Raw genomic sequence first — 141885 nt, forward strand, 5'->3', positions numbered from 1 at the left:
ACTTTTTACGTCACATCAGAGAACTCACAACACCGCTCCCGGGTGGGTTCGAACCACCAACCTATTGGTTAACAGCCGAACGCGCTAACCATTGAGCCACGGAACCTCAGAAATTAAATGGTTGTCACGTATTGTGGAAAAGTTTTGACTTTTTACGCTACATCTGAGACCCCACAACACCTCTCCCGGGTGGGCTCGAACAACGAACCTATTGGCTAACAGCCGAACGCGCTAACCTTTGAGCCACGGAAGCCCAAAAATTAAATGGTCGTCAGGTATTGTGGAAAAACTTTGGCTTTTTACGTTACATTTGAGGTCCCAAAACACCGCTCCCGGGTGGGCTCGAACCACCAACCTGTTGGTTTACAGCCGATCGCGCTAACCATTGAGCCACGGAAACTCAGAAATGATTTATTTTTCAGGTATTGTGGAAAAGTTATGACTTTTCAAAATACATCTGAGACCCCACAACACCTCTCCCGGGTGGGCTCGAACCACCAACCTATTGGCCAACAGCCGAACGCGCCAACCATTGAGCCACGGAAGCTCAGAAATTAAATAGTTGTCAGGTATTGTGGAAAAGTTATGGCTTTTCACGCCACATCTGAGACCCCACAACATCTCTCCCGGGTGGGCTCGAACCACCAACCTTTCGGTTAACAGCTAAACGCGCTAACCATTGCGCCACGGAAGCTCAGAAATTAGATGGTTGTCAGGTATTGTGGAAAAATTGTGACTTTTCACGGTCGATCTGAGACCCCACAACACCTATCCCGGGTGGGCTCGATCCACCAACCTTTCGGTTAACAGCTGAACGCGCTAACCATTGAGCCACGGAAGCCCAAAAATTAAATTTTCGTCAGGTATTTTGGAAAAACTCTGACTTTTTACGTTACATCTGATACCTCACAACACCGTTCCCAGGTGGGCTCGAACCACCAACCTTTTGAATAACAGCTGAGCGCGCTAACCATTGCCACACGGAAGCCCAAAAATTAAATGTTCGTCAGGTATTGTGGAAAAACTCTGACTTTTTACGTCACATCAGAGACCTCACAACACCGCTCCCGGGTATGCTCGAACCACCAATCTATTGGTTAACAGCCGAACGCGCTAACCATTGAGCCACGGAAACTCAGAAATTAAATGTTTTTCAGGTATTGTGGAAAAGTTATGACTTTTCACGCTACATCTGAGACCCCACAACATCTCTCCCGGGTGGGCTCGAACCACCAACCTTTCGGTTAACAGCTAAACGCGCTAACCATTGCGCCACGGAAGCTCAGAAATTAAATGGTTGTCAGGTATTGTGGAAAAGTTATGACTTTTCACGGTCGATCTGAGACCCCACAACACCTATCCCGGGTGGGCTCGATCCACCAACCTTTCGGTTAACAGCTGAACGCGCTAACCATTGAGCCACGGAAGCCCAAAATTTAAATGTTCGTCAGGTATTGTGGAAAAACTCTGACTTTTTACGTTACATCTGATACCTCACAACACCGCTCCCAGGTGGGCTCGAACCACCAACCTTTGAATAACAGCTGAGCGCGCTAACCATTGCCACACGGAAGCCCAAAAATTAAATGTTCGTCAGGTATTGTGGAAAAACTCTGACTTTTTACGTCACATCAGAGAACTCACAACACCGCTCCCGGGTGGGTTCGAACCACCAACCTATTGGTTAACAGCCGAACGCGCTAACCATTGAGCCACGGAACCTCAGAAATTAAATGGTTGTCACGTATTGTGGAAAAGTTTTGACTTTTTACGCTACATCTGAGACCCCACAACACCTCTCCCGGGTGGGCTCGAACAACGAACCTATTGGCTAACAGCCGAACGCGCTAACCTTTGAGCCACGGAAGCCCAAAAATTAAATGGTCGTCAGGTATTGTGGAAAAACTTTGGCTTTTTACGTTACATTTGAGGTCCCAAAACACCGCTCCCGGGTGGGCTCGAACCACCAACCTGTTGGTTTACAGCCGATCGCGCTAACCATTGAGCCACGGAAACTCAGAAATGATTTATTTTTCAGGTATTGTGGAAAAGTTATGACTTTTCAAAATACATCTGAGACCCCACAACACCTCTCCCGGGTGGGCTCGAACCACCAACCTATTGGCCAACAGCCGAACGCGCCAACCATTGAGCCACGGAAGCTCAGAAATTAAATAGTTGTCAGGTATTGTGGAAAAGTTATGGCTTTTCACGCCACATCTGAGACCCCACAACATCTCTCCCGGGTGGGCTCGAACCACCAACCTTTCGGTTAACAGCTAAACGCGCTAACCATTGCGCCACGGAAGCTCAGAAATTAGATGGTTGTCAGGTATTGTGGAAAAATTGTGACTTTTCACGGTCGATCTGAGACCCCACAACACCTATCCCGGGTGGGCTCGATCCACCAACCTTTCGGTTAACAGCTGAACGCGCTAACCATTGAGCCACGGAAGCCCAAAAATTAAATTTTCGTCAGGTATTTTGGAAAAACTCTGACTTTTTACGTTACATCTGATACCTCACAACACCGTTCCCAGGTGGGCTCGAACCACCAACCTTTTGAATAACAGCTGAGCGCGCTAACCATTGCCACACGGAAGCCCAAAAATTAAATGTTCGTCAGGTATTGTGGAAAAACTCTGACTTTTTACGTCACATCAGAGACCTCACAACACCGCTCCCGGGTATGCTCGAACCACCAATCTATTGGTTAACAGCCGAACGCGCTAACCATTGAGCCACGGAAACTCAGAAATTAAATGTTTTTCAGGTATTGTGGAAAAGTTATGACTTTTCACGCTACATCTGAGACCCCACAACATCTCTCCCGGGTGGGCTCGAACCACCAACCTTTCGGTTAACAGCTAAACGCGCTAACCATTGCGCCACGGAAGCTCAGAAATTAAATGGTTGTCAGGTATTGTGGAAAAGTTATGACTTTTCACGGTCGATCTGAGACCCCACAACACCTATCCCGGGTGGGCTCGATCCACCAACCTTTCGGTTAACAGCTGAACGCGCTAACCATTGAGCCACGGAAACCCAAAAATTAAATGTTCGTCAGGTATTGTGGAAAAACTCTGACTTTTTACGTTACATCTGATACCTCACAACACCGCTCCCAGGTGAGCTCGAACCACCAACCTTTTGAATAACAGATGAGCGCGCTAACCATTGCCACACGGAAGCCCAAAAATTAAATGTTCGTCAGGTATTGTGGAAAAACTCTGACTTTTTACGTCACATCAGAGACCTCACAACACCGCTCCCGGGTATGCTCAAACCACCAATCTATTGGTTAACAGCCGAACGCGCTAACCATTGAGCCACGGAAACTCAGAAATTAAATGTTTTTCAGGTATTGTGGAAAAGTTATGACTTTTCACGCTACATCTGAGACCCCACAACATCTCTCCCGGGTGGGTTCGAACCACCAACCTTTCGGTTAACAGCTAAACGCGCTAACCATTGCGCCACGGAAGCTCAGAAATTAAATGGTTGTCAGGTATTGTGGAAAAGTTATGACTTTTCACGGTCGATCTGAGACCCCACAACACCTATCCCGGGTGGGCTCGATCCACCAACCTTTCGGTTAACAGCTGAACGCGCTAACCATTGAGCCACGGAAGCCCAAAATTTAAATGTTCGTCAGGTATTGTGGAAAAACTCTGACTTTTTACGTTACATCTGATACCTCACAACACCGCTCCCAGGTGGGCTCGAACCACCAACCTTTGAATAACAGCTGAGCGCGCTAACCATTGCCACACGGAAGCCCAAAAATTAAATGTTCGTCAGGTATTGTGGAAAAACTCTGACTTTTTACGTCACATCAGAGACCTCACAACACCGCTCCCGGGTATGCTCGAACCACCAATCTATTGGTTAACAGCCGAACGCGCTAACCATTGAGCCACGGAAACTCAGAAATTAAATGTTTTTCAGGTATTGTGGAAAAGTTATGACTTTTCACGCTACATCTGAGACCCCACAACATCTCTCCCGGGTGGGCTCGATCCACCAACCTTTCGGTTAACAGCTGAACGCGCTAACCATTGAGCCACGGAAGCCCAAAATTTAAATGTTCGTCAGGTATTGTGGAAAAACTCTGACTTTTTACGTTACATCTGATACCTCACAACACCGCTCCCAGGTGGGCTCGAACCACCAACCTTTGAATAACAGCTGAGCGCGCTAACCATTGCCACACGGAAGCCCAAAAATTAAATGTTCTTCAGGTATTGTGGAAAAACTCTGACTTTTTACGTCACATCAGAGACCTCACAACACCGCTCCCGGGTATGCTCGAACCACCAATCTATTGGTTAACAGCCGAACGCGCTAACCATTGAGCCACGGAAACTCAGAAATTAAATGTTTTTCAGGTATTGTGGAAAAGTTATGACTTTTCACGCTACATCTGAGACCCCACAACATCTCTCCCGGGTGGGCTCGAAACACCAACCTTTCGGTTAACAGCTGAACGCGCTAACCATTGCGCCACGGAAGCTCAGAAATTAAACGGTTGTCACGTATTGTGGAAACGTTTTGACTTTTTACGCTACATCTGAGACCCCACAACACCTCTCCCGGGTGGGCTCGAACCACCAACCTATTGGTCAACAGCCGAACGCGCCAACCATTGAGCCACGGAAGCTCAGAATTTAAATAGTTGTTAGGTATTGTGGAAAAGTTATGACTTTTCACGCTACATCTGAGACCCCACAACACCTCTCCCGGGTGGGCTCGAACCACCAACCTATTGGTTAACAGACGAACGCGCTAACCATTGCGCCACGGAAGCTCAGAAATTAAATGGTTGTCAGGTATTGTGGAAAAGTTATGACTTTTCACGGTAGATCTGAGACCCCACAACACCTCTCCCGGGTTTGCTCGAACCACCAACCTATTGGTCAACAGCCGAACGCGCCAACCATTGAGCCACGGAAGCTCAGAAATTAAATAGTTGTTAGGTATTGTGGAAAAGTTATGACTTTTCACGCTACATCTGAGGCCCCACAACACCTCTCCCGGGTGGGCTCGAACCACCAACCTATTGGTTAACAGACGAACGCGCTAACCATTGCGCCACGGAAGCTCAGAAATTAAATGGTTGTCAGGTATTGTGGAAAAGTTATGACTTTTCACGGTAGATCTGAGACCCCACAACACCTATCTCGGGTGGGCTCGAACCACGAACCTTTTGGTTAACAGCTGAACGCGCTAACCATTGCGCCACGGAAGCCCAAAAATTAATGTTCGTCACGTATTGTGGAAAAACTCTGACTTTTTACGTTACAACTGATACCTCACAACACCGCTCTCAGGTGGGCTCGAACCACCAACCTTTTGAATAACAGCTGAGCGCGCTAACCATTGCCACACGGAAGCCCAAAAATGATATGGTCGTCAGGTATTTTGGAAAAACTTTGACTTTTTACGTCACACCAGAGACCTCACAACACCGCTCCCGGGTGGGTTCGAACCACCAACCTATTGGTTAACAGCCGAACGCGCTAACCATTGAGCCACGGAAACTCAGAAATTAATGTTTTTCAGGTATTGTGGAAAAGTTATGACTTTTCACGCTACATCTGAGACCCCACAACACCTCTCCCGGGTGGGCTCGAACCACCAACCTATTGGTCAACAGCCGAACGCGCCAACCATTGAGCCACGGAAGCTCAGAAATTAAATAGTTGTTAGGTATTGTGGAAAAGTTATGACTTTTCACGCTACATCTGAGGCCCCACAACACCTCTCCCGGGTGGGCTCGAACCACCAACCTATTGGTTAACAGACGAACGCGCTAACCATTGCGCCACGGAAGCTCAGAAATTAAATGGTTGTCAGGTATTGTGGAAAAGTTATGACTTTTCACGGTAGATCTGAGACCCCACAACACCTATCCCGGGTGGGCTCGAACCACGAACCTTTTGGTTAACAGCTGAACGCGCTAACCATTGCGCCACGGAAGCCCAAAAATTAATGTTCGTCACGTATTGTGGAAAAACTCTGACTTTTTACGTTACAACTGATACCTCACAACACCGCTCTCAGGTGGGCTCGAACCACCAACCTTTTGAATAACAGCTGAGCGCGCTAACCATTGCCACACGGAAGCCCAAAAATGATATGGTCGTCAGGTATTTTGGAAAAACTTTGACTTTTTACGTCACACCAGAGACCTCACAACACCGCTCCCGGGTGGGTTCGAACCACCAACCTATTGGTTAACAGCCGAACGCGCTAACCATTGAGCCACGGAAACTCAGAAATTAATGTTTTTCAGGTATTGTGGAAAAGTTATGACTTTTCACGCTACATCTGAGACCCCACAACACCTCTCCCGGGTGGGCTCGAACCACCAACCTATTGGTCAACAGCCGAACGCGCCAACCATTGAGCCACGGAAGCTCAGAAATTAAATAGTTGTTAGGTATTGTGGAAAAGTTATGACTTTTCACGCTACATCTGAGACCCCACAACACCTCTCCCGGGTGGGCTCGAACCACCAACCTATTGGTTAACAGACGAACGCGCTAACCATTGCGCCACGGAAGCTCAGAAATTAAATGGTTGTCAGGTATTGTGGAAAAGTTATGACTTTTCACGGTAGATCTGAGACCCCACAACACCTCTCCCGGGTGGGCTCGAACCACCAACCTATTGGTCAACAGCCGAACGCGCCAACCATTGAGCCACGGAAGCTCAGAAATTAAATAGTTGTTAGGTATTGTGGAAAAGTTATGACTTTTCACGCTACATCTGAGGCCCCACAACACCTCTCCCGGGTGGGCTCGAACCACCAACCTATTGGTTAACAGACGAACGCGCTAACCATTGCGCCACGGAAGCTCAGAAATTAAATGGTTGTCAGGTATTGTGGAAAAGTTATGACTTTTCACGGTAGATCTGAGACCCCACAACACCTATCCCGGGTGGGCTCGAACCACGAACCTTTTGGTTAACAGCTGAACGCGCTAACCATTGCGCCACGGAAGCCCAAAAATTAATGTTCGTCACGTATTGTGGAAAAACTCTGACTTTTTACGTTACAACTGATACCTCACAACACCGCTCTCAGGTGGGCTCGAACCACCAACCTTTTGAATAACAGCTGAGCGCGCTAACCATTGCCACACGGAAGCCCAAAAATGATATGGTCGTCAGGTATTTTGGAAAAACTTTGACTTTTTACGTCACACCAGAGACCTCACAACACCGCTCCCGGGTGGGTTCGAACCACCAACCTATTGGTTAACAGCCGAACGCGCTAACCATTGAGCCACGGAAACTCAGAAATTAATGTTTTTCAGGTATTGTGGAAAAGGTATGACTTTTCACGCTACATCTGAGACCCCACAACACCTCTCCCGGGTGGGCTCGAACCACCAACCTATTGGTCAACAGCCGAACGCGCCAACCATTGAGCCACGGAAGCTCAGAAATTAAATAGTTGTTAGGTATTGTGGAAAAGTTATGACTTTTCACGCTACATCTGAGACCCCACAACACCTCTCCCGGGTGGGCTCGAACCACCAATCTATTGGTTAACAGACGAACGCGCTAACCATTGCGCCACGGAAGCTCAGAATTTAAATGGTTGTCAGGTATTGTGGAAAAGTTATGACTTTTCACGGTAGATCTGAGACCCCACAACACCTATCCCGGGTGGGCTCGAACCACGAACCTTTCGGCTAACAGCTGAACGCGCAAACCATTGCGCCACGGAAGCCCAAAAATTAAATGTTCGTCAGGTATTGTGGAAAAACTCTGACTTTTTACGTTACAACTGATACCTCACAACACCGCTCCCAGGTGGGCTTGAACCACCAACCTTTTGAATAACAGCTGAGCGCGCTAACCATTGCCACACGGAAGCACAAAAATGATATGGTCGTCAGGTATTGTGGAAAAACTTTGACTTTTACGTCACATCAGAGACCTCACAACACCGCTCCCGGGTGGGTTCGAACCACCAACCTATTGTTTAACAGCCGAACGCGCTAACCATTGAGCCACGGAAACTCAGAAATTAAATGGTTGTCACGTATCGTGGAAAAGTTTTTACTTTTTACGCTACATCTGAGACCCCACAACACCTCTCCCGGGTGGGCTCGAACCACCAACCTATTGGTTAACAGCCGAACGCGCTAACCATTGAGCCACGGAAGCTCAGAAATTAAATGGTTGTCAGGTATTGTGGAAATGTTATGACTTTTCACGCTACATCTGAGACCCCACAACACCTCTCCCGGGTGGGCTCGAACCACCACCCTGTTGGTTAAGAGCCGAACGCGCTAACCATTGAGCCACGGAAGCTCAGAAATTAAATGGTTGTCAGGTATTGTGGAAAACTTATGACTTTTCACGGTAGATCTGAGACCCCACAACACCTATCCCGGGTGGGCTCGAACCACCAACCTTTCGGTTAACAGCTGAACGCGCTAACCATTGCGCCGCGGAAGCCCAAAAATTAAATGTTCGTCAGGTATTGTGGAAAAACTCTGACTTTTTACGTTACATCTGAGACCTCACATTACCGCTCCCAGGTGTGCTCGAACCACAAACCTATTGGTTAACAGCCGAACGCGCAAACCATTGAGCCACGGAAACTCAGAAATTAAATGGTTGTCACGTATCGTGGAAAAGTTTTGACTTTTTACGCTACATCTGAGACCCCACAATACCTCTCCCGGGTGGGCTCGAACCACCAACCTATTGGTTAACAGCCGAACGCGTTAACCATTGAGCCACGGAAGCTCAGAAATTAAATGGTTGTCAGGTATTGTGGAAATGTTATGACTTTTCACGCTACATCTGAGACCCCACAACATCTCTCCCGGGTGGGCTCGAACCACCAACCTTTCGGTTAACAGCTGAACGCGCTAACCATTGCGCCACGTAAGCTCAGAAATTAAATGGTTGTCAGGTATTGTGGAAAAGTTATGACTTTTCACGGTAGATCTGAGACCCCACAACACCTATCCCGGGTGGGCTCGAACCACGAACCTTTCGGTTAACAGCTGAACGCGCAAACGATTGCGCCACGGAAGCCCAAAAATTATATGGTCGTCAGGTATTTTGGAAAAACTTTGACTTTTTACTACACATCAGAGACCTCACAACACCGCTTCCGGGTGGGTTCGAACCACCAACCTATTGGTTAACAGCCGAACGCGCTAACCATTGAGCCACGGAAACTCAGAAATTAATGTTTTTCAGGTATTGTGGAAAAGGTATGACTTTTCACGCTACATCTGAGACCCCACAACACCTCTCCCGGGTGGGCTCGAACCACCAACCTATTGGTCAACAGCCGAACGCGCCAACCATTGAGCCACGGAAGCTCAGAAATTAAATAGTTGTTAGGTATTGTGGAAAAGTTATGACTTTTCACGCTACATCTGAGACCCCACAACACCTCTCCCGGGTGGGCTCGAACCACCAATCTATTGGTTAACAGACGAACGCGCTAACCATTGCGCCACGGAAGCTCAGAATTTAAATGGTTGTCAGGTATTGTGGAAAAGTTATGACTTTTCACGGTAGATCTGAGACCCCACAACACCTATCCCGGGTGGGCTCGAACCACGAACCTTTCGGCTAACAGCTGAACGCGCAAACCATTGCGCCACGGAAGCCCAAAAATTAAATGTTCGTCAGGTATTGTGGAAAAACTCTGACTTTTTACGTTACAACTGATACCTCACAACACCGCTCCCAGGTGGGCTTGAACCACCAACCTTTTGAATAACAGCTGAGCGCGCTAACCATTGCCACACGGAAGCACAAAAATGATATGGTCGTCAGGTATTGTGGAAAAACTTTGACTTTTACGTCACATCAGAGACCTCACAACACCGCTCCCGGGTGGGTTCGAACCACCAACCTATTGTTTAACAGCCGAACGCGCTAACCATTGAGCCACGGAAACTCAGAAATTAAATGGTTGTCACGTATCGTGGAAAAGTTTTTACTTTTTACGCTACATCTGAGACCCCACAACACCTCTCCCGGGTGGGCTCGAACCACCAACCTATTGGTTAACAGCCGAACGCGCTAACCATTGAGCCACGGAAGCTCAGAAATTAAATGGTTGTCAGGTATTGTGGAAATGTTATGACTTTTCACGCTACATCTGAGACCCCACAACACCTCTCCCGGGTGGGCTCGAACCACCACCCTGTTGGTTAAGAGCCGAACGCGCTAACCATTGAGCCACGGAAGCTCAGAAATTAAATGGTTGTCAGGTATTGTGGAAAACTTATGACTTTTCACGGTAGATCTGAGACCCCACAACACCTATCCCGGGTGGGCTCGAACCACCAACCTTTCGGTTAACAGCTGAACGCGCTAACCATTGCGCCGCGGAAGCCCAAAAATTAAATGTTCGTCAGGTATTGTGGAAAAACTCTGACTTTTTACGTTACATCTGAGACCTCACATTACCGCTCCCAGGTGTGCTCGAACCACAAACCTATTGGTTAACAGCCGAACGCGCAAACCATTGAGCCACGGAAACTCAGAAATTAAATGGTTGTCACGTATCGTGGAAAAGTTTTGACTTTTTACGCTACATCTGAGACCCCACAATACCTCTCCCGGGTGGGCTCGAACCACCAACCTATTGGTTAACAGCCGAACGCGTTAACCATTGAGCCACGGAAGCTCAGAAATTAAATGGTTGTCAGGTATTGTGGAAATGTTATGACTTTTCACGCTACATCTGAGACCCCACAACATCTCTCCCGGGTGGGCTCGAACCACCAACCTTTCGGTTAACAGCTGAACGCGCTAACCATTGCGCCACGTAAGCTCAGAAATTAAATGGTTGTCAGGTATTGTGGAAAAGTTATGACTTTTCACGGTAGATCTGAGACCCCACAACACCTATCCCGGGTGGGCTCGAACCACGAACCTTTCGGTTAACAGCTGAACGCGCAAACGATTGCGCCACGGAAGCCCAAAAATTATATGGTCGTCAGGTATTTTGGAAAAACTTTGACTTTTTACTACACATCAGAGACCTCACAACACCGCTTCCGGGTGGGTTCGAACCACCAACCTATTGGTTAACAGCCGAACGCGCTAACCATTGAGCCACGGAACCTCAGAAATTAAATGGTTGTCAGGTATTGTGGAAATGTTATGACTTTTCACGCTACATCTGAGACCCCACAACACCTCTCCCGGGTGGGCTCGAACCACCAACCTGTTGGTTAAGAGCCGAACGCGCTAACCATTGAGCCACAGAAGCTCAGAAATTAAATGGTTGTCAATTATTGTGGAAAAGTTATTACTTTTCACGGTCGATCTGAGACCCCACAACACCTATCCCGGGTGGGCTCGATCCACCAACCTTTCGGTTAACAGCTGAACGCGCTAACCATTGAGCCACGGAAGCCCAAAATTTAAATGTTCGTCAGGTATTGTGGAAAAACTCTGACTTTTTACGTTACATCTGATACCTCACAACACCGCTCCCAGGTGGGCTCGAACCACCAACCTTTGAATAACAGCTGAGCGCGCTAACCATTGCCACACGGAAGCCCAAAAATTAAATGTTCGTCAGGTATTGTGGAAAAACTCTGACTTTTTACGTCACATCAGAGACCTCACAACACCGCTCCCGGGTATGCTCGAACCACCAATCTATTGGTTAACAGCCGAACGCGCTAACCATTGAGCCACGGAAACTCAGAAATTAAATGTTTTTCAGGTATTGTGGAAAAGTTATGACTTTTCACGCTACATCTGAGACCCCACAACACCTCTCCCGGGTGGGCTCGAACCACCAACCTATTGGTTAACAGACGAACGCGCTAACCATTGCGCCACGGAAGCTCAGAAATTAAATGGTTGTCAGGTATTGTGGAAAAGTTATGACTTTTCACGGTAGATCTGAGACCCCACAACACCTCTCCCGGGTGGGCTCGAACCACCAACCTATTGGTCAACAGCCGAACGCGCCAACCATTAAGCCACAGAAGCTCAGAAATTAAATAGTTGTTAGGTATTGTGGAAAAGTTATGACTTTTCACGCTACATCTGAGACCCCACAACACCTCTCCCGGGTGGGCTCGAACCACCAACCTATTGGTTAACAGACGAACGCGCTAACCATTGCGCCACGGAAGCTCAGAAATTAAATGGTTGTCAGGTATTGTGGAAAAGTTATGACTTTTCACGGTAGATCTGAGACCCCACAACACCTATCCCGGATGGGCTCGAACCACGAACCTTTTGGTTAACAGCTGAACGCGCTAACCATTGCGCCACGGAAGCCCAAAAATTAATGTTCGTCAGGTATTGTGGAAAAACTCTGACTTTTTACGTTACAACTGATACCTCACAACACCGCTCTCAGGTGGGCTCGAACCACCAACCTTTTGAATAACAGCTGAGCGCGCTAACCATTGCCACACGGAAGCCCAAAAATGATATGGTCGTCAGGTATTTTGGAAAAACTTTGACTTTTTACGTCACACCAGAGACCTCACAACACCGCTCCCGGGTGGGTTCGAACCACCAACCTATTGGTTAACAGCCGAACGCGCTAACCATTGAGCCACGGAAACTCAGAAATTAATGTTTTTCAGGTATTGTGGAAAAGTTATGACTTTTCACGCTACATCTGAGACCCCACAACACCTCTCCCGGGTGGGCTCGAACCACCAACCTATTGGTTAACAGCCGAACGCGCTAACCATTGAGCCACGGAAGCTCAGAAATTAAATGGTTGTCAGGTATTGTGGAAATGTTATGACTTTTCACGCTACATCTGAGACCCCACAACATCTCTCCCGGGTGGGCTCGAACCACCAACCTTTCGGTTAACAGCTGAACGCGCTAACCATTGCGCCACGTAAGCTCAGAAATTAAATGGTTGTCAGGTATTGTGGAAAAGTTATGACTTTTCACGGTAGATCTGAGACCCCACAACACCTATCCCGGGTGGGCTCGAACCACGAACCTTTCGGTTAACAGCTGAACGCGCAAACGATTGCGCCACGGAAGCCCAAAAATTATATGGTCGTCAGGTATTTTGGAAAAACTTTGACTTTTTCGTCACATCAGAGACCTCACAACACCGCTTCCGGGTGGGTTCGAACCACCAACCTATTGGTTAACAGCCGAACGCGCTAACCATTGAGCCACGGAAACTCAGAAATTAAATGATTGTCACGTATTGTGGAAAAGTTTTGACTTTTTACGCTACATCTGAGACCCCACAACACCTCTCCCGGGTGGGCTCGAACCACCAACCTATTGGTTAACAGCCGAACGCGCTAACCATTGAGCCACGGAAGCTCAGAAATTAAATGGTTGTCAGGTATTGTGGAAATGTTATGACTTTTCACGCTACATCTGAGACCCCACAACACCTCTCCCGGGTGGGCTCGAACCACCAACCTGTTGGTTAAGAGCCGAACGCGCTATCCATTGAGCCACAGAAGCTCAGAAATTAAATGGTTGTCAATTATTGTGGAAAAGTTATGACTTTTCACGGTACATCTGAGACCCTACAACACCTATCCCGGGTGGGCTCTAACCAACAACCTTTCGGTTAACAGCTGAACGCGCTAACCATTGCGCCACGGAAGCCCAAAAATTAAATGTTCGTCAGGTATTGTGGAAAAACTCTGACTTTTTACGTTACATCAGAGACCTCACAACACCGCTCCCGGATGGGCTCGTACCACCAACCTTTCGGTTAACAGCCGAACGCGCTAACCATTGCGCCACGGAAGCCCAAAAATTAAATGGTCGACAGGTATTGTGGAAAAACTTGGGCTTTTTACGTTACATTTGAGATCCCAAAACACCGCTCCCGGGTGGGCTCGAACCACCAACCTGTTGGTTTACAGCCGAACGCGCTAACCATTGAGCCACGGAAACTCGGATATGATATGTTTTTCAGGTATTGTGGAAAAGTTATAACTTTTCACGCTACATCTGAGACCCCACAACACCTCTCCCGGGTGGGCTCGAAGCACCAACCTATTGGTTAACAGCCGAACGCGCCTACCATTGGGCCACGGATGCTCAGAAATTAAATAGTTGTCAGGTATTGTGGAAAAGCTATGATTTTCACGCTACATCTGAGACCCCACAACATCTCTCCCGGGTGGGCTCGAACCACCAACCTATACGTTAACAGACGAACGCCCTACCCATTGAGCCACGTAAACTCAGAAATTAAATGTTTTTCAGGTATTGTGGAAAAGTTATGACTTTTCACGCTACATCTGAGACCCCACAACATCTCTTCCGGGTGGGCTCGAACCAACAACCTTTCGGTTAACAGCTGAACGCGCTAACCATTGCGCCACGGAAGCTCAGAAATTAAATGGTTGTCAGGTATTGTGGAAAACTTATGACTTTTCACGGTAGATCTGAGACCCCACAACACCTATCCCGGGTGGGCTCGAACCACCAACCTTTCGGTTAACAGCTGAACGCGCTAACCATTGCGCAGCGGAAGCCCAAAAATTAAATGTTCGTCAGGTATTGTGGAAAAACTCTGACTTTTTACGTTACATCTGAGACCTCACATTACCGCTCCCAGGTGTGCTCGAACCACAAACCTATTGGTTAACAGCCGAACGCGCAAACCATTGAGCCACGGAAACTCAGAAATTAAATGGTTGTCACGTATCGTGGAAAAGTTTTGACTTGTTACGCTACATCTGAGACCCCACAACACCTCTCCCGGGTGGGCTCGAACCACCAACCTATTGGTTAACAGCCGAACGCGTTAACCATTGAGCCACGGAAGCTCAGAAATTAAATGGTTGTCAGGTATTGTGGAAATGTTATGACTTTTCACGCTACATCTGAGACCCCACAACATCTCTCCCGGGTGGGCTCGAACCACCAACCTTTCGGTTAACAGCTGAACGCGCTAACCATTGCGCCACGGAAGCCCAAAAATTATATGGTCGTCAGGTATTTTGGAAAAACTTTGACTTTTTACGTCACATCAGAGACCTCACAACACCGCTTCCGGGTGGGTTCGAACCACCAACCTATTGGTTAACAGCCGAACGCGCTAACCATTGAGCCACGGAAACTCAGAAATTAAATGATTGTCACGTATTGTGGAAAAGTTTTGACTTTTTACGCTACATCTGAGACCCCACAACACCTCTCCCGGGTGGGCTCGAACCACCAACCTATTGGTTAACAGCCGAACGCGCTAACCATTGAGCCACGGAAGCTCAGAAATTAAATGGTTGTCAGGTATTGTGGAAATGTTATGACTTTTCACGCTACATCTGAGACCCCACAACACCTCTCCCGGGTGGGCTCGAACCACCAACCTGTTGGTTAAGAGCCGAACGCGCTAACCATTGCGCCACGGAAGCCCAAAAATTAAATGTTCGTCAGGTATTGTGGAAAAACTCTGACTTTTTACGTTACATCAGAGACCTCACAACACCGCTCCCGGATGGGCTCGTACCACCAACCTTTCGGTTAACAGCCGAACGCGCTAACCATTGCGCCACGGAAGCCCAAAAATTAAATGGTCGACAGGTATTGTGGAAAAACTTTGGCTTTTTACGTTACATTTGAGATCCCAAAACACCGCTCCCGGGTGGGCTCGAACCACCAACCTGTTGGTTTACAGCCGAACGCGCTAACCATTGAGCCACGGAAGCTCGGAAATGATATGTTTTTCAGGTATTGTGGAAAAGTTATAACTTTTCACGCTACATCTGAGACCCCACAACACCTCTCCCGGGTGGGCTCGAAGCACCAACCTATTGGTTAACAGCCGAACGCGCCTACCATTGGGCCACGGAAGCTCAGAAATTAAATAGTTGTCAGGTATTGTGGAAAAGCTATGATTTTCACGCTAGATCTGAGACCCCACAACATCTCTCCCGGGTGGGCTCGAACCACCAACCTATACGTTAACAGACGAACGCCCTACCCATTGAGCCACGTAAACTCAGAAATTAAATGTTTTTCAGGTATTGTGGAAAAGTTATGACTTTTCACGCTACATCTGGGACCCCACAACATCTCTTCCGGGTGGGCTCGAACCAACAACCTTTCGGTTAACAGCTGAACGCGCTAACCATTGCGCCACGGAAGCTCAGAAATTAAATGGTTGTCAGGTATTGTGGAAAACTTATGACTTTTCACGGTAGATCTGAGACCCCACAACACCTATCCTGGGTGGGCTCGAACCACAAACCTATTGGTTAACAGCCGAACGCGCAAACCATTGCGCAAAGGAAGCCCAAAAATTAAATGTTCGTCAGGTATTGTGGAAAAACACTGACTTTTTACGTAACATCTGAGACCCCACAACACCTCTCCCGGGTGGGCTCGAACCACCAACCTTTCGGTTAACAGCTGAACGCGCTAACCATTGCGCCACGGAAGCTCAGAAATTAAATGGTTGTCACGTATTGTGGAAAAGTTTTGACTTTTCACGCTACATCTGAGACCCCACAACACCTCTCCCGGGTGGGCTCGAACCACCAACCTTTCGGTTAACAGCTGAACGCGCTAACCATTGCGCCACGGAAGCGCAAAAATTAAATGTTCGTCAGGTATTGTGGAAAAACACTGACTTTATACGTAACATCTGAGACCTCACAGCACCGCTCCCGGGTGTGCTCGAACCACCAACCTTTCTGTTAACAGCCGAACGCGCAAACCATTGCGCAACGGAAGCCCAAAAATTAAGTGGTATTCAGGTATTGTGGAATAACATTTATATTTTGGGTTACATCTGACAACTCACAACACCGCTCCCGGATGGGCTCGTACTACCAACCTATCGGTTAACAGCCGAACGCGCTAACCATTGCGCCACGGAAGCCCAAAAATTAAATGTTCGTCAGGTATTGTGGAAAAACACTGACTTTTTACGTAACATCTGAGACCTCACAGCACCGCTCCCGGGTGTGCTCGAACCACCAACCTTTCTGTTAACAGCCGAACGCGCAAAACATTGCGCAACGGAAGCCCAAAAATTAAGTGGTCTTCAGGTATTGTGGAATAACATTTATATTTTGGGTTACATCTGACACCTCACAACACCGCTCCCGGATGGGCTCGTACCACCAACCTTTCGGTTAACAGCCGAACGCGCTAACCTTTGAGCCACGGAAGCTCAGAAATTAAATGGTTGTCAGTTATTGTAGAAAAGTTATGACTTTTCACGCTACATCTGAGACCCCACAACACCTCTCCCGGGTGGGCTCGAACCACCAACCTTTCGATTAACAGCTGAACGCGCTAACCATTGCGCCACGGAAGCCCAAAAATTAAATGTTCGTCAGGTATTGTTGAAAAACACTGACTTTTTACGTAACGATGCGTGCGTGGCGAGCGTAGCGTACGTAGCGTGGCGAGCGAAAATTTACGCCTAGTGCGGACGTACCTTTATACCTTGAAGAAAGAATTGTCGTCGGCCTCAGTGTTAAGTTCAACGGACTATACACAGCCCTTGATACTACACACGGACGCTTCCTACCTTGGATTGGAAGCAGTGCTGTCGCAGAAAATAAAGGGAAAGCGACACGTCGTCCAATTCGCTAGCCGCTCACTTAGCGACACGGAAAGAAAATATTCCACGACTGAGCGGGAATGTTTAGCTGTCGTCTGGGCAGTAGAGAAGTTCCGCCCATACATAGAAGGGTCAAAATTTGAAGTTTTTACCGATCACAGTGCAATACGCTGGCTTTACCGCGCGCGAGACCCCACCGGCAAATTTGCCAGGTGGAACGCAAGGCTACAAGCTTTTGATTTCACCGTAAACTATATACCCGGCAAAGATAATGTTGTAGCTGACGCCCTCTCGCGGATACCGGAACAAGACGAGCATACCGAAACTTCAGCGGTAGTTGAACAATCAAGGATCCTAAATAGGGATGAACAATTAACGCGTAACTCCGACTGTGATATAGGTATTCTTAGTGCAATAACATCTAGCACCCCTCATTCTAGCCCGGTATTAGTCAAGTTTGACCGCGACGACATTATACAAGCACAGCGTAACGACAAAGAAATGAGCGCGATTTTTCAATATTTAGAAAATGATAAGTGGTGTCAGACACCTTAACCAAATGGGTGGAGATATTCCCGTTAAGGACCGCTACTACTAAGCCTATTGTGCGTCATCTTATCGGTGACATTTTTACGCGATTTGGATTGCCCACCTGCGTAGTAAGCGACAATGGCCGACAGTTTGTTTCTCGTATTTTCAAAAAGGTTTTCGAGACGTTGCAGGTCAAACAACGCTATACGTCCTTATATTCATCTCAGGGTAACCTAACAGAAAGGTTTAATAGAATCATAGGAACTATGGTAGTATCCTATGTAGAGGATAATCACAAAGATTAGGACAAAGGCATTTCCCAGTTCGCCATGGCTATTAGGACCGCTCGTCAAGAGACGACAGGATACACCCCTGCGTTCTTGATGTTTGGTCGCGAACTGAGAACGGCCAGTAGCGTTCTGAAAGATAAAAATCCGGAAGAATATTTAGTGCCTGAGACTGAGAGTTTTTATGGTCTCAGAGTAGCTTCGGTAGTGGAGGAAGCTGTTGAAAAGGCTAAAGACCGCATTAAAATTGCTCAACAAAAGCAAAAAGCGTACTATGACCGAAGTCATCGTGATTTCGAGTTCCAGGATGGAAATTTAGTGTTCCGTAAAACACATTTTATATCCAGCGCTGCGGATGACCTTAGTAAGAAATTAGCGGATAGGTACGAAGGTCCCTTTAAAATTTCGAAAAAGTTATCAAAACTAACGTACAGGTTGGCTCACCCAAATGGCAAAGAATTGCCTGGAACATATCATGTTTCAGAGCTAAAACCGTACGTCGAAAGACAAAGGCTGGCAGTATCAGCCCTTGCGCAGGGTTACGAGGCTGACAGTACGCATTCGGGTAATGGTGACAAAATTTCGGTACCGACTAAACGGAAAAATGATAGTCACCCTACCAGTATAGGTTTAATAGGAAACAATGAAATTAAACCATTCGATAATGACGATCAGGATGATCGTGATGATCTTAGTGATAGTAGAGTACTACGACCTAGAGATCTAGTTACGCGTAGGGTTATTAAAAAGTAAATGGATTAATGTGAATTCACTTCGAAGCTAATTTAGAGCGCTCTGTAAATTTTGTGTTTTGTTCTATTCTTTTTATGTATTGTGGTTAATATGTTTAAAGACTAGAGTCTATTTTTTTAAAAAATGATTTCGTAAAGTATCATAATCTTGTTAGTCCATATAATGATTGATTATTCGTGTGGACTTTTGTTTAGGTTACAGTTAACTGGATAGCGCTGCTCTTGATCTGTTTTTAAGATGATAATTTGCTTATGTTTATTTTTGATATTATTTTGATGAACATTAATGCTTTTCAAGTAAATAAGTTTTGGATTTCATTTAATCGCTATCGCTGGTGCTATGTTTTAGGAGTTTTGTTTATGATCAGTAAACGAATTTCTGTTTAGTTTTTGGTAATGCTGAACTAGCGTTTAGTTTTTTTGCGTTTGCTAGTACCGGAGTTGAACTTTGTCCCACCAGGAGTTCACAATAACCCGAAGTACGAAACTGGTTAAAAAGCCCGTAACAACAAAGTTTCGCCGTAAAGCTCAGCGGATTCATACACCGCTTAACTCCCAAAGAAATAGTTACCCCATTTTTTAGCGCCCACGCGCATTAACTTACACACATCCGGTTTAGAACTATTTTTATCTTGTGATTTTGGGAGCGAAAATGGCTCACGTCTGCTTCTGTCGGAACGGTGTAAATTAAGCCTTGGCTAAGAAGTTGGCTTTTAGTCGGGGTTTCTAGTTTTCTACAAAACATTTAAACGATCGTCAATGATGTTTTGTTGTGATATGTGTGAGTGAGAATTCCGTGGTTGAATTAGAACGATTTGGAAAAATTTATTCCCACTATCTTTAATATAAGAATTGCAACGTGTTTCTACGTCCACCATATCGCCATTTTTAATTTTCGACGGAGATCCCAGCCAACGGAAGTTTTGGAACGGAAAACCAAGGAGCATAGATACCACTACGATATACTCTAAGGTTTAGAGAGCTGCATTTCAGTTTCAAACGTTACCATTTCCATACCACTCTTGTTCAAATTTTTGTTTACCAATTCCACCCATAGATTTCATCAACCTCCCCATACGTTACCGATCCGTGGTTTCCAAATACCAACCATTCCCATTCCCGATTAAGAAACGTTATCTCATTTCCAACCATTACCGAAATCAAATATAGCAGAGAACCATTTCCATACCATTACCGATATTCAATATTATAAACTAACAACGTAATTAGTACCATTGAATGACAAACAAGGAGAACTCACCTGCAACTTCTACACTAGTCGAAGCATTCTTCTGAAATCTGCCCTATTTTTCCTTCACAAAACGAGCCACAACAAAAATATAAATTTATTTCGAATCAGGGCTCATACAAACCTGGAAAACCGGGAAAATCTGGAAAAATCAGGGAAATAAATAGTTGACAAAAACCTCAGGGAAAATTCAGGGAAATCAGGGCCGAGTAATTAAGCAAAATGTTCGTGAACATACACTCCATAGGATTAACATTACACTTTATTTTGGAGGCTCGTAACTCTGGTTTTACTAGAGATACGGGGATGTCATTTGAGTATGTTATAGTCCAATTTGTCCCCCATCCACCCATAATAAAAGCTTACGGCTACGACAAACATGGCTCTCTCGTTTGCCTAAACCCACCAGGTCGCACTCGTTTAGCTAACCCACCCTGTCGCACTCGTTTAGCTAACCCACCCTGTCGCACTCGTTTAGCTAACCCACCCTGTCGCACTCGTTTAGCTAACCCACCCTGTCGCACTCGTTTAGCTAACCCACCCTATCGCACTCGTTTAGCTAACCCACTCTGTCGCAATCGTTTAGCTAACACACCCTGTCGCACTCGTTTAGCTAACCCACCCTGTCGCACTCGTTTAGCTAACCCACTCTGTCGCACTCGTTTAGCAAACCCACCCTGCCGCACTCGTTTAGCTAACCCACTCTGTCGCACTCGTTTAGCTAACACACCCTGTCGCACTCGTTTAGCTAACCCACCCTGTCGCACTCGTTTAGCTAACCCACCCTGTCGCACTCCTTTAGCTAACTCACCCTGTCGCACTCGTTTAGCTAACCCACCCTGTCGCACTCGTTTAGCTAACCCACCCTGTCGCACTCGTTTAGCTAACCCACCCTGTCGCACTCGAATAGCTAACCCACCCTGTCGCACTCGATTAGCTAACCCACCCTGTCGCACTCGTTTAGCTAACCCACCCTGTCGCACTCGTTTAGCTTACCCACCCTGTCGCAATCGTTTAGCTAACCCACCCTGTCGCACTCGTTTAGCTAACCCACCCTGTGGCACTTGTTTAGCTAACCCACCCTGTGGCACTCGTTTAGCTAACCAACCCTGTCACACTCGTTTAGCTAACCAACCCTGTCGCACTCGTTTAGCTAACCCACCCTGTCGCACTCGTTTAGCTAACCCACCCTGTCGCACTCGTTTACCCTCTGGTTCTACAAGAGATACAGGGATGTCCTTTGAGTGTGTTATAATCCAATTTGTCCGCCCATCCAACCATACTATAAACTTAGTGCTACGACAAGCATGGGCCGAGTAATTAAGCGAAATGTTCAAAAACATGCCATAACTCAGGTTCTACTAGAGATACGGGGATGTCCTTTGAGTATGTTATAGTCCAATATGTTCCACATCCAAAAGGTATTGTGGAAAAACTTTGACTTTTTACGTCACATCTGATACTCCACAAAACCGCTCCGGGATGGGCTCGAACCACCAACCTTTCGGTTAACAGCCGAATGCGCTAACCATTGCGCCATGGAAGCTTAGAATTTAAAATGTTGTCAGGTATTGTGGAAAAACTTTGGCTTTTTACGTTACTTTTGACATCTCACAACACCGCTGCCGGGTGGGCCCGAACCACCAACCTTTCGGTTAACAGATGAACGCGATAACCACTGCGCAACGGAAGCCCAAAAATTATATCGTCGTCAGGTATTGTGGAAAAACTTTGACTTTTTACGTCACATCTGAGACCTCACAAAACCGCTCCCGGATGGGTTCGAACCACCAACCTTTCAGTTAACAGCCGAACGCGCTAACCATTGAGCCACGGAAGCTCAGAAATTCAGTGGTTGTCAGGTATTGTGGAAAAACTTTGACTTTTTACGTCACATCTGAGACCTCACAACACCGCTCCCGGATGGGCTCGAACCACCAACCTTTCGGTTAACAGCCGAACGCACTAAGCATTGCGCCACGGAAGCTTAGAATTTAAAATGTTGTCAGGAATTGTGGAAAAACTTTGACTTTTTACGTCACATTTGAGATCTCACAACACCGCTCCCGGGTGGGCTCGAACGACCAACCTTTCGGTTAACAGTCGACCGCGCTAATCATTGAGCCACGAAAGCTCAGAAATTAAATGGTTGTCAGGTATTGTGGAAAAACTTTGACTTTTTACGTCACATCTGAGACCTCACAACACCGCTCCCGGATGGGCTCGAACCACCAACCTTTCGGTTAACAGCCGAACACACTAAGCATTGCATCACGGAAAATTAGAATTTAAAATGTTGTCATGTATTGTGGAAAACTTATGACATTGTACGCTACATCTGAGACCCCACAACACCTCTCCCGGGTGGGCTGGAACCACCAACCTTTCGGTTAACAGATGCACGCGATAACCATTGCGCAACGGAAGCCCAAAAATTAAACGTTCGTCAGGTATTGTGGAAAAACTTTGACTTTTTACGTTACATTTGAGATCTCACAACACCGCTCCCGGGTGGGCTCGAACGACCAACCGTTCGGTTAACATATGAACGCGATAAACATTGCGCAAAGGAAACCCAAAAATTAAATGGTCTTCAGGTATTGTGGAAAAACTTTTATATTCTGGGTTACAGCTGACACCTCACAACACCGCTCCCAGATGGGCTAGAACCACCACCCTTTTGGTTAACAGCCGAACGCACTAAGCATTGCGCCACGGAAGCTTAAAATTTAAACTGTTGTCAGGTATTGTGGAAAACTTATGACTTTTTACGCCACATCTGAGACCCCACAACACCTTTCCCGGGTGGGGTGGAACCACCAACCTTTCAGTTAACAGCCGAACGCTTAAACCATTGAGCCACGGAAGCTCTGAAATTCAATGGTTGTCAGGTATTGTGGAAAAACTTTGACTTTTTACGTCACATCTGAGACCTCACAACACCGCTCCCGGATGGGCTCGAACCACCAACCTTTCGGTTAACAGCCGAACGCGCTAACCATTGCGCCACGGGAAGCCCAAAAATTAAATGGCCGTCAGGTATTGTGGAAAAACTTTGACTTTTTGCGGGGTCTCAGATCTACCGTGAAAAGTCATAACTTTTCCACAATACCTGACAACCATTTAATTTCTGAGCTTCCGTGGCGCAATGGTTAGCGCATTCAGCTGTTAACCGAAAGGTTGGTGGTTCGAGCCCACCCGGGAGAGATGTTGTGGGGTCTCAGATGTAGCGTGAAAAGTCATAACTTTTCCACAATACCTGAAAAACATTTAATTTCTGAGTTTCCGTGGCTCAATAGTTAGCGCGTTCGTCTGTTAAACAATAGGTGGGTGGTTCGAGCCCACCCGGGAGAGGTGTTGTGGGGTCTCAGATGTAGCGTGAAAAGTCAAAACTTTTCCACAATACCTAACAACTATTTAATTTCTGAGCTTCCGTGGCTCAATGGTTGGCGCGTTCAGCTGTTAACCGAAAGCTTGGTGGTTCGAGCCCACCCGGGAGAGATGTTGTGGGGTCTCAGATGTAGCGTGAAAAGTCATAACTTTTCCACAATACCTGAAAAACATTTAATTTCTGAGTTCCCGTGGCTCAAAGGTTAGCGCGTTCGGCTGTTAACCAATAGGTTGGTGGTTCGAACCCACCCGGGAGCGGTGTTGTGAGGTCTCTGATGTGACGTAAAAAGTCAAAGTTTTTCACAATACCTGACGACCATATCATTTTTGGGCTTCCGTGTGGCAATGGTTAGCGCGCTCAGCTGTTATTCAAAAGGTTGGTGGTTCGATCCCACCTGGGAGCGGTGTTGTGAGGTATCAGTTGTAACGTAAAAAGTCAGAGTTTTTCCACAATACCTGACGAACATTCAATTTTAGGGCTTCCGTGGCTCACTGGTTAGCACGTTCAGCTGTTAACCGAAAGGTTGGTGGATCGAGCCCACCCGGGATAGGTGTTGTGGGGTCTCAGATCGACCGTGAAAAGTCATAACTTTTCCACAATACCTGACAACCATTTAATTTCTGAGCTTCCGTGGTGCAATGGTTAGCGCATTCAGCTGTTAACCGAAAGGTTGGTGGTTCGGGCCCACCCGGGAGAGATGTTGTGGGGTCTCAGATGTGGCGTGAAAAGTCATAACTTTTCCACAATACCTGACAACTCTTTAATTTCTGAGCTTCCGTGGCTCAATGGTTGGCGCGTTCGGCTGTTGGCCAATAGGTTGGTGGTTCGAGCCCACCCGGGAGAGGTGTTGTGGGGTCTCAGATGTAGCTTGAAAAGTCATAACTTTTCCACAATACCTAACAACTATTTAATTTCTGAGCTTCCGTGGCTCAATGGTTGGCGCGTTCAGCTGTTAACCGAAAGCTTGGTGGTTCGAGCCCACCCGGGAGAGATGTTGTGGGGTCTCAGATGTAGCGTGAAAAGTCATAACTTTTCCACAATACCTGAAAAACATTTAATTTCTGAGTTCCCGTGGCTCAATGGTTAGCGCGTTCGGCTGTTAACCAATAGGTTGGTGGTTCGAACCCACCCGGGAGCGGTGTTGTGAGGTCTCTAATGTGACGTAAAAAGTCAAAGTTTTTCACAATACCTGACGAACATTTAATTTTTGGGCTTCCGTGTGGCAATGGTTAGCGCGCTCAGCTGTTATTCAATAGGTTGGTGGTTCGAGCCCACCTGGGAGCGGTGTTGTGAGGTATCAGTTGTAACGTAAAAAGTCAGAGTTTTTCCACAATACCTGACGAACATTTAATTTGTGGGCTTCCGTGGCGCAATGGTTAGCGCGTTCGTCTGTTAACCAATAGGTTGGTGGTTCGAGTCCACCCGGGAGAGGTGTTGTGGGGTCTCAGATGTAGCGTGAAAAGTCATAACTTTTCCACAATACCTAACAACTATTTAATTTCTGAGCTTCCGTGGCTCAATGGTTGGCGCGTTCGGCTGTTGACCAATAGGTTGGTGGTTCGACCCCACCCGGGAGAGGTGTTGTGGGGTCTCAGATGTAGCGTAAAAAGTCAAAACTTTTCCACAATACGTGACAACCATTTAATGTCTGAGTTTCCGTGGCTCAATGGTTAGCGCGTTCGGCTGTTAACCAAGAGATTGGTGGTTCGAGCATACCCGGGAGCGGTGTTGTGAGGTCTCTGATGTGACGTAAAAAGTCAGAGTTTTTCCACAATACCTGACGAACATTTAATTTTTGGGCTTCCGTGTGGCAATGGTTAGCGCGCTCAGCTGTTATTCAAAAGGTTGGTGGTTCGAGCCCACCTGGGAGTGGTGTTGTGAGGTATCAGATGTAACGTAAAAAGTCAGAGTTTTTCCACAATACCTGACGAACATTTAATTTTAGGGCTTCCGTGGCTCAATGGTTAGCGCGTTCAGCTGTTAACCGAAAGGTTGGTGGATCGAGCCCACCCGGGATAGGTGTTGTGGGGTCTCAGATCGACCGTGAAAACTCATAACTTTTCCACAATACCTGACAACCATTTAATTTCTGAGCTTCCGTGGCTCAATGGTTGGCGCGTTCAGCTGTTAACCGAAAGCTTGGTGGTTCGAGCCCACCCGGGAGAGATGTTGTGGGGTCTCAGATGTAGCGTGAAAAGTCATAACTTTTCCACAATACCTGAAAAACATTTAATTTCTGAGTTCCCGTGGCTCAATGGTTAGCGCGTTCGGCTGTTAACCAATAGGTTGGTGGTTCGAACCCACCCGGGAGCGGTGTTGTGAGGTCTCTAATGTGACGTAAAAAGTCAAAGTTTTTCACAATACCTGACGAACATTTAATTTTTGGGCTTCCGTGTGGCAATGGTTAGCGCGCTCAGCTGTTATTCAATAGGTTGGTGGTTCGAGCCCACCTGGGAGCGGTGTTGTGAGGTATCAGTTGTAACGTAAAAAGTCAGAGTTTTTCCACAATACCTGACGAACATTTAATTTGTGGGCTTCCGTGGCGCAATGGTTAGCGCGTTCGTCTGTTAACCAATAGGTTGGTGGTTCGAGTCCACCCGGGAGAGGTGTTGTGGGGTCTCAGATGTAGCGTGAAAAGTCATAACTTTTCCACAATACCTAACAACTATTTAATTTCTGAGCTTCCGTGGCTCAATGGTTGGCGCGTTCGGCTGTTGACCAATAGGTTGGTGGTTCGACCCCACCCGGGAGAGGTGTTGTGGGGTCTCAGATGTAGCGTAAAAAGTCAAAACTTTTCCACAATACGTGACAACCATTTAATGTCTGAGTTTCCGTGGCTCAATGGTTAGCGCGTTCGGCTGTTAACCAAGAGATTGGTGGTTCGAGCATACCCGGGAGCGGTGTTGTGAGGTCTCTGATGTGACGTAAAAAGTCAGAGTTTTTCCACAATACCTGACGAACATTTAATTTTTGGGCTTCCGTGTGGCAATGGTTAGCGCGCTCAGCTGTTATTCAAAAGGTTGGTGGTTCGAGCCCACCTGGGAGTGGTGTTGTGAGGTATCAGATGTAACGTAAAAAGTCAGAGTTTTTCCACAATACCTGACGAACATTTAATTTTAGGGCTTCCGTGGCTCAATGGTTAGCGCGTTCAGCTGTTAACCGAAAGGTTGGTGGATCGAGCCCACCCGGGATAGGTGTTGTGGGGTCTCAGATCGACCGTGAAAACTCATAACTTTTCCACAATACCTGACAACCATTTAATTTCTGAGCTTCCGTGGTGCAATGGTTAGCGCGTTCAGCTGTTAACCGAAAGGTTGGTGGTTCGGGCCCACCCGGGAGAGATGTTGTGGGGTCTCAGATGTGGCGTGAAAAGTCATAACTTTTCCACAATACCTGACAACTATTTAATTTCTGAGCTTCCGTGGCTCAATGGTTGGCGCGTTCAGCTGTTAACCGAAAGCTTGGTGGTTCGAGCCCACCCGGGAGAGATGTTGTGGGGTCTCAGATGTAGCGTGAAAAGTCATAACTTTTCCACAATACCTGAAAAACATTTAATTTCTGAGTTCCCGTGGCTCAATGGTTAGCGCGTTCGGCTGTTAACCAATAGGTTGGTGGTTCGAACCCACCCGGGAGCGGTGTTGTGAGGTCTCTAATGTGACGTAAAAAGTCAAAGTTTTTCACAATACCTGACGAACATTTAATTTTTGGGCTTCCGTGTGGCAATGGTTAGCGCGCTCAGCTGTTATTCAATAGGTTGGTGGTTCGAGCCCACCTGGGAGCGGTGTTGTGAGGTATCAGTTGTAACGTAAAAAGTCAGAGTTTTTCCACAATACCTGACGAACATTTAATTTGTGGGCTTCCGTGGCGCAATGGTTAGCGCGTTCGTCTGTTAACCAATAGGTTGGTGGTTCGAGTCCACCCGGGAGAGGTGTTGTGGGGTCTCAGATGTAGCGTGAAAAGTCATAACTTTTCCACAATACCTAACAACTATTTAATTTCTGAGCTTCCGTGGCTCAATGGTTGGCGCGTTCGGCTGTTGACCAATAGGTTGGTGGTTCGACCCCACCCGGGAGAGGTGTTGTGGGGTCTCAGATGTAGCGTAAAAAGTCAAAACTTTTCCACAATACGTGACAACCATTTAATGTCTGAGTTTCCGTGGCTCAATGGTTAGCGCGTTCGGCTGTTAACCAAGAGATTGGTGGTTCGAGCATACCCGGGAGCGGTGTTGTGAGGTCTCTGATGTGACGTAAAAAGTCAGAGTTTTTCCACAATACCTGACGAACATTTAATTTTTGGGCTTCCGTGTGGCAATGGTTAGCGCGTTCAGCTGTTAACCGAAAGGTTGGTGGTTCGGGCCCACCCGGGAGAGATGTTGTGAGGTCTCAGATGTGGCGTGAAAAGTCATAACTTTTCCACAATACCTGACAACTATTTAATTTCTGAGCTTCCGTGGCTCAATGGTTGGCGCGTTCGGCTGTTGGCCAATAGGTTGGTGGTTCGAGCCCACCCGGGAGAGGTGTTGTGGGGTCTCAGATGTAGCTTGAAAAGTCATAACTTTTCCACAATACCTGAAAAACATATCATTTCTGAGTTTCCGTGGCTCAATGGTTAGCGCGTTCGGCTGTAAACCAACAGGTCGGTGGTTCGAGCCCACCCGGGAGCGGTGTTTTGGGACCTCAAATGTAACGTAAAAAGACAAAGTTTTTCCACAATACCTGACGACCATTTAATTTTTGGGCTTCCGTGTGGCAATGGTTAGCGCGCTCAGCTGTTATTCAAAAGGTTGGTGGTTCGAGCCCACCTGGGAGCGGTGTTGTGAGGTATCAGATGTAACGTAAAAAGTCAGAGTTTTTCCACAATACCTGACGAACATTTAATTTTTGGGCTTCCGTGTGGCAATGGTTAGCGCGCTCAGCTGTTATTCAAAAGTTTGGTGGTTCGAGCCCACCTGGGAGCGGTGTTGTGAGGTATCAGATCTACCGTGAAAAGTCATAACTTTTCCACAATACCTGACAACCATTTAATTTCTGAGCTTCCGTGGCGCAATGGTTAGCGCATTCAGCTGTTAACCGAAAGGTGGGTGGTTCGAGCCCACCCGGGAGAGATGTTGTGGGGTCTCAGATGTAGCGTGAAAAGTCATAACTTTTCCACAATACCTGAAAAACATTGAATTTCTGAGTTCCCGTGGCTCAATGGTTAGCGCGTTCGGCTGTTAACCAATAGGTTGGTGGTTCGAACCCACCCGGGAGCGGTGTTGTGAGGTCTCTGATGTGACGTAAAAAGTCAGAGTTTTTCCACAATACCTGACGAACATTTAATATTTGGGCTTCCGTGTGGCAATGGTTAGCGCGCTCAGCTGTTATTCAAAAGGTTGGTGGTTCGAGCCCACCTGGGAGCGGTGTTGTGAGGTATCAGATCTACCGTGAAAAGTCATAACTTTTCCACAATACCTGACAACCATTTCATTTCTGAGCTTCCGTGGCGCAATGGTTAGCGCATTCAGCTGTTAACCGAAAGGTTGGTGGTTCGAGCCCACCCGGGAGAGATGTTGTGGGGTCTCAGATGTAGCGTGAAAAGTCATAACTTTTCCACAATACCTGAAAAACATTTATTTTCTGATTTTCCGTGGCTCAATGGTTAGCGCGTTCGTCTGTTAACCAATAGGTAGGTGGTTCGAGCCCACCCGGGAGAGGTGTTGTGGGGTCTCAGATGTAGCGTGAAAAGTCATAACTTTTCCACAATACCTAACAACTATTTAATTTCTGAGCTTCCGTGGCTCAATGGTTGGCGCGTTCAGCTGTTAACCGAAAGCTTGGTGGTTCGAGCCCACCCGGGAGAGATGTTGTGGGGTCTCAGATGTAGCGTGAAAAGTCATAACTTTTCCACAATACCTGAAAAACATGGAATTTCTGAGTTCCCGTGGCTCAATGGTTAGCGCGTTCGGCTGTTAACCGAAAGGTTGGTGGTTCGAGCCCACCCGGGAGAGATGTTGTGGGGTCTCAGATGTAGCGTGAAAAGTCATAACTTTTCCACAATACCTGAAAAACATTTATTTTCTGATTTTCCGTGGCTCAATGGTTAGCGCGTTCGTCTGTTAACCAATAGGTAGGTGGTTCGAGCCCACCCGGGAGAGGTGTTGTGGGGTCTCAGATGTATTTTGAAATGTCATAACTTTTCCACAATACCTGAAAAACATATCATTTCTGAGTTTCCGTGGCTCAATGGTTAGCGCGTTCGGCTGTTAACCGAAAGCTTGGTGGTTCGAGCCCACCCGGGAGAGATGTTGTGGGGTCTCAGATGTAGCGTGAAAAGTCATAACTTTTCCACAATACCTGAAAAACATGGAATTTCTGAGTTCCCGTGGCTCAATGGTTAGCGCGTTCGGCTGTTAACCAATAGGTTGGTGGTTCGAGCCCACCCGGGAGAGGTGTTGTGGGGTCTCAGATGTATTTTGAAAAGTCATAACTTTTCCACAATACCTGAAAAACATATCATTTCTGAGTTTCCGTGGCTCAATGGTAAGCGTGTTCGGCTGTAAACCAACAGGTTGGTGGTTCGAGCCCACCCGGGAGCGGTGTTTTGGGACCTCAAATGTAACGTAAAAAGCCAAAGTTTTTCCACAATACCTGACGACCATTTAATTTTGGGCTTCCGTGGCTCAATGGTTAGCGCGTTCGTCTGTTAACCAATAGGTAGGTGGTTCGAGCCCACCCGGGAGAGGTGTTGTGGGGTCTCAGATGTAGCGTAAAAAGTCAAAACTTTTCCACAATACGTGAAAAACATGGAATTTCTGAGTTCCCGTGGCTCAATGGTTAGCGCGTTCGGCTGTTAACCAATAGGTTGGTGGTTCGAGCCCACCCGGGAGAGGTGTTGTGGGGTCTCAGATGTATTTTGAAAAGTCATAACTTTTCCACAATACCTGAAAAACATATCATTTCTGAGGTTGCGTGGCTCAATGTTAGCGCGTTCGGCTGTTAACCAACAGGTTGGTGGTTCGAGCCCACCCTGGAGCGGTGTTTTGGGACCTCAAATGTAACGTAAAAAGGCAAAGTTTTTCCACAATACCTGACGACCATTTAATTTTGGGCTTCCGTGGCTCAATGGTTAGCGCGTTCGTCTGTTAACCAATAGGTAGGTGGTTCGAGCCCACCCGGGAGAGGTGTTGTGGGGTCTCAGATGAATTTTGAAAAGTCATAACTTTTCCACAATACATGAAAAACATATCATTTCTGAGTTTCCGTGGCTCAATGGTTAGCGCGTTCGGCTGTTAACCGAAAGCTTGGTGGTTCGAGCCCACCCGGGAGAGATGTTGTGGGGTCTCAGATGTAGCGTGAAAAGTCATAACTTTTCCACAATACCTGAAAAATATTGAATTTCTGAGTTCCCGTGGCTCAATGGTTAGCGCGTTCGGCTGTTAACCAATAGGTTGGTGGTTCGAGCCCACCCGGGAGAGGTGTTGTGGGGTCTCAGATGTATTTTGAAAAGTCATAACTTTTCCACAATACCTGAAAAACATATCATTTCTGAGTTTCCGTGGCTCAATGGTAAGCGCGTTCGGCTGTAAACCAACAGGTTGGTGGTTCGAGCCCACCCGGGAGCGGTGTTTTGGGACCTCAAATGTAAACTAAAAAGCCAAAGTTTTTCCACAATACCTGACGACCATTTAACTTTGGGCTTCCGTGGCTCAATGGTTAGCGCGTTCGGCTGTTAACCAATAGGTTCGTTGTTCGAGCCCACCCGGGAGAGGTGTTGTGGGGTCTCAGATGTAGCGTAAAAAGTCAAAACTTTTGCACAATACGTGACAACCATTTAATTTCTGAGGTTCCGTGGCTCAATGTTAGCGCGTTCGGCTGTTAACCAATAGGTTGCTGGTTCGAACCCACCCGGCAGCGGTGTTGTGAGGTCTCTGATGTGACGTAAAAAGTCAAAGTTTTTCCACAATACCTGACGACCATATCATTTTTGGGCTTCCGTGTGGCAATGGTTAGCGCGCTCAGCTGTTATTCAAAAGGTTGGTGGTTCGAGCCCACCTGGGAGCGGTGTGGTGAGGTATCAGTTGTAACGTAAAAAGTCAGAGTTTTTCCACAATACCTGACGAACATTTAATTTTTGGGCTTCCGTGGCGCAATGGTTAGCGCGTTCAGCTGTTAACCGAAAGGTTCGTGGTTCGAGCCCACCCGGGATAGGTGTTGTGGGGTCTCAGATCTACCGTGAAAAGTCATAACTTTTCCACAATACCTGACAACCATTTAATTTCTGAGCTTCCGTGGCGCAATGGTTAGCGCGTTCAGCTGTTAACCGAAAGGTTGGTGGTTCGAGCCCACCCGGGAGAGATGTTGTGGGGTCTCAGATGTGGCGTGAAAAGTCATAACTTTTCCACAATACCTGACAACTATTTAATTTCTGAGCTTCCGTGGCTCAATGGTTGGCGCGTTCGGCTGTTGGCCAATAGGTTGGTGGTTCGAGCCCACCCGGGAGAGGTGTTGTGGGGTCTCAGATGTAGCGTGAAAAGTCATAACTTTTCCACAATACCTGAAAAACATTTAATTTCTGAGTTTCCGTGGCTCAATGGTTAGCGCGTTCGTCTGTTAACCAATAGGTTGGTGGTTCGAGCCCACCCGGGAGAGGTGTTGTGGGGTCTCAGATGTAGCGTGAAAAGTCATAACTTTTCCACAATACCTAACAACTATTTAATTTCTGAGCTTCCGTGGCTCAATGGTTGGCGCGTTCAGCTGTTAACCGAAAGGTTGGTGGTTCGAGCCCACCCGGGAGAGGTGTTGTGGGGTCTCAGATGTAGCGTGAAAAGTCATAACTTTTCCACAATACCTAACAACTATTTAATTTCTGAGCTTCCGTGGCTCAATGGTTAGCGCGTTCGTCTGTTAACCAATAGGTAGGTGGTTCGAGCCCACCCGGGAGAGGTGTTGTGAGGTCTCTGATGTGACGTAAAAAGTCAAAGTTTTTCCACAATACCTGACGACCATTTCATTTTTGGGCTTCCGTGTGGCAATGGTTAGCGCGCTCAGCTGTTATTCAAAAGGTTGGTGGTTCGAGCCCACCTGGGAGCGGTGTTGTGAGGTATCAGTTGTAACGTAAAAAGTCAGAGTTTTTCCACAATACCTGACGAACATTTAACTTTTGGGCTTCCGTGGCGCAATGGTTAGCGCGTTCAGCTGTTAACCAAAAGGTTCGTGGTACGAGCCCACCCGGGATAGGTGTTGTGGGGTCTCAGATCTACCGTGAAAAGTCATAACTTTTCCACAATACCTGACAACCATTTAATTTCTGAGCTTCCGTGGCGCAATGGTTAGCGCATTCAGCTGTTAACCGAAAGGTTGGTGGTTCGACCCCACGCGGGAGAGATGTTGTGGGGTCTCAGATGTGGCGTGAAAAGTCATAACTTTTCCACAATACCTGACAACTATTTAATTTCTGAGCTTCCGTGGCTCAATGGTTGGCGCGTTCGGCTGTTGGCCAATAGGTTGGTGGTTCGAGCAAACCCGGGAGAGGTGTTGTTGGGTCTCAGATGTAGCGTGAAAAGTCATAACTTTTCCACAATACCTGAAAAACATTTAATTACTGAGTTCCCGTGGCTCAATGGTTAGCGCGTTCGGCTGTTAACCAAAAGGTTGGTGGTTCGAGCCCACCTGGGAGCGGTGTTGTGAGGTATCAGTTGTAACGTAAAAAGTCAGAGTTTTTCCACAATACCTGACGAACATTTAATTTTTGGGCTTCCGTGGCGCAATGGTTAGCGCGTTCAGCTGTTAACCAAAAGGTTCGTGGTTCGAGCCCACCCGGGATAGGTGTTGTGGGGTCTCAGATCTACCGTGAAAAGTCGTAACTTTTCCACAATACCTGACAACCATTTAATTTCTGAGCTTCCGTGGCGCAATGGTTAGCGTGTTCGTCTGTTAACCAATAGGTTGGTGGTTCGAGCCCACCCGGGAGAGGTGTTGTGGGGTCTCAGATGTAGCGTGAAAAGTCATAACTTTTCCACAATACCTAACAACTATTTAATTTCTGAGCTTCCGTGGCTCAATGGTTAGCACGTTCGTCTGTTAACCAATAGGTAGGTGGTTCGAGCCCACCCGGGAGAGGTGTTGTGGGGTCTCAGATGTAGCGTGAAAAGTCATAACTTTTCCACAATACCTGAAAAACATTTAATTTCTGAGTTTCCGTGGCTCAATGGTTAGCGCGTTGGGCTGTTAACCGAAAGGTTCGTGGTTCGAGCCCACCCGGGATAGGTATTGTGGGGTCTCAGATCTACCGTGAAAAGTCATAACTTTTCCACAATACCTGACAACCATTTAATTTCTGAGCTTCCGTGGCGCCGTGGCGCAATGGTTAGCGCGTTCAGCTGTTAACCGAAAGGTTGGTGGTTCGAGCCCACCCGGGAGAGATGTTGTGGGGTCTCAGATGTGGCGTGAAAAGTCATACCTTACCACAATACCTGACAACTATTTAATTTCTGAGCTTCCGTGGCTCAATGTTTGGCGCGTTCAGCTGTTAACCGAAAGGTTGGTGGTTCGAGCCCACCCGGGAGAGATGTTGTGGGGTCTCAGATGTAGCGTGAAAAGTCATAACTTTTCCACAATACCTGAAAAACATTTAATTTCTGAGTTCCCGTGGCTCAATGGTTAGCGCGTTCGGCTGTTAACCAATAGGTTGGTGGTTCGAGCCCACGCGCTAACCATTGCGCAACGGAAGCCCAAAAATTAAATGGTCGTCAGGTATTGTTGAAAAACTTTGGCTTTTTACGTTACATTTGAGATCCCAAAACACCGCTCCCGGGTGGGCTCGAACCGCAAACCTATTGGATAACAGCCGAACGCGCTAACCATTGAGCCACGGAAACTCAGAAATTAAATAGTTTTCAGGTATTGTGGAAAAGTTATGACTTTTCACGCTACATCTGAGACCCCACAACATCTCTCCCGGGTGGGCTCGAACCACCAACCTTTCGGTAAACAGCTGATCGCGCTAACCATTGCGCCACGAAAGCCCAAAAATTAAATGTTCGTCAGGTATTGTGGAAAAACTCTGACTTTTTACGTTACATCTGAGACCCCACAACACCTCTCCCGGGTGGGCTCGAACCACCAACCTATTGGTCAACAGCCGAACGCGCCAACCATTGAGCCACGGAAGCTCAAAAATTAAATAGTTTTCAGGTATTGTGGAAAAGTTATGACTTTTCACGCTACATCTGAGACCCCACAACATCTCTCCCGGGTGGGCTCGAACCACCAACCTTTCGGTAAACAGCTGATCGCGCTAACCATTGCGCCACGAAAGCCCAAAAATTAAATGTTCGTCAGGTATTGTGGAAAAACTCTGACTTTTTACGTTACATCTGAGACCTCACAACACCGCTCCCAGGTGGGCTCGTACCACCAACCTTTCGGTTAACAGCCGAACCCGCTAACCATTGCGCCACGGAAGCCCAAAAATTAAATGGTCGTCAGGTATTGTTGAAAAATTTTGGCTTTTTACGTTACATTTGTGATCCTAAAACACCGCTCCCGGGTGGGCTCGAACCACCAACCTATTGGTTAACAGCCGAACGCGCTAACCATTTTGCCACGGAAGCTCAGAAATTAAATGGTTGTCACGTATTGTGGAAAAGTTTTGACTTTTTACGCTACATCAGAGACCTCACAACACCGCTCCCGGATGGGCTCGAACCACCCACCTATTGGTTATGAGCCGAACGCTCTAACCATTGAGCCACGGAAGCTCAGAAATTAAATGGTTGTCAGGTATTGTGGAAAAGTTATGACTTTTTACGTTACATCTGAGACCTCACAACACCGCTCCCAGGTGGGCTCGAATCACCAACCTTTTGAATAACAGCTGAGCGCGCTAACCATTGCGCCACGGAAGCCCAAAAGTGATATGGTCGTCAGGTATTGTGGAAAAACTTTGACTTTTTACGTCACATCAGAGCCCTCACAACACCGCTCCCGGGTGGGCTCGAACCACCAACCTATTGGTTAACAGCCGAACGCGCTAACCATTGAGCCACGGAAACTCAGAAATCAAATGTTTTTCAGGTATTGTGGAAAAGTTATGACTTTTCACGGTAGATCTGAGACCCCACAACACCTATCCCGGGTGGGCTCGAACCACCAACCTTTCGGTTAACAGCTGAACGCGCTAACCATTGCGCCACGGAAGCCCAAAAATTAAATGTTCGTCAGGTATTGTGGAAAAACTCTGACTTTTTACGTTACATCTGATACCTCACGACACCGCTCCCAGGTGGGCTCGAACCACCAACCTTTTGAATAACAGCTGAGCGCGCTAACCATTGCCACACGGAAGCCCAAAAATGATATGGTCGTCAGGTATTGTGGAAAAACTTTGACTTTTTACGTCACATCAGAGACCTCACAACACCGCTCCCGGATGTGTTCGTACCACCAACCTTTCGGTTAACAGCCGAACGCGCTAACCATTGCGCCACGGAAGCCCAAAAATTAAATGGTCGTCAGGTATTGTGGAAAGACTTTGGCTTTTTAAGTTACATTTGAGATCCCAAAACACCGCTCCCGGGTGGGCTCGAACCACCAACCTATTGGTTTACAGCCGAACGCGCAAACCATTGAGCCACGGAAACTCAGAAATTAAATGTTTTTCAGGTATTGTGGAAAAGTTATGACTTTTCACGCTACATCTGAGACCCCACAACACCTCTCCCGGGGGGGCTCGAACCACCAACCTATTGGTTAACAGACGAACGCGCCTACCATTGAGCCACGGAAACTCAGAAATTAAATGTTTTTCAGGTATTGTGGAAAATTATGACTTTCACGCTACATCTGAGACCCCACAACATCTCTCCCGGGTGGGCTCGAACCACCAACCTTTCGGTAAACAGCTGATCGCGCTAACCATTGCGCCACGAAAGCCCAAAAATTAAATGTTCGTCAGGTATTGTGGAAAAACTCTGACTTTTTACGTTACATCTGAGACCCCACAACACCTCTCCCGGGTGGGCTCGAACCACCAACCTATTGGTCAACAGCCGAACGCGCCAACCATTGAGCCACGGAAGCTCAAAAATTAAATAATTGTCCGGTATTGTGGGAAAATTATGAATTTTTACGTTACATCTGAGACCTCACAACACCGCTCCCAGGTGGGCTCGTACCACCAACCTTTCGGTTAACAGCCGAACGCGCTAACCATTGCGCCACGGAAGCCCAAAAATTAAATGGTCGTCAGGTATTGTTGAAAAACTTTGGCTTTTTACGCTACATTTTTGATCCTAAAACACCGCTCCCGGGTGGGCTCGAACCACCAACCTATTGGTTAACAGCCGAACGCGCTAACCATTTTGCCACGGAAGCTCAGAAATTAAATGGTTGTCACGTATTGTGGAAAAGTTTTGACTTTTTACGCTACATCAGAGACCTCACAACACCGCTCCCGGATGGGCTCGAACCACCAACCTATTGGTTATGAGCCGAACGCTCTAACCATTGAGCCACGGAAGCTCAGAAATTAAATGGTTGTCAGGTATTGTGGAAAAGTTATGAATTTTTACGTTACATCTGAGACCTCACAACACCGCTCCCAGGTGGGCTCGAATCACCAACCTTTTGAATAACAGCTGAGCGCGCTAACCATTGCGCCACGGAAGCCCAAAAGTGATATGGTCGTCAGGTATTGTGGAAAAACTTTGACTTTTTACGTCACATCAGAGCCCTCACAACACCGCTCCCGGGTGGGCTCGAACCACCAACCTATTGGTTAACAGCCGAACGCGCTAACCATTGAGCCACGGAAACTCAGAAATCAAATGTTTTTCAGGTATTGTGGAAAAGTTATGACTTTTCACGGTAGATCTGAGACCCCACAACACCTATCCCGGGTGGGCTCGAACCACCAACCTTTCGGTTAACAGCTGAACGCGCTAACCATTGCGCCACGGAAGCCCAAAAATTAAATGTTCGTCAGGTATTGTGGGAAAACTCTGACTTTTTACGTTACATCTGATACCTCACAACACCGCTCCCAGGTGGGCTCGAACCACCAACCTTTTGAATAACAGCTGAGCGCGCTAACCATTGCCACACGGAAGCCCAAAAATGATATGGTCGTCAGGTATTGTGGAAAAACTTTGACTTTTTACGTCACATCAGAGACCTCACAACACCGCTCCCGGATGGGTTCGTACCACCAACCTTTCGGTTAACAGCCGAACGCGCTAACCATTGCGCCACGGAAGCCCAAAAATTAAATGGTCGTCAGGTATTGTGGAAAAACTTTGGCTTTTTATGTTACATTTGAGATCCCAAAACACCGCTCCCGGGTGGGCTCGAACAGCCGAACGCGCAAACCATTGAGCCACGGAAACTCAGAAATTAAATGTTTTTCAGGTATTGTGGAAAAGTTATGACTTTTCACGCTACATCTGAGACCCCACAACACCTCTCCCGGGGGGGCTCGAACCACCAACCTATTGGTTAACAGACGAACGCGCCTACCATTGAGCCACGGAAGCTCAGAAATTAAATGGTTGTCAGGTATTGTGGAAAAGTTATGACTTTTAACGTTACATCTGAGACCTCACAACACCGCTCCCAGGTGGGCTCGAATCACCAACCTTTTGAATAACAGCTGAGCGCGCTAACCATTGCGCCACGGAAGCCCAAAAGTGATATGGTCGTCAGGTATTGTGGAAAAACTTTGACTTTTTACGTCACATCAGAGCCCTCACAACACCGCTCCCGGGTGGGCTCGAACCACCAACCTATTGGTTAACAGCCGAACGCGCTAACCATTGAGCCACGGAAACTCAGAAATCAAATGTTTTTCAGGTATTGTGGAAAAGTTATGACTTTTCACGGTACATCTGAGACCCCACAACACCTCTCCCGGGTTGACTCGAACCACAAACCTATTGGTTAACAGACGAACGCGCTAACCATTGAGCTACGGAAACTCAGAAATTAAATGTTTTTCAGGTATTGAGGAAAAGTTATGACTTTTCACGGTAGATCTGAGACCCCACAACACCTATCCCGGGTGGGCTCGAACCACCAACCTTTCGGTTAACAGCTGAACGCGCTAACCATTGCGCCACGGAAGCCCAAAAATTAAATGTTCGTCAGGTATTGTGGAAAAACTCTGACTTTTTACGTTACATCTGATACCTCACAACACCGCTCCCAGGTGGGCTCGAACCACCAACCTTTTGAATAACAGCTGAGCGCGATAACCATTGCCACACGGAAGCCCAAAAATGATATGGTCGTCAGGTATTGTGGAAAAACTTTGACTTTTTACGTCACATCAGAGACCTCACAACACCGCTCCCGGATGGGTTCGTACCACCAACCTTTCGGTTAACAGCCGAACGCGCTAACCATTGCGCCACGGAAGCCCAAAAATTAAATGGTCGTCAGGTATTGTGGAAAAACTTTGGCTTTTTATGTTACATTTGAGATCCCAAAACACCGCTCCCGGGTGGGCTCGAACCACCAACCTATTGGTTTACAGCCGAACGCGCAAACCATTGAGCCACGGAAACTCAGAAATTAAATGTTTTTCAGGTATTGTGGAAAAGTTATGACTTTTCACGCTACATCTGAGACCCCACAACACCTCTCCCGGGTGGGCTCGAACCACCAACCTATTGGTTAACAGACGAACGCGCCTACCATTGAGCCACGGAAACTCAGAAATTAAATGTTTTTCAGGTATTGTGGAAAAGTTAGGACTTTCACGCTACATCTGAGACCCCACAACATCTCTCCCGGGTGGGCTCGAACCACCAACCTTTCGGTTAACAGCTGAACGTGCTAACCATTGCGCCACGGAAGCTCAGAAATTAAATGGTTGACAGGTATTGTGGAAAAGTTATGACTTTTCACGGTAGATCTGAGACCCCACAACACCTCTCCCGGGTGGGCTCGAACCACCAACCTATTGGTCAACAGCCGAACGCGCCAACCATTGAGCCGCGGAAGCTCAGAAATTAAATAGTTGTTAGGTATTGTGGAAAAGTTATGACTTTTCACGCTACATCTGAGACCCCACAACACCTCCCCCGGGTGGGCTCGAACCACCAACCTTTCGGTTAATAACTGAACGCGCTAACCATTGCGCCACGGAAGCCCAAAAATTAAATGTTCGTCAGGTATTGTGAAAAAACTCTGACTTTTTAAGTTACATTTGAGACCTCACAACACCGCTCCCAGGTGTACTCGAACCACCAACCTTTTGAATAACAGCTGAACGCGCTAACCTTTGCGCCACGGAAGCTCAAAAATGATATGGTCGTCAGGTATTGTGGAAAAACTTTGACTTTTTACGTCACATCAGAGACCTCCCAAGAACTGACTGCGCTCGACGCTGCTTAACTTCGGTGATCGGACGAGAACCGGTGTTTTCAGAGTGATATGGCCGTTGCCGAGAGTAATAGATAATAATTCGAATTTAAATTAAGTAAGACAAATTAACCATCATCTTTTTAAAACAATAACAAAAAGAAAATATGTTTGCTTTTTTCATATCTATTGGAATTTAAAAGAGGAAAAAAAGTCAAAAACCAAAGGAACACAGTGTTCCTAAGTGGTCTCCCTCCCAAGTACTGACTGCACTCGACGCTGCTCAACTTCGGTGATCGGACGAGAAACGGTGTATTCAGAGTGATATGGCCGTTGCCGAGAGTGCTAGTTAATTTGAATTTAATTAACCTTCATCTTTATAAAACAATAACAAAAAGAAGATATGTTTGCTTTTTTCATATCTGGTGGAATTTTAAAGAGGAAACAAAAAGGAAAAAGCCAACGGCACGCTGTGTTAACAAGTACTGACTGCGCTCGACGCTGCTTAACTATGGTGATCGGACGAGAAACGGTGTTTTCAGTGTGATATGGCTGTTGCCAAGAGTGCTAGTTAATAATTCGAATTTAAATTAAGTGAGACAAATTAACCTTCATCTTTTTAAAACAATAACAAAAAGTAAATATGTTTGCTTTTTTCATATCTATTGGAATTTAAAAGAGAAAAAAAAAGTGAAAAAGCTAATGGCACGCAGTGTTCTTAAGTGGTCTCCCTCCCAAGTACTGACTGCGCCCGACGCTGCTTAACTTCGGTGATCGGACGAGAAACGGTGTATTCAGCGTGATATGGCCGTTGCCGAGAGTGCTAGTTAATAATTTGAATTTATTTAACCTTCATCTTTATAAAACTATAACAAAAAGAAGATATGTTTGCTTTTTTCATATCTGGTGGAATTTTAAAGAGGAAAAAAAATGGAAAAAGCCAACGGCACGCTGTGTTACCAAGTACTGACTGCGCTCGACGCTGCTTAACTATGGTGATCGGACGAGAAACGGTGTTTTCAGTGTGATATGGCTGTTGCCAAGAGTGCTAGTTAATAATTCGAATTTAAATTAAGTGAGACAAATTAACCTTCATCTTTTTAAAACTATAACAAAAAGAAAATATGTTTGCTTTTTTCATATCTATTGGAATTTAAAAGAGGAAAATAAAGTCAAAAAGCCAACGGAACGCAGTGTTCCTAAGTGGTCTCCCTCCCAAGTTCTGACTGCGCTCGACGCTGCTTAACTTCCGTGATCGGACGAGATCCGGTGTTTTCAGAGTGATATGGCCGTTGCCGAGAGTGCTAGTTAATAATTCGAATTTAAATTAAGTGAAACAAATTAACCTTCATCTTTTTAAAACAATAACAAAAAGATAATATGTTTGCTTTTTTCATATCGATTGGAATTTAAAAGAGGAAAAAAAAGTCAAAAACCAAAGGAACACAGTGTTCCTAAGTGGTCTCCCTCCCAAGTACTGACTGCACTCGACGCTGCTCAACTTCGGTGATCGGACGAGAAACGGTGTATTCAGAGTGATATGGCCGTTGCCGAGAGTGCTAGTTAATTTGAATTTAATTATCCTTCATCTTTATAAAACAATAACAAAAAGAAGATATGTTTGCTTTTTTCATATCTGGTGGAATTTTAAAGAGGAAACAAAAAGGAAAAAGCCAACGGCACGCTGTGTTACCAAGTACTGACTGCGCTCGACGCTGTTTAACTATAGTGATCGGACGAGAAACGGTGTTTTCAGTGTGATATGGCCGTTGCAAAGAGTGCTAGCTAATAATTCGAATTTAAATTAAGTGAGACAAATTAACCTTCATCTTTTTAAAACAATAACAAAAAGAAAATAAGTTTGCTTTTTTCATATCTATTGGAATTTAAAAGACAAAAAAAAGTGAAAAAGCTAAAGGCCCGCAGTGTTCCTAAGTGGTCTCCCTCCCAAGTACTGACTGCGCTCGACGCTGCTTAACTTCGGTAATCGGACGAGAAACGGTGTATTCAGCGTAGAAATCGCTGAACGCGCTAACCATTGCGCCACGGAAGCCCAAAAATTAAATGTTCGTCAGGTATTGTGGAAAAACTCTGACTTTTTACGTTACATCTGAGACTTCACAACACCGCTCCCAGGTGGGCTCGAACCACCAACCTTTCGATTAACAGCCGAACGCGCTAACCATGGAGCCACAGAAGCTCTGAAATTAAATGGTTGTCAGGTATTGTGGAAAACTTATGACTTTTTACGCTACATCTTAGACCCCACAACACCTCTCCCGGGTGGGCTGGAACCACCAACCTTTCGGTTAACAGCTGAACGCGCTAACCATTGCGCCACGGAAGCCCAAAAATTAAATGTTCGCCAGGTATTGTAGAAAAACTCTGACTTGTAACGTTACATCTGAGACCCCACAACACCTCTCCCGGGTGGGCTCGAACCACCAACCTTTCGGTTAACAACTGAACGCGCTAACCATTGCGCCACGGAAGCCCAAAAATTAAATGTTCGTCAGGTATTGTGGAAAAACTTTGACTTTTTACGTCACATCAGAGACCTCCCAAGTACTGACTGCGCTCGACGCTGCTTAACTTCGGTGATCGGACGAGAACCGGTGTTTTCAGAGTGATATGGCCGTTGCCGAGAGTGCTAGTTAATAATTCGAATTTAAATTAAGTGAGACAAATTAACCATCATCTTTTTAAAACAATAACAAAAAGAAAATATGTTTGCTTTTTTCATATCTGGTGGAATTTAAAAGAGGAAACAAAAAGGAAAAAGCCAACGGCACGCAGTGTTCCCAAGTACTGACTGCGCTCGACCGTGCTTAACTTCGGTGATCGGACGAGAACCGGTGTTTTCAGAGTGATATGGCCGTTGCCGAGAGTGCTAGTTAATAATTCGAATTTAAATTAAGTGAGACAAATTAACCATCATCTTTTTAAAACAATAACAAAAAGAAAATATGTTTGCTTTTTTCATATCTATTGGAATTTAAAAGAGGAAAAAAAGTCAAAAACCAAAGGAACACAGTGTTCCTAAGTGGTCTCCCTCCCAAGTACTGACTGCACTCGACGCTGCTCAACTTCGGTGATCGGACGAGAAACGGTGTATTCAGAGTGATATGGCCGTTGCCGAGAGTGCTAGTTAATTTGAATTTAATTAACCTTCATCTTTATAAAACAATAACAAAAAGAAGATATGTTTGCTTTTTTCATATCTGGTGGAATTTTAAAGAGGAAACAAAAAGGAAAAAGCCAACGGCACGCTGTGTTACCAAGTACTGACTGCGCTCGACGCTGCTTAACTATGGTGATCGGACGAGAAACGGTGTTTTCAGTGTGATATGGCTGTTGCCAAGAGTGCTAGTTAATAATTCGAATTTAAATTAAGTGAGACAAATTAACCTTCATCTTTTTAAAACAATAACAAAAAGTAAATATGTTTGCTTTTTTCATATCTATTGGAATTTAAAAGAGAAAAAAAAAGTGAAAAAGCTAACGGCACGCAGTGTTCCTAAGTGGTCTTCTCCCAAGTACTGACTGCGCCCGACGCTGCTTAACTTCGGTGATCGGACGAGAAACGGTGTATTCAGCGTGATATGGCCGTTGCCGAGAGTGCTAGTTAATAATTTGAATTTATTTAACCTTCATCTTTATAAAACTATAACAAAAAGAAGATATGTTTGCTTTTTTCATATCTGGTGGAATTTTAAAGAGGAAAAAAAATGGAAAAAGCCAACGGCACGCTGTGTTACCAAGTACTGACTGCGCTCGACGCTGCTTAACTATGGTGATCGGACGAGAAACGGTGTTTTCAGTGTGATATGGCTGTTGCCAAGAGTGCTAGTTAATAATTCGAATTTAAATTAAGTGAGACAAATTAACCTTCATCTTTTTAAAACTATAACAAAAAGAAAATATGTTTGCTTTTTTCATATCTATTGGAATTTAAAAGAGGAAAATAAAGTCAAAAAGCCAACGGAACGCAGTGTTCCTAAGTGGTCTCCCTCCCAAGTTCTGACTGCGCTCGACGCTGCTTAACTTCCGTGATCGGACGAGATCCGGTGTTTTCAGAGTGATATGGCCGTTGCCGAGAGTGCTAGTTAATAATTCGAATTTAAATTAAGTGAAACAAATTAACCTTCATCTTTTTAAAACAATAACAAAAAGATAATATGTTTGCTTTTTTCATATCGATTGGAATTTAAAAGAGGAAAAAAAAGTCAAAAACCAAAGGAACACAGTGTTCCTAAGTGGTCTCCCTCCCAAGTACTGACTGCACTCGACGCTGCTCAACTTCGGTGATCGGACGAGAAACGGTGTATTCAGAGTGATATGGCCGTTGCCGAGAGTGCTAGTTAATTTGAATTTAATTATCCTTCATCTTTATAAAACAATAACAAAAAGAAGATATGTTTGCTTTTTTCATATCTGGTGGAATTTTAAAGAGGAAACAAAAAGGAAAAATCCAACGGCACGCTGTGTTACCAAGTACTGACTGCGCTCGACGCTGTTTAACTATAGTGATCGGACGAGAAACGGTGTTTTCAGTGTGATATGGCCGTTGCCAAGAGTGCTAGTTAATAATTCGAATTTAAATTAAGTGAGACAAATTAACCTTCATCTTTTTAAAACAATAACAAAAAGAAAATAAGTTTGCTTTTTTCATATCTATTGGAATTTAAAAGACAAATAAAAAAGTGAAAAAGCTAAAGGCCCGCAGTGTTCCTAAGTGGTCTCCCTCCCAAGTACTGACTGCGCTCGACGCTGCTTAACTTCGGTAATCGGACGAGAAACGGTGTATTCAGCGTAGAAATCGCTGAACGCGCTAACCATTGCGCCACGGAAGCCCAAAAATTAAATGTTCGTCAGGTATTGTGGAAAAACTCTGACTTTTTACGTTACATCTGAGACTTCACAACACCGCTCCCGGGTGGGCTTGAACCACCAACCTTTCGGTTAACAGATGAACGCGCTAACCATTGCGCCACGGAAGCCTAAAAATTAAATGTCGTCAGGGATTGTTGAAAAACTTCGTCTTTTGAAGTTACATTTGAGACCTCACAACACCGCTCCCAGGTGGGCTCGAACCACCAACCTTTCGATTAACAGCCGAACGCGCTAACCATGGAGCCACAGAAGCTCTGAAATTAAATGGTTGTCAGGTATTGTGGAAAACTTATGACTTTTTACGCTACATCTTAGACCCCACAACACCTCTCCCGGGTGGGCTGGAACCACCAACCTTTCGGTTAACAGCTGAACGCGCTAACCATTGCGCCACGGAAGCCCAAAAATTAAATGTTCGTCAGGTATTGTAGAAAAACTCTGACTTGTAACGTTACATCTGAGACCCCACAACACCTCTCCCGGGTGGGCTCGAACCACCAACCTTTCGGTTAACAACTGAACGCGCTAACCATTGCGCCACGGAAGCCCAAAAATTAAATGTTCGTCAGGTATTGTGGAAAAACTTTGACTTTTTACGTCACATCAGAGACCTCCCAAGTACTGACTGCGCTCGACGCTGCTTAACTTCGGTGATCGGACGAGAACCGGTGTTTTCAGAGTGATATGGCCGTTGCCGAGAGTGCTAGTTAATAATTCGAATTTAAATTAAGTGAGACAAATTAACCTTCATCTTTTTAAACATTAACAAAAAGAAAATATGTTTGCTTTTTTCATATCTCTTGGAATTTAAAAGAGGAAAAAAAAGTGAAAATGCCAACGGCACGCAGTGTTCCTAAGTGGTCTCCCTCCCAAGTACTAACTGCGCTCGACGCTGCTTAACTTCTGTGATCGGACGAGAACCGGTGTTTTCAGCGTGATATGGCCGTTGCCGAGAGTGCTAGTTAATTTGAATTTAATTATCCTTCATCTTTATAAAACAATAACAAAAAGAAGATATGTTTGCTTTTTTCATATCTGGTGGAATTTTAAAGAGGAAACAAAAAGGAAAAAGCCAACGGCACGCTGTGTTACCAAGTACTGACTGCGCTCGACGCTGTTTAACTATAGTGATCGGACGAGAAACGGTGTTTTCAGTGTGATATGGCCGTTGCCAAGAGTGCTAGTTAATAATTCGAATTTAAATTAAGTGAGACAAATTAACCTTCATCTTTTTAAAACAATAACAAAAAGAAAATAAGTTTGCTTTTTTCATATCTATTGGAATTTAAAAGACAAAAAAAAAAGTGAAAAAGCTAAAGGCCCGCAGTGTTCCTAAGTGGTCTCCCTCCCAAGTACTGACTGCGCTCGACGCTGCTTAACTTCGGTAATCGGACGAGAAACGGTGTATTCAGCGTAGAAATCGCTGAACGCGCTAACCATTGCGCCACGGAAGCCCAAAAATTAAATGTTCGTCAGGTATTGTGGAAAAACTCTGACTTTTTACGTTACATCTGAGACTTCACAACACCGCTCCCGGGTGGGCTTGAACCACCAACCTTTCGGTTAACAGATGAACGCGCTAACCATTGCGCCACGGAAGCCTAAAAATTAAATGTCGTCAGGGATTGTTGAAAAACTTCGTCTTTTGAAGTTACATTTGAGACCTCACAACACCGCTCCCAGGTGGGCTCGAACCACCAACCTTTCGATTAACAGCCGAACGCGCTAACCATGGAGCCACAGAAGCTCTGAAATTAAATGGTTGTCAGGTATTGTGGAAAACTTATGACTTTTAACGCTACATCTTAGACCCCACAACACCTCTCCCGGGTGCGCTGGAACCACCAACCTTTCGGTTAACAGCTGAACGCGCTAACCATTGCGCCACGGAAGCCCAAAAATTAAATGTTCGTCAGGTATTGTAGAAAAACTCTGACTTGTAACGTTACATCTGAGACCCCACAACACCTCTCCCGGGTGGGCTCGAACCACCAACCTTTCGGTTAACAACTGAACGCGCTAACCATTGCGCCACGGAAGCCCAAAAATTAAATGTTCGTCAGGTATTGTGGAAAAACTTTGACTTTTTACGTCACATCAGAGACCTCCCAAGTACTGACTGCGCTCGACGCTGCTTAACTTCGGTGATCGGACGAGAACCGGTGTTTTCAGAGTGATATGGCCGTTGCCGAGAGTGCTAGTTAATAATTCGAATTTAAATTAAGTGAGACAAATTAACCTTCATCTTTTTAAACATTAACGAAAAGAAAATATGTTTGCTTTTTTCATATCTCTTGGAATTTAAAAGAGGAAAAAAAAGTGAAAATGCCAACGGCACGCAGTGTTCCTAAGTGGTCTCCCTCCCAAGTACTAACTGCGCTCGACGCTGCTTAACTTCTGTGATCGGACGAGAACCGGTGTTTTCAGCGTGATATGGCCGTTGCCGAGAGTGCTAGTTAATAATTTGAATTTAATTAACCTTCATCTTTATAAAACAATAACAAAAAGAAGATATGTTTGGTTTTTTCATATCTGGTGGAATTTAAAAGAGGAAACAAAAAGGAAAAAGCCAACGGCACGCAGTGTTCCCAAGTACTGACTGCGCTCGACCGTGCTTAACTTCGGTGATCGGACGAGAACCGGTGTTTTCAGAGTGATATGGCCGTTGCCGAGAGTGCTAGTTAATAAATCGAATTTAAATTAAGTGAGACAAATTAACCATCATCTTTTTAAAACAATAACAAATAGAAAATATGTTTGCTTTTTTCATATCTATTGGAATTTAAAAGAGGAAAAAAAGTCAAAAACCAAAGGAACACAGTGTTCCTAAGTGGTCTCCCTCCCAAGTACTGACTGCACTCGACGCTGCTCAACTTCGGTGATCGGACGAGAAACGGTGTATTCAGAGTGATATGGCCGTTGCCGAGAGTGCTAGTCAATTTGAATTAATTAACCTTCATCTTTATAAAACAATAACAAAAAGAAGATATGTTTGCTTTTTTCATATCTGGTGGAATTTTAAAGAGGAAACAAAAAGGAAAAAGCCAACGGCACGCTGTGTTACCAAGTACTGACTGCGCTCGACGCTGCTTAACTATGGTGATCGGACGAGAAACGGTGTTTTCAGTGTGATATGGCTGTTGCCAAGAGTGCTAGTTAATAATTCGAATTTAAATTAAGTGAGACAAATTAACCTTCATCTTTTTAAAACTATAACAAAAAGAAAATATGTTTGCTTTTTTCATATCTATTGGAATTTAAAAGAGGAAAATAAAGTCAAAAAGCCAACGGAACGCAGTGTTCCTAAGTGGTTTCCCTCCCAAGTTCTGACTGCGCTCGACGCTGCTTAACTTCCGTGATCGGACGAGATCCGGTGTTTTCAGAGTGATATGGCCGTTGCCGAGAGTGCTAGTTAATAATTCGAATTTAAATTAAGTGAAACAAATTAACCTTCATCTTTTTAAAACAATAACAAAAAGATAATATGTTTGCTTTTTTCATATCGATTGGAATTTAAAAGAGGAAAAAAAGTCGAAAACCAAAGGAACACAGTGTTCCTAAGTGGTCTCCCTCCCAAGTACTGACTGCACTCGACGCTGCTCAACTTCGGTGATCGGACGAGAAACGGTGTATTCAGAGTGATATGGCCGTTGCCGAGAGTGCTAGTCAATTTGAATTAATTAACCTTCATCTTTATAAAACAATAACAAAAAGAAGATATGTTTGCTTTTTTCATATCTGGTGGAATTTTAAAGAGGAAACAAAAAGGAAAAAGCCAACGGCACGCTGTGTTACCAAGTACTGACTGCGCTCGATGCTGCTTAACTATGGTGATCGGACGAGAAACGGTGTTTTCAGTGTGATATGGCTGTTGCCAAGAGTGCTAGTTAATAATTCGAATTTAAATTAAGTGAGACAAATTAACCTTCATCTTTTTAAAACAATAACAAAAAGTAAATATGTTTGCTTTTTTCATATCTATTGGAATTTAAAAGAGAAAAAAAAAGTGAAAAAGCTAACGGCACGCTGTGTTCCTAAGTGGTCTCCCTCCCAAGTACTGACTGCGCCCGACGCTGCTTAACTTCGGTGATCGGACGAGAAACGGTGTATTCAGCGTGATATAGCCGTTGCCGAGAGTGCTAGTTAATAATTTGAATTTATTTAACCTTCATCTTTATAAAACTATAACAAAAAGAAGATATGTTTGCTTTTTTCATATCTGGTGGAATTTTAAAGAGGAAAAAAATGGAAAAAGCCAACGGCACGCTGTGTTACCAAGTACTGACTGCGCTCGACGCTGCTTAACTATGGTGATCGGACGAGAAACGGTGTTTTCAGTGTGATAAGGCTGTTGCCAAGAGTGCTAGTTAATAATTCGAATTTAAATTAAGTGAGACAAATTAACCTTCATCTTTTTAAAACTATAACAAAAAGAAAATATGTTTGCTTTTTTCATATCTATTGGAATTTAAAAGAGGAAAATAAAGTCAAAAAGCCAACGGAACGCAGTGTTCCTAAGTGGTTTCCCTCCCAAGTTCTGACTGCGCTCGACGCTGCTTAACTTCCGTGATCGGACGAGATCCGGTGTTTTCAGAGTGATATGGCCGTTGCCGAGAGTGCTAGTTAATAATTCGAATTTAAATTAAGTGAAACAAATTAACCTTCATCTTTTTAAAACAATAACAAAAAGATAATATGTTTGCTTTTTTCATATCGATTGGAATTTAAAAGAGGAAAAAAAGTCAAAAACCAAAGGAACACAGTGTTCCTAAGTGGTCTCCCTCCCAAGTACTGACTGCACTCGACGCTGCTCAACTTCGGTGATCGGACGAGAAACGGTGTATTCAGAGTGATATGGCCGTTGCCAAGAGTGCTAGTTAATTTGAATTTAATTATCCTTCATCTTTATAAAACAATAACAAAAAGAAGATATGTTTGCTTTTTTCATATCTGGTGGAATTTTAAAGAGGAAACAAAATGGAAAAAGCCAACGGCACGCTGTGTTACCAAGTACTGACTGCGCTCGACGCTGTTTAACTATGGTGATCGGACGAGAAACGGTGTTTTCAGTGTGATATGGCCGTTGCCAAGAGTGCTAGTTAATAATTCGAATTTAAATTAAGTGAGACAAATTATTCTTCATCTTTTTAAAACAATAACAAAAAGAAAATAAGTTTGCTTTTTTCATATCTATTGGAATTTAAAAGACAAAAAAAAAGTGAAAAAGCTAACGGCACGCCTTGTTCCTAAGTGGTCTCCCTCCCAAGTACTGACTGCGCCCGACGCTGCTTAACTTCGGTGATCGGACGAGAAACGGTGTATTCAGCGTGATATGGCCGTTGCCGAGAGTGCTAGTTAATAATTTGAATTTATTTAACCTTCATCTTTATAAAACTATAACAAAAAGAAGATATGTTTGCTTTTTTCATATCTGGTGGAATTTTAAAGAGGAAAAAAAATGGAAAAAGCCAACGGCACGCTGTGTTACCAAGTACTGACTGCGCCCGACGCTGCTTAACTTCGGTGATCGGACGAGAAACGGTGTATTCAGCGTGATATGGCCGTTGCCGAGAGTGCTAGTTAATAATTTGAATTTATTTAACCTTCATCTTTATAAAACTATAACAAAAAGAAGATATGTTTGCTTTTTTCATATCTGGTGGAATTTTAAAGAGGAAAAAAAATGGAAAAAGCCAACGGCACGCTGTGTTACCAAGTACTGACTGCGCTCGACGCTGCTTAACTATGGTGATCGGACGAGAAACGGTGTTTTCAGTGTGATATGGCCGTTGCCAAGAGTGCTAGTTAATAATTCGAATTTAAATTAAGTGAGACAAATTAACCTTCATCTTTTTAAAACAATAACAAAAAGAAAATAAGTTTGCTTTTTTCATATCTATTGGAATTTAAAAGAGAAAAAAAGTGAAAAAGCTAACGGCACGCAGTGTTCCTAAGTGGTCTCCCTCCCAAGTACTAACTGCGCCCGACGCTGCTTAACTTCCGTGATCGGACGAGAAACGGTGTATTCAGCGTGATTTGGCCGTTGCCGAGAGTGCTAGTTAATAATTTGAATTTATTTAACCTTCATCTTTATTAAACTATAACAAAAAGAAGATATGATTGCTTTTTCATATCTGGTGGAATTTAAAAGAGGAAACAAAAAGGAAAAAGCCAACGGCACGCAGTGTTCCCAAGCACTGACTGCGCTCGACGCTGCTTAACTTCGGTGATCGGACGAGAACCGGGGTTTTCAGCGTGATATGGCCGTTGCCAAGAGTGCTAGTTAATAATTCGAATTTAAATTAAGTGAAACAAATTAACCTTCATCTTTTTAAAACTATAACAAAAAGAAAATATGTTTGCTTTTTTCATATCTATTGGAATTTAAAAGACAAAAAAAAGTGAAAAAGCTAACGGCACGCAGTGTTCCTAAGTGGTCTCCCTCCCAAGTACTGACTGCGCCCGACGCTGCTTAACTTCGGTGATCGGACGAGAAACGGTGTATTCAGCGTGATATGGCCGTTGCCGAGAGTGCTAGTTAATAATTTGAATTTATTTAACCTTCATCTTTATAAAACTATAACAAAAAGAAGATATGTTTGCTTTTTTCATATCTGGTGGAATTTTAAAGAGGAAAAAAATGGAAAAAGCCAACGGCACGCTGTGTTACCAAGTACTGACTGCGCTCGACGCTGCTTAACTATGGTGATCGGACGAGAAACGGTGTTTTCAGTGTGATATGGCCGTTGCCAAGAGTGCTAGTTAATAATTCGAATTTAAATTAAGTGAGACAAATTAACCTTCATCTTTTTAAAACAATAACAAAAAGAAAATAAGTTTGCTTTTTTCATATCTATTGGAATTTAAAAGAGAAAAAAAAGTGAAAAAGCTAACGGCACGCAGTGTTCCTAAGTGGTCTCCCTCCCAAGTACTAAATGCGCCCGACGCTGCTTAACTTCCGTGATCGGACGAGAAACGGTGTATTCAGCGTGATATGGCCGTTGCCGAGAGTGCTAGTTAATAATTTGAATTTATTTAACCTTCATCTTTATTAAACTATAACAAAAAGAAGATATGTTTGCTTTTTCATATCTGGTGGAATTTAAAAGAGGAAACAAAAAGGAAAAAGCCAACGGCACGCAGTGTTCCCAAGCACTGACTGCGCTCGACGCTGCTTAACTTCGGTGATCGGACGAGAACCGGGGTTTTCAGCGTGATATGGCCGTTGCCAAGAGTGCTAGTTAATAATTCGAATTTAAATTAAGTGAAACAAATTAACCTTCATCTTTTTAAAACTATAACAAAAAGAAAATATGTTTGCTTTTTTCATATCTATTGGAATTTAAAAGACAAAAAAAAGTGAAAAAGCTAACGGCACGCAGTGTTCCTAAGTGGTCTCCCTCCCAAGTACTGACTGCGCCCGACGCTGCTTAACTTCGGTGATCGGACGAGAAACGGTGTATTCAGCGTGATATGGCCGTTGCCGAGAGTGCTAGTTAATAATTTGAATTTATTTAACCTTCATCTTTATAAAACTATAACAAAAAGAAGATATGTTTGCTTTTTTCATATCTGGTGGAATTTTAAAGAGGAAAAAAAATGGAAAAAGCCAACGGCACGCTGTGTTACCAAGTACTGACTGCGCTCGACGCTGCTTAACTATGGTGATCGGACGAGAAACGGTGTTTTCAGTGTGATATGGCCGTTGCCAAGAGTGCTAGTTAATAATTCGAATTTAAATTAAGTGAGACAAATTAACCTTCATCTTTTTAAAACAATAACAAAAAGAAAATAAGTTTGCTTTTTTCATATCTATTGGAATTTAAAAGAGAAAAAAAAAGTGAAAAAGCTAACGGCACGCCTTGTTCCTAAGTGGTCTCCCTCCCAAGTACTGACTGCGCCCGACGCTGCTTAACTTCGGTGATCGGACGAGAAACGGTGTATTCAGCGTGATATGGCCGTTGCCGAGAGTGCTAGTTAATAATTTGAATTTATTTAACCTTCATCTTTATAAAACTATAACAAAAAGAAGATATGTTTGCTTTTTTCATATCTGGTGGAATTTTAAAGAGGAAAAAAAATGGAAAAAGCCAACGGCACGCTGTGTTACCAAGTACTGACTGCGCTCGACGCTGCTTAACTATGGTGATCGGACGAGAAACGGTGTTTTCAGTGTGATATGGCCGTTGCCAAGAGTGCTAGTTAATAATTCGAATTTAAATTAAGTGAGACAAATTAACCTTCATCTTTTTAAAACAATAACAAAAAGAAAATAAGTTTGCTTTTTTCATATCTATTGGAATTTAAAAGAGAAAAAAAGTGAAAAAGCTAACGGCACGCAGTGTTCCTAAGTGGTCTCCCTCCCAAGTACTAACTGCGCCCGACGCTGCTTAACTTCCGTGATCGGACGAGAAACGGTGTATTCAGCGTGATTTGGCCGTTGCCGAGAGTGCTAGTTAATAATTTGAATTTATTTAACCTTCATCTTTATTAAACTATAACAAAAAGAAGATATGATTGCTTTTTCATATCTGGTGGAATTTAAAAGAGGAAACAAAAAGGAAAAAGCCAACGGCACGCAGTGTTCCCAAGCACTGACTGCGCTCGACGCTGCTTAACTTCGGTGATCGGACGAGAACCGGGGTTTTCAGCGTGATATGGCCGTTGCCAAGAGTGCTAGTTAATAATTCGAATTTAAATTAAGTGAAACAAATTAACCTTCATCTTTTTAAAACTATAACAAAAAGAAAATATGTTTGCTTTTTTCATATCTATTGGAATTTAAAAGACAAAAAAAAGTGAAAAAGCTAACGGCACGCAGTGTTCCTAAGTGGTCTCCCTCCCAAGTACTGACTGCGCCCGACGCTGCTTAACTTCGGTGATCGGACGAGAAACGGTGTATTCAGCGTGATATGGCCGTTGCCGAGAGTGCTAGTTAATAATTTGAATTTATTTAACCTTCATCTTTATAAAACTATAACAAAAAGAAGATATGTTTGCTTTTTTCATATCTGGTGGAATTTTAAAGAGGAAAAAAATGGAAAAAGCCAACGGCACGCTGTGTTACCAAGTACTGACTGCGCTCGACGCTGCTTAACTATGGTGATCGGACGAGAAACGGTGTTTTCAGTGTGATATGGCCGTTGCCAAGAGTGCTAGTTAATAATTCGAATTTAAATTAAGTGAGACAAATTAACCTTCATCTTTTTAAAACAATAACAAAAAGAAAATAAGTTTGCTTTTTTCATATCTATTGGAATTTAAAAGAGAAAAAAAAGTGAAAAAGCTAACGGCACGCAGTGTTCCTAAGTGGTCTCCCTCCCAAGTACTAAATGCGCCCGACGCTGCTTAACTTCCGTGATCGGACGAGAAACGGTGTATTCAGCGTGATATGGCCGTTGCCGAGAGTGCTAGTTAATAATTTGAATTTATTTAACCTTCATCTTTATTAAACTATAACAAAAAGAAGATATGTTTGCTTTTTCATATCTGGTGGAATTTAAAAGAGGAAACAAAAAGGAAAAAGCCAACGGCACGCAGTGTTCCCAAGCACTGACTGCGCTCGACGCTGCTTAACTTCGGTGATCGGTCGAGAACCGGGGTTTTCAGCGTGATATGGCCGTTGCCAAGAATGCTAGTTAATAATTCGAATTTAAATTAAGTGAAACAAATTAACCTTCATCTTTTTAAAACTATAACAAAAAGAAAATATGTTTGCTTTTTTCATATCTATTGGAATTTAAAAGAGAAAAAAAAGTGAAAAAGCTAACGGCACGCAGTGTTCCTAAGTGGTCTCCCTCCCAAGTACTGACTGCGCCCGACGCTGCTTAACTTCGGTGATCGGAAAAGAAACGGTGTTTTCAGCGCGATATGGCCGTTGCCGAGAGTGCTAGTTAATAATTTGAATTTTTTAACCTTCATCTTTATAAAACAATAACAAAAAGAAGATATGTTTGCTTTTTTCATATCTGGTGGAATTTTAAAGAGGAAACAAAAAGGAAAAAGCCAACGGCACGCTGTGTTACCAAGTACTGACTGCGCTCGACGCTGCTTAACTATGGTGATCGGACGAGAAACGGTGTTTTCAGCGTGATATGGCCGTTGCCGAGAGTGCTAGTTAATAATTTGAATTTATTTAACCTTCATCCTTATAAAACAATAACAAAAAGAAGATATGTTTGCTTTTTTCATATCTGGTGGAATTTTAAAGAGGAAACAAAAAGGAAAAAGCCAACGGCACGCTGTGTTACCAAGTACTGACTGCGCTCGACGCTGCTTAACTATGGTGATCGGACGAGAAACGGTGTTTTCAGTGTGATATGGCCGTTGCCAAGAGTGCTAGTTAATAATTCGAATTTATTTAACCTTCATCTTTATAAAACTATAACAAAAAGAAGATATGTTTGCTTTTTTCATATCTGGTGGAATTTTAAAGAGGAAACAAAAAGGAAAAAGCCAACGGCACGCTGTGTTACCAAGTACTGACTGCGCTCGACGCTGCTTAACTATGGTGATCGGACGAGAAACGGTGTTTTCAGTGTGATATGGCTGTTGCCAAGAGTGCTAGTTAATAATTCGAATTTAAATTAAGTGAGACAAATTAACCTTCATCTTTTTAAAACAATAACCAAAAGAAAATATGTTTGCTTTTTTCATATCTATTGGAATTTAAAAGAGAAAAAAAAGTGAAAAAGCTAACGGCACGCAGTGTTCCTAAGTGGTCTCCCTCCCAAGTACTGAATGCGCCCTACGCTGCTTAACTTCGGTGATCGGACGAGAAACGGTGTATTCAGCGTGATATGGCCGTTGCCGAGAGTGCTAGTTAATAATTTGAATTTATTTAACCTTCATCTTTATAAAACTATAACAAAAAGAAGATATGTTTTCTTTTTTCATATCTGGTGGAATTTTAAAGAGGAAAAAAAATGGAAAAAGCCAACGGCACGCTGTGTTACCAAGTACTGACTGCGCTCGACGCTGCTTAACTATGGTGATCGGACGAGAAACGGTGTTTTCAGTGTGATATGGCCGTTGCCAAGAGTGCTAGTTAATAATTCGAATTTAAATTAAGTGAGACAAATTAACCTTCATCTTTTTAAAACAATAACAAAAAGAAAATAAGTTTGCTTTTTTCATATCTATTGGAATTTAAAAGAGAAAAAAAAAGTGAAAAAGCTAACGGCACGCAGTGTTCCTAAGTGGTCTCCCTCCCAAGTACTGACTGCGCCCTACGCTGCTTAACTTCGGTGATCGGACGAGAAACGGTGTATTCAGCGTGATATGGCCGTTGCCAATAGTGCTAGTTAATAATTTGAATTTATTTAACCTTCATCTTTATAAAACTCTAACAAAAAGAAGATATGTTTGCTTTTTTCATATCTGGTGGAATTTTAAAGAGGAAAAAAAATGGAAAAAGCCAACGGCACGCTGTGTTACCAAGTACTGACTGCGCTCGACGCTGCTTAACTATGGTGATCGGACGAGAAACGGTGTTTTCAGTGTGATATGGCCGTTGCCAAGAGTGCTAGTTAATAATTCGAATTTAAATTAAGTGAGACAAATTAACCTTCATCTTTTTAAAACAATAACAAAAAGAAAATAAGTTTGCTTTTTTCATATCTATTGGAATTTAAAAGAGAAAAAAAAGTGAAAAAGCTAACGGCACGCAGTGTTCCTAAGTGGTCTCCCTCCCAAGAACTGACTGCGCCCGACGCTGCTTAACTTCGGTGATCGGACAAGAAACGGTGTATTCAGCGTTGTATGGCCGTTGCCGAGAGTGCTACTTAATAATTTGAATTTATTTAACCTTCATCTTTATAAAACAATAACAAAAAGAAGATATGTTTGCTTTTTTCATATCTGGTGGAATTTTAAAGAGGAAACAAAAAGGAAAAAGCCAACGGCACGCTGTGTTACCAAGTACTGACTGCGCTCGACGCTGCTTAACTATGGTGATCGGACGAGAAACGGTGTTTTCAGTGTGATATGGCTGTTGCCAAGAGTGCTAGTTAATAATTCGAATTTAAATTAAGTGAGACAAATTAACCATCATCTTTTTAAAACAATAACAAAAAGAAAATATGTTTGCTTTTTTCATATCTATTGGAATTTAAAAGACAAAAAAAAGTGAAAAAGCTAACGGCACGCAGTGTTCCTAAGTGGTCTCCCTCCCAAGAACTGACTGCGCCCGACGCTGCTTAACTTCGGTGATCGGACAAGAAACGGTGTATTCAGCGTGGTATGGCCGTTGCCGAGAGTGCTAGTTAATAATTTGAATTTTTTAACCTTCATCTTTATAAAACAATAACAAAAAGAAGATATGTTTGCTTTTTTCATATCTGGTGGAATGTTAAAGAGGAAACAAAAAGGAAAAAGCCAACGGCACGCTGTGTTACCAAGTACTGACTGCGCTCGACGCTGCTTAACTATGGTGATCGGACGAGAAACGGTGTTTTCAGCGTGATATAGCCGTTGCCGAGAGTGCTACTTAATAATTTGAATTTATTTAACCTTCATCTTTATAAAACAATAACAAAAAGAAGATATGTTTGCTTTTTTCATATCTGGTGGAATTTTAAAGAGGAAACAAAAAGGAAAAAGCCAACGGCACGCTGTGTTACCAAGTACTGACTGCGCTCGACGCTGCTTAACTATGGTGATCGGACGAGAAACGGTGTTTTCAGTGTGATATGGCCGTTGCCAAGAGTGCTAGTTAATAATTCGAATTTAAATTAAGTGAGACAAATTAACCTTCATCTTTTTAAAACAATAACAAAAAGAAAATAAGTTTGCTTTTTTCATATCTATTGGAATTTAAAAGAGAAAAAAAAAGTGAAAAAACTAACGGCACGCAGTGTTCCTAAGTGGTCTCCCTCCCAAGTACTGACTGCGCCCGACGCTGCTTAACTTCGGTGATCGGACGAGAAACGGTGTATTCAGTGTGATATGGCTGTTGCCAAGAGTGCTAGTTAATAATTCGAATTTAAATTAAGTGAGACAAATTAACCTTCATCTTTTTAAAACAATAACCAAAAGAAAATATGTTTGCTTTTTTCATATCTATTGGAATTTAAAAGAGAAAAAAAAGTGAAAAAGCTAACGGCACGCAGTGTTCCTAAGTGGTCTCCCTCCCATGTACTGAATGCGCCCGACGCTGCTTAACTTCGGTGATCGGACGAGAAACGGTGTATTCAGCGTGATATGGCCGTTGCCGAGAGTGCTAGTTAATAATTTGAATTTATTTAACCTTCATCTTTATAAAACTATAACAAAATGAAGATATGTTTGCTTTTTTCATATCTGGTGGAATTTTAAAGAGGAAAAAAAATGGAAAAAGCCAACGGCACGCTGTGTTACCAAGTACTGACTCCGCTCGACGCTGCTTAACTATGTTGATCGGACGAGAAACGGTGTTTCCAGTGTGATATGGCCGTTGGCAAGAGTGCTAGATAATAATTCGAATTTAAATTAAGTGAGACAAATTAACCTTCATCTTTTTAAATCAATAACAAAAAGAAAATATGTTTGCTTTTTTCATATCTATTGGAATTTAAAAGAGAAAAAAAAAGTGAAAAAACTAACGGCACGCAGTGTTCCTAAGTGGTCTCCCTCCCAAGTACTGACTGCGCCCGACGCTGCTTAACTTCGGTGATCGGACGAGAAACGGTGTATTCAGCGTGATATGGCCGTTGCCGAGAGTGCTAGTTAATAATTTGAATTTATTAAACCTTCATCTTTATAAAACTATAACAAAAAGAAGATATGTTTGCTTTTTTCATATCTGGTGGAATTTTAAAGAGGAAAAAAAATGGAAAAAGCCAACGGCACGCTGTGTTACCAAGTACTGACTGCGCTCGACGCTGCTTAACTATGGTGATCGGACGAGAAACGGTGTTTTCAGTGTGATATGGCCGTTGCCAAGAGTGCTAGTTAATAATTCGAATTTAAATTAAGTGAGACAAATTAACCTTCATCTTTTTAAAACAATAACAAAAAGAAAATAAGTTTGCTTTTTTCATATCTATTGGAATTTAAAAGAGAAAAAAAAGTGAAAAAGCTAACGGCACGCAGTGTTCCTAAGTGGTCTCCCTCCCAAGTACTAACTGCGCCCGACGCTGCTTAACTTCCGCGATCGGACGAGAAACGGTGTATTCAGCGTGATATGGCCGTTGCCGAGAGTGCTAGTTAATAATTTGAATTTATTTAACCTTCATCTTTATTAAACTATAACAAAAAGAAGATATGTTTGCTTTTTCATATCTGGTGGAATTTAAAAGAGGAAACAAAAAGGAAAAAGCCAACGGCACGCAGTGTTCCCAAGCACTGACTGCGCTCGACGCTGCTTAACTTCGGTGATCGGACCAGAACCGGGGTTTTCAGCGTGATATGGCCGTTGCCAAGAGTGCTAGTTAATAATTCGAATTTAAATTAAGTGAAACAAATTAACCTTCATCTTTTTAAAACTATAACAAAAAGAAAATATGTTTGCTTTTTTCATATCTATTGGAATTTAAAAGAGAAAAATAAAGTCAAAAAGCCAACGGAACGCACTGTTCCTAAGTGGTCTCCCTCCCAAGTTCTGACTGCGCTCGACGCTGCTTAACTTCCGTGATCGGACGAGAACCGGTGTTTTCAGAGTGATATGGCCGTTGCCGAGAGTGCTAGTTAATAATTCGAATTTAAATTAAGTGAAACAAATTAACCTTCATCTTTTTAAAACAATAACAAAAAGATAATATGTTTGCTTTTTTCATATCTATTGGAATTTAAAAGAGGAAAAAAAAGTCAAAAACCAAAGGAACACAGTGTGCCTAAGTGGTCTCCCTCCCAAGTACTGACTGCACTCGACGCTGCTCAACTTCGCTGATCGGACGAGAAACGGTGTATTCAGAGTGATATGGCCGTTGCCGAGAGTGCTAGTTAATTTGAATTTAATTAACCTTCATCTTTATAAAACAATAACAAAAAGAAGATATGTTTGCTTTTTTCATATCTGTTGGAATTTTAAAGAGGAAACAAAAAGGAAAAAGCCAACGGCACGCTGTGTTACCAAGTACTGACTTCGCTCGACGCTGCTTAACTATGGTGATCGGACGAGAAATGGTGTTTTCAGTGTGATATGGCCGTTGCCAAGAGTGCTGGTTAATAATTCGAATTTAAATTAAGTGAGACAAATTAACCTTCATCTTTTTAAAACAATAACAAAAAGATAATATGTTTGCTTTTTTCATATCTATTGGAATTTAAAAGAGGAAAAAAAAGTCAAAAACCAAAGGAACACAGTGTGCCTAAGTGGTCTCCCTCCCAAGTACTGACTGCACTCGACGCTGCTCAACTTCGCTGATCGGACGAGAAACGGTGTATTCAGAGTGATATGGCCGTTGCCGAGAGTGCTAGTTAATTTGAATTTAATTAACCTTCATCTTTATAAAACAATAACAAAAAGAAGATATGTTTGCTTTTTTCATATCTGGTGGAATTTTAAAGAGGAAAAAAAATGAAAAAAGCCAACGGCACGCTGTGTTACCAAGTACTGACTGCGCTCGACGCTGCTTAACTATGGTGATCGGACGAGAAACGGTGTTTTCAGTGTGATATGGCCGTTGCCAAGAGTGCTAGTTAATAATTCGAATTTAAATTAAGTGAGACAAATTAACCTTCATCTTTTTAAAACAATAACAAAAAGAAAATAAGTTTGCTTTTTTCATATCTATTGGAATTTAAAAGACAAAAAAAAGTGAAAAAGCTAACGGCACGCAGTGTTCCTAAGTGGTCTCCCTCCCAAGAACTGACTGCGCCCGACGCTGCTTAACTTCGGTGATCGGACAAGAAACGGTGTATTCAGCGTGGTATGGCCGTTGCCGAGAGTGCTAGTTAATAATTTGAATTTTTTAACCTTCATCTTTATAAAACAATAACAAAAAGAAGATATGTTTGCTTTTTTCATATCTGGTGGAATTTTAAAGAGGAAACAAAAAGGAAAAAGCCAACGGCACGCTGTGTTACCAAGTACTGACTGCGCTCGACGCTGCTTAACTATGGTGATCGGACGAGAAACGGTGTTTTCAGCGTGATATAGCCGTTGCCGAGAGTGCTACTTAATAATTTGAATTTATTTAACCTTCATCTTTATAAAACAATAACAAAAAGAAGATATGTTTGCTTTTTTCATATCTGGTGGAATTTTAAAGAGGAAACAAAAAGGAAAAAGCCAACGGCACGCTGTGTTACCAAGTACTGACTGCGCTCGACGCTGCTTAACTATGGTGATCGGACGAGAAACGGTGTTTTCAGTGTGATATGGCCGTTGCCAAGAGTGCTAGTTAATAATTCGAATTTAAATTAAGTGAGACAAATTAACCTTCATCTTTTTAAAACAATAACAAAAAGAAAATAAGTTTGCTTTTTTCATATCTATTGGAATTTAAAAGAGAAAAAAAAAGTGAAAAAACTAACGGCACGCAGTGTTCCTAAGTGGTCTCCCTCCCAAGTACTGACTGCGCCCGACGCTGCTTAACTTCGGTGATCGGACGAGAAACGGTGTATTCAGTGTGATATGGCTGTTGCCAAGAGTGCTAGTTAATAATTCGAATTTAAATTAAGTGAGACAAATTAACCTTCATCTTTTTAAAACAATAACCAAAAGAAAATATGTTTGCTTTTTTCATATCTATTGGAATTTAAAAGAGAAAAAAAAGTGAAAAAGCTAACGGCACGCAGTGTTCCTAAGTGGTCTCCCTCCCATGTACTGAATGCGCCCGACGCTGCTTAACTTCGGTGATCGGACGAGAAACGGTGTATTCAGCGTGATATGGCCGTTGCCGAGAGTGCTAGTTAATAATTTGAATTTATTTAACCTTCATCTTTATAAAACTATAACAAAATGAAGATATGTTTGCTTTTTTCATATCTGGTGGAATTTTAAAGAGGAAAAAAAATGGAAAAAGCCAACGGCACGCTGTGTTACCAAGTACTGACTCCGCTCGACGCTGCTTAACTATGTTGATCGGACGAGAAACGGTGTTTTCAGTGTGATATGGCCGTTGGCAAGAGTGCTAGATAATAATTCGAATTTAAATTAAGTGAGACAAATTAACCTTCATCTTTTTAAATCAATAACAAAAAGAAAATATGTTTGCTTTTTTCATATCTATTGGAATTTAAAAGAGAAAAAAAAAGTGAAAAAACTAACGGCACGCAGTGTTCCTAAGTGGTCTCCCTCCCAAGTACTGACTGCGCCCGACGCTGCTTAACTTCGGTGATCGGACGAGAAACGGTGTATTCAGCGTGATATGGCCGTTGCCGAGAGTGCTAGTTAATAATTTGAATTTATTAAACCTTCATCTTTATAAAACTATAACAAAAAGAAGATATGTTTGCTTTTTTCATATCTGGTGGAATTTTAAAGAGGAAAAAAAATGGAAAAAGCCAACGGCACGCTGTGTTACCAAGTACTGACTGCGCTCGACGCTGCTTAACTATGGTGATCGGACGAGAAACGGTGTTTTCAGTGTGATATGGCCGTTGCCAAGAGTGCTAGTTAATAATTCGAATTTAAATTAAGTGAGACAAATTAACCTTCATCTTTTTAAAACAATAACAAAAAGAAAATAAGTTTGCTTTTTTCATATCTATTGGAATTTAAAAGAGAAAAAAAAGTGAAAAAGCTAACGGCACGCAGTGTTCCTAAGTGGTCTCCCTCCCAAGTACTAACTGCGCCCGACGCTGCTTAACTTCCGCGATCGGACGAGAAGCGGTGTATTCAGCGTGATATGGCCGTTGCCGAGAGTGCTAGTTAATAATTTGAATTTATTTAACCTTCATCTTTATTAAACTATAACAAAAAGAAGATATGTTTGCTTTTTCATATCTGGTGGAATTTAAAAGAGGAAACAAAAAGGAAAAAGCCAACGGCACGCAGTGTTCCCAAGCACTGACTGCGCTCGACGCTGCTTAACTTCGGTGATCGGACCAGAACCGGGGTTTTCAGCGTGATATGGCCGTTGCCAAGAGTGCTAGTTAATAATTCGAATTTAAATTAAGTGAAACAAATTAACCTTCATCTTTTTAAAACTATAACAAAAAGAAAATATGTTTGCTTTTTTCATATCTATTGGAATTTAAAAGAGAAAAATAAAGTCAAAAAGCCAACGGAACGCACTGTTCCTAAGTGGTCTCCCTCCCAAGTTCTGACTGCGCTCGACGCTGCTTAACTTCCGTGATCGGACGAGAACCGGTGTTTTCAGAGTGATATGGCCGTTGCCGAGAGTGCTAGTTAATAATTCGAATTTAAATTAAGTGAAACAAATTAACCTTCATCTTTTTAAAACAATAACAAAAAGATAATATGTTTGCTTTTTTCATATCTATTGGAATTTAAAAGAGGAAAAAAAAGTCAAAAACCAAAGGAACACAGTGTGCCTAAGTGGTCTCCCTCCCAAGTACTGACTGCACTCGACGCTGCTCAACTTCGCTGATCGGACGAGAAACGGTGTATTCAGAGTGATATGGCCGTTGCCGAGAGTGCTAGTTAATTTGAATTTAATTAACCTTCATCTTTATAAAACAATAACAAAAAGAAGATATGTTTGCTTTTTTCATATCTGGTGGAATTTTAAAGAGGAAACAAAAAGGAAAAAGCCAACGGCACGCTGTGTTACCAAGTACTGACTTCGCTCGACGCTGCTTAACTATGGTGATCGGACGAGAAATGGTGTTTTCAGTGTGATATGGCCGTTGCCAAGAGTGCTGGTTAATAATTCGAATTTAAATTAAGTGAGACAAATTAACCTTCATCTTTTTAAAACAATAACAAAAAGATAATATGTTTGCTTTTTTCATATCTATTGGAATTTAAAAGAGGAAAAAAAAGTCAAAAACCAAAGGAACACAGTGTGCCTAAGTGGTCTCCCTCCCAAGTACTGACTGCACTCGACGCTGCTCAACTTCGCTGATCGGACGAGAAACGGTGTATTCAGAGTGATATGGCCGTTGCCGAGAGTGCTAGTTAATTTGAATTTAATTAACCTTCATCTTTATAAAACAATAACAAAAAGAAGATATGTTTGCTTTTTTCATATCTGGTGGAATTTTAAAGAGGAAAAAAAATGAAAAAAGCCAACGGCACGCTGTGTTACCAAGTACTGACTGCGCTCGACGCTGCTTAACTATGGTGATCGGACGAGAAACGGTGTTTTCAGTGTGATATGGCCGTTGCCAAGAGTGCTAGTTAATAATTCGAATTTAAATTAAGTGAGACAAATTAACCTTCATCTTTTTAAAACAATAACAAAAAGAAAATAAGTTTGCTTTTTTCATATCTATTGGAATTTAAAAGAAAAAAAAAAGTGAAAAAGCTAACGGCACGCAGTGTTCCCAAGTGGTCTCCCTCCCAAGAACTGACTGCGCCCGACGCTGCTTAACTTCGGTGATCGGACAAGAAACGGTGTATTCAGCGTGGTATGGCCGTTGCCGAGAGTGCTAGTTAATAATTTGAATTTTTTAACCTTCATCTTTATAAAACAATAACAAAAAGAAGATATGTTTGCTTTTTTCATATCTGGTGGAATTTTAAAGAGGAAACAAAAAGGAAAAAGCCAACGGCACGCTGTGTTACCAAGTACTGACTGCGCTCGACGCTGCTTAACTATGGTGATCGGACGAGAAACGGTGTTTTCAGCGTGATATAGCCGTTGCCGAGAGTGCTACTTAATAATTTGAATTTATTTAACCTTCATCTTAATAAAACATTAACAAAAAGAAGATATGTTTGCTTTTTTCATATCTGGTGGAATTTTAAAGAGGAAACAAAAAGGAAAAAGCCAACGGCACGCTGTGTTACCAAGTACTGACTGCGCTCGACGCTGCTTAACTATGGTGATCGGACGAGAAACGGTGTTTTCAGCGTGATATAGCCGTTGCCGAGAGTGCTAATTAATAATTTGAATTTATTTAACCTTCATCTTTATAAAACAATAACAAAAAGAAGATATGTTTGCTTTTTTCATATCTGGTGGAATTTTAAAGAGGAAACAAAAAGGAAAAAGCCAACGGCACGCTGTGTTACCAAGTACTGACTGCGCTCGACGCTGCTTAACTATGGTGATCGGACGAGAAACGGTGTTTTCAGTGTGATATGGCCGTTGCCAAGAGTGCTAGTTAATAATTCGAATTTAAATTAAGTGAGACAAATTAACCTTCATCTTTTTAAAACAATAACAAAAAGAAAATAAGTTTGCTTTTTTCATATCTATTGGAATTTAAAAGAGAAAAAAAAAGTGAAAAAGCTAACGGCACGCAGTGTTCCTAAGTGGTCTCCCTCCCAAGTACTGACTGCGCCCTACGCTGCTTAACTTCGGTGATCGGACGAGAAACGGTGTATTCAGCGTGATATGGCCGTTGCCGAGAGTGCTAGTTAATAATTTGAATTTATTTAACCTTCATCTTTATAAAACTCTAACAAAAAGAAGATATGTTTGCTTTTTTCATATCTGGTGGAATTTTAAAGAGGAAAAAAAATGGAAAAAGCCAACGGCACGCTGTGTTACCAAGTACTGACTGCGCTCGACGCTGCTTAACTATGGTGATCGGACGAGAAACGGTGTTTTCAGTGTGATATGGCCGTTGCCAAGAGTGCTAGTTAATAATTCGAATTTAAATTAAGTGAGACAAATTAACCTTCATCTTTTTAAAACAATAACAAAAAGAAAATAAGTTTGCTTTTTTCATATCTATTGGAATTTAAAAGAGAAAAAAAAGTGAAAAAGCTAACGGCACGCAGTGTTCCTAAGTGGTCTCCCTCCCAAGAACTGACTGCGCCCGACGCTGCTTAACTTCGGTGATCGGACAAGAAACGGTGTATTCAGCGTGGTATGGCCGTTGCCGAGAGTGCTACTTAATAATTTGAATTTATTTAACCTTCATCTTTATAAAACAATAACAAAAAGAAGATATGTTTGCTTTTTTCATATCTGGTGGAATTTTAAAGAGGAAACAAAAAGGAAAAAGCCAACGGCACGCTGTGTTACCAAGTACTGACTGCGCTCGACGCTGCTTAACTATGGTGATCGGACGAGAAACGGTGTTTTCAGTGTAATATGGCTGTTGCCAAGAGTGCTAGTTAATAATTCGAATTTAAATTAAGTGAGACAAATTAACCATCATCTTTTTAAAACAATGACAAAAAGAAAATATGTTTGCTTTTTTCATATCTATTGGAATTTAAAAGACAAAAAAAAGTGAAAAAGCTAACGGCACGCAGTGTTCCTAAGTGGTCTCCCTCCCAAGAACTGACTGCGCCCGACGCTGCTTAACTTCGGTGATCGGACAAGAAACGGTGTATTCAGCGTGGTATGGCCGTTGCCGAGAGTGCTAGTTAATAATTTGAATTTTTTAACCTTCATCTTTATAAAACAATAACAAAAAGAAGATATGTTTGCTTTTTTCATATCTGGTGGAATTTTAAAGAGGAAACAAAAAGGAAAAAGCCAACGGCACGCTGTGTTACCAAGTACTGACTGCGCTCGACGCTGCTTAACTATGGTGATCGGACGAGAAACGGTGTTTTCAGCGTGATATAGCCGTTGCCGAGAGTGCTACTTAATAATTTGAATTTATTTAACCTTCATCTTTATAAAACAATAACAAAAAGAAGATATGTTTGCTTTTTTCATATCTGGTGGAATTTTAAAGAGGAAACAAAAAGGAAAAAGCCAACGGCACGCTGTGTTACCAAGTACTGACTGCGCTCGACGCTGCTTAACTATGGTGATCGGACGAGAAACGGTGTTTTCAGTGTGATATGGCCGTTGCCAAGAGTGCTAGTTAATAATTCGAATTTAAATTAAGTGAGACAAATTAACCTTCATCTTTTTAAAACAATAACAAAAAGAAAATAAGTTTGCTTTTTTCATATCTATTGGAATTTAAAAGAGAAAAAAAAGTGAAAAAACTAACGGCACGCAGTGTTCCTAAGTGGTCTCCCTCCCAAGTACTGACTGCGCCCGACGCTGCTTAACTTCGGTGATCGGACGAGAAACGGTGTATTCAGTGTGATATGGCTGTTGCCAAGAGTGCTAGTTAATAATTCGAATTTAAATTAAGTGAGACAAATTAACCTTCATCTTTTTAAAACAATAACCAAAAGAAAATATGTTTGCTTTTTTCATATCTATTGGAATTTAAAAGAGAAAAAAAAGTGAAAAAGCTAACGGCACGCAGTGTTCCTAAGTGGTCTCCCTCCCATGTACTGAATGCGCCCGACGCTGCTTAACTTCGGTGATCGGACGAGAAACGGTGTATTCAGCGTGATATGGCCGTTGCCGAGAGTGCTAGTTAATAATTTGAATTTATTTAACCTTCATCTTTATAAAACTATAACAAAATGAAGATATGTTTGCTTTTTTCATATCTGGTGGAATTTTAAAGAGGAAAAAAAATGGAAAAAGCCAACGGCACGCTGTGTTACCAAGTACTGACTGCGCTCGACGCTGCTTAACTATGGTGATCGGACGAGAAACGGTGTTTTCAGTGTGATATGGCCGTTGCCAAGAGTGCTAGTTAATAATTCGAATTTAAATTAAGTGAGACAAATTAACCTTCATCTTTTTAAAACAATAACAAAAAGAAAATAAGTTTGCTTTTTTCATATCTATTGGAATTTAAAAGAGAAAAAAAAGTGAAAAAGCTAACGGCACGCAGTGTTCCTAAGTGGTCTCCCTCCCAAGTACTAACTGCGCCCGACGCTGCTTAACTTCCGCGATCGGACGAGAAACGGTGTATTCAGCGTGATATGGCCGTTGCCGAGAGTACTAGTTAATAATTTGAATTTATTTAACCTTCATCTTTATTAAACTATAACAAAAAGAAGATATGTTTGCTTTTTCATATCTGGTGGAATTTAAAAGAGGAAACAAAAAGGAAAAAGCCAACGGCACGCAGTGTTCCCAAGCACTGACTGCGCTCGACGCTGCTTAACTTCGGTGATCGGACCAGAACCGGGGTTTTCAGCGTGATATGGCCGTTGCCAAGAGTGCTAGTTAATAATTCGAATTTAAATTAAGTGAAACAAATTAACCTTCATCTTTTTAAAACTATAACAAAAAGAAAATATGTTTGCTTTTTTCATATCTATTGGAATTTAAAAGAGAAAAATAAAGTCAAAAAGCCAACGGAACGCACTGTTCCTAAGTGGTCTCCCTCCCAAGTTCTGACTGCGCTCGACACTGCTTAACTTCCGTGATCGGACGAGAACCGGTGTTTTCAGAGTGATATGGCCGTTGCCGAGAGTGCTAGTTAATAATTCGAATTTAAATTAAGTGAAACAAATTAACCTTCATCTTTTTAAAACAATAACAAAAAGATAATATGTTTGCTTTTTTCATATCTATTGGAATTTAAAAGAGGAAAAAAAAGTCAAAAACCAAAGGAACACAGTGTGCCTAAGTGGTCTCCCTCCCAAGTACTGACTGCACTCGACGCTGCTCAACTTCGCTGATCGGACGAGAAACGGTGTATTCAGAGTGATATGGCCGTTGCCGAGAGTGCTAGTTAATTTGAATTTAATTAACCTTCATCTTTATAAAACAATAACAAAAAGAAGATATGTTTGCTTTTTTCATATCTGGTGGAATTTTAAAGAGGAAACAAAAAGGAAAAAGCCAACGGCACGCTGTGTTACCAAGTACTGACTTCGCTCGACGCTGCTTAACTATGGTGATCGGACGAGAAATGGTGTTTTCAGTGTGATATGGCCGTTGCCAAGAGTGCTAGTTAATAATTCGAATTTAAATTAAGTGAGACAAATTAACCTTCATCTTTTTAAAACAATAACAAAAAGAAAATAAGTTTGCTTTTTTCATATCTATTGGAATTTAAAAGATAAAAAAAAAAGTGAAAAAGCTAACGGCACGCAGTGTTCCTAAGTGGTCTCCCTCCCAAGTACTAACTGCGCCCGACGCTGCTTAACTTCCGCGATCGGACGAGAAACGGTGTATTCAGCGTGATATGGCCGTTGCCGAGAGTACTAGTTAATAATTTGAATTTATTTAACCTTCATCTTTATTAAACTATAACAAAAAGAAGATATGTTTGCTTTTTCATATCTGGTGGAATTTAAAAGAGGAAACAAAAAGGAAAAAGCCAACGGCACGCAGTGTTCCCAAGCACTGACTGCGCTCGACGCTGCTTAACTTCGGTGATCGGACCAGAACCGGGGTTTTCAGCGTGATATGGCCGTTGCCAAGAGTGCTAGTTAATAATTCGAATTTAAATTAAGTGAAACAAATTAACCTTCATCTTTTTAAAACTATAACAAAAAGAAAATATGTTTGCTTTTTTCATATCTATTGGAATTTAAAAGAGAAAAATAAAGTCAAAAAGCCAACGGAACGCACTGTTCCTAAGTGGTCTCCCTCCCAAGTTCTGACTGCGCTCGACGCTGCTTAACTTCCGTGATCGGACGAGAACCGGTGTTTTCAGAGTGATATGGCCGTTGCCGAGAGTGCTAGTTAATAATTCGAATTTAAATTAAGTGAAACAAATTAACCTTCATCTTTTTAAAACAATAACAAAAAGATAATATGTTTGCTTTTTTCATATCTATTGGAATTTAAAAGAGGAAAAAAAAGTCAAAAACCAAAGGAACACAGTGTGCCTAAGTGGTCTCCCTCCCAAGTACTGACTGCACTCGACGCTGCTCAACTTCGCTGATCGGACGAGAAACGGTGTATTCAGAGTGATATGGCCGTTGCCGAGAGTGCTAGTTAATTTGAATTTAATTAACCTTCATCTTTATAAAACAATAACAAAAAGAAGATATGTTTGCTTTTTTCATATCTGGTGGAATTTTAAAGAGGAAACAAAAAGGAAAAAGCCAACGGCACGCTGTGTTACCAAGTACTGACTTCGCTCGACGCTGCTTAACTATGGTGATCGGACGAGAAATGGTGTTTTCAGTGTGATATGGCCGTTGCCAAGAGTGCTAGTTAATAATTCGAATTTAAATTAAGTGAGACAAATTAACCTTCATCTTTTTAAAACAATAACAAAAAGAAAATAAGTTTGCTTTTTTCATATCTATTGGAATTTAAAAGATAAAAAAAAAGTGAAAAAGCTAAAGGCACGCAGTGTTCCTAAGTGGTCTCCCTCTCAAGTACTGACTGCGCTCGACGCTGCTTAACTTCGGTAATCGGACGAGAAACGGTGTATTCAGCGTAGAAATCGCTGAACGCGCTAACCATTGCGCCACGGAAGCCCAAAAATTAAATGTTCGTCAGGTATTGTGGAAAAACTCTGACTTTTTACGTTACATCTGAGACTTCACAACACCTTTCCCGGGTGGGCTTGAACCACCAACCTTTCGGTTAAAAGATGAACGCGCTAACCATTGCGCCACGGAAGCCTAAAAATTAAATGTCGTCAGGTATTGTTGAAAAACTTCGTCTTTTGAAGTTACATTTGAGACCTCACAACACCGCTCCCAGGTGGGCTCGAACCACCAACCTTTCGATTAACAGCCGAACGCGCTAACCATTGTGCCACAGAAGCTCAAAAATTAAATGGTTGTCAGGTATTGTGGAAAACTTATGACTTTTTACGCTACATCTTAGACCCCACAACACCTCTCCCGGGTGGGCTGGAACCACCAACCTTTCGGTTAACAGCTGAACGCGCTAACCATTGCGCCACGGAAGCCCAAAAATTAAATGTTCGTCAGGTATTGTAGAAAAACTCTGACTTTTAACGTTACATCTGAGACCTCACAACACCGCTCCCGGGTGGGCTTGAACCACCAACCTTTTGAATAACAGCTGAACGCGCTAACCATTGCGCCACGGAAGGCCAAAAATTAAAAGGTCCTCAGGTATTGTTGGAAAACTTATGACTTTTTACGTTACACCTGTGACCTCACAATAACGCTCCCGGATGGGCTCGAACCAACAAATTATCGGTTAAAATCCGAACGCGGTATTGATTGACCCACGGAAGCTCTGAAATTTTATGGTCGTCAGGTATTGTGGAAAAACTTTGACTTTATACGTCAAATCTGAGACCTCACAACACCGCTCCCGGATGGGCTCGAACCACCAAACTATATAACGAGTTCGGCTGTTAATCGAAAGGTTGGTGGTTCGAGCCCACCTGGGAGCGGTGTTGTGAGGTCTCAAATGTAACTTCAAAAGACGAAGTTTTTCAACAATACCTGACGACATTTAATTTTTAGGCTTCCGTGGCGCAATGGTTAGCGCGTTCATCTGTTCACCGAAAGGTTGGTGGTTCAAGCCCACCCGGGAGCGGTGTTGTGAAGTCTCAGATGTAACGTAAAAAGTCAGAGTTTTTCCACAATACCTGACGAACATTTAATTTTTGGGCTTCCGTGGCGCAATGGTTAGCGCGTTCAGCGATTTCTACGCTGAATACACCGTTTCTCGTCCGATTACCGAAGTTAAGCAGCGTCGAGCGCAGTCAGTACTTGAGAGGGAGACCACTTAGGAACACTGCGTGCCTTTAGCTTTTTCACTTTTTTTTTATCTTTTAAATTCCAATAGATATGAAAAAAGCAAACTTATTTTCTTTTTGTTATTGTTTTAAAAAGATGAAGGTTAATTTGTCTCACTTAATTTAAATTCGAATTATAAACTAGCACTCTTGGCAACGGCCATATCACACTGAAAACACCGTTTCTCGTCCGATCACCATAGTTAAGCAGCGTCGAGCGCAGTCAGTACTTGGTAACACAGCGTGCCGTTGGCTTTTTCCTTTTTGTTTCCTCTTTAAAATTCCACCAGATATGAAAAAAGCAAACATATCTTCTTTTTGTTATTGTTTTATAAAGATGAAGGTTAATTAAATTCAAATTAACTAGCACTCTCGGCAACGGCCATATCACTCTGGATACACCGTTTCTCGTCCGATCACCGAAAATGAGCAGCGTCGAGTGCAGTCAGTACTTGGGAGGGAGACCACTTAGGCACACTGTGTTCCTTTGGTTTTTGACTTTTTTTTCCTCTTTTAAATTCCAATAGATATGAAAAAAGCAAACATATTATCTTTTTGTTATTGTTTTAAAAAGATGAAGGTTAATTTGTTTCACTTAATTTAAATTCGAATTATTAACTAGCACTCTCGGCAACGGCCATATCACTCTGAAAACACCGGTTCTCGTCCGATCACGGAAGTTTAGCAGCGTCGAGCGCAGTCAGAACTTGGGAGGGAGACCACTTAGGAACAGTGCGTTCCGTTGGCTTTTTGACTTTATTTTCCTCTTTTAAATTCCAATAGATATGAAACAAGTTGGGAAAACCAAAATATTACCTCTCCGAGTCAAGAGGTCTACTACTACAAACTTATTTACCTAGATATGGAATTATTTCTCTTTTTTGAAGTAAAAATTTACGAAATATTGAAGCAGTATTCCAAGCATAGCGAATAATACAGTATAGCAGACGACATTTTACATCCAATAAGGATAAATCTTGGACACATGGAAATCAGTCAATGGGGAAAAGATCAGGAAATGAAGTCTACGCTTCAGCTGTTTACCGTATATTCTGATAGCTACATTCACAACTGGTTTGCAGTGTAAACACTATCGTCTCGTCTCACCCAAAGAAAATATACGCTCCGGGAATGGAAGCTATGTGTCGGGGTTGGGTTGACCAAGGAACTTCCGGTCTATGCAATTTCAATGTAGCCGGAAATACCTCGGTCAACCGAGCCTGCCTTTGGAGCGTACTAGGAGGGGAGAGACAAAAATTTACACTAGAGGAAGCTACACTTTCCATTCCTGGGGCGTGTATCTTCTTTGTCTCACCTCAACAATATTCTTAGTTTGCCAACGTTAAATAACACCAAAGCTAAATTGTAGCTAGACGCACTGATAGTCAATGCGCACCATAAAGAGAATAAAAGGTCTGTAGCTACTACCCGTTTACCATTAGCCCTTTTACTATTCTAATTGCCACCATGATCTTTTCTTCTATTTTAAAATCTTAACCTGATTATTTAACAGTGTATTTAACTTTCGGCTCACTCTGAACCGTTGATGTCTCTTCATTTCAGACACGAAAATCAAAGCCCAAAGTTTACTTCACCTCAGGCCTCAATTATTTACTCTTTGTTTCACTAAGCCTATTGCGGATGATACTTAATATACCCGCCGGAGTCTAGGTCTTAGTTTTCTTCATGAAATCACTCAACCAAGGATTATTGTATATACAGATGTAGTATAGCTTAAGTAATATATAAACAGCCATTTCAAATAACAATATTAAAAAAATCTTTGGAATATCAAAATGAAACAGAGCTTTAAAGCTACAAAAGTACTAAATGCATCATAATTACGAAAAATACTTCCACATATTCACTTTATATTATGGAAAAAGGGAATATTAAGGTTCTGTATGATTTCTTAACACATCAACACAAGGCTAACTGCTAACACGACGCACTAGTGTAACAATGGACGGACACACACAGACAAAAACATAGACTGCTTTTTAACTCTTTCCGTAATAATTTTGAGTTGAGAAACAAGATTATCTTTAATATTTAAATAAATATAATTATTTTTAATTATTTTAATCTTCAATAATTAACATTAATAATAGTTAAATCGTTTAAAATAAAGTTATACCTATTATCTTCTCAAACTTTGCTAATATTGACGTTTACAGTGAAGGGTACCCCTCTTCCCGCTTTCTTCAAATTTTGGGGTATATATACGATTCGTTTCCATTATAATAGTAAGGAAAAAGCGCAATTGCGAAAACCTTCGGTGGTCGATCCCACCCATAGATATAGTAAAACTATAAAGGGTCTAGATCCACTTCGCTGGCTTAGGCTTAACGAAAAAAACGTGGAAGGGGCAACGAGCAGACTGCCGCTATTTTCTGGGGGTAGCCGTATAAAACGCCATCTATCGGGAACTTTCGAAACTAAATTAAAGGATGAGCTTAGAGTAGTGGCACTCTATGTTAACCCCCTATAGGGCATAATAAGTCAAACCCTCGGAGATGCCATTACTCCATTTTATACGAGCTAAGAGCAGAAAAACGTATTTTATAAATTTTACACCTGTAAAATCGTTTAAAAAACACTTGGAACTTGTATTTCTACTTACTTTCGAGGAAATACCACCGTTTTCTGAAGGTAAGAGTCTTTTTTTATACATTTATTAGTAATAAAAACATTAAAGGCGAGCTAAGCCTTGGTCATGGCCATAATGTAGATTTGATTTGCACATAGAGAAAAGAGGCTGTACTTTTGTGACTTGGAAAATTTATTTTTTAGGCTTTTCGAACATTTCTATGGCAAAATGAGGTAGGCCTAGGAGACTAATGAAATATTTAGAGGATAATTTTGGAAGCAAGGTATCATTGATGAATTGGTTGTCTTTCACTATCATCAAGATTTCGATGTTATCGGGTGGCACAAATACTGCCCAAAAGCATACGGGTACGTTACACACGAAAAGCTGACCCTGAATCTGATGATAGACGTTCCAGTTCATCCGTTTCTTCGTCAAAGTAAAGGTAAAAGTTACCCGAAGCTGCTTTTCCTCTGATAGTTTCTTTATTCTTGAAAATAGTGTAAGGGCATTTGATCTCCACTAAGTACAGCTGGTCCTCAACCAGTATAAGGCAATCGGGGCTTGCCCCAAGGAAGCAAAATTGTGGATTAACAATCAAACCCACAGAGGTGTGACACTGGGTATTGATGTGTTGCCTGAATATTTGAAAAAGCAGCGGGTTCATGCTTCAATCTATGATCAAAGGACAACGCTCCCATTTCTTCTAATGCTTCAGATTGTTGCTCGAGAGTCAAATTACGGAGAGTCAGTTTAGGGATAATTTCATCGGTTACATTAATTTCATCTCCAAATTAGGATGGAATCGCGAACCGTACGGTTTGAGCGCTCTACGTAGTCTCTTTCCAGTGGTGGGAAAGAAATCTGATTTTGTAAAATGTTTTGAACAAATCCGTAAACTGGAGATATCAGTGGACAGAGGTCCTACAGCTGTTGTTATAGAATTAATCCACTTCTTTCTAGTGGCAGTCTCTTTCGGAAAGTTGTGGTAAGAAAGAAAACGTTCTTTACACCTACAGTTTTTACTAATTGAAAATGGTAATTGAATTTTAATTACTTTACTGCTAATTGGGAAGTAATTTTTTTCTTTAAATCGGCGAAAGAGATTAATTGAAAATCCAATTGGCTAATTAGCCAAAACTAAATCTAATTAATTTTTAATTAGATAATTACCTTTCCGATGTAAACTAATTAATTATAATTACTTCCCAATTAGCAGTAAAGTAATTAAAATTCAATTATAATTTTAAATTAGTAAAAATGCAAATTAATTAGAATTTTAATTATCTAACTAATTAATTAGCACAGCTCTGCATTGAACCTTGCATTACCAAAGGCGGAACAGGAAACCCATGGGGACTTTTATGGTGATATTTGATACTTACGGTTTCTTTTTCACCTCAATTAGACAAGTAATTAATAAGAAATTTGTAATTAATTATGAAATGAAAGAATGTTTATTGTACATGAAAAAAGTCATTTACAGACTCACGTGAACATGCACATTGTGTACAACGAAAGAACAACAATCAAGTTTAAGTATATACAAGACAAAGAGTATACTATGGATAAGCTGGTACTATGTTATTTTATACATGTGCTAAGGGTTAACGGATGTCAGTTAATTTAATTGCGAATATATCTAGATTAAAACGTAGGAAATTGCATGATCTTTGCATGCGATTAATAAGATTAGTTTGAAAAATTTCTAATTTCTAATTGAATTTAATTAATTTCTTATTGCTATTTGGCTAAATAATTAATTCATAAATATTAATCTAATTGCTAATTGGCTAATTAGTAAATTCATAAATATTAATCTAATTGCTAATTGGCTAATTAATTATTCATACATATTAATCTAATTGCTAATTGACTAATTAATTAATTCGTAAATATTAATCTAATTGCTAGTAGGCTAATAAACTAATTCATAAACATTTATCTAACTGCTAATTATAACTTAATTAGTTGGCAGCTAATTAGCACAGCTATGTTTATTACTGTTTCTCCACGTTATTGCAGTTTTTTACTAATTGAAAATGGTAATTGAATTTTAATTATTTTTCTGCTAATTGGGAAGTAATTTTTTTACTTCAAATTGCCGAAAGAGGTTAATTGAAAATCCAATTCGCTAATTAGCCAAAACTAAATCTAATTAATTATTAATTTGATAATTACCTTTCCGATGTATACTAATTAATTATAATTACTTCCCAATTAGCAGTAAAGTAATAAAAAACTCAATTATGATTTTAAATTAGTAAAAAAAAAGCTAATTAGAATTTTAATTAGCTAACTAATTAATTAGCACAGCTGTGCATTAAACCTTGCATTACCAAAGGCGGAACAGGAAACGCATGGGCGCTTTTATGGTGTTATTTGTTACTTACGGCTTCTTTTCTCACCTTAATTAGACAAGTAATTAATAAGAAATTTGTAATTGTAATTAATTCGTTTGAAAAAGCTGCTTTCCTGCTGGACAAATTGCTAAACTTGGCTAGTTTTAGCTCAGCCCTAGTGTACGAGGTCCGACTGGTTCTGTGATATCTTATAGAAATAGAGACACACGATGGACAAGAGAGTATGTTGGTTTCATTGAGAAGATTCTTTAGTTTTTGGAAACTTTAGTGTTCGAACAGAGGTTATTTATGGCACCTCCATAAATCAAATTTGAACACGCGTTCCATGGAAAGTCGACAGTCTTCATACGCATTTCTGAGCGAGATTATTAAATGCCTTTGTTTTATGCACAGTGAGAAAGAGTTATGGCAAATAAAGCGAAAAATGATAAACCCGGTATTTCATTTCAAAAAATTTGTGGATTTGATGCCTACGGTGAACCGTAAAAGTCACACTTTGGTCAATCTACTTCAAAAGAAGATAGACGAGCCGTGGATTGACATATCTCACTTCACATTAGCTTTCAGTTTCGACGTTTTCACAGGTATGATGTATGAAACACGTGAAATATCTGGGATCCGTTCATCTCTCTCTCTTAAGCCGTACCATTAATTCAAACCCGTTTATGATAGAACCTAATGAAATTATTGTTTATAAACTGACTTTACCCGCGTTTACACAAGACATTTTGTAACGTTAATTTTTTGATAAAATATCCGAACGATTAAAAGCTAAACGTTACATTTCGACCTTTCCATTAGACGGATTTAAAGTGTTTAATATAAATGCGGCTGAATTTAGGTCAGATTTTTTTAAATATTAAAAATTATATAAAAGAATTAAAAACTTTCGTTTACGGAGATATCCAACGTGATTTTATTAAAACATTAAAAATTTCTTAGAGACGTTTCGGGCCGCGGCTCGTCATTCAGTCTGTTGAACTTAATTTCGTTCATGTTAATATACTACTCTACTCTAGGTTATTTTTTAGAAAAAAATTTTTATAGGGGAAGTATAACATTCGGTTGCAAGAGGGAATACCATAAGGGTGCCGCGTTTTTTTTTATGGTATTCTCTCAAGCGACCAAATGTTATACTTCCCCTATAAAAAATTTTTTCTAAAAAATAACCTAGAGTAGAGTAGTATATTAACATGAACGAAATTAAGTTCAACAGACTGAATGACGAGCCGCGGCCCGAAACGTCTCTAAGAAATTTTTAATGTTTTAAAAATCCTATGGGCCGTTGCCCTTATTCTTTCATTGAGGTTTTTTGTTGTGAAAAAAATAAAAATCGTACCTAATTAGCCTCCAGTTTAATTCCATATCCAAAATTTTTATTTTAAACGAGAGCTCAAACGCCATGTTTTTCTTGCTCAATCTCCCTCTAACGGCGTGATTCACGACAAAAATGCCGTAAGTCCAATATAAAAATTGAGGGCTAAAATGCGTGTCTCGAACAGTGGTAAAACGCCCTAACTCTAATACCAAAAACAACGTAACTAGAAGTATGTGTTTATAATGATAAAAATCTATACTTCAACTTAATTGATCTTAATGAAACTAAAAATGGCGCTACAATGAACTGTTCTCTTTCATTTAAGATTGTTCCCAAACGTATCAAATGAATAGTTTTCATTATATCCCTGCGGGGTTGACCCCCACTTTCTATAAAATTCCCATGTTATGTCTATGGAAGAATATTGTATTTTTCACCGAATGTCTGATTAATTTTATGGATTCTAAAACCACCCTTAACAACTTTTTTCTTTATAGAATTAACTCTTAGTTGGATCGCTTTGAAATATTAACCACACAATTAGGGCCCAAATTTTAGTTCACTGGCACAATTTCAAAGCAGCAAACACAATACGAAAAATGTTACGGCCAATCAAAGAACCCTCCTTTAGCATTAGAGGCAGTATCAAGTCTTATCTAAGAGAGCAACCGCTCTCCTAGAATTTCTTCTTTTTTATTTGTTTCATTTCTGTCAGCCCATTATAAAATTGCTAGCTTACGTTATTGAACATGCGTTACTCAAATATATCCAATCAGTTTGGTTTCTCCGTTTTTAGTGCAGACAGCCTATTTTTTCGCCGTACTTAACTTAAAGTGCGAATTGTAACTCTAAAGCGGGCCTTAAAACAAAATGTCAGATAACATGACCAGAGTCCTGCACGGGCCGGGCTCAAGCCCGGTCCGGCCGATCGGGTCGGGCCGAGCCGGGCTTTCCACTTTTGAAAATTGTATCGGGCCGGGCCTGGTCGGGCTTTTAAAATTTTGGAAATTAACGGGCCGGGCCGGACTTTTGTTCATTTTTCAAAATTCGGGCCGGGCCGAACTTGATTATCATTTAATCCAAAGTTCAAATGAAAGATAATTTAAATGAGTATAAGATTCTAAGGACAAATGTAACGAACAATTATAAAAAGAAATGAAAAATACACGACGCTAAAGCAAATATGAATTCAAATCATTGATTTTATGTAAAAAAATATAAAAATTACAACTGCACTACGTGTAACGGGCCGGGCCGGGCCGGGCTTGGTTATTTCCTGTAACCGGCCGGTCCGGACCGGGCCGAAAAACCAACTATGTACTCGGACTTGGGCAGGGTTTCGGGCTTATTTAAAATGCTAAAACCGGGCCGGGTCTGAAAAACTCGGCCCGTGCAGGTCTCTGAACATAACATTATACCTTAAAAGAAGTCTGCTGGCCCATTGGGCCGAATGCCATAAGACCGAATGTCCCATTGAACCGAATCCCGTTGGACCGAATATAGCCAAAATGTGCGGGTTTATTATCTTAAAATTCTCATTGCTATTAAAAGATATATTTTTAAAGCCGTATTTTAAAACCGAATTAAAAACTACCTCTTTTGGTTTAAAGAAAATACCCTTGTCCTTAAGCTTGCGTCTATCAATACACTTTCCTATATAAATAATGATACTGTGATGATCAAATCCCAAGTTTAAAAGGATGCCTCTATTGTAACCGAGCCGAATCAAAGCCAACCTGAAATGACCCGTAAAACAATCAATATTTGTGAAAAGGCATATATTTATTGTTCAAGAAACTAAAAAAATAAAGCGTTAATTGCTCCAGAATCTTTATAAATTTGTTGGAAAAGGCCCGTTTTTATTATGCAAGGACCTCAATGAAAAAAAATATTATGACAAATCGGTTATTCTACCACTTCCAATCCTAACCTAACCTAACCTGACTTAACCTAACTTAACCCAACCCAACCTAACCCAACCTAACCTACCTAACCCAACCTAACCTAACCTAACCTAACCTGACTTAACCTAACCTAACCTAACCTAACCTGACTTAACCTAACCTAACCTAACCTAACCTAACCAAACCTAACCTAACCAAACCAAACCTAACCTAATCTAACCTAACCCAACCCAACCTAACCTTAACCCTCTAAAATATTACCGTAATTTTAATAAAATTTAGGCAAAATATTTTAAATACTCAAAGGCCATTATTCCAATAGTATTATTTTATTACATTATAGTTTCCCACACTGTCTAACGTAACTTCAATTAAGTTCAAATGAAATTAATAATCAATTGAATGAAACTATTATTACGTAGTTTACTTTTTCTTTCGGGGAATCGATCCAAGGACTATCACACGGTAGTCCGATACTCTTCCACTGCGCCACGGTGAGACGAAAGTTCCAATCGCTAAATTAACTTATATAGCCTTATAAGTAATAATAATATTCCTAATAAAAAATCTCAATAGACAGAAACCGCACAAACGGCTGGATTTTAAATCATATTTCAGATAAAATCGGTCGATTGGGAATTCGGTCGAATGGGATTCAATCCAATGGGAGGACACCAAAAGGACGGCCTTTTTCTAAATATTAAGGAAAAACATCCAAAAATACACGATCGCTTATTACAAAAAAAAATAGCATTTAATTTGTCTTAAAAGCGAGGACTACTGCGCCATCCGTCATTGCTTTAGTGGCATCTGTTAAATCAAACCACTTTACCCTTAGCTCTTTCATCCTGTGAGATTTCAACCAATCCCATTTGAGGAATGTTGTTCTGGCTAGCAGACGCCACTAAAGCCATGGCGGCGCAGTAGTCCACGTTTTTAAGACTAATTTAATGCTAGTTATTTTGTAATAAGAAATCATGTATTTTATTCATATTTTTTCTTTTATATTTGGAAAAAAAGCGTTTCTTTTAAGGTATAATCAGAGATAGATTTTATTTTGAGAAGCAGGAATGGAGAACAGAGTATTCTAGGAGCACGTCAAAGTTCCGGACCCCCTTCCCCGAGACGGGGGGAAGAAGAGGCGGGTCATAGCGACAGGGGTAAAAGGAATTACATATTTTTCTCCGTGGCCGTCAGCAACGTCATCAAAACGTAGTTGAAGTGAGACAATAAGGTAATTTAAAATTTTCGTTACATGTTCGAAGGAGGGGCTCTATACTGGGCTATTCAGTCGGACTGAAGTAAACACTAACCGTTCTCCATTTCTGCTTCTAAAATTATATCTATCCCCGTTATTATGTAATGTTACTTAGCCTTTTCCTTTAACTGAAATTATTGCTATTGATGGACAAAAGGTTGAAACTATTAGCAAATAAACCCCACACTCTTTCTTATAATTATTATTATTAATAATATGTAAAGAATACATGTATAAGTTTGAAATGTTTTGATAACAAGATGTGTCTGGCCTGGCATACAGGTTATACGTTTGCACGGCACCAGTCGAATTGCCATTATTGTTATAATATGACCCTAAAAACTGTTTGTTAACAAATTAGAATTAAAAGGACTTTATCTAGTCTTAAACCAATTAGAATTAAAAATACTAAATCTAGTCTAAATCAAAGTACTAAAATTCATACCAAAATATGCTGTAAAAACGTGAGATAGTGGATAACCAGCTACAAGCTAATTGACGGGAAAGAATTTCGTTTGGTTTTTTATTCCAAAGCTTCGGTATTTATTCTTGTGTATTATATTTTCGAAAGATCTAGGAAAGGTGAAGGGTTTTTTAAAAAAACATTATTCAATAATGTAATCGAATTTAAAATTGTTATAATGTAGTTTATTTAGATATCATTATAAAAATTGATATTTTTTGAAGTATCTTCTATTAAATTTCGACTCAGTCTATAGGACAAAAGTAGATAGTAAATACCGGTTTTGGCCCACTGGCGTCAGTCAGTGCCAGATGGCACATGATCTGGCACCAGTAAATATGGCGTCAATGGACGCCCACAGAATTTTTCTTCTTACGGCGCCAGTGAATCAAATATTTTTCCCCCCAATATTGTTGTGACGTCAGTGAAACGTTCATGATGTGTTGGCGTCAGTGAATCAATCATGGCGTCAATGTTAGGCTTAAGCGTCATATTCGACAACGTGGTAAATAACCTTTGTCATACACGTGGTTTAACTATAAGAACGTGATTGGTCTAAAAAGAGCGCCATGTTTACATGGTCAGAAAGTCACGTGACATTAAAGTATAAAAGACGAGGACGGTTTAAAGATAAGGCATTCTACATCCATCCTTGAAGTACCGATCCAGATCCGAAAAATGTAAGTATAAATTTCTTTAAATATAAGTTTACGATAGTTAATTCATCCCGCATTTATCGATATGGATTTAAGTATGCAACACCCCTTTACCGGACTAGTGGCTGGAGTCACCGGCTGTGGGAAAAGTGTTTTCGTAGGAGAATTAATTAAGCATAAGGATATATGTATTTCGCCCACCCCCGAAAGAATAATTTGGTGTTACACGGAGTATCAGTCGAAACTATACGGTGCTATACTATCCCATACTCCGAGTGTAGAATTTCACGAGGGTTTATTAGATGTTAACACTCTAGATGCTAGTGTGAGGAACTTCGTTATATTAGACGACTTACTATGTGAAATAGCGAATAATAAGGACGTGACGAATCTTTTCATTAGGGGCTCACACCATAGGAATACCTCAGTTTTAATTTTAATGCAGAATCTTTATTATCCTGGGAAGGAAATTCGTACCTTAAACTTAAATGCCCATTACTTGGTTATATTTAAAACACCACGTGATCAGTCCGCCATTATCCATCTTGCGAAACAAATTTCGCCGGGAAATAGTAAATACGTGGTAGACTCCTTTAGACAGGCGACTTTGGAACCTTACGGATATCTATTTGTAGACCTTAAGGCTAACACCCTAGATAACCACCGTCTAAGAACAGGTATACTTCCAGGTCAACAAGCAGCACTGTTCATACCGAAATGACGGCCATCCTTGAAGCGAATTTTTTCCGGATTAAGGGGCAATGGATAATCAAGGAGCTGACGATGTACGTGAAGGAGACCGACGTCCACGAAGTCTGGATCTTCCAATCCCCATGCAGGTTCTCAGAGTTATCCGTCAAGGATAAAAGGCAATGCAGGTGGCTCTCAAGGAACACTTGCGATCTAGCATTCGAGGAGGGAGACTACCCATACGAGACGACACAGGAGGCCGCCGACTATATTCGAGCTAGAGCATCGTCATACGTGACGAAAGGAGCGGAGAAGGCTGAAACCCTATCAAAGTTCTTGAGGTGTGAAGTTATCAACGCCGAAGACTACGGTTGCCCGAGATTATCAAGTATCGAGTGCGATACCCCCAGAGCTTGCACTTTTCATAGGGACAGCAACAACTGTACCTTGGTGAAGGCGTCCAAACTAGCGGAATGGCTCCGTCAAAACGAGTCGACGATAATTTAATTTTTTTAAAATATATTGCAAATTGTAACTCATGTCAAAGAAATGCCGCAATTAAATTTGCCAATAAAGAAGCGATTAAATCTATTGTCGAGTGTTGTATAAATATCCTACGGGGCAATGTCCCTCTTTCAGTGGAGGAGAAGGTGCGGTTGAAGAAACATCGACACGTTATAAGAAAGGCTACGTCCAACATACTCCCTTCAAAGAAAAGGAAACTATTAATTCAAAACGGAGGTTTCATCCCTTTACTTCTCGGACCGTTACTATCTATCATTAGTTCAGTAGCAGGTGCGGCTATAAGTCGAGCTATAAAGTAAAAATGGCGCGAAAAATGTTATTAATTTCCGAAGAAACGTATAATAGGTTAAATTCAAATAGCGGTTTAAAAGTCGACACTTCAATGGAGTTGGATAAGGAGGATAAGTTGAAATCCATCATAAACGATACTAAATTAAACGATACTGATAAACTATTAAGATATAACCACGTACTTTCGAGGGAAATTAGTAAAACGGTGAAAAGGGCGAAAGTAAAACCAGCAAAAATCCGGAATTGGGGTCCTGAAATCGTCTCTTCGGTTCCTTCCTATAGCGCAGCTGATTGTTTGAACTTGTACAAATGGATTGACCGTATATCAAAAATAAGATGGACACACGCCGGAGAGTTAATATATGAGAACCGTAAAATCATCGGTTCAAATATAATTGATTTATTAGCTTATACCGCGAAGAGTTCTAAAAAACAGTCGTCCGTCATTGGTGCCCCACAGTTTTACCAACTTTTGTATACGGTTAATGTACCAAGAACATTAATTAAAATTAGAAAAACAGACCCACCCCCGCCTGAAAAAAGTGAAGCGAAGAAAGAAAAAGTGGAGAAAGAAGAAGTGAAGGAGGATTATTATTTGCCCGCTCAGACTGGTGAGGGTTTCGGAAATTGGATAAACTTGTAGCACTTGTTTTAAATAAAATACGATTCATTTACATTCCACGTTTCATTCATTTTAAGTATTCCGATATGGAAGGTTGCGATAATCAGGTGGGTACTTTTGTGGTGTTAGCCAACCTAGTAGACACATTTTTTAAATCTCCTAAAATTTTAACTGTGGTTTTAGTAATTGCCATATTCCTAATTATAGAGGTTAGCGATTTTCTCTTCAGGCATTATCATAGTGTAACCAACTGCACCCTTAATGGATAGACTAAAAGAGATTTATTCTAATGTTTCTGACCCGGGTTCATATGGAAGTGTTCTCGGGCTATACCGAGCGGCTAAAGAGGCTGGGTTAAAGGTTACGGTAAAAGACGTGGAGACATTTTTAAAAACACAAGATACGTATACATTACACAGGAATGCTAGAAAAAACTTTAAGAGAAATAGGACAATAGTTTATGGGATCGATGAGCAGTGGCAGATTGATTTAGCTGATTTGAAGAACCTAACTCGTCACAATAAGGGGTTCAGATACCTCCTGTGCTGCATTGACGTTTTCAGTAAATACGCCTTTGTGGTGGCTACCAAGGACAAGAAAGGACCAACCATCCTTAGGGCTTTTAAGGCTATTCTCGAGTCCGGTCGCTCACCGAAGCGAGTGCAAAGTGACCACGGTAATGAGTTCATATGCAGGGATGTTCAGAGAGAGTTGAAAAGAAGGGGGATTGAGTTCTTTGCCCCGGATTCCGAACAGAAGGCTACGATAGTTGAAAGGTTCAACAGAACTCTAAAAAGTCGCATGTATCGGTATTTCACGGAAAACAATACCTATAAGTACATTGACGCTCTTAAAGACATGGTTCAAGCTTATAATAACAATTATCACCGATCCATAAAGTGTAAACCCGTTGAAGTCACACCCGAAACATCGAGACGGGTATGGGAAAACCTTTACGGCGATGTAGACTTCTCCCCACCATTAAAGTATCCTTACGATATTGGTGACGTAGTCCGGATAAGCAAACATAAGAATATTTTCGAGAAGGGTTACTTGCCCACGTGGTCGGAAGAACTTTTCAAAGTGGTGGAGAGATTACCTCGTAGTCCACCGGTGTATAGGATCCAGGATTTGAATTCGGAACCGATTACTGGTATTTTTTACAAGGAACAATTACAGAAAGTGGGTAAAGACCTAAATTCTAGCGTGTTTAAAATAGAAAAGATATTGAGGAAACGTCGCAGACCCGACGGGACGCTAGAGAAGCTAGTACGTTGGAAAGGATACTCTCCGTCTTTTGACAGTTGGGTTCAGGAAATAGATATAGTATGAGCTTTTACATCACTTTACCTTCCGACTCGTCGATGAGGTATTTCCCCGACAATACGAGAAGTAAATTCCGGACGTACCTCCCCGAACCCGTAAAATTACAGGGATTTTACGAAGTAGGCTTAGCGGAAATTAGCTACCCGCACACTTGGGATAATTTGAGTAGGACATGCTCGCTTATACTCGTGAGTAATGGTAGAGTAGTATATTCTACAATCATAGAGTTACCCGCCGGATATTATGGTAATATCCAGGACCTTATCGAGCAACTTAACTACGTCGAGGATGACGTGGCGGGCGTTATTACGCGTGAACCTTCAATTCCCGCCCAGCTCAAGTATTCCTTTAGTTACATAAAGCGCATACGAAGAGTACAACTTTCTCTCAAAGAGGATTATTTGTTAACTATACCGGGGGAGTTAGCTGTTATTCTCGGATTTTCGAAAGATTCCACGGAATCAACGACTTTTTCCCAGTCTACCATAGCCACGTACCCCTTTGACCTCGACGCGGGACTTCATTCACTCTTTGTTTATAGCGACGTGGTCGAGTCTAGACCCGTGGGAGATGTGCACATACCTCTACTAAGAATCGTTAGCGTGCAGGGTAATGACGGGGAAACGGTAGACAAAGATTTCCCTAGACCGCACTACCTCCCCCTCGCCTGCAATACTTTCCAGTCAATTGAAATTAACATAATGAGTGAGCTTGGTACCCCCATAGATTTCGTGAGAGGAAGAGTTCACGTTACTCTACACTTTAGACCCCGTAGAATGTGGTCACCATTATAAATTAGAAGGTAAAACAGGTCCTCGTGTCATTTACACTTGAAGTTTTAGATGAAGAACGTCGTCAAATCGAATATGTCCTTTAACCAATCGGACTACGATCAACACTTTCTAAACCAGATCGGACATGGCGGAAAATTTGATTATTATAAACACTTTCATTCCCAAATTGGTAATTCTTTAGCGGTATACAGGGGACTTCCGGTGCTACACGGGTACGGATTGGGAAACTTCATTTCATCGGCCTATCGCCGGGCAATACCTCTACTCAAACGGGGTGCCAGTTACCTCGGGAAAAAATTTTTGAACACAGGTGCAAAGGTCGTGGCCGACGTGGCAAACGGTGTAAACGTGAAAGCATCCGTAAAATCTCATGGAAAAGCCGCGGCTAAAGACGTCGCCCTTAGTGCGGCGGAAGAAATCCGAAAAATGACGGGGAATGGTAATAAAAGGAAACGCAGGTCTAGATCACACGTCAGTTCAGCCTCGGCAAGAAAGAGGAAAGCAACGTCCTTTAATCATCCAGATATTTTTACCTGAAAAATATAATGACACATGTCCATCCAGGTTCGCATGGGTCGGTCGGCTCCGAAGTTGAACTTTTCGACATACCCCTTACCAATACCAGTATTCTGAGTGGAGAATGGGTCGAATACAGCCCCATCTCTAACATTAACGAAAATTCGACAATCACGTTTACCGTGGCTGGCAGTTCCGACGCGTATTTGGACTTGTCCAAGACTTTACTACATCTCCAAGTCAGGATTGTCAACCCGGCCGATGGAAAAACAATCCCAGCAGCTGCTGATAAAGTTGGACCGGTAAATAATTTCCTGCATAGTCTTTTCAGCGAAGTACACCTTTCAGCTCAAGAGAGATCGGTCACACCATCGCCGCAAAACTACCCTTACAAGGCCATGTTCCAAACGGCGGTGACATTCGGAGGACCCGCCAAAACTAGTTTTCTTACTAGTTCAATGTTTTACAAAGACACGGCCGGAAAATTTGACGTTTTGGACGATAACGAAGGGTTTAAAACACGAGCGGCCTTTGCTAGAAAAGGAACAATAGATATGGTAGGAACTGTACACTTGGATCTTTGTCAACAACCTCGATACTTCCCAAATTTAACGGATCTCAAATTCAAGTTTGTTAAAAGTCCAAACGAATTTTGCGTGCATGCAGACGGTGCAGTTAAATGGAAAGTGGTTTACGAGTTAGCATCCCTGTACGTTCGTAAAGTAAAATTACCATCGGAAGTGTTAATCGCCCACGCTAAATGTTTGGAACTGGCAACCATGAAATACCCGATTATTCGCACGGAATGTAACTCATTCTCAATTAACAGTGGTACAAAAATATGTGTTAGAGATAATTTATTCATGGGTCAACTACCCAAAAAAGTTCTTTTCGCTCTTGTAGATCAAAATGCATATTTGGGTGATTACGGAAAGTCACCCTTCAATTTTCAACCTTATGATTTAAATCATATCGCCTTGTACCTTGACGGAGCTAGCGTTCCACATAAACCTCTTACCCCAAACTTTTCTGGTGGTCAATATATGAGATCTTATACTAATCTTTTTACTCAAACCTCTCAATGGTTATTGGACGAGGGGAACTACATTTCACGGGAGGAATTCCCCAATGGGAATTGCATATTTGCTTTTGATTTAAGTCCCGACCTCAGTAGTTCAACTTCTCAATTTCAATTGATAAGGAATGGTAACTTGCGATTGGAATTAAAATTCGCCAAGGGCTTGCCCAAGACTATCACAGTTTTATATTACTCTGAGTTTCAGAATTTGGTTGAGATTGATAAGAACAGAACTGTCATATACGATTACAACTAAAAGATTATGAACACTACACAATTAACTAAAATTATGCAAAGGGATAAATTCACCAAAGATCTGTTTCGAGGTGTTTTTGCAGCTGACCTGCTACCCGAGAAAGTAAAGTTTTTCCCTTCACTGTATATTGTAAATACTGGCTCTTCAGAAACTGAAGGTCAGCATTGGACTGTTATTTACTTTTCTAGTAACAAAAATACCGAGTTCTTCGATAGTTTCGGAAACCCGCCGGACATGTTTCAATTCAACGATTTTGTAGAAAGAAACAGCGTTACCGTAACTTTTAATTCTAAAGAACTTCAAGGAAATTCCAGTCGGACATGTGGCGGATTTTGCGTATATTTTTCTCTGTATAGATGCAGAGGTATTAAAATGTATAATATTTGCTTAAAATTTGTAAAAGATAAGAATTTGAACGATAAAATGATATCGGAATTTATGTATAAGAGATTTTTAATAAAGTTTTTTTGATTGAATTTATGTGTTTTTTTCTTTAAATCGCGCGCGAACTTATTCCTACACGCGGGAAATTTAAACACGCGCACGCGGTCGGTCCCACGCGTTGGGGGCTTCATCCCCTTAACCTGAAAAAATGTTTGCCTAAGTTGTATGAAATAAGAGGGAGAAAATTTGTATTTAAATTTTTTTTTATTTTGAATGAGAAACCGTAGTGTCACGGAGTAAAACTCATTCGAGAAAAAAACAACTTAAAACTATACAATTAAACATTGAAAATATATATACATTAAATTAAACTTATAAACTATACATAGAACTATGAAATTTTAAAGGAAAAGGGTTGGGCGTGGACCGATTCGGCCACTTCGCACCAAAAGGGTATGGGAGGGGAAATTGGGCGTGGACCGATTCGGCCACTTCGCACCAAAAGGGTATGGGAGGAGGGCGTGGACCGGTACGGCCACTTCGCCCCCAGGAGGGAATGGGAGGGGATAGGGTTACAGAAAGTTATACATTTGGAATTATTCCTTAATTTTAAAATGACCATGAGCGTATGTAGACACCCCATCGATGATGAATCTCTTATCATCGCAGGGGTTAAGAGCGAGTTTCTTCTGAGTGATGGAAAATAGTTCGTGTTTAACACTGACTATCCTCTTCATCTCCTCAGTGGTGAGTTTACGTTGAAGCAGGCATTCCTTGTATTGAGCGTGACGTATCTTCTTTTTGACTACGCGACGACAGATTCCCTTCGCCGTCTTCTTTTCACCTTTTGCCGACAGGATGCTGTACATTTTCGGCCGCAAGCCGCAGAACTCCTGAATCTGGACGCTGTTGAGTTCGTCCTTGAACTTTCCGAGGGCCTTCTTGTTCTCTTCGCTGAAGAGAGGATGTTCCTTGGGGTAAGCGGAAAAGTCGAACATCTCCTTCATCTGGGCAAAGTCCCGGGGCAAATCGTCGGTGAAAATCTGATAGGTCAGGCTGTCTGCAATTATACGTAAAAACATTTAATTAGTTAAAATTGAAAGTAGAAAAAATGATTTAAATCTAGTAAACGTTTTTAAAAAATCATACCTGTGTCGGTAAAAAGAAGTTTGAGGTCGTCGCCATATTTTGCCTTCATAGTGTTGTAATGGAAGTCGTACATGACCAACTTTGAGAGGTCCAAGATGGCGAAACCGGTGTAAATGGGTCGGTCCAACTTGAGGGATTTCTTCAGACGATGGATCCCGACCAGCTCGTTCCTGAAGATGGTGAACCTCTGGAATGTCGGCGAACTGGCCTTCTTGATTGCCATCTCCCGGGTCTGGACAAGATCAAAGTTGATCCTGTTGCGGAGGTTTTCCATCGTCTTCCCGAAAACACTGTTAATAGATAAAAAAAAATTTGATTAATTTACGTGTGAAATAATAACTTAGCGTAGCGTAGATGCGTACCTATTGTTGGCCAACTTGAAAAAATCCTTCTCAAAGTCGTTCACTGCCTGCTTCCTCTTCTCCGTGTTGAACTCGATAAATGGTTTTAACCACGCACCCTGCTCGAATGTGAGTATTCGATGGATTTTCCCCAATTTCATCCCCTTAGCGATGTAAAACTTGAGATTCCGGTAGTGGAGAACATATTTCTCCCTATTGTAGAGCGAGGGAACTAACTTTGGAAGACTATCATGTACGTTAATTTTCAGTTTGTTCAACTGTTCAATCGAATACGGTGAAAGCTCATCCGCGTTAATAACTCTACGTTCGGGTGCTAAGGGTAGACAGTTATGTTCTTCGTGCAAACTTTCCGGGTACTCAAGATCCACCTCCAGGATAAAACCCTGGGGATCATCGTCTGGGTGATTCAAGATAATTTCACGGGTGAAATCTTGACATGGTTGAATCCATCGAAATCCTCTCATCGGCAGGTGATGACACATTACGGTGCCGTAAAGGTTATTACAGTCTAGGTAGGTAATGTAAGAGCTACGTTCTGCCGGGTTGAATGTTTCGGGGAGATCCTTATTATTGGCTATGGCTAGTCTATGCGTAATTAGAGAAACACACCCTCTTATACCCTTCTCAATAAAGAGATGCATATCTGGATCCTGGAGTAGTTCCAATTTCACTTGGGTCATGTGAAGTGCGCTTTGCCAAGCGAAACCAGGACCTGTATATGCATGCGCGCAATCTAACTTGTAATATTCTAGACACATAGCCCTGAAACTTTCAAAAACATCCGCTAGGAGCAGAACGTCGGTCTTAACGTATAAATCATGGTACTCACCGAGGTTAGTGAGTTGGAATTTTTCCCAAACCTTTTGAGCTTGAGAATAATCTTCCTCACTAACCTCTTCGTCAGTTAAGGAATTGAAGAAGGCATCTTTGGGTGGCAACTCGGTCTCGTCGAATTTAGTCTCGCAGTCGAAGTAGTCATAGGGGTAAACCTGCTTCCTCAGCAGATGCGGAACTTCGTCAGCGCTGAAGGCAGAGTTTAAACACTTGAACTTATCGGCTCCTCCCCGAGCCAAATTCGATACGAGTGTCTCTAGCGATGCCGGCATGAACCTAATTGAGTCTAAGAATCGTAAATTACCCAGAGAAAACGAAATGTACGTTTCGGAATTCGTGGGGATACACGTAATCTTGTGATCTTTGACCAATCCAATTTTGTCCATGATAAGATGTGCATCGTAACGGGATAAGTTATGCATGAAGACCGGAACGAAATTCCGGGTCCTCAGTTTCAAGTTGCACGAATTATGGGCAGCTCCCCTGTAGGTTCCGTTAGTGTGGTCGTGGTCACGAACTTTACAGTCAGTTACAGTGAAAGGCCTGTTACATAAGTAACAGGATTGGGCCGAGGCGAATTGCGCCTTTTCTAAGTTTGATAAAATCATGGGGGCGTTATCTTTAATCTTACGCTGAATAATCGCGTCTTCACGCAAAAGGTTTTCTAAAAACTTTTCCGTGGCATCTATCCCTCGATAAGTAACTGGTTTTGAGACTGTACCGTCGTGACTAACAATGACATAACTAAACCCACAGGAGATATGCTGCGAAGTTTTCGTGGTTGAGGAGAGGTCGACATCGGGATCGCATCGGTGAACTTTACGGAGAATAGACTCGAAATCGGCATAGATAACGTATTTAACCTGTGAGAAATAGAAATAAAACTATATTAGATAAAATGTAAACAAAACATTCTCTCTCTCTCCCATGCATCTTATCGTCTGCTTTATTTATCTTGCTATGGGCGCCGTCTGGCGTTAGTCTCAGTAAACTATTTTTGGCGCGCTATTCAAAATACCCTGATAAATAACAAAAGTTTTAGTTTACCTTCTGCTGCCATGCGACGTTTTTGAATTCCAGAATAGGCTCCTTTACCGGCATCTCGATCTTCTGGGGTCCGTGTATACTACACTCCTTGATGTGTTCCCTGTAGTTTTCCTCCGAGTTTACACCGGAGAAACGATGCAGGCAATAGCGGCAATAATAGTCCTTGTGATCGTATGCGGTGAATGACTTTGCTAAAAGTCGACTCATGCTTCGGATTAAGCAGAAATGCTTCTTCTCACCCTCGGTTAATAGTAATATATCTACTTGACGTGGTTCCTCAACTCTGTGGGAACTCACGTAAAGGGGGAAGACCTCTTTCTCGTATCCGAATACATTAATCGAAAGGTTATTCACCCGTTCGAAATTCTCCAATTTACCGGTATTTACTTCCACGGGGAACGTAATACCGGCCATGTCCAATTCATTACTATACTCTAAGTACTTTGTTACACGTTGTGGGTTGTTATTTTTAGGGTGTAAATGTGCCAAAATTGACCATAAGAAACACTTATTGTCCGTATTTTGCACATTTAATAGGGCTTTTTTAACTAGGAGATTTTTAGGGGTTTCAAAGTACGTACCCCCGTGAAGCGGGAGGTACGCTATGATATTAATTTGCAGGAAGAGAATTTTATCTAGAACCCACCCGCTACCACTCGCCTCGAACTCCTCCATTAAACGTTTCAGAGTCCTAATACTAAAGTCTATCTGTCCGGGGATAACGTCGGGGTTCAAAATAGCAAGGTTTTGGGTTCTATGATAAATTAAATTTTCTACTTCCTCGTCAGTGTCGGCTAACTGACGGGTGTAGCGAGCCCTGACAGTTAAATACCACTTAATCCCTCTATCTCTAGCCAGTTTATTACGCAAGTAATTTTCAATCGCTACCCTATGTCTACCCACGTACAGCTCTACGTCTGTCTCAGTCGCTACGGGTGTGAAACGTGCACAAAAAATAGCCCTACCGAGTACTTCCAGTTCCTCTAGCTCGTCGTGAAGAGGAACTTCCGGTGACGCAACGATGGGTTCCTCCTCCTGCTCTTGGCCACCACCACCCTCCTGCTGATCCATAAAGCGATGGATGTCGCGGTTCTCCTGGCTGGAAAGGGCTGGGAAGTCATCCTCCTGGTCCATGAACTCGTTCAGGGCACGATTTCCATCGTCGGACAGCTCATCAAGATTTTCGCAAACGGTGGGTGGAGGAGTTCCCAGTAGAGATCCATTGATGACACCCTCTTCTCGGTCCATGAACTCGCTCAAGGCACGATTCCCATCGTCGGACAGTTCATCTAGATTTTCAGGAGAAAGGTCCGACGACACCCTACGAGTGACGCCGGAAAGGGGGCCGAAAACAGAGGAAGGAGTAGGGTTGGACGTGGACCGTTTCGGCCGCTTCGTCTCAGGAGTGGATGGGTCGGACGTGGACCGTTTCGGTCTCTGCGTCCCAGGAGGGATAAAGGTAGAGGTTGAGGGACCCGAGAATGGGATAACAGGAGGAACAAAGGTAGAGGTTGATGGACCCAAGAATGGGACAAAGGTAGAAGTTGATGGACCCGAATTGTTCATGAGGGGGTGTGGAACCTTAAAGTTAGAGTGTCGGGCAGCCGCGTGTAACTTTAAATTCGCAAGTCTGGTATAAACGGCGGTACATTGCGAGCATGGGTATTTAACACCCTCGTGTTTCTCCCTTTTATGTCTCAAAAGTTCCCTGTTCCCTTGGTAGGAACACTCACAAATATTACACTTAAACATTCTCAAAGAATGATAAAGACAATCTTAATCTCAGAAAAATCGCAAGTACTTGTAAAAATACGCAAGTACTTGTAAAAAAAAATCGCAAGTACTTGTAAAAAAAAATCGCAAGTACTTGTAAAAATCACAAGTAATTTCGGTGCTAGCCCGTAAATTTTTTCTTACCCTCTGCAAAATAACTTACAGCAGCAAATGTTACCAAGTATTGAAAAATACTATAAAGCAACTAAGGAGCAAGTTGTATCTCGTCTGAAGTCTGGAACAGAAATGACTGAGTTTGGACACGTGTCGGGCTTTTGTGCTCTTGACGTCGTCCATTTAATCTTCGCCCGAACTATCATATGGGTTTTTCCGTTGGCGTCAAGTCGAAAACCGTGTCGTGTTTCGAAATTCACGCCAAGTTTCAATCTAGTTTGTTTACTTACAAGTTTCCCGGCATAAACAAACATTGCAATCGAACTATCACCCCATGTCGACACTCGGTGCCAGAGTTTCCTACAAGCGCTTATCGTGATTTCTAATTATTGACATAGACCGTTTATTTACCGTCCGAGTTTCTCTATTCACCGACCTCGAAAACCACGCCATGTTTCGAAATTCATGCCAAGTTTCAGTCTAGTTTGTTTACTTACTAGTTTCCTAGCAAACATTGTAACCCCAACTATGATCCCATGTCGACACTAACCGCTTTCTACAAGCGCTTATCATGATTTCTAATTATTGACATAGGCCGTTTATTTACCGTCCGAGTTTCTCTATTCACGTTCATCGACCTTGTTATTTACATTTCTTATCCTTGAAATAGGCCTATCAATAAAGAGTTTAAGTTGAAATAATTTCTAAAGTTTATATTTAGAAGTATTAAATTCGAATATTAAGTTGAAATAACTCCTAAAATTAGGAATATGCTGATATATTTAGTTAAATAGTATTAAATTTGAATATGGCGGTCCTTTTAGACCAATCACGTTCTTATAGCGAACATGACGCGTGTGACAAAGGTTATTTACCACTGTTGGCGCTTAAGTCTAACATTGACGCCATGATTGATTCACTGACGCCAACACATCATGAACGTTTCACTGACGTCACAACAATATTGGGGGAAAAATGTTTGATTCACTGGCGCCATAGGAGGAAAAATTCTGTGAGCGCCCATTGACGCCATATTTATTGGTGCCATCTGGCACGATGCTGGCACTGACTGACGCCAGTGGGCCAAAACCGGTATTTACTATCTACTGACAAATGCAACGTTTGGAATAATACTCGTCGTGGCACAATCCTTGCACATTGGAAAAGCCTCCTTCTAGATTTGCGACAAAGCATTCGCAATCACTATCAACAGCGCATTCTGTAACAAAGTAAAGTTATACGTTAGAATTGGCAATAATTGAGAAAAAACACGTTTTCATATTTGATTTATAGAGATTTTTGGTCCCTGGAACCAGCTTCGAGGAAAATAAAAAGGCTTATAAACTAAGAATGATCAAAAAGTGAAGTTTAAACTTGCTAATGCAGTTCATTTATATCTCATTTAAAAACTGATTTATTAAAGTATCTGTCCAAGACTTTTTTCGAATTAATTTCAGCTAAGTCTATATCTGCTAACAAAATGTCGCAGCATATCAAAACTGTATTTACCAGTCAGAGTTAAATAAGTATACTATGCTCATTACAATAAAAGTAGTGAATGAAAAATGGTGATTTTTTATTGATTATTCTACTACTAATAAGACATAATTATGTAAGGAAAATCCAACTTAATTTGAAAATTAAAATTATTCGTATAGGCATTTTCTGGATGTTTGATTATACATATGTTTTAAATTTTTTGGAAAAATCTATAAGAATCACTTTATTTCCCTTTACACTCCCTTGATCTACTCTAATCAGGGATAGATTTAATATTAATTTAAATCTAAATCTATCCTTGCATGCTCTTATATTATAAATCAGCCATCGACTTCTCTCCACCCTCTAGCCGGTGTATTTAATTCTTCGCAATTAGAAATAATATACTATCTGACACGTTTAACCCCACGCAAGAATGTTATTATAATCGATATAGTGTAAGAGACAGCATAAAATAAGTCTGTTTTATCAGTGTCTATACCTTCTCCACTTTTGGCACTTTCAGCTCCAGTCAGCAGAAGGGTGAATAATGCGCAAGCAACAAACAAGTTCACAAGTTTGAATCCCATTTCTAATTGATGTCACTGCTGTATAAAATAAAAATAAAAAACCATGATTAGCTAAGACAGTATCGTAAGTCGACCTCAATAGTGCAGAAATGAAAGTTATTGCTGGCAAACTGGAAAAGTTCCACTGAATTAGCATACCGAGACATTCTAATCGGTCTACATTTTAATAGCAAACATTCCAAAGATTCGATAACAGTGAAATCTATCAAGAAGTTATATCAGTATCTCAGAGATACTAGATATAACTTCTTGATTCTATTAAGTATTAACTTAAGAACTATCTCAAATTTGTACATCGCGTTTTTGGCGCATGTGAGAGTAGCATCAGAAACCTGGATGTTTAATTTGACCTAAAGTGTAGCATACGGTTTAATGTATTTAGAAAAATATATTTTAACAAAAATCTCAGAAATTGTACTATAAAAATATTTTTACAAATATCTCAAAAATAGTATAGTAAAAATATTTTTACAAAAATCTCAAAAATAGTATAGTAAAAATATTTTTACAAAAATCTCAAAAATTGAATTTGAAAAATATTTTGCAAAATCTTAAAAATCGATGTACAAAATATTTTGCAAAATATTGAAAATTGTAATATAAAAATTTATATTAATAGTCAACATAGTTTCCATAAAAAGAGTGGAGTGGGGAAAATCTTATTTCTATACTGCACCTATTGGTACCGCAACTCGGACATACATTAAACGTGTGTTTAGACTTACCCGTTCCCTTGAGAATTATAGAATGATTAAACCCATTTGATGAACTCGCCTTTAAATATCCATAGTCAAGCTTATCTGCTTCACACGCTTAAAATAAAGTCTAGTATTTTATCTCTTAAATATAATAAAAAAATAACACTTGCTACTTCTCATGAGGATTTCAGTTACAAAATTTTATTAAGACTGATAAGTTTTATGGGTCTAGGTTGTGTATTGTACAGCATTTTTTTCTTCTTACGTTAAAAAATTGTAGAAACGTCAAATTACACATGCTGGGAGTTAGTATTTAGCCTATCTAGCGCTTTTGTCATTATACATGGTGACCGATATTTTGAAAAGCATATAACCCATATTTCAGCAGAAGTGTTTCGGTGGAAGAGAGTAATGTAGACGTACTTCGCTTTCAAACAAACATTTAGAACTTCCTTATCCGTTTTCGCGGGATTGAGGAAGTCGATTGAAATAATTTTATTATGCAATTATATTTCTAAATGAAGACGACGTAGAAGCATCGTCGCTCTGAGTGATTTTAGAGGCTAAAATGATGTTTAATTTCGATGGTGTCTACCAATTACATAGGATAGAACGGTGCGTCTTTCGATGGTTCATCTTCACAAACATAATATTAGGTACTAGATTCGATGGCAATGTTACGAATGCTCGTCTAATACGTGTTCATTTCTATGGCAGTTTTTCTAGCAACGAGTTTTTGTTCCTGTGGATTATTACTAACTAATGAAATAGGTACATTTTCAAAGTTACAGAAGCTTCACGAATCGTGCACTAAATACAAGGTAATTGAGAATTTTCGAATCAGCCACTATCAAAGGCGGAAGGCTAGAAATGATTAAATGCTTTATTAGTAATTCATAAGAAATATAGAAGATACAAAATAGCATGAACTTATTTATTATCCTGAATATATGTTTCATTAGTAGGAGTGCGCGAATACCACTTTTTGGATATCGAACAGGTGACCGAATACCAAAAATTTTTCCTTATCGAATTGTTTATTCCAAATCGAATACCGAATAGTTTGGCCTTGGTAAATATTTTACTAACCGATTAATACTCGAAAATACTAGGCTTAACTACTCGTGAATAGTTAATACAAGGCAAGGAGAAAAACATTTAAAAGCTCCTAAATTTCAGAGTCCCTCTCCTCATTGGTGGCCAAGAATTTCTAGGGGCTTGCTGGTAGTGTTTGATGGGAGACAAATAAAATTGGGATGATATTTGTTAAAGCAAGGTGGGTCTCTCTAGTGCCAAGGACCGAGTTTTATGGTAGTCAAACTTTAATCGAATAGTCAGTACGGTATTCGATATTCGTATCGAATAGTGAAAATGGGCTTATCGAATTACGAATCGAATCAAATTATTCGGTTCGGTATTCGATCGAATTATCGATTGAAACGATTAACCGCACACCTCCATGCATTAGCCTTTCTATCATGTTATTTAGGGATGGGAGGCGCCTTTCTATTACATACGCGTTTAACGTTATCGCGGTAGCCAATCCTGGAAGTTTGAACAACAGAAGACGACCAGTTTAACGCAATTGTATGAGGGATACACTTTACGCTCAGCTTTACTGAACTGCGTCAGTTGAATATTAAAAATGATCGCCGATAAGGGAATAAATATCTCAAGACGATGTCAAGAAGGTCATTTTTGAAATGAAACTATATTAAGTGCGGCGTTATATAAAAAAAGTGAGGCGTTTGAAAAGAAACTACCAACATTTAAAATGGTGGGAATTGATGATACTGGTACCTCTGCTGTTGGAGGTACAATTAATGCGGTAGTTGATCAATTTACATGCAAAATTAGTCTTTCGCGTGACAATAGCTTTAGCTTTAAAAACAAACAGCTCATTATTCTTGTACGTCACGCATACTAAGCCCCTCCCATCTCTGAATACGTAATTAAGCTAGTCAATTCACATGGATACCCCCCATTTCACCCAATTTAAAACACCCAATTCCCATTTACCAAAACCTCATTTAACCCAATTCCCAGTTCTCCTATTCCAATTAACCCAATATTGCATACCCAAAAAGACTCAAATAGAGTAGAATTTGATGGTTTTATTTATTTATTTTTTCATTCCATAAGGGATACACTTACTTGAAGTGTATAACCGCTCCAAAGAGGAAGAGACGTCCTCCTAACCAAACCAAACCAAACCTAACCTAACATAACATAGCAGTAATGAATTGGAAAAGGCATATTATTTGAAAAGTCAATGAAGCTAAACATGAATATTTTGAAAAAGGCGTAACATTGTTAAATGATTTATAAAATATTACTAACCTAACTTAACCTAACCTAACACAACAGTAATTTTTTGGAAAAAGCATATTATTTGAGAAGTAAATGAAGCAAAACGTCAATATTTTGGAAAAGGCGTACCATAGTTTAATGATTTATAAAATATTACTAACCTAACCTAACATAACAGTAATGTTTTGGAAAAGGCATATTATTCGGGAAGTCAATGAACCTAAACATCAATATTTTGGAAAAGGCGTACCATAGTTAAATGATTTATAAAATATTACTAACCTAACTTAACCAAACCTAACCTACCTAACCCTAACTCAGAATTACGGGGGCATATTTTCCTTTCGAATTTTTCAGCCATTCGACTTCCATATTTAATAAATTACACTGATCAACAGTCTCTTATATAATAATTTTAAAATATTGCTTTTTTAATAAAAAAATACGAATTAATAAAACGGGTATGTTATTCGTGCCAAATTCCTGTGTTACCGCCTTTTGTGGCAAACGCGAATTGGGAGATATACATTTGGGTGAATCAGGAATATATGATTTGGGTTAAATTCTTCTGATTGGGACAAATGAGATTGGGTGATATGAGGGGACACCATGCACATATATATTCATGTAAATGAATAAATTCATAATTAAAGGCTATAATAGACCTAATCAAAGGTTGGGGGTAGAATAGTTTCGGTGTTGACAAACTTGTTTTCATGAGACGGCACATCCGGTTGGGGAATCCAAAGACGTTAGATATGACATTAAAACGAAATGCCTTTGGTAGACTGGTAACTTTGAAGCCTTTCCTAAAACACATGGTTCCATACCGGGTGTTCCTCTTAACCCTCTTAAAATATCTATTCTAATCATTGCAAATTTCATTGTTTCGGATCCTCCGAAATGATCTAGGCCCGTGCGTGTCCATTTTTATGTGGGGAAATATTCAGTCTCATTTTGGAAATATTTTCACCCTATACTTGTACTAGATGGCGCTTTTTTTAATGTTGCGACCGGGGTCTTCCATAAATTATCGTTGATATTTTAGGGGCCAATTATAAAAATTTTATGAGAGAGAAAGGTTTCACCCTTAAATTAACCTAGTTTTTAGAGGGCTATTTACTTTTTATTTATTTTTGGGTAAGATTGTGTGGACCACAAAATTAATTATGAGATTTTAACATTCTTGGTTTTTTTTAGTAAAACAAAACTTCTTGAAGTTGCTAATTCACAGTTTTATTATACCGTAAGAGGACTTTTTTAGCTCCTTCCTAGCTTTTCATTTTTTTAACGTTAGCGTTTTTATCCTTTACTTCTTTGGCGTGATTGTTTAATTAAGGTCTTCGGAAATTTTCTATCCGCGACCTCGGTTTCACCGCTCTACGTCTATGCCTTGCCCTAATATTGTAGCAGTTGACGGGCTCACGAGGCTGAACTTATTTTTATTTAACGGTACTAAAAAGCGAGATAACACGGTGAACTAAATTAATTAAAAAATATTCTCTCTTAGCGATAGGAACGGGCCTTGATAATTTCGGAGGCTCCGATTGTTTCATCGTTTAGCGGTGCACTGAAAATGAAAACATTTCATATTACCCTTTTAACAAATCTTACCTTATTCCTCTTTTAGAATTTGACAGTACTTGAGGAAAACTTTTTTAATGAATCCACCACTACCCTTTTAAAAGTGTCCCTTTCTAATTGCGGTATAAAAAATGTCAATCGTAAAGCTTTTTCGAATTTGAATAATTTGAGAATATTGGATATTGGGCTAAACCCGATCAACGAAAAAACTCTGTTCAACATCAGCGTGTCATTGAAAAACACAGATTTGAGAAAACTCAAAGTGAACGTAATACAACTTGAAAAAACCACACTTCCTGTCTATTCATTGAAGCCATTAATGTCGACGAAAATTCAGACAACAGACTTGAGGTAAGAACCATATTATTTCATAAAAATTTTTCTTTGGAAAATTACTACTTGAACGAAAACACGACGGAAACACTGCGCAAATTCCTCTGCGGTAAAACATATACCGCAAAAGGCGACCGAATTAGTTTTCGGTCGGACAAAGTTGGTGTTAAGCTAGATTTCCACTCGACCGAAAAAAACCGACGGAAATCACGCAGACTAAGGTATAAATTTTAACTTACGCCGGCGTCCCGCGGTAGACCGTTCACACTACGACGGAATTCTGAGTTTGGCGGTAGATATTTTTGGGACACGTGACAGATGGGAGTGGTTTCCACGCCACCTATTTCGCACTTTGTACCCCTTGATGCTTAGGTTCTACAAGAAGGGATATTATCTAACCTCCTCATTAAAGTCAACCATATTAACATCTAATCTCTTTTTACTTCCATTAATTAAACTTTATTTTTTCTTTCTTGGTGGTATGTTTCTGTTAAGCCTTGGTCAACCATTACTTTTAATAGCTTTCAAAAATGGCGGCTATAAATCTATCTCGCGTACGCGTGCGCTCTTGAAATGTATGACGTAGTCAGTGAGATAATTTCATTGGCTGAGACCCCGGCGTAACGCCAAAAACGGACGAAAAAATAGAAGACAACTTACGTCCGACCGAAGGGTAATTTCGTCGGGGTCGGTGAAAAGAGTTTTCGATCGAAACCCTTTCTATCGGGTTTCCATCGTGTTTTCCATCGAGTGGGAATCTAGCTTAAAAGTACATTTTTTGACGCAGAGCTAAAGTTGACGGTCGTTATTTTCGGACAGTTGAGTACCTAGCTGTATATCCCATTTGAGGTGTGGTGCAACAAAAAACCATTGTTAATCAGAAGAATAACGAATATTATTTATGGAAACGGAGTTGGTGCTAATTTCAGTTGGTCCAATTAAAAATAAATAAACAATCACTTCCACTGGCAGTCTAAATAACAACTTGGAAAAACAATTATTTTGCAGTGGAAATGAATTTGTGTCTCTACGTGATGTTTTATTCCCCGCCATTAAGTCTCTAACTGTTTTGCTGCTCCGCCAATGCAAAATTAAGTACGTAAACATGAATGTGTTTCGTAATCTTGATGGACTTGTGGAGCTAAATATGAACGATAATATAATTCTGAATTTGGATGATTTTCAAGAAGGGCCAATAAATCTACAGCGTCTTTATTTAAGCGGAAACAGAGAAAATGGATTGTCGTAAGATCTGTACTTTTGGTCTTTCAATAAGAAACGTTATTAATAAAATAGTTGTAGTATTTGCATTCGTCATAAGTTTATAAGATATGTTCGTTAAGTATGACACTACCTATACTTCGTAATGCTAGAGACTTACTGAGAGCTAGTTCAAGAACGACACAATAATTGACTTCACTCGGTTTTGCAGTCCATCTTCTTATTTCGTCTGTACTAAGTCTTTGATAGCACCTCACCATGCGTCGCTTTACGAGAACCTACGACGTTTCACCTACATAATTTCAAGAAAAGCTCTGAGTATATAACCAGTGACACATTTATGGAACATATCTTATAAATTTGTTGATGGTTTTGAAATTGTGGTTCTCAAACATTACCCCAATTATTGAAAGACCAATGTATGTTATAGACTCCCAACAGTCATCTTGCTAAATCGGATTTAAATTTGCAGGGGCCTAAGTCTAATTGAAAAGAATTTAAAGATGAATCCAACTTTGAGTGTACTTACTCTGAATGGTAACCTCCAAAATAAAATTAGTCGCGACCTTCTGAAAAACGTCACGGAACTTCGACATTTGGAAATAGCTAACAGTCGTGTTAATTTCATCGAAGAATTGGCGTTTCTGAAACAGAAGTCACTGGAAACCCTAATTCTTACACAGAACAATATTTCCTATTTAAGTAACGACACATTTCGAGGACTCAGTAGTTTGAAGAGCTTGTACCTCAGTTGGAACAAAATCGTTTTTCTCCAAAACTTCTACCCGTTTACTCACTTAGTATCTTTAAAATATTTAATAATGTCGAACAATATTTTGAAGGTAAGTAACCTGATTTTCCAAATATTTTTGACGCAAATAATTGCAAATTTTCTTTCCAGCAAATACCAAATCAAATGTTTCAATCGTTAAAGTCCATCAAACTGCTTAAATTGAACAACAACCAAATAACGGCATGGGAAAACGAAATACTTCCTTATGATAGAGAAGGCTTAAACATCTCTGTGTCGTTGGCATTTAGCAGCAATGAAATTAAATACGTTTCACCCACGATGTTGCGAGATTTTCAAAAAGCCATCGAATTGGATTTGTCACAGAACTATTTTGATTGCGAGGCGAGTGATAAAAATTTTAACCTTATCTTGAACCTCCTTACACTCCTGTTCGTTGGCACATGATCGTACTACTATAAGTAGATATAAGTAGCTATAAGTATATAAGCATATTCTATGAGAGCGGTAGCTCTCTTAGAAAAGACTTCATACTGCTCTTAATGTATAAGGAGGGTTTTTTGTTTGGATGTAACTTTTTTATATTATATTAACTGTTTTGAAAAAAATCCACAGAACTACAATTCTACCCCTGAATATGTGGTTAAAATTTCAAAGAGATCCATTAATTAGTTTATTTTATAAAAAATAAAGTTGCTAAGGGTGGTTTTCATTTCCATAAAATTAATCAGCCTTTTGACGAAAAACTGGAAATTTCCCATAGAAATAACATGGGATTTTTTTCGAAAACAGCCATTTTGTCCAGGCTCTTATAGACATAACTATAATTTTTTTAGACTTGAAAACGGTTTTAAATGAAAGGTACAACATTTTACTCTGCGCTAAGCGATTTTCATTAAATATAATTAAGTCTAAGTGTGTTTAATTTAAAATTTTTAAAACCATTCCAATCTGCGATATTTTAGCATGGATAAGAGTCAGTTTATGATAATAGCACGGTTAAGTCTATTTGGTCCAATTTTCGTAGTGGTTAAAATCAAGAGAACCTAAGCTTGTGCTAGCTAACAAGTTAAGTTGGAAAAAGACCCCACACATATATATTAAGTTAACAAGATTACCTACGACTGGAAATTAAGCTAGATTACTTACGACTGGAAATTAAGCTAGATTACCGACGACTGGTAATTAAGCTAGATCAGCAACGACTGGTAATTAAGCTAGATCAGCGACGACTGGTAATTAAGCTAGATCAGCGACGGCTGGTAATTAAGCTAGATTACCGACAACTGAAATTAAGCTTGATTACCGACGACTGGTAATTAAGCTAGATTACCGACGACTGGTAATTAAGCTAGATTACCGACGACTGGTAATTAAGCTAGATTACCGACGACTGGTAATTAAGCTAGATCAGCGACGATTGGTAACTAGGCTAGATTACCGCCGACTGGTAATTAAGCTAGATTACCGACAACTGGTAATTAAGCTAGATTACCGCCGACAGGTAATTAAGCTAGATTACCGACGACTGGTAATTAAGCTAGATCAGCGACGACTGGTAATTAAGCTAGATCAGCGACGACTGGTAATTAAGCTAGATTACCGACGACTGGTAATTAAGCTAGATTACCGACGACTGGTAATTAAGCTAGATTACCGACAACTGAAACTAAGCTTGATTACCGACGACTGGTAATTAAGCTAGATTACCGATGACTGGTAATTAAGCTAGATCATCGACGACTGGTAATTAAGCTAGATCAGCGACGACTGGTAATTAAGCTAGATTACCGACAACTGAAACTAAGCTTGATTACCGACGACTGGTAATTAAGCTAGATCAGCGACGACTGGTAACTAGGCTAGATTACCGCCGAATGGTAATTAAGCTAGATTACCAACGACTGGTAATTAAGCTAGATCAGCGACGACTGGTAATTAAGATAGATTACCGACAACTGAAATTAAGCTTGATTACCGACGACTGGTAATTAAGCTAGATTACCGACGACTGGTAATTAAGCTAGATTACCGACGACTGGTAATTAAGCTAGATCAGCGACGACTGGTAATTAAGCTAGATTACCGACAACTGAAATTAAGCTTGATTACCGACGACTGGTAATTAAGCTAGATTACCGACGACTGGTAATTAAGCTAGATTACCGACGACTGGTAATTAAGCTAGATTACCGACGACTGGTAATTAAGCTAGATTACCGACGACTGGTAATTAAGCTAGATTACCGACGACTGGTAATTAAGCTAGATTACCGACGGCAGGTAATTAAGCTAGATTACCGACGGCAGGTAATTAAGCTAGATTACCGACGGCAGGTAGTTAAGCTAGATTACCGACGGCAGATAATTAAGCCGGATTAACGACGTTTGGTAATAAAGCTTTTCCTCTCCTGTGTTTTCTAAACAATTTTAGTTAATATGAAGACTGAAGTAACAGATATTAATAAAAACTGTCATTGTAGACAAAGACCGGAAAGTGTAAAAGATAAGTTTAGAAAATTAACTGCCTGTAGAAACAGATATTCAAATTTTCACTTTTGAAGACATGATTATAAAACATCAATTATTATAAAAAATTCTTATCTTACTTTTTTTTCACCAAAATTTCATTTTCCCAAAATATTTCTCAACATTATTTACTCATGTATTTTGTTCTCAATAGTAGTTCAAGAAAAAATGGCATCTAGAAGAATTTAAGTGATACTACCTTGATACTAGGTTTTACTTTCGACTAACATTTGCTATTAGGATATTCAAATACTTGGATATCTGAAATGATTTCTCTTGAAAAGTTTAAATTTTTTTATTTTAAATTGGAAATATTGCGAAGCGGAAAGTAATATAGGCCTTTTCATTGTGTTTTAGTTATTTGTGTCGAAAAGATCTATAGATTGATCGTGATCTTTGAGAGCTATACAGCACGTTAATATTTAATTCTTCGAAAACATTATAATTGAAGAGTACGTTTATAATTGAAGAGTACGTTTTGTTAAGTTTTCATACGGTTTTATTTTATCAGCTCTCAACGATTTTCTGTCCATTTTATACTCTTTATAGGGCCGAATTTTCTACCTAATTGTAAATTTTTGATAGAAAGTAAAATGTAACACGTACTATTTTTAAAATGATGCGCATGTTTCTTGTTAAAATATTGTTCTGAAGTAATTTTGGTGAAAAAAAGTAAGATAAGAATTTTTTATAATAATTGATGTTTTATAATCATGTCTTCAAAAGTGAAAATTTGAATATCTGGATCTTCAGGCAGTTAATTTTCTAAACTTATCTTTTACACTTTCCGGTCTTTGTCTACAATGACAGTTTTTATTAATATATATAGCTTCGAGAGAAGTGTACTACAAAGCGGGGTAAGCGTATCATCATTCTTCCCAACATCATTTTGTATTTGAGGCAAGGTTACTAAACCGTATCACATACGCGATAAATATTCCCCTCATCATTACTCTATAACGCTTTAATTATATGTCAGTTTGTGGATTTTTGTCCCACGTCAAGACGACAGTTAAAGAATTCACCTTACGGTGCGATGCCCATCTGAAGTTTGTTAAGCGGAAAAGCAAACTAAAAGGGTGAGCCTGGGGAGTAGGACGTTACATAACTGAAGTATTAAGAGGATCCTTCTTCTATTATCCCCTTCTGCTAATAGTAACACTTTTTAAGCATGCATTACGTTAACACAACAGTAATGGTAGAAATATTAGTTATATAGAAAAAACACGTCTAAAGGGTTCGTGTCAACCTCGCTCCTTCTATGAGTGCGCGATATTTAAATAGGTTATTAGTCATAGGTGTCATCAAACCTTGAACGAATATCGGTGGATGTCTCGCGAATTCCCCTCGTGCTACTAAAAAAACAAGGTGGGCAAATTTAAATTTTGCCGTCTTTAATATTCAGTTATTCACGAGTGATAAATTAACGAAAGTGTTAAACTTCTCGATAAGTTATCGCTTTCAAATCACAGCCAGTGAGTTCCAGTGTGAGTTAAGTTACTTTTAAGTGAGGAAAAGTCTCCAGAATCGAGAAATTAAATATTAATTCAACTAAATCGGGAGTTACATAGCATTGTTGTCCGCTTTGATATTGAACCGCTAGCGCCGTTCTTGAACGAATTCTTTTAATTTGAAAATACGAATTCCTTTTTTCAAAAACTAAAAGTCGCGTCGAACAAAGTTTGTAAATGGAGGTTTTCTATGAAGTGTGCGAGAGTGGTACCAGAGGGTAAATCTATGCTCCGAAGCTCCGACGTTTTTATTACATTAATCCGCTTCTGATTCTGTCATGACTTCGGCAAAACATATTGAAATGTATAAATTTCCCGGGAGTTTGAGTTTAGTTTCTTAAAGCAACAGGCGGCTCCATTATCACCCCTAGCATACTGGCTAATCTTCTGGACACGAATTTTATCTTGCCAAAGGCAGGAACCAACTAGACCCAATGCAAGAGGTGGCATTGGTTCCTGCCTTTGGCTTAACCAGCGTTTACCAAGTTTAGCCACTGTGTAGTAAAAAGGCCATCTTTTAGGGGCACCAACGGAGCGGCTCTTTCCTTTAACTACTTTACCGTAATTCTGATCCATGAAATTATGCCCATTAGTAATTCGGTCCAATGGGAGGATACGTTATATACGAGTTCTTTGTCGAAATTTAAAGCAATGGGATTCTGTCCATTTAAAAGTCGCCGCAAAGATTATATCAAGATCTGTAGTGCCTGACTCAGGGTGCAAAAACTTTGTGTACAAATTATTTCATAACCTGACATAACTTTACACAAACATTTTTGCCCACAGTACTATTTACTTACATAACTACAATCGAAATTATACAAAAACGTCTTTGTTTGGACCAAGACCGAAAAAACAAACGATATGAGTGAGGTTTATCAATTGACTGAAGTTCAGATATTGAACTTTTTCTTTAAGTATTTTTAGTAGTTTAATCCTTAATCACTATTTAATTCAATCAACTGATTATACTCTTAATCGATCCATTCCCTCTAAATTTATTCAAAAAATTGCATATCTCCGCTTTTTCAAGAACAATTCCATTTTCCGAAAACATTTTATCATGAAATTAATTATTTTGAAGGGAGTACGTTTAGAGGGATCAATAATTAATATTTGAAATATTCTACTGCATTTCTAAGAAGAGCACCCATACACTGCAAGCACGGATGACTGCAAAATTTTATATCATAACTCGTTTAGAGCATGGAGAAAGGGGGGAGGAGTCGAAATCTTGAGCCGAACTCTGCCCCGATCCGCGATATAACTTCCCACAAAAACGGGAGGATGGGGTGGGTTGAAATAGTGGGGGTCGCATCATCCACATCGTGGTAAACACACGTGACCTAGTTAGCTGGCGCCGTCTGTGGCACCATGGTGGCGGGTTTAATTTAATTGCCTTCTGCTACTTCGTGGCGCGTAGATTTCAACGGAGGAACGGAGGCAAGCTTTGTGTGAATTAGGTAATATTTCACATATTAATTATTTGAATATGAGCGTATACTGCGTGTATAAAAGCCAAAGTTATTATCTAAAACGATGGAAACCTGGAACTATGCTGCCACTATATTTTGAATTTGCTAAGTCGAGACATGGTCGAGAGAGGGCGAGATAAATGTAGCCAAAGAAGCAATCTTTCCCCATTCCATCCCCCACAGTTTTCTCCCACTTGGGGGTGAAACTTACTACGCATAGTGACCGAGAAACGCTACTCAATTCGACTCCTCCCCCCTTTCTCCATGTTTAGAGTGAAGTGATTTATGTATTAATTCCGCTGAAAAGAATATAAAATGACACTAACATTTAAACCAATGTCCGTCAAGGTGCTTACAAGTTAAGGAACATCGATATGAAATCCCTTCAAAATAATTAATTTTATGATAAAATGTTTTCGGAAAATGGAATTGTTCTTGAAAAAGCGGAGATATGCAATTTTTTGAATAAATTTAGAGGGAATAGATCGATTAAGAGTAAAATCAGTTGATTGAATTAAATAGTGATTAAGGATTAAACTACTAAAAATACTTAAAGAAAAATTTCAATATCTGAACTTCAGTCAATTGATAAACCTCACTCATATCGTTGGCTTTTTCGGTCTTGGTCCAAACAAAGACGTTTTTGTATAATATCTGTCACTTCAGTCTTAAGGCAGTAGTCAACTCTTAACAGGCTGAAAATGTCATTTCCCGTCCCTATTATCTAAGGAACCGAAAATGCTATTAGCAGTTTTGAATAAAATATAAATCGAAATCATCTTTGGTTTGTCATACATTAATCATAATGATGGCACGAGATATTAGTGAGTATTAAATAAAATTAATAGCCTTTTCAAAATCGTAAAGTTAATTTCGTAGAACTGTTTACTTTTTAAATAAGTGCATTGGTTATGGCTAAAAGCGCGCCTCTTTTTAGGGTAGAAAGAAGCTAAAATACCATTTTTTTTAGAAAATTTGTGGCAATAAACAAGATAATTTGCAACAATCAGGGGTAAAAACAAATCCAATATAGTAAAATTTTGGAACAGGGGAAATATATTCAGTTGATAAAACTTGATAATTCCAAAAACAGGTGAACATTTATCCGCTCATAACAACCTAGCCTAACATAAGCTTAACCCTGTATCTAAACCTAACATGATCTATTACATCATAAATCAAATGGGTCTTAGGTTGCCTATTTATACCCTTGATGATCTATACATATTCTTGATTATTATAATAATTTGCCCTAAAATGTTAAACTTACAGTTTTGGAGACTTGGGAGACCACAAAAATCCGAAATTGCGTTCTAACATATGAATGCTCACTGAGAATAGCCAAAATAAAATTAATATATAATTAAAAAATAATGAAACCCTGTATACCTCATATGGAAGTGTTGAATTAGCTGCGCTTACGTAAACACCACTGTCTTAACTGCCAAGCGAAAACACTTTTGTCATCTTTCCAGTAGTATTTTAAAGTGTAAAACCTAGGGTTAGGAACTTAGGATATGTTTCTAGCATGAAACGAAGCAGACTATATCAAATTCCAAAACAGAGCTGTAAATCAGCTTTTTTTATAATCTTAAAGGACGAAAGACGCTATAAAGAGTATATTACACAGACTTACCAAAATTCAACTTAAGCCTTGGCCAAAACGAACGTCGAAAAATTACTTCAAACGACATTAAAACCTCTATTAACTGTAATTATTTACCTGAATTACTTTTTTAGACGAAAATTGGACCTGATAAAAACAGTTTTTGTTTTTAAGGGCGTTATAGTTCATTAGAAAATCCAAATAACGGTGTTAGAGCTCGGATGAAATATCAAAAAATAATTAGCGTTGCCTTACTGTCGTCTGCTATCATAGCCCACTCGATCACGCGCGTCACGACGCAAGCTGCTCGCGCTCGAACAGCGCAGCGTCCGGGGGGCTATGAAATAAACTTTCTTACTGTCGTCTGCTATGAAATAGGGAAATCGAGGCATAATTAATTAGTTAAATTACAAAAATTAGACTTCAATTATTTAAAATCTAAGCAGGTAAGTTTCTCATTTAGTAAATTCTTGTTAATTTGAAAGTATTCCGAAAACTAACTTCGCTGTAGTTTTTCCGTATCGCCTATGACAATTTCCCCAAAAAACCGGGTAAAATGTAATGCTTTTTCTATGGGACGCTAACCCTAAAAAGGTGATTTTTTCGTTTAGCATTACAAACGGGTATCAAGTCATATCTACAAGGGCCTACCGGCCCTGTAGAATAAGCTATAGCACGGGCCACTAAACTTAGGCTTGTTCCCTTGAGCTAAGAAGCACCACAAGCGGCAGTGTGAATAGACTAGCTTCCCGATTGTAGCGAACGCGAGCTCCATCTGGCGTTGCCTCTTGACGCGAGGGAACTCTCCTAATATGGTGGCCCTTCCTCTCTGCGTTGGTTTCACGGCGAATATTTAATGGAATGGTCTATTCATCAAAAGGGAAGCAAGATTAACTTCCTCAGATGTGGGTTCAGAGAATACCTGAGAATTGTGCTACTAGATGTAGTATTCTTGAAGAAAATAATTTATGGGTTAAACTTTGGGCAGGTGCTCCATAAAAATTTTAAAAACATATCTCCCGAGAGCTTTCCGCTATTTCCATCTCCCAAAATAATCATTCAATTAAATGTTTTATTTCCAGAGTTGTGGGATGAAAGACTTCCAGGATTTTTTAAATCAGAATCGAAGTTTACTTTTTAATCCCAATTATATAATGTGTTCAAAAAACGTCAGTATATTTAACGTAACAATATCAGGTGATGTGTGCTTCGAAAGATCGCTTCTGCCGGAATTAATTATCGCCTTCATCGTGTGTGTCTTTATGGCTTTCGGAATCTTTCTGACGTGGTATTTCGCAAAGTGGCACATACGTTACTGCATCTACAGTGTTCAAAAAGAAGTACGTTTCCTAAACGGTTTTTGCATTACCCAGAGAGATAATCTAGGGTAGATTATAATTCATTTTAAATTGAGACAAGGGAATATCATGAGAATTAAAAGATGATTGTAGCCTCATTCACAGGTTTGCGAATTGCGGAGATCAAATAAAAGTGAAGATTACCCGTACAACGCTGTGGTTTGTTATTGCGAAAAAGACAGCAATTGGGTTCATAACCAACTGGTTCCGAAAATGGAAGAGTTGTATCACGGAGAGAAATCTGAATATATTAGACTTTGTTTGCATCAGAGAGATTTTCAGGTTGGTTTCGATTATTTTTATTCGGGGAATTTAGAGTTTACCAATATCATGGCCCCATGATACAGTTAGTGCACTATCACCCGCTTAGACCTCACGCAAGCCTCTAAGGGCGTATTTCTTCTGCCCTGCTTCGCATCATCCCCACCATATGGGTGCAAACATAAGTCAGGCGGAGGGCGTCATTTTACGAAGGCATTGTGACCACATCTGATGGGTTTTAAAAGAGTTTTCTCATTAGTTTGGTCCCAAAGTACGCAATAGGTTATTTTAATTTCCAAAGGATATTTATCCGCGATTATAAAGTGACCACATGTTTTCGCGTATACCATGCACGCTTATTTCAGTGTTTTAGAAGCCTGATATTATATTTTTAGTATTTAAGCCGATGAAACGATTAGATCGCAAACTAAAACAAAAAGGAAGTAATCTTCTCTTGAAGGCAATACAAATAAAATGAGAGCCATTTTAAACACTTATATCTTTCAAAAAATTCATTTTTCTTGTTTATCAATGAAGGGTGGTCTTCTGATAACGAAAAATATTGCCGTGTCCATGGTAAAAAGCCGTTCCATAATAACAAAAGCGGATAGAATAACAGAAAGTCTGGCTCTCACAGTAGTTTCAGCCTTTTACAACGGTTTCCACCTAAGTCGAGAAGCGTCTTACCACACACTTACCCCCTTAGAGAAGGTAGCCAATCACGAAGCAGTTTGTTTACGTAATGGGGCGTATTAAATCTATCGAAAATAGACCCGGGCGACACTAGCGCGTCTACCGGGAATCTTTGAAAAAAAAAAAGCTTTCTGCTTATTTCTAAAAAAAAAAAAAAAAAAAAAAACTACTTGGAAAATGGCGGTCTCCGTGTCGTGCTAGAGTGCTAGTTCATTTGAACCTATTAATTTTTCGCTCTTGGTAAATTGGTTTTAACAATGCCGCGTAAAAGATCACAACAACAACAAGATTTGATGCCAAAAAACAAAACCACTCAATATAATGCCTATGCAAAGGTTCAGCACACTGTTGGTATTCAAACCAGCCTTGGCCAAACATCGACGTCGTTGGAAAGTTTAAAACCGTTAAATTCAACGAAGGAAGTTCAAACAGATTTGGAAACGGTTTTAGATAACGGGTCACGTAATGTTACTGTGGAAACTCAAACGGAAATATTTGGATTCATAATTCCAGCGTGGAAATGGGATGAAATTAACTCTTTTGCTAAGTTAAATGCCCAAAAACGGAAACGCGAAGATGGGGATATGGATTTAAATTCCAAGAAACGTAAACTATGTATTTGCGATAGTGAAACCCATACCTTGGCTTCAGATTTTAATCAGAGCGATAATAAACCCGAAGAGGAACTATCAGAGACATCAGTTTCAAATTTAATCGTTAAAGACACTTTAGTAGCTCGACCATTTAATACTCCATCATCACCGTTGATAAAGCTGCTTCCTCACTTTGAAACTTCAAATCTAGGTAAGCTTTTTTTCTAGTTTACCTTTGCAGAATTAAGGGTTGCCTATACCAAAGCTATACCCATATTTTGTTTATATTTTAGGATCACTTTCCATAAAACATTTGACAAATCAAAATGGTCTTTTGGAACAACTGGAAATTTCTAAAAATAATGGATTAATTGGTGTTTCTTCTTATTATGATACACCAATCAGGATGTTATTTGATTCAACGGGAAAAGGGACAATTTTGACTCTTTTTGAATCTGCTGAAGAATTTGAATATTTTGATTTTGCCACTGCAACATTGAAAACGGATATTATTTCTGTTAAATTGAACCTTTTAAATGAAAACAAGGTGTTCTGCTCAGGAATATCTAAAGTTAGTAAATACCAATTTATTATTAATATTAAAATAATGTATATAAATTATAATGCTTAAATCTTTTATATCAGAATGAATGTGAAGGGCTGGAAACTACAAAGAATCTTGTCAAATTTACTGCCCCTTTCGAACGTTATCAATCCAAGGAATGTTTCGTATGGTTTGTACCTCCAGTTAATGCCAGTAAAGATAAAATTCAGAACAAGCTTTATCAATGTCGCAAACGTCGAGCTCTGAACTGGTAATTTTTCAAAATTAACCTACAAATTCAAGAAGTTATTAATGTATCCAAATTTAAAAGGTATCTGACTCATGCCCAAAAGAAAAAGGCGTCATTAACTCCAACGAGGAAGCAAAAGAGACAGTTACATAATTCCTCATGTAGAATCGGTGTTTTAACACCAAAATCAAGGCGCAACAGACTTCGTCAAAATAAAAGCAATCGATCATTTCTAAACAGAAAGATAAAACAACTAGAAGAAAAGATCAAAGAAACAAGCCTGCAACTAAGTGAAGACCAAGATAAGAAAATGCGAGAAGTTGTTCAAGAGATTAACCTAAAAGATCGAGAAGAATTAGAGAAAATATTTGATAGCGTATCAAAGAAAAATAAAGTGTTAAGTCGGGCATTAAGAAAAGCGTGGGAGATGAACAGTAAACCTTGTTTGCAAAATGATTTTCTAAAGGATCAAGACAAATGTGTTAAACGCTCTAACGGCAACAGATGGTCAGCCTTAACATATAGAATTGCACTAAGTGTTTATTCGAGATCACCTGCAGCTTATGACGCACTTTCTGCCTTTGACGTGTTAAAGTTACCAAGTGTACACACTTTACAAGCAAAGCTACGTGAAATCCCAAGTAAACCTGGATTTGACCTAGAACATCTCAAAACGGAATCAGACAGATTTGATCAGTTTATTAAAGATAACCCACAACTACAAAATCCTGTGAAAGAAGGAGCGTTAATTTTTGATGAAGTCAAAATAATTGGAAAGATGATGTGGAATTCGCGGAATGGCGAGTTTGTTGGATGCCAAATGAACCCTACCGAATTTGCTTCCCTGGAAGACTTGTATAAGTATAAAACAGCTTCAGAAATCCTTGAAGCAGAGTACGTACTCCAGTATTTGTGGCGATGTACCAGTACCAAGTTTGATATCATTGGGCCTTACTTTATGTTTGCTAAACCCACATCTCACGCAGCAATTACAAGTTCGATGCTGAGGACTGTATTTGCGTTTCATAGTGTCGGTCTAGAAGTTGGTGCTCTCGTCTGTGATGGAGGAAGTTGCAACATGACTGCAATGAGACAAAGTCTTGGCAAAACAAAGTCAACTTCCCATTCCCTTAAACAAGATGGGTCTCTGGATTTTAGATTTGAAACAAGATTTCGCAATCCCTACGTTAAAGGGGCCTGGATCTACTGGATAGTTTGCCCGAGCCATCAGCTCTAGAACATGATAAATGCACTAGAACATTCACAGGATAAAGGTACAAGGGATTTTACTATTGGTGGGATTCGCTTTGGATGGTTACAAATTAAAGATGTAAAAAAGAGGGAAGATGACAGAAGAGATTCGGATGAGATGGTCCAAGTTAAGGGTCTGCTGAAATCTCACATTGATCGAGACTCTTGGACTAAATTAAATGTCACTCCAGCACGAATCATGCAACAAAATCCTCTTCTAGGAGAACTCTTTAACTATGCCAACCCATTGTATGAAAAGCAACCAATAGATGCACCGTCTGTCATGGCTTGTTACGATTATTTGAAGGCATGTCAACATATTTTTGAAGAGGGTCTACTATCCAAAAGGCCTGTAAGTGGAGATGATTCTGATCCAATCAAGTCAATGTTAAAAGGCTTAAAATATTTCGAAACTTGGGCTTCAGAAAAAATATTGGCAAATGAGAAAATGACAAACAACCGACACTTTTTAGCATGGCAGACATGGGAGCTCCTTAGGGTTTCCATTTATGGTTTCATTGACTATGTTAAAGACTTTACAACTAGACATCCAACAAGGTATATCTACCCTGTGAGAATAAATGGATTTGCGGTCGAAACATTATTCAGTCAAATGAAATATATCGCAGCTTCGAAACTTACTGGCTTAAATGTTCATAGCAGCAGACGCGCAATAATGGTAAAAAATGTTACGAAAAGTTCCCAAAATGCTGAATCATCCTATCGTAAAGTGGGATTAGACCTCCTAGATAAAATAAAACCTTGTAATACAAAGCAATAAAATTAAGCGTAACAGTTTAAATAACGATTGGTTTTTAATCGCAAACACATTATCTGAGACATAGATAATAATCTAAGAACTTTGGCCTAACACGTTAATTGCCTGCACTTCATGAGCTATCACAATTACTAATTGTTTTACAATTTAAAACAAAAAAGGTATCACATCTTTCAATTACATAAAGGTAAAAATAGTTATCACTGTTTTTAAGTGTATTTAAAATAATCCAAGTTCTTAAGCTTTAGGAACTAGTTATCACATTTTCTAATGGTAATTAAAATAACAAAACAAAAATATCTAAGAGAAATTAAAATAATAACCAAAGTTTTCTAGTTAACTAAAAAGTTATCACAGTTTTTAAGAGTAATTAAAATCGTCAAAAATTCTTCTTTTAATTATTCTTCCCCGTCTCGATACTTGTGACGTACATGGTTGGGGGCTTGTATTGTCAACGCTGCAAATGTTTGGACCACTTTCAGCCTGGATGTCTTTCTTAACTGCTGTGGCTAATACCTTTGACTTCTTACTCAAGGGAGGTATTGGAGTAATTCCTTTCAACATGGTGGTTGGGCCTTTCTTTTTTCTTCGATTTTCTTTGGTGGTTGTGCCGTTGTTTGTATTTGATTTTCTCTTTTGTGCGTGTGATTTATTTTGAATTGTCTTTCTTCCTCTTTTTCCTTTTTGTCCATATAAAACACACCTTAAAGTTTGGCCCCCTACACCTCTATTACCTTTCCTCTCATTTCTTTTCCTAATTTGCCCTCTAATCAAATCAGCAAGTTTACCATGCACGATTTTTCTCTCAAAAATGAGGCGATATGCTTCAAGTTCTTCACTTGTGAATCCCTCTTGTTTAATTCGAGGTATTTTCTCCACAATACCATGAAATATACCTTTTAAAGTCGGATCGTTTTTGACGACTGCCACAGTTTCTTCTACAGTAATTTAATTTAACGTAAATTAAAGTAACATGAATGTTTGAAATTAAAATATGTAATACTTACTAATGGATTTGTGAGGATTAATTCCGTACGACCATCTTCTAAATTCATCAACCACCAGCTTTACAATTTTATTGACATATGGAATTATTGTCGCATCAGCAACAAACAAACCTCCCTGGTTTATTTCATCAAGGGCCGGTGGAATATCTGTTTTTAATAGATCGCAATTACTTAGAGAAAGGCTAATTTTGTAGTTCACGTGTGCTTTGTCTCTTTGCTTCTGGGTGAGAGGTTTCTTTCCTTTCTTTATTTTTTGAAAAACTTGCATTCCACGCTTATTAACGCCCCAGATTTCTCCCATGGCTCCTCCAACTAGTCTATTCATTGTATAAAGTCGGTCTGTTTTTAAATGACGCAATTTGTACTTAACGCTATCAGCTGTGGAAATATTTAATGGATAATCGTGTTGGCGTCTTTCAGACACTTTTTCAAATTCATTTGCTACAATTTCCCCCTCTCGAAGAGCTTCGGCCTTACAGTCCAAAAGCGTCCAAGCAATCCAATGTATCACATTTGACAGTTCAGATTCAAAAATAGCGTTACAAACAATAACAGGACGTGGAGCACCTTCGGCCAACACCAAATTATAAACCCAGTTGTTCCAGGAAAATAAAAACTGCGAATAACCCGCCACATCATCTTCGTGCTTTGACTTGAGAAGATTATATTGTGCTTCCATATCTTCTATAATTTCTTCTAAACTCCCATTCCTATGCAAATACTCCAAGGCCCCTTTCCTTTTTCCTGACACGTCCAATTTAAAGAAACGATCCTTTTCATATTTGTCCAGTATCACATTCATTATAACTTTGCTATCCGTATTTTCCATTATTATTGATGATTAACTTGACTAGACCATGAGCTTCTTACTTGACTTATGACAGAATGTTTCGTTGATAATGATAACCTTTAAAAAACTTAAAAAGTGAGAAACATCACCTAAGCCTTGGTCAACAAGAGCAACAAGTGCACCCTAGCATAATGTTATTTGTCAATAAACACGTCTGCGTTAACTAACTTGACTAGAGAATTAATACTGAGGTCGTTACGACCAAATGTTTACATAAAAACAGTTTAAAACATATTTAAAATAAAAAACTTACTTAGCTGGCTCGACAGGCTCGTAACAATTCCACCATTCCACGCGCAGCAGCAAACACAAACCACTCAAAATTCTGAAGACCATATAGTCAAGTAGATTGGCAAGACTAAAGGAACTATTTTCTCCAACCAGATCACGCATGTACCTAGAGTCAATCGCCGTTTGTAACTCGGGGCTTAAAGGGGGTCGCACTAAAAATAGAACTATGGGGGCTTCTAATTTTACGTGGAGCTGCTCAGAGGTTGAGAGCCAGACTTTCTGTTATTCTATCCGCTTTTGATAATAATCGTGTTAACGGAAGATTACTTGGAAAGCGAGTTGTGTTCTTTTGAGCTTGATATTGCTTTTGAAAAATCTGTGAAAGGCCATTTCACAAGAACCGTTGTTGTCCAACTGAAACCTGTATCTAAAGAGCTACTTCCCAAAAACCTAAGGTAATGTTTCATTCGTTTTAACATCAACAAAATATAGGCAATGCAAATTATAGTAAAATTACAGATAGTTGCTCCTCCAGTGAAGAGATATCCTTAATTTAGAAATCCCTTTTGATAGAGAGCCAAAGACCCATTGAGTTAAACACCAAAAGTATCTCGTGGTGACCCTCTCATACGAGGGGTCCGACATTCCCAAAAAAGCGTACAACATTTCGTGATTTCACGATTTTGCCAAATATTTCGTGATTTCTTCTTTGATTTCCCAATTTCGCCAAAGATTTCGAAATTTCCTCTTTGATTTCGTAATATCGTGATTTCTTCAAAGATTTCCGGATTTTGTGTGAAAGACTTCACGATTTTGCGAGAAGCGTACGGGATTTCTTATAAATGTCGGACCCCTCGCTCTATTATATCTTTTCAATTCGCAAAACTAAAATTTCCAATCGATTTCTGGGCTATTTCACATATAGATTATTATATTTTTTCCAACACAAGTGAGTAGAAAATAAGACTTTTGCCATATGGTAGATAATATATGCTTAGCTATGATTTTATGTCGTAAACGGTAACAGGTTAGACGCGTTACATAAAGCCAAAAAAGAGTTGTTTTTCTCCTAGTGATCTCAAAAGTTATCTAAATTTGAAGCCCATAAAATAGACTTCCGGTTGCCCTCTTTTATTGGGAAAATGTTTTTTTTTTCTTGTGAATTTTTCCAAATAAATTGACCTATGAATAATATAATTGATGAATGACTAAGCTAGGCCTTAAGTTTTTCGGTTGAAATTAAAGGCAAAACGAAATCCCTAAATCCAACATAAAGCCAGAATTCATTTAACGAGATATATCAGGAATAAGTTTCTCCGATAGAGAAATCCCCCAAATTATATTATTTAATTATTTATAATTACATTTATGTTTTCAGATACATCATTAAAACTCGAACCTACCTTCCATGGACTCTAAACCAAATGGGCCAAAAATTGTTCTGGGAACGACTACGATATGCTATCAAATAAATAAATTATATGTGTATTTTATTATGCGCAGTTAATAAAATTCATATCTATGTGCATATATTTGTAATCTAAGGCTTAGCCTGTGGCATTCCTAGTTGCTACAGCTCTCATGGCTTCCAGGGCCGAATTAAGCAATTTTGCACCCGGGGGGGGGTGAGAACATGCGCTCCCTTAAACCGGAAAAAGGGAACAGCAGAAATACTTTTTAGTTGTAAGATTTTTAAAAATTACATGTGAGGCATGTTAAATTAATATTATTTGCCCGCCCTTGGGTATCCTGTAAGCTCCGACTTTTTAAAAGGGCACATAGTACAGGGTAAATACGCATTTTTCGGCCAAAAAAGGAACTAAATATGACCAAGCTGAAAATTTAAGAATCCAAAGAGCTTATGGTCCTAATTAACGTCCCAAAAGTCCCCAAGCCTCCGGTGCCGGCTTTCGCCGCCATATTGGAAAATGGCCGCCATACCAGATGTTTCTATATCTCGAGATCTAAAAGACCGATTTACATGAAGTTTGTTTTAAACGATGTCTTATGACGATTACAATCCAAACCGATCCAATTTTGTAGCCCTTACATTATTATTACAGAGGTGTTCAGGCTTATCATGGAAAAAAATTCAAAAATATTTTGCTTTCCAAAATTCTTAAATGTTAAACGTAATTTAATTTTTTCTAAAATCATCGTTATTTACATTTGTTTACGCTCAATCATACTAATTTTTCCGTTTTAAAATCGATCAAATTAATCTCGAGATTTATTGAATCGTTTGAGACCCCATGAACATTTCGGCGCGTAGCAATTTAAGCCTGGTAGCCGTTCATGGAACTGCATGGCGCCTCAAGCGTTATCGATTTTTTAGCTTTAGTGTGGATTTTCAGTTTTAGTTTCTGTTTCAATTTCCCAATAGAGTAAGCTATGTTTATAGCATCACAATTTTTTAAAAAGTACTTGAAAAATATTTAACTTAACCTAACATTAGTTCAAATTTAAGATGAATGAGGCGAATAAGTGCGTTTTGTGTTTTGAACCTTTGAGTGGCGATACTGTCATCGTGACAAGGGGGATTAAAACATTAATCGAATGCAGTTTGAAAAGGAAGGATCAATTACATGTAAAACTACAAGATATCGCAAGTATTCAGTTCACACTTTCTGTAGGAAAAATTATACGCGTCCCTCGAGCATTGAGGCTCTTCTAAAATCCACTTCCACTGAGACATCTGGAAATGAGTTAACTGATAATGCAGTGAGACTACGATCATCTCTAGAACAATTTGACTTTAAGACCAACTGTTTATTTTGTGGAAAGATTTTACTTAGTCAAAGGCAAGAAAAACAGGAAATACGGTATCGCATACCAGTTTCAGAAGTGACAACCCTAGAGATAGCTGACGCTATAAAGAAACGCGCTCTTGAACGAAACGAGGAACTTGGGGATATTGTTAGTGTGCGTGTAAATTCAGTGGTAGATTTGTTGCCGCAGAAGCAAAATACCATAGACCATGCAAACTCAAATTTTTCTTGCATGAAGAATCATCAGGACATATAAGACGGCCTGAAAACCCAGAACTAGGGGAAGCCTTTTACAAGTTATGTTCCTACTTGGAAAATAATGACGAATGTCAATATTGCTTGGATGATTTAGAAGAAACATTTAAGGCATTTTCGCCAATGCATGTACACCACCAAACATTTAAAAAACAAGCTGAAAGAAAGATACGGCGATAATATTACGTTGACTGATATCAAAAATAAATAGGATAGAAAGTGAAGGACTATAGAAAACGTAGGCGACGTGTTATTCTCGTTGCCTCTGAGCCACGGAGAAATATATTTCCTGCCCCCCGCGGTATTCTGGGGGACTCGCGTATGAATACTGGCACCGAGCGACAAGCCCCGACCAAATTGCATGTAACGGATACGAATGCGCAGTGTAAATATAGTTCACGCGGCGTAAAGTCGTAAGCTAGCCGCCCGCTAGCCTCTTAAGCCCGGGACGGGAGTCGGGAGACGGTTTTTTAAGTTTTGTGTTAGGGTAGTTTAGAAAAACAATAAAATGTCCATACAAGGCCAAGGGTTAAGCGTTTCGTCAATTATTGACAAGTATGAAAACGACACTTTCTTCACAACAGACAGATCTGGAAAAAGGAATGATATAATTCAATATATAGTTAAAAATGAAAAACTGGATCCTATTTTAAAGGCTATGTGGGAACAATTTCACGTTTTGAAGGATCAATTTCAAGACTCTAAACGCGAAGATTCAGGAAACTATTCGGGCTTCCAGTACTCTTTTTACCAATGGATTACTGAATTAAAAGATAACGAGTCGTTTTCGTATCTTCATACCTTGCCTGCCGACCATGGAGAGCATCCCAGAGATCCTCGAACGCTGAACTATTTTGCAGAAAGATAACGTCATAAAGGAGAGCGCTGATTGGTCGGCCAAAAGCGCCAGAGAGAAAACGAGAATTTGCTTCGTAAATATCATAACACACGCTGCGGAAGGCTTTCTCTCCCTAGAGTCCCTCACTTTTATCCTATTTATTTTTGCTGATATGAAGGGGGCAACCTGCGTCGTTTCCTTTAAAGATTCAATTGGAAAAATTCTACACGAGAACTGGTACAGCAACAAGAAACAAACGCAGAGAGAAGAAAAACAGCGAATTATAGAAGCAGCAGCCGACATAATTAGACAAGATATAAGATCTGAAATATACAATACAAATTTGTATTCCAATTATGATACTGATATAAATGTTGATGAAATACACATTCCAGAGGCGTTACAAGTTTTCATTGACCGAGTAACTAAGATGAGAAATGATTCTGGATCTTATAAGAGACAACGACATGCAATAATTGAGTGTATAATATCGATATGCAGGCCTAGGTCGTTTGTACCAAAGCTGCTAACTGCAGTTCGAGTGTACATTCACAGAAAATACGAATCAAGGTCTTTAATAGAAATGCTACATAGCTTGGGCCTTTCAGTTAGCTACAAAGAAGTAATCCAGTTCGAAGAATGTGCTTTAGTTCATCCATCCACAATGGAACACCCAGATTCCTTCATACAGTTTTCATTCGACAATGCAGACTTCAACATCAGGACTTTAACTGGTCATGGCACATTTCACACTCACAGCATGGGAGGGATCAAATTTAGTACTCCAGAAAATAAAGAACTGGGACCATCTGTTGGAATTCCGCGTCGCAAAGACTTAACAACTCAAGACGTGCTTTCTTGCGGGGACGTACCGATTAAAGTTTACCAAAAACCTAGTACTTCTGGGTGAAAAATATAGATATTCGAGATTTGAACTACCTTATCAATGACAGAAAGTTAAAAATGAAGTATTTTCTAGAACTCGATACCATGTGGATTTCAACTTATTGCCTCAACGCGGATCCAAGCCCCAGCTGGAATGGTTATATGCAGGTAGCGACGAAAGCTGAGCCGTATGATAAGAGCCTGATCGACGTTCTACTTTTTATAAATTTGGATCCCAGCAATTTAACAACTATCTTCACCGCTCTTCTATATGCCAAAAACGAATGCGAGAAACATAAGCAATCTATTTGCTTAGTCACATTTGATCAGCCTCTAAACTGGAAATCTCGTGAAATGGTTGGAGTTTAAGAATCGGATGAAATTTTATCAAATATTATTGTAAGACTGGGTGGATTTCACCTTCTTATGTCATTTCTTAGATCAATTGGCTATATTATGGCCGGTTCGGGCTTAGAATATATCTGGGAAACAGTCTATGCAAAAGCATCTGTAGTCCATATGATATCAGGGAAAACTTTTTCACGGTCACTAAGAGCGCACTTTTTAACCCAAGAAGCCTTAGCCTACGAGTTACTAAAGGAGAGCCGTGATGCTAATGAACCAGCTTTTGAGAGTTTAAAAAAATTAATAAAGACATATTTAACGGAGACACGTCAGTGGACCAAGCGCTTAAAGAAGATTGTGTCCAGATAATTGGGCATATAATGGCAGGAAAATTGACAAACGCTGAATACAAGAATGCAACAGGAAAGCTTTGGGTGCAGTATTACAGACAGGCGCAACTGTTACGTCTTTACATTCGAGCCGAGAGAACTGGAGATTGGTATCTTCTTTTCTTATACTTCGAATATCTTCAATTGGAAAACCGACAATTTTTGCATGGAATATCGACGATGGCACGTTTATACCACTCCCCACCTCCATGAAGGATAAATATAGTAAAGCAGACAAACCTTTAAACCAATTATTATACTTCTTAAACAGAAATAAATCAGACAACAGTACAATTTGGTGAGATATTGCTTTATGCATTGGTGCACAGTCTTCATGGTGCACATAAAGCAAATGACCAATATTTCTTAAATGTGTATTTAACTTTCGGTTCACTCTGAACCGTTAGGACCTCCTCAGAAAGGACGCGAAGCGACACCTATTTTGGCTTCGTCCTTCGGTGCATTCAATAAAACACCTCATGGAAAAACTAAAGTTAAGAATTATTTACCATTGTTTCTTGGGAAGTTGAAATCTATGTTTACACTTTATATAAATGTAGTAAAGCTAAATTAAAACGTAAACACACCATTTAAAATATTAATATCAGACGTTTTTCTTGGAATATCGAAATGAATGAGAAGTTTATAGCTACAAAACCACTAAAAGAGTCGTAATGCCGAAACATATTTACAATATCTTCATTTAATATTTTGCAAAACGAAAATTTTAAGGTTTTGAAAGAGTTCTTTTCATACTAGCACAAGGTAAAAACAAGAAGGTAGTATGAAATAAGGAGTAGAATCTAGAGGCTTATTAAGAAATATGAAATGCATAGGCCTTTGCTTTGCGCCTCAAACGTTCTTAAAATAAGTTCTAAATGTTCACACCCTAGCTTTCGTTGTTGATTTTCTATATTTCGAAAAACCAACTTTCAACACACTCTCGCCCTTTAACAAATAGTCAGGACAAAATTGAATTCTTTAAAATAATAACATTTTAGGTGGCACAATAATAGAGTAATTTCGTCTCCCTGCCTTTGGCTTATGGTTAGTTGTGATACTACTCTGTTGAATGAATGTTAGTTTTGAACTAAATATAATTTAACAAATTTACATAAGATGAAATAATTTGGTTTGTAGACTTTTTTGCCGTTTAATGTCACATGAATGATGGAGAATGCAAAACCCTACACTCTAAGAAATATTTATTCCAACCTGAAAAAATTATTGTGCAAATCCTCAACACATTGGGAGCACACTTTTTCGTTCAGTTTTGAACAGTAAATAGAGGTACCAAAATTGAACACCAAAACGGTGTGATAGGTTGAGCACTTTCATGCTCTTTGTTGAACACTGTGTGTGGTAGGATTTCTTCTTAGGGATGCAAAATTTAACAGTAAAGTCGACAATTTGGCACATATAATGTGTAAATTTTGCATGGTAAAAATGACAATGACAAATTGGGGGCAGTTTTAAATAGTGTATCGGACTATTTTATTTCATATAATGCCAACCTTTGATATTGGTCTTGATTCCTTTCCCATGTACCGAATTCCCAATCAACCGGAACCAAAATGGAGAGTTTCCATTAGATCGTACTACCGCACCTTGGACGGTTAACGAAAAGTACTAAATAGCCTCCAGGGACTGCTCTTGACGAATTTGGTCACTGTCATTTTCTTCCGATAATAATGGACTAGCAAATAATTTCATTTTCAAACAATTTGAAGTCTTTTATAAATATAAGGGAAAGGTGAAATACGCAATAATCCTTGACATTTCCTTTCATATTATTTTAAAATGATGTTTGTAAAGACCAATTTATATTTCATTTAGGATAATTAAGCATTTTACAGTAAATTGTTGAGATAATATCGGATACTATTGGATTTTTAATGAAGATTTTGTTAATAAACCTCATAGCGTATTAGGAAAACTGTCCGGATTGAACACCTTCAATGTTATTTTGAACGATTCTGCACACCTTTCGCGATTGAACGCCTATTATTTCCAAACTGTTCAAGAATGAAAAATCGTGCTCAAGTTTGAATGCCCATTGAACGCTTTTTTCTTAGAGTGTATCACGATCTGTGCAATCTTAAAGTACACTTGACAGGTCATTTGATTCCCTGGCCCAAATTTGTCAGAAGTGTGCAAATTTGGCGTGTTAATTTATGATTTGTGTAACTTGGGTCAAAAGCGTGTAAACTTGGTATGCCATTTCGGGATTCGTGCAACTTAGGTCAAAGACGTGCAAACTTGGTATGCCATTTTGGGACCTGTGCAAATTTGGTAAGACTCGTACAAACTTGGCAGACCATTTTGGGATCTTCCCACCTTTGGTCGAAAACGCCCAAACTTGGATTAGTTCTGGTCGGTTTTTTTTAACAGTGAATGTCTTTTGCGGATGTAAAACTGAAAAGGTCGAATAAGGTTAAAACTTTGGCTTTACAAATTAACTCTGTAAAAATTCGAAATGAAGACGTCGCGGTGAATCCAGAGCAGTTTTTCAATCGAATAATGTGTGTCATCAATAATAAGCCAAATAATCTGGAAAATTTCATGTCCTACGAGCTTTCAACGAAGCCATTTGCTATTTTTGATGATATATCGATGCGCAAGACTAAGAAATCAGTCTTGCTGGAATTTCTAGAGCCTCTTTCAATACCCAACGAGTCCTTACCTTCAAGCCCGAAATTCGTAGTTGATGGTGGGTATTTGCTACAAAATGTTGTTTGGCCGAGACCAGCAACGTACACCGAAATTTGTGACGCCTACTTGTCGTATGTATTGAGCCATTTTGGTACTGCTGCTACAGTAGTTTTTGATGGATACGATACAACAACAAGCACGAAGGTGGTTGAACAGAGCAGGAGAAGATTCAGAAATGTATCAACTGATATTGTTATTCAAGCCAACGCTTTTGTTACTGTGGGCAAACAAAACGTTTCAGCCAATAAGAAAAACAAGGCCAGATTTATTGATGTTTTATCAATGCACCTTAGGAATTCTGGAATTAATGTTCTACAAGCGAAAGCGGATGCGAACACATTAATTGCAAACACCGCAATAGAGCTAGCTTAAGCAACAAATACCGTCACAGTTGTTGCAAATGACACTGGTATATTAGTAATTTTAGTGACGCTTTGCCAAACCTCTATTTTTCTTCATACACCAGGCGTGGGAAGCAAGCCAGATAAGATTTTAAACGCCAGATCAATTCAAAACGATTGTGTACCATTGGGTCGAATCCCATTGGATCGAATGTCTTGCTCGTCCGAATCCCATTGGAACGAATACCGCAATTTGGGCGGATTTCCAATCATGAATTTTCCTTTCATTTCTGGTTTTGTTTTCAAATTGTTGTTTTTTTAAGTTAGTATTTATTTGTATGATGAGAGCTAATGGTCATTTGTAATGCAAATATCTAAGTTTAAAAATAAAGAACAATATTATTCAAAAAGGAGTAACGTTACATCGGAAGTGAATATAAAATGTATTTTTTTGGAAAAGGCATATTAATTTGGAGAGTCAATGAAGATAAATTTCAATATTTTGGATAAGGCGTAACATTTTAGTTTTTTATAAAATGTTACTAACCTAACCTAATCTTTGGAAAAGGCATATTAATTTGGAAAGTCAAAGAAGATGAACTGCAATATTTTGGAAAAGGCGTAACATTTTAGTTTTTTTCGTTTATCAAATATTACTAAGCTAACCTTTGGAAAAGGCATATTAATTTGGATAGTCAGTGAGGATAAACTTCAATATTATGCAGGGTGACCACAATTCCTATATTTTATAATTTTTCCTATTTTTTCGATACCTTCCTATTAGTTCCTATAATTTAGACAATTTTCCTATATTTTCCTATTTTTCGAAATTTTTTGATACTTTGCGCGCTCTCACTGTTGGTTTTAGTAGATGGCACTCAAAAATATAAAGTGTGACACACATGAATGCAGTTTTGCATTTCTGAAACCAAGGATTAATAACATAAGCTAACCTTTAGCTTGTATTATAAATCCTTGCTGCCAGCCTGCGACCATGGAGCTATAATTTAGGAGACTTAGATGCAATGTAAGGCACTTTTAAGGAAACATAATTCTCACGCCGATAAAATTACTCCATGAAAATGTTATGGGAAACGGAAAAAAATAAGAGTTAAAAAAACTTGTTGTCTGCTTCAGATCGTGTTTTTAGTTTAGCCAGGGACGGATTAAAGGGGAGACCGAGGGGGCACAAGGCTTGTTGGGAGCGCATTGAGTTCTCCATCCAACCATACTAAAAACTTGGGGGTCGAGTAAAAAGGGGCTGAGTAATTAAGAAAAATGTTCATAAACACACCTTGCATAGGAATAGCATTACAGCCAACTTTGGAGGCTCATAACTCTGGTTCTACTAGAGATACGGAGATGCCCTTTGATTATGTAATAGTCCTATTTGCCCCCCACCATCTAACCATACTAAAAACTTGGGGATCGAGAAAACAGGGGTGAAGTAAATGAGGAAAATATTCACAAACATACCCCTCTCCATAAGAATAGCATTACACTACTTTGGAGGCTCGTAACTCTGGTTGTTCCAGAGATAGGGAGATGCCCTTTGAATATGTTATAGTCAGGGACGGATTAAAGGGGGCGAGTGGGTAATGGCCCCTGGGCGCAAGACTTGTTGCCGTCGCATTGAGTTAAACTATTCCTCCTTAGCAACATTTGCTGTTCTTGTTTTCCAACTTAAGGGGGCGCACATTATCTTGGCGCCCGGGTGCAAAATTGCTTAATCGGGCCCTGAGTTTAGTATTCCGTCATTTCCACGAGGTATCTGGCTAACGAATTGTATTTAATATTTTTAAATTAAGTTGATTAATACTGTTTTAGTTTGTGTTGAAAATCATGTCTTATTTAATCCAAATCATTTGAAACCTATATTTTCCTATTTTTTCAATGGCAAATATCCTATATTTTCCTATTATTTTAATGAAAAATCTCCTATAATTTCCTATAAATCAATTGTAAATTTCCCATTTTCCTATATTTTTTTGAAGGCTTTGTTGTGGTCACCCTGTATTATGGAAAAGGCGTAACATTTTCGTCTTTTTATTAAATATTACTAACCTAACCTAATCTTTGGAAAAGGCATATTAATTTGGAAAGTCAATGAAGATAAACTTCAATATTTTGGAAAAGGTGTAACATTTTAGTTTCTTTTTTATAAAATATTACTAACCTATCCTTTGAAAAAGGCATATTAATTTTGATAGACAATGAAGATAAACTTCAATATCTTGGAAAAGACGTAACATTTTAGTTTTTCTTATGAAATATTACTAACTTGTCTCTAACCCAACCTTACCTTTAAGAGAACTCCCTCCCAAATACTGACTGCGCTCGATGCTGCTTAACTTCTTCGATCATCCAACTCACTCTATTCATTGCGCTACTGGAGCTCGGCAACTCAAGGAAAACGCTTTGATTTCATATGTGTAAACCCATCCCATTCAGTCGAAAGCTCTTCCATATAAATATTCCCATTGAGCAGAAAATCGCTCTTTGGGCTATAAATTGTTTTTAATTTGGCTACATTTGTACAAATCTGAATTCGGTCCAACGGGATTCTATCCAATAGGAGTATACCATTCAGAACACCTTAGGTGAAATGGCGGATTCCTTAATGGTGCTGCACGCATTATCTGGATGTGACACAACCTCGGCATTTTTTAAAAAAGGAAAGAAAACTGCATTCAAACTAATCAAGAATGACGAAGAGTTAAGGAAGAAACTGAAAATATTTGCAAAAGACAGGGCTTCTCCAGAGGAGCTCGCGGAAGCGGGAGAGTCATTTATATTTGCTCTGTATGGACAAAAAGCGTCGAAATCCTTAGATGAAGCGAGATACTATTCTTATAACCAAATTGCTGCCAATCAGTCGCTATCTGCAAAGTTTTCTTTGGCAGATCTTCCGCCAACTACAGATAGTGCCAGACAACATTGCTTGAGAGCTTACTTGAAGGTGGGTATTTTTAGTTAATTTTGTTTGAATGTATGAAATTTTTTATAAATAAACTCTGAATTTAAATTCATCCTAACCTATGCATAGATTCAACAATGGCTAGGAAAAGACTTAACGCCAACAGAATGGGGTTGGCAACAATCTAGTACGGGTCTTAGTCCCATTCCATTTCTGAAACCTTGCGCTCCTGACGATCTATTGGAAATAATTAGTTGCAAGTGCAAAGAGGGATGTACGTGTAAAACTTATGGCCTATTTTGTTCCGCTTTGTGCTATTATTGTAGAGGAAATACTTGCAACAACATTGAAGATATCTCCCACGAAGAAGTTTAGGGTCTGCAAACGATTCAGTAAATATCGAGATATATATATATAATATATGTTAAAATGGAAATTGTAGTTCACTGAGTCAAAACTAATGTAAATATTCATCACAAAAAATTAAAAATGCAGTTAACATTTAATAATTATGGAAGGCAACAATCTAAAAAAATATTTCCCATGAAAAACGTGAATACTTCCGAAATATTAAATTGGCTGCATTATACTCCTCATAAGACATAGTTTGAAGCAAGCGTATTAGAATTTCGGACGTAAGTAAATCCCTAGTCAAAGTTTCTACCCTATATCTCGCCTGGTAGTAGGTTAAAAACCTTTAGAAGGAAAAACAGACAGAGTCATATCCGCCTCTTGTATTTTATTAGAAAATGGTTTGCGAGTTGGAATATTTATACAAGTCACGTAAAACATTGTACATATTAGCAAGGTGTGGTTGGGGAGGGAAGGGCGTGTAAGTTTCGTATGTGCTATTGTATTACAGTATTTATGTTTTCAAAGTCGCTAAGGTAATATTCGAAATGGCCTAACGGGTGAGGCACACTAAGGTCTTACCACACCAAGGGAAAAATGTCTTTTTTTTGGTATCCAGCCTCCACACACAAACCACAAACATATAAACTCACAGATCATAATCGTAAAAGCCAGTATGTCTTTCACACTCGTACATAAAAACCTATAACAACTATATATATATATTATTATATTATTTATTATACTATAAATAAATAATAGCAGCCCAGCCTTTACAAATAGTGCCCTCTCAGTATGAAAATTAATCTTTCATTCTAGCTACCGTGCTCGCATTCCCCATCCCTCCGCGCCAACTCAACAAAACGGTCTGTAAAGAAAATATTTCAATATACGTTCTTTCCAACATACACACGTCCATCAAATTAAACATAAATTTGACGGTTGCCGCAATCTAACCGCGTGAATTCTTTGACGATGCAAATCATATTTCCTTCCCAATACTTTCCAAGAGCCGGAAGAGTATCTTTTGTTAACAAGGGTCCGAACAAACTTGTTTTAGGTTCATCCGAAGTCGTATATTGCTGTTAACTCATACCATAGAACCAGGAGCAGATGACAAAGGAGTCTCGGACGCTAGCTTCCACAATATAGAGGGCAATGGGACCCGCGTACGTCACTGCTGTAGCGGTATCGTTTGCCATAGAGGCGCTATCAGACATTATAACAGACGATGCTTTTGGTGGATTATATCTGGCACCAAAGTCTGCTGGGAATTTTTTTTGTAATAACGGACTAACGGTGGCTACTGAGGTTCGTCTTACCCGATCGCGTGCCTGGTGGTGGACGAGCTCCTGGGGAGGCTCGGGGGTGCTGGGGGCTGTTGCTGCTTCGGGTATGCGGACGATGTAGCGATAGTCTTTACGGGGAAGTTCCCGGATACTGTTACCGCGCTTATGAGATCTGCTCTCTCTAGCGTGGAGCAATGGTGTCAGGCGGTTAACCTCACCGTTAATCCTGATAAAACTGTCCTTGTTCCTTTTACGAGGAAGAATACTAAGGATCTGTTCAATGATATCTCTTTCTTTGGCCAGGTCCTGACAAAGTCCTCCGAGGTGAAATACCTGGGGGTGACTTTTGATTGTAGACTCACATGGAAGCCGCATCTTGATCGGTGTATTAAGAAGGCCAAGATGCTCTTCTGGAGGACCAGGAGCTCTGTCGGCCAGACTTGGGGCCTCAACCCCAAGGCTGTACACTGGCTCTATACTGGGATCATCAGACCCATACTATCTTACGGGGCACTTGTCTGGTGGACAAGGGTCCGGCTTAAGACGGTGCAGGCTGCCCTGCGCAAGCTTCAAAGGCTTGCCTGCATTGGTGTTACGGGGGCCATGAGATCGACCCCAACTGCTTCCCTGGAGGTGCTCCTCGACATGCTTCCTCTTCATCTCTTCATTGAGGAGGAGGCTGTCATGGGAGCCTACAGGCTCAACATTAGTGGCTGTTGGGTTCCAAGACTTTGGGATTACAGCCATACGAAGCTCTTTCGGGAGTACGCCGCACTTGAGCCGTCGCTTACGATGTGCTCTGACAAAACCGTCACCAGTTTTGATTTCACTAAGCCATTCAGTATCCACTTCCCCAGTCGGGCAGAGTGGACTAACCTGCTGCCTCTTGGCACTGGGGGTGAAACCATTTGGTTCACCGATGGCTCCAAGACTGATTCCGGCGCTGGCGCCGGCTATTACTGTCAAACCACAAGGGTCGGCTTTTCTGCTTGCCTGGGCACCTTCGCTAGTGTGTTCCAGGCTGAAATTGCCGCGATCTGTTATTGCGCAGATTACTGTATTAACAAAGGGTATACCGGACGGACTGTGAGAATTTATTCTGACAGTCAGGCTGCCCTGAACGCTCTGAACCAGTGTCAGATTTCTTCTCAACTGGTGCGTAGCTGCCTCGACCTGCTAGCGCGACTGGCATCCTGCAACAGGGTTCTGCTGTACTGGGTGCCAGGGCATAGCGGATATTATGGCAATGAGCAAGCCGATAGATTTGCGAAAAGGGGTGCGGAGGCCAAGCTCTTGGGGCCGGAGCCGGCCGTCCCCATCCCCTACAGGCACGTCAAACGGTGTCTGCATGACAGGTTGACTGTCATACAAAATCAGCTCTGGCACAGCATGGAGGGCCAGAGACAGACAAAGTTGTTTGTCGATGGTCCCTGCAGGTCTCGTGCTAGGGACCTAATTTCGCTCGGCAGATGGGATATTAGGCTGGCCACCGGTCTTTTGACCGGGCATTGCCGGCTTAATAGGCACCTCCATCTGATGGGTTTTGCCGACGACCCTCTCTGTAGGTCGTGTCAGGAGATGGAAGAAACATCCGCCCACGTACTTTGCGAGTGCGACTACTTCGCCTCGCTTAGATTAGAATATTTTGATTCACACACCCTGGAACCCTCGAGGGTCTCCTCTCTCACGGTGGAGCGAATTCTTCGCTACGCTGCAGCTACAGGCCTATTCAAGGCCTGATTACGAGGATGCACAATATGCCTTTGGCATCGGTGCTAGGGCGCGTACCCTCCTCATCAACAATAATAATAATACCCGATCGCGACATAAATATACACAATATAATTACTATATTCAAACAGCTGTAATCGTTGGTATTAAGATAAAAGATAAGACTACATTTTGTGACCTTAAAGGTAGGAATTAATTGACTGCTACAAGAGGTTGGAAACGAAATCACTGTCTCTTACATTTTGGGTTTTAAAAGATCGTGCGTGATTTCTTTTCCCAACCTCTTGTAGCTATCATTTAATTCAAGAATAAATTTAGAAAAATTTGGCTCTGAAACACATTTTAGTTTTTTAATAGTATACATACGTTACTCGCTGGGCTTTTCATTATCAATTTTAGTCTAAAAAAAATTAAAAAGCTGTTGAAATCCATTTTTTGACTCTAATACTCGTTCAGCCTAGGCTAATTATGAGCAGACGATAGGTATTTTTAAAGAGAGGCTTCCGACGCGATTTCCCAGATCTCCTTTCGAGACTTTGCAGCCACGCTATTGGTTGGAAAATAAAGCTCAAATTTCCTACCGTGACGTACGCGGATCCCATTTCCCTCTACATTATGGAAGCTAGCGTCCGAGACTCCTTTGTCATCTGCTCCTGATAGAACTAACGTATTTCCTTTAACAATTTTTTCACATTACGATTTCTAAGGTAGTAGTGGATCTTCCTTTAATCGATTTCTAGGTGTCGCCCCATCTCATTTGTCCCAATCAGAAGAATTTAACCCAAATCATGTATTCCTGATTCACCCAAATGTATACTTCGAATGTTGGATTTGAAAATGACCAACACTTACAAAGTGGCAGTTTATGAAGTGAGCGTTACTATAATTATTTTTTCACAATACCATTGATCGACGTAAGTCTAAATGATCTAACAAGTTACCTTTAAATGTGAAAATATCCTTGATGGATAAATTAAGCTTCATTATTCTTACTTCAAACTTTTGGCCTGAAATATATAGTAAATAATAAATTCACTGCAATAGATCATTTGAAATTCGATCAAAAGGAGTAAAACATTTTGCATTTTTATGTGTTTTGTTCGAACAAATCGTTTTTACATCAGTTGCAACCATTTGTAAAATCAAATTCATACGGTGGCTACAGTGGCTACATGATGAGGTTTCTGGACATATTGTCACGAATGGATAACTTCAAGTTTGCAAAATTAAAATCATGTCTCGATAGGCTTAGAAGGCGCCAAAAATTGTCTTAAAGGGCGCCACCGGATGTTTGCTGGAGCTATTAGCCTACATACACAAACGGCGGACTTGCTTTTACTTCTGGGAAATCTGGAGCGCCCGCAAGAATGGTTGCGCCCTTTGTAATATAGCGATGATGTACAGTCCCCGACAAAAGTTTCTGGACATTTTCATTTGGCTGCCATTTTGTTCCTATTTGAGCTAGAGTAACAAAATAGGACTTTCTAGATAGGTTGCCTTCTCAAGATTATTTTAAAATTACAAATGACACTGTGGCGCTAATAGGGCGTTAGCCATAACGGAAATAGTAAAGCCCCCCGATAATGACGTTACGAAATAATGCTTCAAATGGATCAATAATTCTATCGTTGCACGCGTCTTGTCACGTAGAATCCGAAACTGTTTTCAAATTGTAAATCGGTTCAGAAAATCAAAAGTTATGACAAAAAACGTGACGTTCAAAACAATAGCAAATAAGCCTAACGATTATTTATTTGTTCTATATCAACTTAGCTCAGTAGTAAAACATTACGATTAGAAAAACAAGATGTTCCAACCCAAGAATTTTTAGTTCCACACTGACATATGAGAAATGGGAACTTATGAATTAGACTCAGTCTTCGGAAATGGAGGATTGTTGGTGGCGGTTTGTAAACGTCTAAATATTTAGAGATTTGGATATGTTTAAAGATTTTTTATAATTTACTAGTTGCTTATACAGTGGGTGGATATTTAGGGATAATTCTTTTGACGGATATTTTACGGCAGACGGCGTTATGTGTTGAATTGGTATTAAAAGTTGGACGAGCCGCGGTATTGGATGATGGACAGTGTTTCAAGAATATACTTTGAGATGGTTTAAGGAGCAAAATAGGTGGCATGACTAAAATACAGGTGTAACAGAACTTATTTGACGTTCGGTAATCAATTTTTGGACGCCTGAGAATTGGATGTTGAGAAATGCTCTGAAAATAATATTGTGGGAATAATATTTCGACGGCAAATTCATGAGGATGGTTGAGAAGACATATTGTTCAATTCAAAGTGGATGAGAATGGTTTGATTTATAATAATATATATATATACAGGTTAAATTATACGCAAGTTCTTATGACATGAAAATATTTTACGACGTGGATAATTTTACCGTATTTCCTGCTTTCTCGGCTTTATTCTGCATGTTTTCTTATTCCCAGCACATTTTAAACGTGATAACTATCCCTTTAAACTTTACTTAAGAATTTGGTTTTTTGAAAATTATGGCTGTTTTTGGAACATAGAGCAAAAAAGAGAGAGAGGCCCTACAAACGATAAAAATCACAGCGTTTGCAATTGTGTCGTGTTTCAGCGTATGAAGGTTGCTCTATATATTTTTTAGCTTAGAGTAGAGCAGTTTCAATGATCATCGGAAAACAATCAGACTCAATAGCCTATACTTTTCCTGCTATAATATAGTCGGTAAGCGCCTTGGTTTGTGACATTGAGAATTTAGTATCTCAATTTTTCTATCGTTAATTTGGCAAAAAAATAAATTGAGTCTGCTTCCATTATTAACCTTGACTATTTCCCCTAAAATAATTTGATATTATTCTTTTGTAGTTTAAAGTTTACGTTTCATAATCTATATGGATAGAGGGACACTTAGATTTACACAATAATCTAAGACGCCTTGGATTTTTTACTTGAAATGAGAAATTTAACGGGCGCCCATGTATAGAGTTAAATACCATTTTCTTGCCCTGTCAAAGGTTGAAGCTTCTCCAAGGTTGTTCGGATAGAAATTTTATTTTATTTATGTATTTTTTCGCAGATGAAGTTTTACTGAAATTATTCAATTCAATTTCAAAATATTTATTTTTTACTTTTCACTACATATACATTACATCATGAATATTTAGAAAAGAATTCATCTTGAATATTTAGGAGAATTCCAACTTGAATATTTAGAATAAAAAATCCATCTTGAATCTTTAGTATTAACAGAGTAGAAAAAAAAACAACCGGCGTTGCCCATCGAGATATATTATTACATTTCAGGCCGCCGTTTTTAACGAAGGTGGAAAATCGAGCTTCAAAAGACATGAAGTCAGTCTTACGGAAATTGGGAACCAGTGTTTTAAATGTTATAGATTCGGTTGAAACACGTAGACGCCGCCATTTTTCAAGATGATGAGGAATTGGAAAAATCTAAGAGCCCGCCTACTGCCTTTGAGTACCGTCCCTGCAAAATTTCATACCTCTAGACAAAGCTGTTTGGACTAGGAGTAGAATATCAGTCAAATTGTAACTATAGATGTTAAGCATACAAGTTACTGAGGTTTACGTAGGCGTCCTTGTGATTTAAATTAAAATTTCGAGTTTAAAATTGAACTTGTTGTCTTAGATTAGTGGTGTCTTTCAAGTTTGAGTAATAAATGGTTTAGAGAACACTTTAGGACACGGGTTTGATTTGTTGGTTTTCGAGTATTGTTTCCGGTTGTAGTATACTTTTGACGGTTTATTTACTGTTCTAAAAACGCGATAGAGGTTTGCGTGCAGTTCAATGTCGCCATTTCGGTTATTGGAAGTAATTAGGTTTTAAATAAGATCACAGGACAACTTGTGTAATGAATTTTAAAAGAACTATACGATCATATTTAATGCTTTTTTTATTAAAACTTGATCAATGAAAAAACAGTTGACATCGCCAGTTATCATTTCAGTATTTACATGTGTGGACACCTTTCCACTAAAACCAATAATTATCCGTTAGAAATAGTTCCTACGATATTTATAATACAAGATTTTAAGAAAATTTTAATCAAATCTAATATTAGATCTAAACATACTCTAAAAAAATTACACAAAACCAGTTAAAGTTTTTACATGACGAAGTTAACGGTCTAATAATGTGACCAATATCCCTGGATTGATTTGACCTACAGGGAAGTTTTTTAAGCGTGATACTTGTGAGCAACTTCAAATAAGTTTAAAACCGTAAGATGAACTTTGGTGAGACAGGGTCTTTTTGAATGCTTCGCGTGGCACTTAAGAAACGTGAAGTTTCTTTTCTCTAAAAGTCTAAAGAGGCTTCAATTTGGAACAGAGCAGGGCTGTTGATTATTTTGATTTTTTCAAATAAAACAAAAAAAGCTATTTTTTTATTTAAATCGATTTATTTGATTTTTCTTGAACTACTAGATAGTAAATTACCAACATGAAAAGTCTTGAGTCAAAACTAACCAAAAGGAAAATAATCATGACATTTAAGCAGCTATTGGATATTGTTGCTATTGAAATGCTTGTATAAAAAGACTAGCTTGACCGTTATTTCATTTCTTAGCCTATCCAGCAAGACAAACTGAAGTTCTGGGAAAAACATAAACTGAAATTTAACAACACTATGATTCATTTTAATTATAGGTCTTTTCTAGTTAAGTTTCTTCTCGAGTTTCTTAACCTACTTCTTGGAATCTTAGAAAACATTTTTTAAAAATAAAAATATATTCTTGATTTTAATCAAATAATTTTTTTAAAAAATCGCTTGATTTAAATCAAACAACCCTGGAACAGAGCACACAATTTAGACACTCGAGCAGTTAGAATGTGTAGTCTTTACGAATGATAAACGTTTCATCGTCGGACACGATGGCCAGATAATTTTTTAGAGGATGGATGTGCACCAATATATGCCCATCCACTCGAAAGGCTTAATGTGGTTTAGTAGGGTAAAAGTCTTAAAACGGAAGTTAAAGAATGCCATTTTTTACAACTCAACTTTCATAATTTCTCTATTAGGTGATGAAATGATCTTCAAAAAGCTGCGATATCAAATTATGAATGGTTTTAGCATTTTTAAAATATTCTAATTTTTACTAAGCGCTATTTTAGAGGAAACCTTTTCGTATATTTCTATGTAAATATTGTAGTAATATTGTAAAATATAATGTTTACCAAAGGTTCTACCGCTAAAAATTTTAAAAATCAATTTCTATTTATGTAAAAAGGCGGATCTCATGGCGAATTCCACTGGGTCCTCCCGGAGCGCTCCCATGGAGCAATAAACATGGGAGTAGTTGCCGGATCGTTAAAGACTGTTTTTCCGTAATTAGGGTCTCTCATTTTTATTGCTCCATGGGAGCGCTCCGGGAGGACCCAGTGGAATTCGCCATCAGTCGTTTTTTCCTTCCAAGGGTTTTTATCCTACTGGGTACCATAGGAGCATGGATAAAGAATTCGCGTGAGGAAATTTGTATTCACGCTATAGGATAGGCAACTCCCCTATTTCTGACGACAGCTTATTCTGTATAATCTGATTCAGCTTGGGTTGTCAGCACGCGCAAAGATGGGTCTCTATGTAACGTAGCTTTGTTCGTGATGACAAGAGACGAAGAAAATAATAATTCTCTGGATTTAAAATATCCGCGAGTTTTAGCTCAAATGTATGGGCGGAAATTCTAGTAGGCTTCGAAAAAAGTTGAAGTGCCTCGACTGTCGAGTGTCGACTTCATAGTCGAGCCAGTGACTTTTAAAATTTCAAATAATACTAATTTAGACTATTACAGAAGGATGTTAGAGTTAGTATTATAAATATTTATTACGTTTCTAAATCTTTTGGGAATCTAAAGAAATAATTTTCGCAATTTTTAATACCACAACGTTCCTTGATAATGTTTGAAGGACCCACCAATTGAATACATACGACTATGCACGTATTTGAAACTAAAGCCTACAGGTCCGTGCATTTGAGATAAAAATCTCGCGGATATTTATAATCCTTTTTTTTTCTTCGTCTCTTGTCAGCACGCACAAAGCTACATAACATAGAGACCTAGCTTTGCGCGTGCTAACAACCGAAGCTGAAAATAGAGTATATACATAATAAGCTGCTGTCGGAGATAGGGGAGCTGCCTATCCTATAGCGTGAAGACAAATTTCCTCGCGCGCATTCTTTATCCAAAACAGAAGGCTGAAATTTGGCAAAGAGTTTCCTGAGACCCCGTGAATGGTATCCGTAATTCTAAAACTCCCACAAGTGTTCTTTCAGTGGTTGAACTTATTTTTTCCCTTGAAATGAATGAAAGTCAACGAATTAATTAGAAATAGTCCAATGCCTGATCTATTGCACTACCGGATTGCTGAAGTGTTTCGGATTATATTGATATTGTATTTTTTCTATGATGGGGATAATTATCGGGGGATTTTTCACTTTTCTCGGATAGGGTTAACAACCGAGGATTTTGTCTGGGGATGGCGGATTTTGTACAATTTCAGTAATGGGAGATTATGCCTGGGGTTCTTTGTCTTGGAAGTGTTTAGTCCGTATACCCATGTGAATCGATAAAACCTAAAAGGTATTTTTCAGTTCTTATATGTAAATCGAGATATTGAACCGGGTTTGAACACACTCCTGCTTTTTATACGTCAATCAATCGTATATCGCGGTTTTTGCATAAGTAAATGAACTGTCGTAAGTATACCAATACAGAAATTAGTACTGGAAGACCAATAAATCAAACCCATGTTCTACAATGCCCTCTATACCATTTGTTACTCAAATTTCAAAGACACCACTAATCTAAGACATCCAGTTTTTTTTACATTGGGAATGTCAATTTAAATCTTAACCACGTCTAGGAAAGGTCAGACACTTTTAGGCTTAACATCTATAAAACCATTCGTTATAATTTGAAAATATTCATGATACATTTTTTCTCTATATATTCATATGATGCATTTTTTCTCAATATATTCATGGAGAATTTTTTTTCAAATATTCTAGATGGATTTTTCTAAATATTCATGATAGATTTTTTCTTAGTTATCATGATTGATTTTTCTAAATTTTCATGATTAATTTTTCTAATTTTTCATGATTAAATTCTTGAAAATATTCATGATGAGATTCTTAAAAATGTTCATGATCAAATTTTCAAAAATATTCATTATTAAATTTTTGTAAACATTCATGAATAAATTTTTGCAAACATTCATGATTAAATTTTTGCAAACATTCATGATAAAATTCCTGGATATTTTCATTAGTGAATAAACGTAAATCGTAACATCATCTCCAACGTAGGCAGGCACTTGTTTACCGTGATTATACACTTTGGCGTGGCTGATGAATTAAGTGATTGCCATGCTGCAAGCTTAAAAAACAAGGCAGCCTACCTACTCGGAAATAAAATACAAAAGGTATTTATTTCTCGTTTCATGGAGCCCAGCCCCTATTATTATTATTATTATTATGATGTTGATGACTGTGTAATTTCCAGTGAACTACTTATATAGTTTTTTATATACACATTAAAAATCCATTTCATTCATTGTTTGAAGACTACTTTTTTAAATACAACGTTCTCTAATTAACCTTAGATTTAACAAAAAATATATGGCATTCTAAAATTTAAAGAGATAGTTGTCTAATTTCAAAAGTGGTGGAAAAATTAAACTTCCAGACAAAAGGAGAAGTATTCGAATATCAATATTTTCATGTCATTAGGACAAGTGAGTCTTTTTAATTTAAATAATATAATAATTCGAACCATTATCTTCGGAGATTACCATCCATTTCACAATGAGGATTAATATTGGCATCCTTCTTCAAGAATTTGTCGTTGTTACATTCTTCTCCAATTCATGTCATCGCGAATCTTCATTCCCGATTCTCCGCTACATTTCCATGGTAGACACGTCACCTATTCTGCAAACTGGAGTTCTGCCACGATATTTATTCTCCAAGCACTCAAAACATTTCTTAAGAAAATCCAAACCAAACATTTTTATACCGAAAAGACACCCAATCATTATTTACCGAAAAGACACAAAAACATTAATCATCGAAAACCCACCTAGAGCTCGGCATTTTCGATCAATTATCCACAAATTGGTGGATAACCGATTATTTATAAACAAATTTGCGGATTATAATACGATTTAACATGTAAGTTCTGTGGATAATTTTCGGGTATGGATAAAGATAAAATAAAGTGGATAATTGATCGAAAATGCCGAGCTCTAAACCCACCCACCCGTAAGCTACACAAAATATTTTTTCTTTAAGAGCTTAAAACATTTACTACAGAAAAGCCACAGAAGAATTCAACCCAAAACGCAAACTTCGCGCATTATAGAATATTTGGAAAATTTTTAATGTCGAAAATCCTTCCACTTTAGCAATCACAACTTGCTTATTATTCCAAATTCACAGACTTAACACTACCCTGCACACAAAATCCAGAATTTCTACTTTCCAAAGCGCCATCCAAAACCTTTATTTCTAAGTTGGAACCCTATTGTCCTTTTAAAATCGAGACCCTATTGGCAATTAACTAATAAATCGCCACATTACTGAACGTAATTCTTAAAACCTCATCTCTATAATTTCAGAGTAAAACTATGCTATGGCTTGAACATCCTGTTTTTCTGATCGTAATGTTTTTCTACTGAGCTAAGTTGATATAGAAGAAATAAATAATCGTTAGGCTTATTTGCTATTGTTTTGAACGTCACGTTTTTTGTCATAACCTTTGATTTTCTGAACCGATTTACAATTTGAAAAGAGTTTCGGATTCTACGTGACAAGACGCGTGCAACGATAGAATTATTGATCCATTTGAAGCATTATTTCGTAACGTCATTATCGGGGGGCTTTACTATTTCCGCTATGGCTAACGCCCTATTAGCGCCACAGTGTCATTTGTAATTTTAAAATAATCTCGAGAAGGCAACCTATCTAGAAAGTCCTATTTTGTTACTCTAGCTCAAATAGGAACAAAATGGCAGCCAAATGAAAATGTCCAGAAACTTTTGTCGGGGACTGTACAGTCAGGGATCACTACACGATGTCTTGAAAACGCGCTTAATTTCTTAAATTTATCTCAAAGTTATTCTAGAAAGCGACAAAAAGTAAATCAATTTGAAGAAAAAGCTGAAGATAAATGTTTGATTTGCTTGAAGGACTACTCTGATGTGGGTGAAATTTTATCTCGCGAATAAATCCAACCTCCGTATAATACGAACCTTCGTTTCGCATTTCTTTCGTCGGCAACTGGACAAAGTGAACATTTGGAATATTTTGATCGCAATAAAATATTTATACAAAATAGTGAAAGCGTAATAGAAGTAGAGCTCG

The 141885-nt window shown here is 40.1% G+C and overlaps 4 protein-coding genes, 1 long non-coding RNA gene, 6 other non-coding genes and 48 pseudogenes across 13 annotated transcripts; 3 read left to right on the forward strand and 56 right to left on the reverse strand.

The window, feature by feature from the left end:
* Positions 1-15304: 15304 nt before the first annotated feature.
* TRNAK-CUU (transfer RNA lysine (anticodon CUU)) lies at positions 15305-15377 on the reverse strand. The gene has a single exon. It is a non-coding gene; the product is annotated as a tRNA-Lys (tRNA).
* A 221-nt stretch (positions 15378-15598) lies between these two features.
* TRNAY-GUA (transfer RNA tyrosine (anticodon GUA)) lies at positions 15599-15671 on the reverse strand. The gene has a single exon. It is a non-coding gene; the product is annotated as a tRNA-Tyr (tRNA).
* A 21501-nt stretch (positions 15672-37172) lies between these two features.
* TRNAM-CAU (transfer RNA methionine (anticodon CAU)) lies at positions 37173-37245 on the reverse strand. Its single transcript has one exon. It is a non-coding gene; the product is annotated as a tRNA-Met (tRNA).
* A 2553-nt stretch (positions 37246-39798) lies between these two features.
* Positions 39799-39871, reverse strand: TRNAN-AUU (transfer RNA asparagine (anticodon AUU)). The gene has a single exon. It is a non-coding gene; the product is annotated as a tRNA-Asn (tRNA).
* A 909-nt stretch (positions 39872-40780) lies between these two features.
* On the reverse strand, positions 40781-40899 carry LOC149584112 (5S ribosomal RNA; annotated as a pseudogene).
* Positions 40900-41261: 362 nt separating this feature from the next.
* On the reverse strand, positions 41262-41380 carry LOC149584113 (5S ribosomal RNA; annotated as a pseudogene).
* A 1483-nt stretch (positions 41381-42863) lies between these two features.
* Positions 42864-42966, reverse strand: LOC149584114 (5S ribosomal RNA; annotated as a pseudogene).
* A 613-nt stretch (positions 42967-43579) lies between these two features.
* On the reverse strand, positions 43580-43697 carry LOC149584115 (5S ribosomal RNA; annotated as a pseudogene).
* A 362-nt stretch (positions 43698-44059) lies between these two features.
* On the reverse strand, positions 44060-44178 carry LOC149584116 (5S ribosomal RNA; annotated as a pseudogene).
* A 1630-nt stretch (positions 44179-45808) lies between these two features.
* Positions 45809-45927, reverse strand: LOC149584117 (5S ribosomal RNA). Its single transcript, XR_016380403.1, has one exon. It is a non-coding gene; the product is annotated as a 5S ribosomal RNA (ribosomal RNA).
* Positions 45928-47302: 1375 nt separating this feature from the next.
* LOC149584118 (5S ribosomal RNA) lies at positions 47303-47421 on the reverse strand. The gene has a single exon (XR_016380404.1). It is a non-coding gene; the product is annotated as a 5S ribosomal RNA (ribosomal RNA).
* Positions 47422-47543: 122 nt separating this feature from the next.
* On the reverse strand, positions 47544-47646 carry LOC149584119 (5S ribosomal RNA; annotated as a pseudogene).
* Positions 47647-48258: 612 nt separating this feature from the next.
* On the reverse strand, positions 48259-48377 carry LOC149584120 (5S ribosomal RNA; annotated as a pseudogene).
* A 612-nt stretch (positions 48378-48989) lies between these two features.
* Positions 48990-49108, reverse strand: LOC149584121 (5S ribosomal RNA; annotated as a pseudogene).
* A 361-nt stretch (positions 49109-49469) lies between these two features.
* On the reverse strand, positions 49470-49588 carry LOC149584122 (5S ribosomal RNA; annotated as a pseudogene).
* Positions 49589-50201: 613 nt separating this feature from the next.
* LOC149584123 (5S ribosomal RNA) lies at positions 50202-50320 on the reverse strand (annotated as a pseudogene).
* Positions 50321-50905: 585 nt separating this feature from the next.
* Positions 50906-51024, reverse strand: LOC149584124 (5S ribosomal RNA; annotated as a pseudogene).
* A 121-nt stretch (positions 51025-51145) lies between these two features.
* LOC149584125 (5S ribosomal RNA) lies at positions 51146-51248 on the reverse strand (annotated as a pseudogene).
* A 136-nt stretch (positions 51249-51384) lies between these two features.
* Positions 51385-51503, reverse strand: LOC149584126 (5S ribosomal RNA; annotated as a pseudogene).
* A 360-nt stretch (positions 51504-51863) lies between these two features.
* Positions 51864-51982, reverse strand: LOC149584127 (5S ribosomal RNA; annotated as a pseudogene).
* A 121-nt stretch (positions 51983-52103) lies between these two features.
* Positions 52104-52206, reverse strand: LOC149584128 (5S ribosomal RNA; annotated as a pseudogene).
* Positions 52207-52342: 136 nt separating this feature from the next.
* LOC149584129 (5S ribosomal RNA) lies at positions 52343-52461 on the reverse strand (annotated as a pseudogene).
* A 362-nt stretch (positions 52462-52823) lies between these two features.
* On the reverse strand, positions 52824-52942 carry LOC149584130 (5S ribosomal RNA; annotated as a pseudogene).
* Positions 52943-53302: 360 nt separating this feature from the next.
* On the reverse strand, positions 53303-53421 carry LOC149584131 (5S ribosomal RNA; annotated as a pseudogene).
* Positions 53422-53542: 121 nt separating this feature from the next.
* On the reverse strand, positions 53543-53645 carry LOC149584132 (5S ribosomal RNA; annotated as a pseudogene).
* A 136-nt stretch (positions 53646-53781) lies between these two features.
* On the reverse strand, positions 53782-53900 carry LOC149584133 (5S ribosomal RNA; annotated as a pseudogene).
* A 360-nt stretch (positions 53901-54260) lies between these two features.
* Positions 54261-54379, reverse strand: LOC149584134 (5S ribosomal RNA; annotated as a pseudogene).
* A 360-nt stretch (positions 54380-54739) lies between these two features.
* LOC149584135 (5S ribosomal RNA) lies at positions 54740-54858 on the reverse strand (annotated as a pseudogene).
* An 810-nt stretch (positions 54859-55668) lies between these two features.
* Positions 55669-55787, reverse strand: LOC149584136 (5S ribosomal RNA; annotated as a pseudogene).
* A 362-nt stretch (positions 55788-56149) lies between these two features.
* On the reverse strand, positions 56150-56268 carry LOC149584137 (5S ribosomal RNA; annotated as a pseudogene).
* Positions 56269-56629: 361 nt separating this feature from the next.
* LOC149584138 (5S ribosomal RNA) lies at positions 56630-56748 on the reverse strand (annotated as a pseudogene).
* Positions 56749-57109: 361 nt separating this feature from the next.
* LOC149584139 (5S ribosomal RNA) lies at positions 57110-57228 on the reverse strand (annotated as a pseudogene).
* A 586-nt stretch (positions 57229-57814) lies between these two features.
* LOC149584140 (5S ribosomal RNA) lies at positions 57815-57933 on the reverse strand (annotated as a pseudogene).
* A 136-nt stretch (positions 57934-58069) lies between these two features.
* Positions 58070-58188, reverse strand: LOC149584141 (5S ribosomal RNA; annotated as a pseudogene).
* Positions 58189-58550: 362 nt separating this feature from the next.
* On the reverse strand, positions 58551-58669 carry LOC149584142 (5S ribosomal RNA; annotated as a pseudogene).
* Positions 58670-59030: 361 nt separating this feature from the next.
* On the reverse strand, positions 59031-59149 carry LOC149584143 (5S ribosomal RNA; annotated as a pseudogene).
* A 361-nt stretch (positions 59150-59510) lies between these two features.
* On the reverse strand, positions 59511-59629 carry LOC149584144 (5S ribosomal RNA; annotated as a pseudogene).
* Positions 59630-60719: 1090 nt separating this feature from the next.
* LOC149584145 (5S ribosomal RNA) lies at positions 60720-60838 on the reverse strand (annotated as a pseudogene).
* Positions 60839-61424: 586 nt separating this feature from the next.
* On the reverse strand, positions 61425-61543 carry LOC149584146 (5S ribosomal RNA; annotated as a pseudogene).
* A 136-nt stretch (positions 61544-61679) lies between these two features.
* On the reverse strand, positions 61680-61798 carry LOC149584147 (5S ribosomal RNA; annotated as a pseudogene).
* A 362-nt stretch (positions 61799-62160) lies between these two features.
* Positions 62161-62279, reverse strand: LOC149584148 (5S ribosomal RNA; annotated as a pseudogene).
* A 361-nt stretch (positions 62280-62640) lies between these two features.
* Positions 62641-62759, reverse strand: LOC149584149 (5S ribosomal RNA; annotated as a pseudogene).
* A 361-nt stretch (positions 62760-63120) lies between these two features.
* Positions 63121-63239, reverse strand: LOC149584150 (5S ribosomal RNA; annotated as a pseudogene).
* Positions 63240-64329: 1090 nt separating this feature from the next.
* Positions 64330-64448, reverse strand: LOC149584151 (5S ribosomal RNA; annotated as a pseudogene).
* Positions 64449-65259: 811 nt separating this feature from the next.
* LOC149584152 (5S ribosomal RNA) lies at positions 65260-65378 on the reverse strand (annotated as a pseudogene).
* A 361-nt stretch (positions 65379-65739) lies between these two features.
* On the reverse strand, positions 65740-65858 carry LOC149584153 (5S ribosomal RNA; annotated as a pseudogene).
* Positions 65859-66219: 361 nt separating this feature from the next.
* LOC149584154 (5S ribosomal RNA) lies at positions 66220-66338 on the reverse strand (annotated as a pseudogene).
* Positions 66339-66923: 585 nt separating this feature from the next.
* LOC149584155 (5S ribosomal RNA) lies at positions 66924-67042 on the reverse strand (annotated as a pseudogene).
* Positions 67043-67178: 136 nt separating this feature from the next.
* Positions 67179-67297, reverse strand: LOC149584156 (5S ribosomal RNA; annotated as a pseudogene).
* A 361-nt stretch (positions 67298-67658) lies between these two features.
* Positions 67659-67777, reverse strand: LOC149584157 (5S ribosomal RNA; annotated as a pseudogene).
* Positions 67778-68138: 361 nt separating this feature from the next.
* Positions 68139-68257, reverse strand: LOC149584158 (5S ribosomal RNA; annotated as a pseudogene).
* Positions 68258-68872: 615 nt separating this feature from the next.
* Positions 68873-68991, reverse strand: LOC149584159 (5S ribosomal RNA; annotated as a pseudogene).
* Positions 68992-69352: 361 nt separating this feature from the next.
* LOC149584160 (5S ribosomal RNA) lies at positions 69353-69471 on the reverse strand (annotated as a pseudogene).
* A 2630-nt stretch (positions 69472-72101) lies between these two features.
* On the forward strand, positions 72102-72220 carry LOC149584161 (5S ribosomal RNA; annotated as a pseudogene).
* A 9616-nt stretch (positions 72221-81836) lies between these two features.
* On the forward strand, positions 81837-83264 carry LOC149584162 (uncharacterized). The gene is made up of 2 exons (XM_089863621.1): positions 81837-82048; positions 82714-83264. Coding segments are annotated over exons 1-2 (510 nt in total). The 5' UTR covers positions 81837-82046; the 3' UTR covers positions 83222-83264.
* Positions 83265-88791: 5527 nt separating this feature from the next.
* On the reverse strand, positions 88792-94694 carry LOC149584163 (uncharacterized). Its single transcript, XM_089863756.1, has 5 exons — positions 94661-94694; positions 91899-93613; positions 90018-91735; positions 89656-89945; positions 88792-89566 (listed from the first exon to the last, which is right to left on the reverse strand). Exons 1-5 carry the CDS (start codon positions 94692-94694, stop codon positions 89103-89105), a joined length of 4221 nt encoding a protein of 1406 aa, XP_089719882.1. The 3' UTR covers positions 88792-89102.
* Positions 94695-94888: 194 nt separating this feature from the next.
* Positions 94889-96593, reverse strand: LOC149584164 (uncharacterized). The gene is made up of 3 exons (XR_016380389.1): positions 96580-96593; positions 95767-95872; positions 94889-95004 (listed from the first exon to the last, which is right to left on the reverse strand). It is a non-coding gene; the product is annotated as an uncharacterized LOC149584164 (long non-coding RNA).
* Positions 96594-112441: 15848 nt separating this feature from the next.
* On the forward strand, positions 112442-114808 carry LOC149584165 (uncharacterized). The gene is made up of 4 exons (XM_089863758.1): positions 112442-112988; positions 113071-113348; positions 113423-113592; positions 113653-114808. The coding sequence occupies exons 1-4, from the start codon at positions 112442-112444 to the stop codon at positions 114806-114808; spliced, it is 2151 nt and encodes a 716-aa protein (XP_089719884.1).
* Positions 114809-115742: 934 nt separating this feature from the next.
* LOC149584166 (uncharacterized) lies at positions 115743-117767 on the reverse strand. Of its 3 annotated transcripts, none has more exons than XM_089863470.1 (3): positions 117711-117767; positions 116608-117514; positions 115743-116538 (listed from the first exon to the last, which is right to left on the reverse strand). In XM_089863470.1, the coding sequence occupies exons 2-3, from the start codon at positions 117434-117436 to the stop codon at positions 115961-115963; spliced, it is 1407 nt and encodes a 468-aa protein (XP_089719596.1). In that variant the 5' UTR covers positions 117437-117514; positions 117711-117767; the 3' UTR covers positions 115743-115960. The 3 variants fall into 3 exon arrangements, with proteins under 3 accessions (XP_089719596.1, XP_089719598.1, XP_089719597.1); XM_089863472.1 differs by having other exon boundaries at positions 116608-117524; positions 117711-117751; XM_089863471.1 differs by lacking the exon at positions 117711-117767 and having other exon boundaries at positions 116608-117681.
* Between the last annotated feature and the right edge of the window lie 24118 nt (positions 117768-141885).

This window comes from Phalangium opilio, unplaced genomic scaffold, assembly GCF_054372755.1.
Source record: "Phalangium opilio isolate 3A_F unplaced genomic scaffold, DU_Popi_V2 ptg001170l_1, whole genome shotgun sequence".
NCBI classification, from domain to species: Eukaryota; Metazoa; Arthropoda; class Arachnida; order Opiliones; family Phalangiidae; genus Phalangium; species Phalangium opilio.

Coding starts and splice junctions, on each gene's coding strand:
- LOC149584163 (XM_089863756.1), bottom strand. CDS start 94,694: ATGGCGTCAATGTTAGACTTAAGCGCCAACAGTG. Junction 93,614..94,660: donor AGACTTAAGCGCCAACAGTG/GTAAATAACCTT, acceptor GTTCCTACCAAG/GGAACAGGGAACTTTTGAGA. Junction 89,946..90,017: donor TTCAAGTTGGCCAACAATAG/GTACGCATCTAC, acceptor ATCTATTAACAG/TGTTTTCGGGAAGACGATGG.
- LOC149584165 (XM_089863758.1), top strand. CDS start 112,442: ATGCCGCGTAAAAGATCACAACAACAACAAGATTTGATGCCAAAAAAC. Junction 112,989..113,070: donor CTTTGAAACTTCAAATCTAG/GTAAGCTTTTTT, acceptor TTTATATTTTAG/GATCACTTTCCATAAAACAT. Junction 113,593..113,652: donor AAACGTCGAGCTCTGAACTG/GTAATTTTTCAA, acceptor CAAATTTAAAAG/GTATCTGACTCATGCCCAAA.
- LOC149584166 (XM_089863470.1), bottom strand. CDS start 117,436: ATGGAAAATACGGATAGCAAAGTTATAATGAATGTGATACTGGACAAA. Junction 116,539..116,607: donor TAATCCTCACAAATCCATTA/GTAAGTATTACA, acceptor AAATTACTGTAG/AAGAAACTGTGGCAGTCGTC.